General features: G+C 55.2%; 5 protein-coding genes and 1 long non-coding RNA gene across 16 annotated transcripts; 2 read left to right on the forward strand and 4 right to left on the reverse strand.

Moving 5' to 3' along the window:
- Positions 1-10,201: 10,201 nt before the first annotated feature.
- PAK6 (p21 (RAC1) activated kinase 6) lies at positions 10,202-44,339 on the forward strand. 6 transcript variants are annotated; one of them, XM_058293912.2, is made up of 10 exons: positions 10,202-10,296; positions 12,205-12,287; positions 32,576-32,784; positions 34,193-34,864; positions 39,399-39,896; positions 40,021-40,154; positions 40,451-40,577; positions 40,670-40,795; positions 41,243-41,377; positions 42,756-44,339. In XM_058293912.2, the coding sequence occupies exons 3-10, from the start codon at positions 32,581-32,583 to the stop codon at positions 42,921-42,923; spliced, it is 2,064 nt and encodes a 687-aa protein (XP_058149895.1). In that variant the 5' UTR covers positions 10,202-10,296; positions 12,205-12,287; positions 32,576-32,580; the 3' UTR covers positions 42,924-44,339. The 6 variants fall into 6 exon arrangements, with proteins under 6 accessions (XP_058149895.1, XP_071070206.1, XP_071070205.1 ...); XM_071214105.1 differs by lacking the exon at positions 10,202-10,296 and adding an exon at positions 10,594-10,681; XM_071214104.1 differs by lacking the exon at positions 10,202-10,296 and adding an exon at positions 10,736-11,321.
- LOC131277978 (uncharacterized) lies at positions 25,142-32,165 on the reverse strand. The gene is made up of 3 exons (XR_009185068.2): positions 31,509-32,165; positions 30,025-30,174; positions 25,142-25,644 (listed from the first exon to the last, which is right to left on the reverse strand). It is a non-coding gene; the product is annotated as an uncharacterized lncRNA (long non-coding RNA).
- Positions 44,340-45,224: 885 nt separating the features above from the next.
- Positions 45,225-50,159, reverse strand: ANKRD63 (ankyrin repeat domain 63). The gene has a single exon (XM_004481380.4). The coding sequence runs from the start codon at positions 49,458-49,460 to the stop codon at positions 48,306-48,308; it is 1,155 nt and encodes a 384-aa protein (XP_004481437.2). The 5' UTR covers positions 49,461-50,159; the 3' UTR covers positions 45,225-48,305.
- Positions 50,160-54,595: 4,436 nt separating this feature from the next.
- On the reverse strand, positions 54,596-77,639 carry PLCB2 (phospholipase C beta 2). Of its 2 annotated transcripts, none has more exons than XM_058293913.2 (32): positions 77,268-77,639; positions 74,207-74,284; positions 73,488-73,556; positions 72,725-72,865; positions 72,531-72,610; positions 72,398-72,451; positions 72,214-72,289; positions 65,452-65,552; positions 65,123-65,289; positions 64,887-65,033; positions 64,559-64,716; positions 64,232-64,314; positions 63,882-63,966; positions 63,198-63,360; positions 63,025-63,122; positions 62,803-62,899; positions 61,770-61,854; positions 61,509-61,633; positions 60,865-61,019; positions 60,168-60,332; positions 59,560-59,659; positions 58,970-59,074; positions 58,748-58,842; positions 58,535-58,610; positions 58,304-58,345; positions 57,954-58,173; positions 57,711-57,876; positions 57,417-57,493; positions 57,232-57,327; positions 56,693-56,750; positions 56,004-56,090; positions 54,596-55,699 (listed from the first exon to the last, which is right to left on the reverse strand). In XM_058293913.2, exons 1-32 carry the CDS (start codon positions 77,349-77,351, stop codon positions 55,529-55,531), a joined length of 3,504 nt encoding a protein of 1,167 aa, XP_058149896.1. In that variant the 5' UTR covers positions 77,352-77,639; the 3' UTR covers positions 54,596-55,528. The 2 variants fall into 2 exon arrangements, with proteins under 2 accessions (XP_058149896.1, XP_004481440.2); XM_004481383.5 differs by having other exon boundaries at positions 58,304-58,348.
- Positions 77,640-89,423: 11,784 nt separating this feature from the next.
- Positions 89,424-90,145, forward strand: INAFM2 (InaF motif containing 2). Its single transcript, XM_071214106.1, has one exon. The coding sequence runs from the start codon at positions 89,549-89,551 to the stop codon at positions 90,011-90,013; it is 465 nt and encodes a 154-aa protein (XP_071070207.1). The 5' UTR covers positions 89,424-89,548; the 3' UTR covers positions 90,014-90,145.
- A 6,739-nt stretch (positions 90,146-96,884) lies between these two features.
- On the reverse strand, positions 96,885-106,008 carry CCDC9B (coiled-coil domain containing 9B). 5 transcript variants are annotated; one of them, XR_009185070.2, is made up of 12 exons: positions 105,701-106,008; positions 104,801-104,914; positions 104,403-104,510; positions 103,659-103,811; positions 103,443-103,565; positions 102,582-102,781; positions 102,233-102,291; positions 101,588-101,641; positions 101,390-101,489; positions 100,776-100,818; positions 97,974-100,695; positions 96,885-97,663 (listed from the first exon to the last, which is right to left on the reverse strand). XR_009185070.2 is itself a non-coding variant. In XM_023585446.3 (11 exons), exons 1-11 carry the CDS (start codon positions 105,710-105,712, stop codon positions 100,156-100,158), a joined length of 1,506 nt encoding a protein of 501 aa, XP_023441214.2. In that variant the 5' UTR covers positions 105,713-106,008; the 3' UTR covers positions 96,885-100,155. The 5 variants fall into 5 exon arrangements, 2 of the variants coding, with proteins under 2 accessions (XP_023441214.2, XP_058149899.1); XR_011648409.1 differs by having other exon boundaries at positions 103,659-103,922; positions 105,701-105,828; XR_011648408.1 differs by having other exon boundaries at positions 96,885-100,695; positions 101,588-102,126.
- Positions 106,009-119,713: the final 13,705 nt, after the last annotated feature.

Consider the following 119,713-nt stretch of genomic DNA (forward strand, 5'->3'; position numbering starts at 1 on the left):
AAGACAAGGATGCCCACTGTCACCATTTTTATTCAATATTGTACTAGCTAGGACAATTAGACAAGAAAAAAAAATTAAAGGCATCGAAATAGGAAAAGAGGAAGTAAAACTCTATTTGTGGATGACATGATCCTGCATTTAGAAAATTCTGAAGGATCCACAACAAAGTTACTTGAGCTAATAAATGAGTTCAGCAAAGTGCCAGGATACAAGATCAACATGCAAAAATCAGTAATGTTTTTGTACACTAGTACTGAACAATCTGAGTTGGAAATCGGGGAAAATTCCATTTACAATAGCAATAAAAAGACTCAAATACCTAGGAATTAATTTAACCAAGAAGTACAGGACCTATGTGCAGAAAACTACAAAACAATGCTGAAAGAAATCAATGAAGACCTAAACAAATGGAAAAACATCCTGTGTTCATGGATTGGAAGACTAAATATCCACACTGGTTTATAGATTGAATGCAATACCGAATTCCAACAACCTACTTTACAGAAATAGAAAAGGCAATTACCAAATTCATTTGGAAGGGAAAGTGTACCCAAATAGCCAAAAGCATTCTTAAAAAAAAGAGTGACATGAGAGGAATTTCACTGCCTGACCTTGAAACATATTACAAAGCTATAGTGGTCAAAACAGCATGCTACTGGCATAAAGATAGACACATCGATCAGTGGAATAGAATTGAGAATCCAGAAATAAACCCTCATCTATATGGTCAACTGGTTTTTGACAAACTTGCCAAGTCCATGTTAATGGAACAAAACAGTCTCTTCAGCAAATGGCGCTGGGAGAACTGAATTTCTATAGCCAAAAGAATGAAAGAGGACCCCTATCTCACTCCCTATACAAGAATCAACTCAAAATGGATCAAAGACCTAAATATAAAAACCAGGACCATAAAACTACTAGAAGAAAATGTAGGGAAATATCTTCAAGACTTTGTAGTAGGTGGTGGTTTCTTGGACCTTAAACTCAAAGCATGTGCAACAAAAGAAAAAATAGATAAACAGGACCAGCTCAAAATTAAACACTTTTGCACCTCCCAGGACTTTGTCTAAAGGGTGAAAAGGCATCTGACTCAGTGGGAGAAAATATTTGGAAATCACACGTCTGATAAGGGTTTAATATCCAGGATATATAAATAGATGTTACAATGGCAATAAAAAGACAAATGACCCAATTAAAAAAATGGGTGAAGGACTTGAATAGACATTTCTCCAAAGAAGAAATGCACATGGCAAAAAAAAAGAAAACATGAAAAAATGCCAACATCACTAATGATTAGGGAAATGCAAATCAAAGCTACAATAAGATATCATTTCACACCTATCAGAATATTAAAAGAGAGATCTACAAATGTTGGAGAGGATGTGGAGAGATAGGAACACTTATTCACTGTTGGTGGGAATGCAGAATGGTTCGGCTACTGTGGAGGACTTTGGCAGTTCCTAAAGAAATTGAATACAGACTTGCCACATGACCTTGCAATATCACTACAGGACATATCCAGAAAAACAGAGCAATGACACGAATAGATATCTGCTTACCTATGTTCGTAATGACATTACTGATGATAGACATAAAGATGGAAACAACCCAGGTGTCCATCAACTGATGAATGGATAAACTGTGGCATAGTCACACGATGGAATATTATGCAGCTATAAGAAAAAATCAAGTCGTACAGCATATGACAATATGGATGAACCTGTGGAGCAAAGTAAGCCTGACACAAAAGGGCAAATACTGTATAATTGTGTTACTATAACCAAATATATTGTGTAACACATTGTATGATTAAAAAACAAGTTATATGTATCCAGTACATTTAACTGAGAAATGTATATTTCTATTCAACTGTATTTTCTTTTTATTTTGTAACTATTGTTTATATTTTTAATTATTAAATGTACTAAAGTTTTTAAAAAAAGAAAAGTTATGGGGTGAGGGTTGGAGAAGGATTTGTGGGGAGTCAAAATAGCACTGTGGGCTCTCAAGTCAGATTGTCTGGGTTCAAACACCTTCCCTGCCACTTAGTGGCCTGGGAAAATCAGTGTCTTGCTAGGCCTTAGTTTCCTCCTCTCTGAAAGGGGTAATAATAGTTCCCCCCTAGATGTAAGTTTCAAGAGGACTTACATGAAGGGCTTGTCTTATTCTCTGAGTTATCCTCGGTCTAGTACAGTAGCATACCTAGTAAGTACTAGAAAATATATATGTTGGATGTATTTATTAATTTGATTGTTGTGGGGAATAAATGAATTAATGCCTGGCAAGTGCTTAGCACAGTACATAGCCTACAGTATGTGCTCAAAAAGAAAAAGAAAAAAAAACTTTTAGCCACAGTAATTGTGCAGACATTGGGGACTTTCAAATGAATCTCTTTGTTGCCTTTGAGTCCCTGTGTGTCAGATTTCTCAGTAGCCCTTGCTCATGACAGAAGCTGCGATGTGTCAGGGAGGCTCTGCTCTTGGTGGACTGGGGCTGGTGCAAGAAAGGCCCGTCATATCCTCCGCTGACGAAAGGACGCACTGGAGATTCTGACTGGTTTCTGAGCAGGCCCTCATATTGCCCTGTAACTCCACAGAATCAAATCCAGAAGCCTCCCCTTGACCAGCCTAACTCACTTCTGAGGCTGCGTGGCCAGAGCCTAGAGGGGACACCATTTCACTCTAATTTTAAAAGCCTTTTCATTTTTACCCTGTCCCTGGTGATGTGCCAGCCAGTTACCACTAGACCCTCCTTGTCCCTGCTCTTCCGGGGATGCGCCAATTCCTCCCACAGAGGCTGCTGCGGGAGAGGTTCATAGATAGGAAATGCCTCTACCGGGCCTGCTGCCAGCCACTGAACTTCTGGGGATTGAGAGCTGGCTCCTCCTGAGAACTAATGGCCCCGATCCTTGCCGCTCCGCAGAGATGAAACCTCCAGCCAAAGAGGCAGGCACAGCCCTTCAGCAGCACTCGCAGCCCCCTGTCAGAGCAGGCCGGGGCCAGGCCTGACCGAGCGGCTCCACGCAGCCCTCAGCCCTCTGTGCAGTGTCACCAGAAACAGTCAAGCCAAAGCTCCCCATGAGTTCTGGCTTCAACCACGGGGCATCACAGTGAAAGCTAGGGCTTTGGAGTGAAATCCTGCTTTGCTGCTTTCCGGCTGATTGGGGGCAAGCTTTTAAAACACTTTCAGCCTCAGATTCCTCTTCTCTCCAAACTGGCATAATATGAAAACTACTTTCACAATTCTACACACCTTCCTAGAAAGTCCTGGAAAAAGAAAGGTATTTCTTCTTTCCTTGAGAAATCCCATTTCTCCTGAGGAAAAAGACCTCTGGAGGTCACCAGCAGAGCTGCTTGTGAGGGTCTCTCCCGGTTCTGATGACATTCTGGCAGTGCACCCCTCCCTTATCCCCCCACAGCACTGTGACTTGGGATTGGGCAGGAAGGGAAGACCACAGCTTCTGCCCTCTCAGACCTTCTCGCTCTTCTCCAGACCTGCCCCTGTTACCCTCTCTTCTTGCCTCCCCCTGTGGCCTCAGGAAAGGGGGAAGCTAAGCTAGCGTCTCAGGGAATGGGCTCAGACCACACTGCGACCCCCTCCCCTCCTGGCCCCTTTCCCTGCCCCTCAGGATCCAGGCAGTTTCTGCAGCCCAGGCTGGAGACTGAAGGGCCTCCCTGCCCTTCTTTGTTTTTAGACAGAGGGCCAGCATTGGGCCTGCCGAGCAAGGCCAGAGGGCCAGGGACCAGGCGGCAAAGCTGTCGGTCAACTGCAGTAGTAACACCTCCTGGGATTTCCACAATGTGGCTTTTGTTGAGGAAGAAGAGTTCTTGGCCAAAGTCCCTAATATGCGGTGTGATAGGCACTCCCGCTCCTCGGGAGCATGGGGGAGAGAAGGCCACTGGTCCTGCTTTCAGCCCCCTGCCACCTAACCTCTTCACGCCGTGCCCAGCCACCAAGGCATCTCCTCACCTTGCCTCCCCACCCCGCCCACGGGGAAGAAGGAGCAGAGCTGGGGCAGGGGGCACAGCTGGGACCTGGAGCGGTGGCCCCGAAGGCTCCTCCCCATGGAGGACCCCCAGGACTTGACCTGGCCATCTTCCTCTTTGCTCCGAACCTGGGAGGCTGGTGGGTGCCCTGGAGGTGTCCTGCCACCCCACCATGCAGGAAGCCTCAGGGCTCAGGGGCACCTCCGACGGCGTGCCAGCTCCCGAGTGCGGGACTCGTGAATCCAAGGCCTTCCTTTCTGGGTCCTGCCCTGGCTTGTGATGTAGGTGGAGGTAGACAGAACCTGTTCCGCCCTTACCAGCCCAGCAGTGAGAGGTGCTGGCGAGTGTAGGCGGGTAGAGGCAGGCCCTGCGCAGCCGTCAGACAGGCCTGCATAAAGCACCCTCTGTTTACGCAGGGCAAGGGGGTGGGGAGCGTGGGGAAGAATGTGAGGACCTAGAGAAAGCTGACAGCAACAGGGAATATTCACCAAACACGAAACCTAGGCTTTGTTTCTGAAAATTTTTATTCTTTGAAAACACTGGATAATCATCACTTTATGCATATTTTAGGACTTCATTGTTAGGTGGCCTTTTCAAACATCCCCAAAAGATTTTTTACAACTATGCAATGGTAACACATTAATGTAACCAATTGTTCCAGCTAAACCCAACTCACCAAAATTGGGCAGATGAAGAGACGTAAAAAACAGGGTGGGGGGAAGCGGACTTGGCCCAGTGGTTAGGGCGTCCGTCTGCCACATGGGAGGTCCGTGGTTCAAACCCCGGGCCTCCTTGACCAGCGTGGAGCTGGCCTATGCGCAGTGCTGATGCGTGCAGGAAGTGCCGTGCCATGCAGGGGTGTCCCCCGCATGGGGAAGCCCCACGTGCAGGGAGTGCACCCCATAAGGAGAGCTGCCCAGCGCTAAAGAAAGTGCAGCCTGCCCAGGAATGGCGCCACCCACACAGAGAGCTGACACAACAAGATGATGCAACAAAAAGAAACACAGATTCCTGTGCCGCTGACAACAACAGAAGCGGACAAAGAAGATGCAGCAAATAGACACAGAGAGCAGACACGGAGAAATAAATAAATAAAATAAATCTTTAAAAAAAACAAAACAAAACAGGGTGGGTTGTGAATGTAGCTCAGTGGTTGAGTGCCTAATTCCCACCAATGAGGTCTCAGGAATCAATCCTAGTACTTCCTAAAAAAAACAGAATAGAATTAGAATTAGAATTAGAATTAGAATAGAATAGAATAGAATAGAATAGACTAGAATAGAATAGAATAGACTAGAATAGAATAGAATAGAATAGAACAGAACAGAACAGAACATAGGGGCCTTGGTTTAGCTGCAGCTCCCTGGGAGCCAATATTCACACGCAGAACCAGCACAACAATAGCACAGCCGCTGGCACATCACACTCAGAGAAGAACACTGGTCTGTGAGAAAGAAAAGCTGAGTTCCAGTCCCGACTCTGCCTCTAATTTCCTCTGCAGCTTTGCTGAATCAATCTCTGGGGCTGCAGTTATCTCATCCGAGAAGGCGGGGTGGGCTGATGATTGTAGAACCCCTGTCAGCTCTGTGATTCACTGTATGCTAAGGGTGGGTAAGGCACAGAGCCTCTTCAGATGTTCTTTCATGCATTCAACAAACTTAGCAGAGCCAAGCACCGAGCTGGGTTTCCTGCCCTGGAGAGCTTGTGGCCTCCTGGGGTTGGCAGGAGGCGACTCCCACGGGGATCAAGGAGGGCAGAGGGCACCCCATCAGCCCTGGAGCACAGACAGCTGCAGCCAAACCTTCACTGGGTTTCTTCCCACGGCCAGCAGCTCCCCTCTTTCTCCAACCAGTGAAAGAAATTCATCTAAGCTTGCAGATATCTGATCAAATCAAAAAGTCATGCAACATGATAGAGTAGAGGAACTGGTCTCAGTTTGCACAGGCCATCAGTGTTCAGATGTCCACAAAGAGAATTATAATAAATGAATCAGCAATTGCTAATGATCACACTCAAGGATGAAAATGATTAGAAAAAAGTGACATAGGAAGCAGATGAGGCTCAACTGATAGAGCGTCCACCTACCATATGGGAGGTCCAGGGTTCGAACCCAGGACCTCCTTGACCCATGTGGAGCTGGCCCACATGCAGTGCTGCCACACACAAGGAGTGCCATGCCATGCAGGGATGTCCACCACGTAGGGGAGCCCCACGTGCAAGGAGCACACCCCACGCGAGAAAAGTGCAGCCTGCCCAGGGGTGGCGCTGCACACATGGAGAGCTGACGCAGCAAGATGACACAACAAAAAGAGACACAGATTCCTGGTGCCACCAAGAATGCAAGTGGATGGGAAATGGACTTTGGCCCAGTGGTTAGGGCGTCCGTCTACCATATGGGAGGTCTGCGGTTCAAACCCCGGGCCTCCTTGACCCGTGTGGAGCTGGCCACGCGCGGTGCTGATGCGCGCAGGGAGTGCCTTGCCACGCAAGGGTGTCCCCCGCGTGGGGGAGCCCCATGCGCAAGGAGTGCGCCCGTGAGGAGAGCCGCCCACCGTGAAGGGAGGGGGCAGCCTGCCCAGGAATGGCGCTGCCCACACTTCCCGTGCCGCTGACGACAACAGAAGTGGACAAAGAAACAAGACGCAGCAAATGGACACCAAGAACAGACAACCAGGGGAGGGGGGGAAATTAAATAAATAAATAAATCTTTAAAAAAAAAAAAAAAGAATGCAAGTGGACACAGAAGAACACACAGTGAATGGACACAGAGAGCAGACAACTGGGGGAGGGAGGGGAGGGAGGGAGGGGAGGGAGGGAGAAATAAATAAAATAAATCTTTAAAAAAAAAGAAAAGAAAAAAGTGACAAAGACACCGTGGTGAACATTGACTGGATTTTGGCCTGCAGCATTCATTCCCCTTTCCTTTAGTAGCAGCACCCTTATTTTCTTTCCCATATCATGTGTGTTACGGGAACCACTGGCCCCAGGATACCCTCCCTTCCGCCAAAGCAGGAGGTAGCAGGCACATGACCTGAGCCAGTCACTCCAACTCTCCCTCTGGTCTTTGACTCATGTGCAGAGACCCACAGATGGTGAGTGGTGGGAGCCCCTTCGGTCTGGGAATCTGGGGAGTCCTGATGCACAGAGACCCCAGGTCTCTCCTGGCCTCTGTCCTGATCACGATTCTCCAGGCTGCTCACCAGTTCTGGGAGTTACCAGACGGCCATCAGTAAATTCCTTGCCTCCTCAAGATAGAACCAGGGTGGGATCCCGTGGCTGGGAGGTACAAGATCTGACTGACACAAAGACTGGCCTGCAAAGGGGAGGTGGGTTTGTTTTGTTCCCGGTTCCTCTCATGAAATGACTATCAGCTAGATACTGTAGCAGAAATCTGGAAGCCATATACTTTTTCTTGATTTATTACATTATTGATGGTTTCTTCTAGAATTTCTGCCTGCTTCTCAGAAACCAGCAAAAAACTAGAAACATCTCAGTTCTTAAAGAGAGCAATTGTAACTACTGTATGTGGCAGATTGAAATTATTTTATGAACCCCAAATAGAGAAAGATTATGTTTATGAACGAATCCATTCCTGCGGGTGTGAGACCCTTTCAACCGGACTACATCAGTGAGGCATGACTCAGGTTGAGTCCCTACCCGCTTGCTGGGTCTGATATAAACCCAGAGACACAGAGAGACAGAAAGACATAGGAAAAGGAAGCTGCCATTTTTGACCCTGCCATGTAAAGGGGACTAGAAGATAGCTTAAGCATGAATCCCCCAAGAGGCTGGGCTCTCGGAGCAACTCAAAAGGAGAGAAGCCCCCGGAGAGGCTCAAAGAGCCGAAGCCCAAGGAGAGACGAGCCTATGCCGATAGCTGCAGCTAAACTCAGGCAGAATGTGGAGCAGCCAAGACTGAGCGAAGAGACCAGAAAAGAGACCAGCCCTACGCCTGGTTGCCCACGGCTGAGCTCAAATCTTGGCAGAGATTAGAGGCCATCCTGCTTCAAGAAGTGGCAGCTGACAATGGTGCACAAGCACCTCTTATGGTGCTTTGATTTGGCATTTTCACAGCCTTGGAACTGTAAGCTTTTACCCCAAAAAAATCCCCTTCATAAAAGCCAACCCATTTCTGGTACTTTTCATTGGCAGTCCTTTGACAAACTAAACTAAAACATTACTTGAATAAGTTATTGTTACAAAATTAATTAAGCTCTGTCTACTGCCTTAGCTCCTTCACATCTTCATGACAATGCCCACCACCACTCCACTCTCCAGGGGCAATCACTAGTAACAGTTTGGTGGTAAACACAGAGATATAGAAATACCTTTTCTTTTGTAACAAATATGGCATTATGCCATGCCCATTGTCCAGGAGCTCACTCTTTTTCCTCAACTGTCACAGTCATCCGTCCACATGCATATAACAGATGGACCAGCCTCACTCTTTTTAAGGCTGCAGAATGTTCCATTGCATGGTTGTACTATGATGTATTAATCAGCCCCCTACTGATGGACATTTTGGTGACTTTCAATTTTTGCGTTATGAAGAATGCTGCAATGAATGTTCACATACAAAGCTGTTTGAGCCCATGTGCAATTATTTCTTAGGATGGATTCCTAGAGGTTGGTTTGCATGATGAAATGTATGAACATTTAAACATTTTGATCAAGACCTTGAAATTGGCCTCCAAGCACATAGTACCAATTCACTCTCCCACCTGCCATTGTTTTCTCTCCTCATGTAAAGGGAAGCGGTTATATCCTTGTTATTTTAATTTGCATTTCCTAGATCCGTAGTGAGATTGAGCAGACATGGATTATTTAGAACTATGTTTACTCACAAAATTGTGTTAAGAAACAAAAAGAGAATACCAAGTTCATTTCCAAAAGGAACTAATAACCTAGTTAAGGGGGCAATAGTTCCTGTTGGCCACTAATTCAAATTGTTGTTCGTAATGCCATGTGCAGCTCAATAAAAATATCTGTGTGTGCAGCCTGAGACCCTTGCCCAGGACGTGATTGGGTTTATGGTTTTGGAAGGTTAAACTGACAGTGGCTGGTGGGTGGATAAAGATGAGCAACAAACAATGCAGTCATGAAAGCTGAGAAGAAGGGAGATGTGTTGGACTCTCTGGATGCCGAGTCCCCTATGCCACAAGCTTTTGTTCTTTAGCTCATTTAATTCCCACAATCCTGTGAGGCAGGCAAAAACATCCCCATTTTATGGATGAGGAAATCGAGGTTCAGCTGATTAAGTGACATGCCAGAGGTCACAACAGCTGGGCTGTGAACTCAGGACTCTGAGAACGCAGAGCCTGGGCTTTTAACCCTGATGCCACATGACTTCACTGTGGGAAAAAATCTAAGGAAGAACTTTCAAAAATAATACAGCGAGTCTAGTGCCACCTTGGATGCGAGAGGCTGGCAGGTGGGAAGAGTTTAGGGGAATGCCTTAGTTTGCCAGCCTATTATGCCAAATATACATGACAGATTGGCTTAAAGAGTGGGAATTTACTGGCTCCCAGTTTTGGAGGTTAGAAGTCCAAAATCCAAACATCAGCAGTGTTCTGGTGATGGCACTCTTCCATCGCGCGGTAGCTCTTTCTCTCTAGCATCTCCTACTCCTTACTAACTGCATCTGAATCTCCTCTCTTTATAACACCTCCAGTCATGTGGATTAAAGTCCATCCTATTTCAATTTGGCCTCATCTGAAAAGAATCTTTGAAGGTCCTATTCACAAGTGAGTCCACATTTTAACTAATAATCTTCAAAGGTCCTATTCACAAATGGAATCACACCCACAGGAATGTGGGTTAAGGCTTGGCCATGTCTGCTGTGAGGTACATGATTCAGTCCTCAACAGTGAGCTGCCCCCTGCAGCGGGCAGCGGGAGTGGGAGCTGGCCAGCCAGAGGGGCCACCTGCATGTGCGTTCTGTGGCGCCTCCACAACCTTGGGCTTTGGGACAAGCATTTGCCAGGTCGATTGTCAAAGCCATGGAGAGGACAGTGTTTCAGCAAGAGTGACGGGGGAGTGTGGAGAGAGGCCAGCAGGGACCGAGACTGGGGCTTGGCTGCTGCACAGTTGGATGGATGCAGGGAGGAGAAAGGGAGCCAGCGAAGGGGCTGGGCGCGGCCCTGTGGAAACACGGGCTCCAGCTGCAGGGCTCAGGGAGCTTCGCCTAGGAGTTCCAGTCACTTACCTGCAGATGCCCCTGTGTTTGACCAGGGGCTGGCTTCTGGTGCTGGCACCTGCCCCGCCCAGCACTCCCTGTGGGCGTTCTCTCTCTGCCCCTCAGCAAAACCAGGTGAGACCCCAAAAGGGGAGGGCTGAGGCCAGGGCCCCGGCCGAGTCCAAACCTGGCACCTCCAAGGGCGTAGGTGGTGGGTGGGTGGGACCCTCTGGCTTCTGGGGGAAAGGGTGGGGCCGGGTGGGGGGGGACTTAGACCGAGTCGGGCAGGCAGTCCTTCCTTTCTCTCCCCCTCCGTAAAGGAAGGCAGAGAAAAACGTGTTTTTATAAATAGCTCCAGCCCCAGCTGATTTGTAAATTCAGTGGGTTTTTTATGTCAATGACATCACCCTCCTCCCCATGGCAACTCGCGACGATATAGCAATTGCCAAGCAACGTTGGAGCAGCCCAGCACCCCAAACGAGCAGGTCGCTGCCCAAGGATTCAATTGAGAAATCAGAAAGTGAGCGGGCGCGCGCGGCGGCGGAGGGGCGGGAGGGGAGCCGAGCGGCGGGCGGCGCGCCAGGCCGCCGGGCTGAGCTGTCCCCGCGGCCGCTGCCCCTTCCAGCGCGCCGGCCGCGGCGGGGAGGGCCCCGCGCGCCCTGCCTCACGTGCCGGGAGCTGGGAGAAGCCGCCCAGGTGACTAAGCCGCCCCCCGGCACTGAGTCACCCGCTCGTCCAGAGGTTGTCTTCCTTCGCGTTGGCATCTGATTATTTTGGGATCTGGGAACTTGGAGCTGTCTCTGAGTCCCGCCCCTTCCAGCTCGCCCTGCCCCCACCCCCACCTTGGGCTCCGAGGAAGATGGGACTTGCCGCGAGTCTCCTGTCACCCCCTTGGGATATGGAAGTCGCTGCCGGGGCCAGCGGTGCCTCGGGAAAGGGGCCGGCTGGTGGAGTGCAATAGCAGATATGGTGGCTCAGGCTGCCGGCGTGTCCTCTGGAGGTGTCGGCAGAGAAGGGGCGTCTTGTCCAGGCGCCCGGAGTCCTCCTGGGCTGGCTTTGAACTCACTGCCCACAGGGATGATTCTGTCGAGGAGTGGCCTCTAGGCTCAGAGGGGCATTTGGAGAGAGAGAGGCCAGGTCAGCCTAGGCTGGCTGGGCAGGTAGGTGTCCCTGCGCTGGGTGTGAGCGTGAGCGTGTGTGAGTGTGTGTGCATGTGCGGGGGGGAGCGCACGCGGAAGTGTGTGTGTCGGTGCGTGGATGTGGATGGGAGAGTATGCGGGCGGGAGTGTGTGTAAGTGTGTGTGGCCCCTGCTGAGGTCAGCAGTGGGTGCGGTGAAGAGCTGGGGATGGGGGATTTGGCAGCCGCTCAGCCTGAGAGATCTGGGCCAGCCCAGGCCCTGAGGCGGGTGCTGGGGGCAGAGGACGCCAGCCCGTGGGCCTGAGCAGGGTGGGGAGCTCAGGGTGGGCCCCGGCCCACTCTGGGTCCCCAGGACACAGACACAGCAAGATGCCAAGGGAGAGGGGGAGTGGTCCAGAGGGCCTGGCGAGGCATGGGGGCGGCGGGCCAGCTTGCCAGGGGAGCACGCATCGGCTGCCCCTCTTCCTGACAGCCCTGGGCCCTAAGGACACAGCTTCCCACCCGGGAATCCTGTCGCTCTCCCATGCAGTGTCAGCAGCCAGCTGGGTCCTCGGCGGAGCTCACGGGGGCACACGCAGGGAGAAGGGTACTGGTCAGAGCACAGCCCCCTCCCGCTCCGTGCCCAGCCAGGGGCCGCTGCCCGGCCTGGTGCTCAGGCCGGACCCTCGGGCCTCTGGCCCCACAGGGCCTGCCCCAGAGTGTGTCAGGCTGTGCGGCGTGGGCCCCCTGCCTCCCCCACACAGCTGGCAGCCTCACGGGCACACCGGTGAGTAAGCCGCGGAGGGAGGCAGGCTCTGTGCTCACACAGGAGGAAGACACCAACCAGGAGCCTTCTGGAGAAGTGACTGGTAGAGAAGAGCACTGAGGTTTCCTCTTTCTTCTTTTTTTTTCTTTTTTGCCTGAAGGGAGTGCCGCTTCCTGGGCTCGAGACAAGCATCAACCTGCAGTGGGAGAGTGCGAGACCCAGCTGCCCAGAAGGAGGGCTGAGGTAAGGTCCCTGCTGCCCCCGCTGCGGGCTCCAGCTTCCGGGGCTGGGGCTGGCAGAGCCCAGACGTGGAGGCCGTCCCTACCTGGGCACAGGACAGGCCCCCTTGACATCCCCGTGGGTCTTTGCTGTGGATTTCTGGGCTAAGGAGCCCGGCGCCCCGCCCAACCTGCCACTCCCTTTCCAGATCAAGTTTGAAATAGCCCAGACAGACCTGGCCTCTGCTCCCTGGCAGACGTGCTTGTTTCTGCGGTTCCTGGGTTTACCTGCCCCTTCTGCTGGACCCGACCAGTGCCACCAGGACGCCCCTGCAGGAGCCCCCTCTGACCTCCATTGCCTCTGGGACACTCCCTCATGAATCCATCTCACAAATATTTCTGGAGCATCCACTCTGTTCCAGGCTCCAAGTCACGCCCTGGCACTGAGCTTGACCTGGTGCAGATTCTAACTCTGACACAGCATCAGGCCGGCTTCACGGGGCTGCCTGGCCAAGCCCATTCCACCTCCCGAGCTGTGGGCTCCCCACCTCTGCTGCAGGGCTAATGGCCCTGGCCTGCCCCAGGGACCTCAGGCCCCAGGAGCTCGGGTTCAGAAAGCGTTGGGCCTCATGGACAGGCAAGGCTGATGCCATGGCTCTTGTTGGTTCTCTCGCTGGCAAGGTCAGAGGTGCCTGCACTTCTGCTTGGGGGTCCTTCCCTAAGCTGGTTCTGGGGAGAGCTGGGCTCTAGGAGTAGAGGATGAGCTCTGGGCTGTGTGGCCCCGAGGCCTGCGGGGCCCCGGCCTCAGCAGAAGCTCGTCTACATGGGAATGAGGCCTTCGGGCCAAGAAAGGAGTCCCCTTCTCAGGGAAGCTTCCCTGGCAGTGGTCCTGCTGCCAGGCCGGGAAGTGGCAAGCCTGGTTCCCTCGTGACAAGGTGCTTACTTAGGACAGGCCTGGCCCCAGGAGCAGCCCTTCTGGAAGCACGTGATTCGGGTCACAAGCTCCTTTCCCCTGAGAGGAGCAGTGAGGAGGGAGTGCGGGGACTGCGGGGACCTGCCACTCCCCCAAGGACAGACTGATCCTTTGTCAGCCTTCCGGGGCAGGCCGGGCGCAGGGGAAGGAGCAGGCAGGCCCAGGGTCTCCAGGCCCAAGGCAGAGTCCACACCGTGCCCAACTTCCAAGAATGACAAGGAATACCCCCTGGCCTGGAGGAGCACGTGGGACCAGAGTCCCAGGAACTCATAGCATCTCCCACTCAAGTTAATTCCCGCCCTTGGCTCCAGGGTGAAGAAAATGACCCGCTGTGGGGGCACTTCCTGCTTCCTCTGAAAAGGTGACTCCACGCCTGGGCGTCCTCCAGGCATGCAGGGCTGAGCAGTGGCTGCTATCCAGCTGAGACCGAGTGGCAGAGGCCACCGAGCACCAGCAAACAGCAGCGTGGCAGCTGGCTGGGACAGGAGGGAGCGGAGGGAGAAGGCTCACCAGCCCGGCTCGGCAGGGTGAGGACCAGGCCAGGGCCTGGAGGTGGGAGGAGAAAAGGCTACCTGGTATTTTTAAAGGGCTCAGGGAGCTCAGAGAGGGCTCTGGACTACTGGCTTTCTGATACATACCTAGGCCCCTCTGTGAGGGGGCAAGGCCAGACAGGGAAGAGCTGAGACTCTGAAAGGCTGCACTCCTTCCCCAGAGGGCCCCAGGACACCCCCAGCGCACTCTGACCTGGGGCCAGAAGTAGAGAGCCAGTCCTGCAGGATGCTCCTGAGTGGAAAGGCCCAGGACTCAGGAGCAGCTCCCGGTAGGACAGAGGCTAGCCGCCCTCCCTCCTAAGTAGGCATCGCGCAGCCTGCCTTGCTGGGGACCTCGAGGAAAGAGCTCATTTCTGCGAGCCAGGCTTGGTGGAAGGAAGTGATTAGCTGGTCTTCTCCAACAGTTTGGAACAGAGTGGGGAAAATGGAAGCTTCTGGGCAGAAAGAGCCCTCAGCTTCCCGAAGCCAAGGCTGGCCCTTGAGTGGGCAATCTGACTGGTCTTGGGAAGCTACCCGCTTGCTGTGGAGACACCCTCTACCCCCATCAGAGCTCAGCCCCAGGGCTCACTGTGGGCTGAGGGGAGAAGTGTGAGGTGTGAGATAAAGGCAATCTTGTCTTTTCCTGGCAAGATGTGGGATCCAGGCAGCCTTGGAGATAGCAGTTGGCAGCTTGTGCTGGCTCACTCTTGTAGGCAAGGGACATGGACTGCCAGCCTAGTAAGGTCAAAGCACTGGTGCGGTGGGGACAGGGGGCGGGGGAACTGCTGATAAATAAAGAGGACACAGCCCCTGCCCTTGGGGAGTTACAACCCTTAAACAGGGAAATGGAAAGGAGAGCTGAGTTTGTGAGGCCAACCCAGCCAGAAGCCAGCTGAGCTGCAGAGCCATGGTCGGCAGGTGGGTGGCTTCATCCTTTTGACCACTCTGCAGTCCAGACTCGTGCCTAAAGACCACTCCTGGGAGGTGTTCTTCATGTGGAATTTTATAAAGATGTACAAGAAAAATTAAGAATGAAAAACAAAAACAGCTGACATCTTCTGATATGACGGAAGACAAGGACACAGGAAGATATGTAAGTGCAAGAGGCAGGGTGGTGGCGAGATCAATAGTGTGGAGTCAGCAGGGCTGAGTGATCTTGGATAAATTATTTCATCTATCTAGGTCTCAATCTCCAGTCCAATGGAGATAATTATAGTCCCTACTTAGTAAGGTCATTGGTAGGATTAAATTAGACAATATTTGGACACTCTTAGCAGGATGGCTGGCATACAAGTGCTCAGTAAAAGATAACTGCTAACTGCCACCACTGTGATGATTATTAGTGTTAGGAGAACAAAGCACTATAAGGGAGAGATCATACCTGTGGCTTAGGGGCATCAGAAAAGACTTCATGGAGGAGGTGGCTTTGGAAGAACCCTCCCCTGAAGAGAAGCTAAAGCTCTTTGGCTGCTGATAGATCCACGCTTAATAAAGCCGGGAAGGAATACAAACCCAGATCCACTTTTTCCCAAATAACAAATTGTTTGTTTGCTGAGGTTCTCTAAGGAATTACTTGGGCTCATTAAGAGTTTCCTTTCTTAGAGTTTGAGGTCTTGAGGACCTCACATGGTGATGGAAGAAGCCAGGATCTGGCCCCACTCGTCTTTGGGCTTGTGGTCTTGTCATCCTTGCAGAATTGGGTACTAATGAGGACCCAATCTAAAACACAAACTTGGAGATGCTGCATATAGAGGGCCCAGGCTGGAGATCCCAGCAGGGTCCTTGACCACTCTTGACCACTCTGACAAGTGACTTGGAAATGTCCAGACACCATAAGGCTCCATCTCGGGAACTTTTTGCTTTTCCTACCTAAAAGGTATCTGTTCTATGGAAGGCAATCCCAGGTCCTGTTCTTGCCAGAACATGATGGGCTTTCACCTGCTGGGGACTCAGCAGGTAAAAAATGAATTCCCTCAAAACGAGATGAGCAGCCACCTCAGCCCTGGCAAATGGACTCCCCCAACCCTAGTGGGGCAGCGTCTTCCATAAAACCTAATTGTGACACACCAGGTGGGTGTAGAGACCCAGTGAATTACAGATGGACAACGATGACCTTTTCTGTACACCTGTGGGTTCTCTGGGTAACCCTTCCTCCCAGAGAGCTGTCTCAGTCAGCAAATCTCAGCATCTGTCTGCCCAGGTGACAATCTGCTGTGCTCTGGTTTGCATTTGGGCCCCCTGGGCCTCAAACTAAGAGGCCGAAGCAGGACTGTGTTCTTCTTACAGGCCCAGGCTGCCGGACCTGGGTGCTGCCCAGCTGGTCCTCTGGGTGCTTAGAGAAGCAGGTGCAGACAGCTGCCAGCTGGCAGGTTCTGGCCTCTGCCCCCAGTGCAGCAAGGACTGGCCTACACACCCCAGGGCAAATAGCAACCAACCAGCCACCTCGCTCAAGGCCTCCTGCTGCCTGCCCGGTGACCCGGGCCTCTGAAGGCTGCAGCAGCAGCGGCAGCAGGGCTAGAACTAGGAGGACGGCTTTCCGGCCTGGAGCACCTCATGCCTCCATTTTCTTTTTTTCAGCTTCAAATGAGATTCCACGTGGAATTGTGCAAGAGGGCATATAGGGTGGAGGGAGCCAGTTATGCTTCAGCCTCCCTGCATGTCCAGAGCCCAGTCCCAGGGTGGGGGAGGGGGGAGGAGCTCAGACAAGAAGTGGGCTGCCCGGGAAGGGAGCTGCCCACCCCGAGTGCTGTCGCACATCGAACCAAAGGGAGTCCTCAGAATGTTCAGTCTAACTTTGCCCGTCCCACCTGGGGCCATTCCAGGGACCAAGGCACCCTCTGAGGAGGAGATCCAGCTAATATGCCAATAGATTGACTCAAGTTCTACTGGTCCCAGGGAGCATTTTCTATTTTAACCATGAGGCTGTGAATGTCTTAAGCCCAAGAGTAACAGTAACAGTGAGAGTATCTGGGAACAAGAGAGGCTTGACCTCAGGTGGTCTTTTCTCTGGGATATACTTTTGGCCCCAGGCAGGACTCTAAATGTCTAGGGACAACCATCAGAGGACAGATCCCAGAAGCAGGAGGCCTGTCACTTTGCCACCAGGTCTGAGCTGGACAAGAAGACTTTTATATTCCATTATAGTGAGTCTTGCTGGAAGATGATGGGTCTGGGCTCCAGAAAGGTGGAGAAAGGCGGAGGTGCCAGACCCTGGCGAGGGATGGAGCCAGGCCCCAGGGGCTAGAGTGCCAGGCCCAGAGTGAGCAAGGGTGAAGGGCTCCGGGAGGAGACGACGGGCCCTGGCGGGGGACCAGGACGGACCTGTCCAGGGCAGCCCATCGTCCCTCAGGGGCAGGGCTCACCAGGACCCTGCGTGGCAGCATTCACATGACTGTCCCACAGGCTGGCCACCCCTGGGGCAATCCAAGGGACTCTGTCAGGTCGGGGCCAGAGACCGGGGGCAGGAAGGACCCTGAAGGGATGGAAGTATGCACTAAGCAAAGCAAGTGGCAGTTAGGCAGGTCGTGCCTTCTAACCTTGACCCAGGGCCACTGGTCAGTGCTCCCAGGAGGCCACCTGGCCTGGAGTCCGTGAATTTCGTTCATTAAAGGTAATATTTCCTGCCCAGAGGGTTGTGGATGGGGCATGGGCGGTCAACCTAAAACGCTTCCTCAGACTCTCCTTCCCTGAGGCTCCAGCCTAGTCCTCGCCTGGTGAGGCACAGGGCTTCCCCTCCCCCATGCCTCCTTGTCCTTCCTGAAAGTCAGGCCCCGGGTCCAGAGCACCCGTGCGGGCCACAGCCCCAGCTCGCCCTAAGGCCTTGGGTGGGAGCTAAAGGCGTGGAAGAGAGAGGAAAGGACAACGAAGCGCTTGCGTTCAAGGAGGCTTCCAGCTGTTCTGCCAGAGAGCTAAACTGCCAGCGAAAGACATTTGGATGGAACTTTGGAGACCATTATGTGCAGGCGGAGGCTGCAAAGCAGTCATATCTAAAAGATATTAAACGGATTCATCATGTCTCTAAAATGAGTGTCCTTAGTGCAGAGGTGGCTTTTTCTGTTCCTGGACCTTCCCAGAGCAGCTCAGCTCATGCTCCCCCATACCTGGGAAGGGGGTCTCAGCCTGCCCTGCTGCCCATGAGGTGGATGGATAGTGGTCCCTGCCTCTGAGCAGCTCGTCCCAGGTCACCAGGGCCCTCTGGCACTGTCAGGCAGGCTTAGCCCTCAGTGTGGTCTTTATTTGGGGAGGACAGTCCTATGTATTCCCAGTGGCACAGGAAGCCTAGTACAATGCAGAGCTAGAGAATACGCAGGCAAAGAGAGGCTTAAAGTTTCTGGGTGTGGTGCTTTCGTTCTGCAGAGGCCCAGGCTGGCAGCCGGGCTCAGGGACCTTTCCTAAACTCCTAATCAGGCCCCCGACGGTACTGCCTCCTAGGGCTGAGGTTCTCTCTCCAGGATCTGGAATAGACAGGCCTGTTGGGTTGACTTACCAATTTGTAGCTTTATCTGCTGAAAGAATCTGAGAATCTGAGTTGGCACAAAGAGGCAAATTACCTCCCTCCACGAACTATTCCCAGGGACTTGACCCCACACGAGCCAGCTCATATAAGGCAGTTGTCAGGACCAGGGACCCCTGGTTAGAAGAGGCTTTGGGTCAGATACACTGGGCTTCAAATTCTGTCTCCACCACTGAGACCCTCATCTACTTCCTTTACCTCTCTGAGCCTCAGTTTCCTCATCTGTAAAATGAGAATAAGGTACCTGGGTGGTAGTGAAAACGAGTGAGATAATATGCCTAAATAAATAGCTTAGCATTTGGCCTGGCCCTGAGGAAGGATTCGGTAACTGCCATTGTGATTACAACTGTTACTTGAGGAGGGCAGTCATCCAGAGAAAGGAGCCCTGGAAGCAGCCAGTGAGCTTGTCGCCAGGCATCCTCAAGCCCCGGAAGCTTTTCCAGTCACGCAGCACCAAGGTGCAGAGGACAGGATAACCGTTTGTGCTTTGATGGTATCTTTCCTCTGTGGCCCTTGCCCAGGCTATTGGCGCTCAGATGTCACAACAGGCCCCAGCAGCCACAGGCAGGGAGATAACCGGGAAGTGCCCAGCCCAGCGGGCCACCCACCAGCCCTCCCAGACCACACGGCCCGCACCGGCCTGTGTCCCGGAGCTGGCAGGGCTCCCAGAGCCATTTCCCGCGATGAGGTGTCTGTTCTCGGTGGCCCTGTCCAGAGCTCCTGCCCAATTTGTCCAACTATAGAAGGGCAGTGCCTGGACAACCCCCTCAGGCAGGAGGCCTGTGCCAGCGCCTCTTCCAAAGAGGGTGTGCCTGGTGCCCCTCCCTGTGCTCAGCAAGGCATCCTGGGAATAGGCTGGCGGGAGGCACAAGGACCCTGGAGCAGACGCTCTTCCCAGGCTGCTCCTGCTACCGCAGGCACGAGGCCCAGCTCAGAGGCAGATAGCGGAGGGGAGAGGCACACACAGGAATTCACCACTCAGGACCCAGCCCTGCTCCCCGCGCGTCCCAGCTACCCCCATGTGCAGAGGGTCGTCCAACCTGGGGCAGCTGAACCACGCGTAGATACGACTGGAACTGCAGAAACGGGTTGTCGTGGGCCGGAGAGGTCCCTCAGCGTAGCCTTGTCTGTGGTGTGGGAATCTTTTCTCTGGCATGCCTAAGCGATAGTTATCTGACTTCTGGAATATCTCCAGGGATGGGAGATTCATTACTTTCTTGGTCAGGCTTGTTTGGGAGCCTCTGCCTCGCTCAGCGTCCCAAACCCTATTGCAGATCCTAAAGTGGGGAGGAACCCAGGGTTGGGTCAACTTAGTCCCTACAGGGTGGGGAGGGGTCTTGGTCAGTAGCATTTCTGGGATACTCAAACCAAGACTCAAACCAAATTAAATACCAGTTCATTTCTGATAATAGTCTAATATGCACACTTTATTATAGTTCAACAGTTCAAAAGTACTGCTTGGAGCTGTGCTTTTGATATATAAGGCATTTTATTAAAAGAAAATAATTCACATGTGCATTTGTGAATCAGTAAAATATAATTCAGGTGCTGATCTTGTTTCAGGGAAGTAATGCATTTCACTCTAGCTTCGATTCATGGTTCATTTCATCTGCTCAGCAATCACCCCCACCCTCACCCCCACCCGCACAGCCCGCTTCCTGGAGGCAGCCTTTCAGCCAGTGCACCCCAGGCCCTGGGTAAGCAGCCTGTGGGGAAAGCCGTACTTGCGTCACCCCTGCTGAGCACGATCCTCCTGTCCAAGGCTCAGCAGTCAGCTTCCTGGGGAACCACAGTACAGGAGGGGTTGGCTGAGAGGTTGAGACCTACAGTGTCGTCTGGTCTGAAGAAAGAGAAAGAATCAGCTCAGGGAGACAGAGGAAGAGGGAGAGAGAAAGGGTAAGGAGAGGGGGCACATACACGCATTGTGTGTGTGTGGAGGAAGGTGGCCAGAGCGCCTGTCCTTAGCTGCCCCAGCCTAACACTACCCCTCAGGGCACACGGGACCAGCATCTCCATCTGGCCATGCCCCTCCCTCCAGGGGGACTGAGGGCATCGGGTCGTCGTACAGCCAGACAGGGCACAGGCCTGCTGGGGCAGGTGACTTCCCAGTGGCTGCCAGACCTCTGTTTGGTTGGAGCCTTAGAATAAACTGCACAGCAATTGAGCCCATAATGCAAAATGATTTGTCCATAAAGAACACTGATATGTCTAGAGAATCAGTGAACAAGCATGCTGTGTGACAATGCTATCCAACAATAAACTGGAACTTTATTTTGCTAATAAAAACAAAAAAAGCCATGTGGCAATAGTGCCCTACCATTAATAATTGAAGTCTGAGGTGCCCAGCCATGATCGAAATCCCTGTCCTGCCCTTGGCCCCTGCTCTATGACACTGGCAGACACCCAGCCACAGCAGGCTGGCAGCCATTTGGGGCCCAAGTCAAGGACAGCTGGGGTCTTCTCACTTCCTTGTTTGAGGAAAAGACAGACAGATGGCACCTGCCACTTCAACCCTCCCCCCATACACATGGAAACCCAGCCTCTAAGCCAAGGGAGCAGGGCAGAGGCAGCTAGGCATGAGCCACTCTGCGTGGCCATCCTCATCAGGCCAGTGCATGACCAGGGAGCACCGGAAGTTGCCAGCTCTGGAAGGAACAAAGGAACCCCAGGCCCTCGGCTCTGGAACAGGGCCCTATCCTCTGACCGGGGGTGCAGGGCTCCTAGAAGCTTTCTTTTCCCAGAGCCCCCTACCCTGGAATCCTGAGACCAGACAGCTCTAGACAGCAAGTTCTAGGAGGGGAATTAGAGTCCCTTTGAACCCCACTTTCCTGCCTGCACAAGAAAGGGGGTGCCCCAGGACATTTTGTGGCCTTGTCCAAATTGGACTGACAGGCTAAAGTGACAGATTTTAGGCCTCCAGCTGGGGCTGGTGGGTGGGCACAGCACCTCTCAGATCCCAGGGAAGCCGCCCGGCCGCGGCGGAAGCGTGCCGCGATGTAAATTAGGAAGTTAATGACACCCTGACCCAGCGCTCAGCCCTTAATCCAAGTCTTGCCAGCGTCTTGGCGGAAGGGCACTGGGGCCGCAGGGAAGTCGCAGCCGGCCGAGCCGGGTCAAGGCCACAAGGCGAAGGGCCGGCCCGAAGGGATGGAGGGAAAGGGTTGAAGTGGGGTCACATGGAGGGCTGGAAAGAGGAGGCGCCCCTCGAGTAGAGAGGCCCCTGGCCGCCGCCCCTGCGCCCCTCGGCCACTTCTTCCCGGGTACTTGGCTCAGTCCTCCCCCAGGCCACACCCTGAAATCAAACCCGCGGCCAGGTGAGGCCGGCGCTGCGCAAACGTGTCGGCGCGGCCTCTCGTCGCCGGCCCGCGCCCAGCCCCTCCCGTGGAGGGCGGGCCCAGCTCCCGGGCCTATCCCACCTCTCCAGGGCTTCCCGCTCGGCAGGTGGGTGCCTAGCGCGCCCCCGGCGGCCCCGGGCGGCCCGGAACTTTCTCTGAGTTTTCCTTCCCCGAAGTTCGCGGCTGGACGGCGCGCGGTGCGCCCGGGGAGCTGCCCTGGGCGGAGGGGCCTTGAGCGCCGGCACGGAGAGCTCGGCGCCCCTGGGTGCATGACTTCCCCCCACATGGGTGTCTGGAGCCCCCGTCCCCGCCACCTGGGGCTGCATCGGCTTCGGGCTACCGTCCTGTGGGGGTGCACGTGGCGCGGGAGGTGGGGGCGACTCGTCCCTGAGAGGGCGCAGCTCCCGGGGCTGCGAGGAGGGACCCCACGGCCGCGCAGGCTGGGAGCGCGGCAGGGAGAGGCGCGGCCCCGGAAGCGGTGCTGCGCCCCCAGTCGCCTCCCCTTCCACCTGAGATCGGCCGCTGGGTCGCGAGCCGGCGTGGGGCAGTTCCCAGTGCCCTGGCCTCTGGCCAGTCGCAAGGTCTGCGGAAACGCTACATTCGTCCCATCGTATTTCTGATCTGATTCAGCCCAGGCCTGCGGAGAACTGGCCCAGAAAGGTCCTTGGGTCTTCCGTCCCCTGGGTGCCTGAGAGCGCTGCCCACTGAAGAGTGAGGAGAGGCGAGGAAGGCGCCCACAGGCGGTGAGTGACTGGATCTCTGGCCCCGGAAGGGTGTCGGGAGCCTTTTTAAGACCTCTGGAGGGACAGGCTGGGAGGGGGAGCAGGCAGGCAGGTGGCCCTCCAGAGCTGGCTTGGTCCTGGTACCCACAGGCAGCGTCCGTGGTCCCTGTACTCCAGGTGCGGGGTGAGTGCTCAGGGCTTCGGCTGCCCTGCCCTGCCCACTGCCTGGCCTCTGTTTATTGTCAAGTCTGATGCCTGTCTGGGGTTAGGCCGTGTCACCGAGGCCAGCGTGCGTTGAATCCATGCTTGGGAAACAGGCTCCTGGAACAGGAAGGGCTGTGAGGCAGGCCTGGTGTCTGCGCCAAGCAGGGCAGGAGGAGGCAGCAGGTCCTCGGGGAGCTACCTGCAGAGGTGCCTGCTCAGCCCATCCCAGCCTGCCAGCTGGTTCCCCAGACCTCCAGACCTGCTGGAATCGCTGCAGCCCCTCCCACACCCAGTGAGCGGCGTGGGATCTGGGATGTCAATGCTGCTAGGGATACCAAGGACTGGCCAGGAAGAGTCCCAGGGTGGAGATAGGCTGTGTTTTCTCTCTCTTGCCCCATTCTGGTGTGTGTGTGTTTAGCCTCCTGTGGCTTGTTTTTCGAGGTGGGGGCTCAGGTCTATGTCTGTGCGAATTTCGTGGCTGCTGCAGCATACATTACAATGCTGTGGGTTCTCCTCAGGCCATGTTTAGGGCAGTGGCTGAGAACACAGCATTTGGAACCAGAAAGAGTTGGGTTTGAATCCTGACATTGCCTTTGACTCCTTAGGCAAGTTACTTCTCTCCAAGCCTTTAAATGTCCATCCATAAAAGGAGGATGATGATACCTTCTTCATAGAATAGTTGTAAGGAGTCACTGTAATAATAAATTATTACAACCTCATTGGTGGGGCACCAGCTTCCAATTGTTATTATTAGAAAAGGTTTGGCTACACTGAGCCCTCCTTTCCTGGAGAACTTTGAGAATGCGCAGGCTGTTGGCAGGAGATGGTTGCCGGTGTTAGAGCAGAGCATTGGGAAGACAGTAAAGGCAGAGGGAAGGTCATGGGAGATCCTGACTCAAGGTCTCTGGGTCTCGTGGAAGCCAGGAAGGGGCTCTTTCCAGAAGAGGATCCAGCCTTGGTGGCACGTGAGCAGCACCTTCTGTATATGCCACAGGTGCCCACCTGGGTACACCGTTAGTACAGGTGCTGCCTGGGGCATGGGGAGCCTTTGGCTTGAGGCTTCCGGTCCTATCTCTGCTCTAAGGAGCTGTGTGATTTGGGGCAAGCCGTTTGACATCTCTGGACCCTGGGCCTGGTGGATGAGCACACAGGGCTTGGAGTTGGAGAGATCTGGGTTTGAATCCCAGCCTCACAGATAATTCCTTTTTCATTTGCTCATCCGTAAAGTGGAGCACCTAATATCTACCTCGTGGAGTTGTTGTGATCATTGAGTGAGCTAATAAAAAGCACCTCGCTCAGTATCTGGCACAGGGTGGGTACTTGACCTGTGTATACTCCCTTCCTCTTCTCCTTCCTGCCGTCTTGAAAATGGGCACAGTCAAGCAGGTTCAGCCCGACTCACAGGGGTGTTATGAGCATAACGTGTGGAGGTGAACAAACAGTAATTGAAAAGGTGAGGGCTGTGAAAACATGAGGCAATCCTGTGAGGAGGGGACTCTGACGGTCCTTCTGGCTCGGCACTGAGGACTCTGGGGGACTCGGGCCTCTGGCCGGTGAGACAGGTTGCTGGCGGGCAGCCCTCCTGGGAGGGTCACCCATCAGACTCTTCCCTCAGAGCTAACCCCATGCCCAGGAAAGCCCAGGGCCGTGGACCACTGCCGAAGCACAGTGGCCAGAGGTCAGAGGGCCGGTCTGGCTCAGGTCTGGAGCCCCGAGGGCTGGACTGCCACACTGCGGTGCGTGCTGGGGCCTGGCAGAGAGGTGGCCTGAGTCAATATTGACCTTCCCCTGCTGGTCAGCCTGGCTCTTCTGCCTCTCATTCAGCTAGAGTGTTGACACAAGTGATTGAACAAGCATTATTATTGTCTTCTTTTCAACAGCAGCCGCATCAGCTCTCCCCTGGGGATCCACTGGGAGCTGTAGCATGGGACCGGCCACACGGGCGGGGAGCCCAGGCCTTTGGCTTGTTCTGCGCTTGCTGCCCTCCACTCTGGCGAGCCTGGCAGCTCTCTTGGCCCCTCCAGCGGGCCAGCAGAACCTCCGGGAAACTGCTCAGCCTCCTGGGGACTCTCAGCTCATTGGCCCTGGGCAGACCTTCCGAAGCCTGCAGGCAGTGGGGGTGAGGGCCACGCCTAGGGGTATGACCCACCCACCCTGCAGGTGACAACTGCTGAGAAAAGCAGATGGCATTCTCACCAGGCCCCTCCCCCCGGCGGCTGGGTACCACCTCCTGTCCTGTGACGCAGGGCAGATGCAGGCCCGGGTCCCTGGCGGAGGCGAGGGGAGGCAGCCTTCAGCGCCGCACAGGGAACTTTCTAACCGTGAGCAGGGGGAGGACAGAGGAGCAGAGGCAGAGCCTGGGAATGGGGAGAAGCACCTGAACGCATCCAAGCAGAGCGTGGACAGGCCCCTTTGGGTACAGCACAGGAGCACTGAAGTGAAGGCCGCGGGGGCGTTAGACCACAGCTGAGCCTCCCGCCGGCCTCACGGTCTCCTCTGGCTGTGGGGTAGAGCGACATCTATTTTGAAAAAGGCCAAGTAGACTGTACAAGAGCGAGGATTTCACCATGGTCCCCAGAGCCCAAGGTAGAGGAGGCACACAAATATCATTTTGAATAAATGAATGCATAATGTAATTTTAGATCTAACCAAATTCCAGAAAGTAAAATTTTAGGAAAGTCTTCTCGGCTCCCATGGAAGGCTGCTTCCGTTCATGGTCATTCTCAGCCAGGCGGCCAGGTAAGGGTTATCCCTCTGTGGCGTGTGGGATGATGGTCTCCCCAAAGCGGTTGTAGAGAGGTCCCCGCTCCGCTCCGGCCGGCAGGGCAGATGGCCCGTCGTCCGAAGGCCCCTCTGTGAGTGGATGGTGGCTGGAGCGGGCGTGCTTCCCCAGACTCTTAGAACTCGGCCTGGTGAATCTAGAGGGGTCCTTCCCCAAAAGTGTCTTGGAGGGGCCCTGAGAATGACACGGGATGGCATGGTGGTGGCTGCCGGCAGAGGCGGGTGTTCACGTCGTGGTCTGGGGCAGTCAGACTTGGGTCCGCCACTTCTTTGCTGCTCAACTTGGGTGAATCTCATCATCTCCCTGAACATCAGTTTCCTCCTCTGTATAACGCAGACAGTCATAATTCTACATCATGGGCTTGAGATGAGGATTGAATGAGACCCTGTGTGTAAAATGCTCAACCCAGAGCCTGTGTGTCAGCGAAGCACTCCCTGAGTGAGGATTATTAAAAATACCCAAAATTGGTCCTCAAGCTAGAACAACTGCTGCCTTGTTCCCCCCCCCCCAACCCCCCATCCCCCTCCGATGTCACCGATGGAAATATGGAGACTAGGCCAAGGTCACAAACCACATGGAGCGGGCACTCAGCGGGCAGCCCTGGATGTGGCTCTGATAAGCAAGGGGAGCCTCCCTCTTTTGCTCCCTCCCGCACTGGCTCACCGGGGAGTCCAGCTGGAGGTACCCAGGGCTCTGGGGAACAGGAGCTGACCTGGAGCAGCTGCCTGCTCTCTTCCCCCAGGGCCAGCAATAGAGGGGAATCTGCACCATTTACCGCTCGGGGCCTCGTTCCTAGCAGCTTAACAGCATCCCAGAACTTAGGCAATCAAGCAAATCTGCCCCCTTCCGAGTAGCTACAAACAACTTTTGGCTCTTTCTGGAAACCACCTTCCCAGACTACAGTGTTTTCTGGTGAACCCCTTCAGTGAGCTAAATGTCCTTTCCTTGAAAGAGATTCAATTTGTCGAAATAGCCCAAACTCCCTCAGAGCCAGTTCTGGAGGGTAAGGTGGGGCGACCACCACAGATACTGCCCCTAGGGGAAGAGCAGGGGGTGAGGTTTAGGAGACAGTTGCTGTTGACACAGGACAGGCCCCAAAGGTGATTCTCAAAGAGGAATTTTGGAAATATCAGAGCATGTTTGGAACAAGGAGGTGACACTCTGGAGGGGACTGCCTGAAATGGCAGCACTTCCTTTGACTGCCTAAGTGCTGGGCTGAGCTCTAAAGGCAGGCTTGTGTAATACCGGCCCTGCCTTGGGCTGCAGGCCCTTATCAGGGTGGGCGGGGTGGGCCGGGTGGGCTTGGCCTCCCAGGCCCCAAAAGGTGAATATCTCTCCCCAGAGGAGGAGCAGGTGGGGAGAGTGCCCCTCCCACCACTACAGCTGCTTTGCCATCTGGTGGGGACCCTGGGCCAGTCAAACCACAATGCCTTGCTACAGGGATCCTGTCTGACTATTCTAGGACCAACACCCTTGTCACTGGGGAAAAGTAGCATCAGCCAAAAACAAACAAACAAAATCCCTGCCCCCACTCGTCTAGCCAAGGCCTGCGGGTCGCCTGGTTCTAGCTGAGACCCTGCAGAGGGGCCCTGGACCCTTCCCATGCTGCAGGAAACGCACTCCTGCTGTTTCTGCAGCTTTTCACGGTGCCAGTCCCTGGCCCCCAAGCCCCCAGGATGGCCGCTTGGAAACCTTTCACCTACTCCGTCTGTTTCCAAACCAGGGAAGGGTCGGCCTGCGAGTCAGGACTGAATCCCAGAGCGGCTCCGGGAAGAACCTAGAAGCCTCGGTGAGGGAACTGCCCCTGCCTGGCCCCCGCCTCCAGGCACGCCCATCCCCCAGGAGTCCATCAGCCCCCTGCTGTTCCTTGGACCTCCAGGGAAGGAGTTAACAGCTGCCTACCTCCTCTAGAGCCGGCAGAGTCCTTGCGGCCAGGGCTCCGGAATCAGATCTGGGCTCAAACCCCAATGCAGCCATTTCCTCGTTCTGTAACCTTGCCAAGTTATTTAATCTCTCTGACTCCTATCTGGCTTTGTGAATAATAATAACAACTCCTATTTCCCAGGGTTATTTTTCGTGAGTAAGGGCCTAGCACATAGCAGGTGCTCAAAAGAGTTCCTTCCCTTTCTTTTACCCGGTCCCCTGCTCCTCCAGCACCACAGTGCCACCCTTCAGTGACCCAGGCCTGTGGCTTCCTCTACTTTCCTACCAGCTCCGCCCTCGGGTTTACTGGGTGTGGCCACATTTCCTCTAGAAAGCTTCTGCCAGGAGCTGCCAGCCCCCATCTGGCAGGATCTGGCAAGAGGAAGCAGCCACAGCGGGAGCTGAGCAGGGGGAGCTTCCTTCTCAAACCACGCTGGGCTGGGCTTTTCCCCCGGCACTGGGCGCCCTCAGGTCCCAGTCCTGGGTGGGCCGGTGGCTAGAAGGTCATGCCCACAGACGTTCGGAAGAGGCCAATTCAAAGCAGTGCTCAACCACAGCTGTTCCTCCCAGCCTGAGAAGGAATCCTCAGCGTGGCCCCCCCTGGTGTCCCTGTGTCCAGGCGAGGTGTCAGGTGCAGAGGCTCGGGCAGCCAGAGGCCACCCTCTGCCCCAGCTGGTGCCCCACCTCCGGCTCTACCTCAGGGTCATAGGCCCACGTCATTTCTTCCAGGCTAGGTGGAAGGAAAGGCAAAGACTGGCTCTCTGAAGGAAAATAACCCTATCCCTCCTCAGGGGTGTCTTCTTTGAAGATGAAGCGAGCATGGATGCAGAAAGACGGAGACAGTAGTGATGGCAGCTTGCAAGGCAGACACGGCCTGGTTTGATTGAACTGGCTTGTGGCTGACCTGCAAACGGCCTCGCCTTGGCCCTGAATCCTTGGCCTTGGGTCAGAGGTGGGCAGCTGGGGTGGAAAATTGAGACCTAGGACTGGCATGTTGAGAGCCCCTGTCTGAGCAGGTGGGTGAGCTCCAAGGACATGAGCCCCCCTGCTGGAGGGATGAAGGAGATATTTGCATCTCAGGGGTTTCACATCCAGCGACTAGGGTAATGCTGGACATTTGAGTGTGTGGGCATCTCTTAGAAGCTCAGTTTTCACAAAAAATTTTTTCTTAAAAAAATTTTTTTTTTTTTTTAGGAAAGTAGTTTAAGGCTTTAAGGAAATTTTAGAAGAGTAGAAAGATGGGGAAGGGGGAAACCAACTGTAGCCCCACCCGTCAAACACACCACAATGAATGTTTTGCTGTGTATGTGTTAGTTATAGTCATACTCCACTTGAAAACTAGTGTAAATGAAATCTTTAAAAATAATACCCTACTCTTAACCTATACCATCAAGAATTCCTTGGACAAAGGAAACTTGGTAAAGATGAATTTGGCTCTGTGACCTAGGAGTACAGACATGTTTTGGCCCCAGAAGGTCATGGTTGGGGAAAACCAACCAAACTATTACCCACACCTTGGGTCACCAAGTGGTCACTCAGGACCAGACTACAACACCCCAGCCCACCTCTGCCACCCCAGCACTCCCACCTGAAGCTTATCATTTTACCTTTCACATTTAGGTCTATGATCTATCTCAAATTAAGTTTTGGGTATGGTACGAATTAGAGGCCAGGATTCATTTTTTTCTCATAGGGATATCTAATTGCTTTAGTGACATTTCTCAAAAAGATTTATGCCCCATCACATTGCAGTGTCATCTTTGTCATAAATCAGTGGGGCTATTTCTGGACTCTCTCCTTTGTCCCATTGGTCTATTCATCAATCCTTCTACCAATAATTATTGTAGCTTTATAATAAATCTTGATTCTAATGATGTAATCCTCCAACTTAGTTCTTCAAGATTGTCTTGGCTATTCCTGTTTCTTATATTTCCCTGTTCATTTTAGAATTGGCTTGCCAATTTCTACAAGAATAAATGTACTGGGATTTTTATTAAGACTGAAATACAGCTCTAGGTTAATTTGGGAATAATTGACATCATTACAATATCAAGCCTTACATCCATGAATATTCATGAATGTCTTTAATAATGTTTTGTACTTTTCAGTGTAGGGGACTTGCACATCATTCCTTAGATTTATTCCTAGATATTTGCTATTTCTAATGTTTTCATAAATGGTGTCTTTAAATTTTTTTCACTTTCTATATCCTTTGGTGGTATGTAGAAATACAGTTGTCATATATATATATAACCTTGTATCAGGGACCTTCTAAATTCATTTCTTAATCCTGATAGTTTGCATGTAGATTCTTCTGAATTTTCTCCATGCACAATCATGTTGTCCCAGGCAGTCCTGACCCCACCACATTTCAGATGAGTGCTAGCAGCCTCCCTTTAGGCCAACTCCCTATGACATAAGTGACAGGCTCTGATTTCTAAATCTCTACTCCCTCCACCTGGAAGCCTGAACTTGTCCATTGCATCTGCTCTCCTACCCTCATCACCATAGCCCCCTACCCTAGGACGCTGGGCTGTGCTTCCCCTCAGGTGTTTCCTGCTGCCTCTGGGAAGAACTTGTTCAGAAATTGCTGGTGGAGTGGACTCAGGAGGAAGATCCCACATCATTTAGACCATTCGCTCAAGAGGCTGTCCTGCACCTTCCTGCAGCAGATGCTGGGACTGGGTTGAGGGCGAGGGGTAAGGTGTAGGGGTGGGAGTGGAACAGGAGTTGGGAAGAGGGCTGTTCTGGGGAAGAAAGTATTCTCCAGTCTTCCTCACCTCTAGAGTAAGTCCCTTCTCCTCCGGAAGAATTCACAGAGCTGGGGAGGAGGCTGAAACCGTCAGCCAAACGAATCCAGGGATTGAGGGTCTGTCCAGGAGGCAGGGAAGACCTGCGTGGCTTCTTGGAGAAACTGAAGGAAGACTCTTCTGTAGCAAAAGGAAAGGGCCAAGTGGGAGGAGATCAGATTTTAGCAAACCGCAAGGAGCTTACGTAAGGGAAGCATAGCGAGGGCCCCAGATCCCAAACCCTGAAATTGGCCTGACCCCTCAACAGTACAAATCTGAGGAGCGGGGTTCAGCGTCCTCCAAGGCATGTGCCTGCCTTGGGCCCCAGCGTCTACAGAGTCCGGCCCTCAGAGACGGGGAGCCAAAGAGAGGTGAGACAGCGAGAGAAACAGCCACCGTTTACTGGGAAATTGCAACCTAATGCCCCCTAAGCCCTGTGAGATATCTTTTATGAACCTCATTTTATGGATGAAAGAACACTGAGGTTCAAAGCGTTTAAGGAACTTGCTCAGAGTCTCCCCGCGGAGCGACGGACCAGCAACTCCAGTGGGTGTATTTCATTCCCAGGTCCTTGGTCCCCAGGGGCCCTGTGTGTGTGGCTTGGCCCTCAGGGAGGGTTTAGTTGACCCAGGAACCTCAAGGTCCTGAGAAGGGGCCGACATTCCAGCAAGTATGAAACAGCTTCAGGATGGTTGGCACAGGATGAACACTCGTGGCTTCTTGGAGAAGCGGTGGCTTTCGGGGGCTGCTTCCTTTCTCATGGGGACCAGCTGCCTCCAGATCGCCGAGCTACTGCAGAACCGGGCGAGCAAGGAACCAAGGAGAGGGCCACCGCCCTGTGCTCCAGATGTGTGGAGAGCGTCCCTGGATGTTCATTTGTTTCTTAAAACCTGGTAGTGACCTTTCCAAGTGACATAAGGACCCGCTGAACTGTTCTGAGCCCCTTCAGGTGCAGAGGCATCCAGGTGGGCACCTGACCTCCAAAGACTTGTGGTCCCAGGCCCAGGCCCCCGAGGCTAAGCTAGGGCAGCCCTTTGGGAGTCGTCATAGCTCCCGGGTTTCCAGTTTCCTGCTCTCAAACCTAGTGGCGTTAACCTTTGCACACCCATGTCACTCCTCACCGCTGGTGGAGCTCAGTGGTAAAGACCGCAGGCCGCGGGCAACCCCACAATTGGCAGGACAAGGGATGGAGGCAGGTCTGCAATGCTGCTTTGTACAATCAGAATCCTGAAAGCTGAGAAAAAGGGACCCCCTCTCCTCTCTGCCCTGCCCCACCCCAATCCCTTTGTCTCAGGACCTTTCTGAAGTGAAGCGAGGACAGAGCACCCAGTGACCCTGAGACCCTTTGGGGGTTCCCTGGTCTTAAGAGAAACAGCCCCCCGAGTGGACAACATGTCTCACGTGGGCTGGTTGACTTCTTTTTTTTAGAATTTATTTATTTTTATTTATCCCCTCTTCCCTGATGGTCCACTCACCTGTCTGTTCATTGTTGTCTTGCCTTCTCCAGGAGGCACTGGGAACTGAACCCAGGACCTCCCACATGGGAGGCGAGTGCCCAACAGCCCGAGCCACATCCGCTTCCCATGGGCTGCGGCATCTGCTGGCTTGTGGCATCTGCTTGTTTAGGCATCTGCTTGTTGCATCGGGTGCAGTCTCTAGCTTATTGCAGCAGGTACAGTGTCTGCTCGTGTTCTCTCAGAGGTACCGGAACCCGAACCTGGGATCTCTCATGTGGTAGGCGGGCACCCAACTGAGCCACATCCATTTCCCTGTTGGCTTTTTATTAATGTTGTGTATCACATTAACAGCTTTTCTATTGTTGAACCTTCCCAGGACAAACTCAAGTTGATTGTGATTTATAAAACAAACAAAAACTTTAATATACTTTTGGATTCGATTTGCTAGTTTCATTTAGGATTTTCACATTTATGCTCATTATGTTCAAATTTTTGTTTTCTGTGCTGTTCTTATCTGGTTTAAGAATCAAGGTCATAATAGCTTCATGAAATGAGTTTGCTAGCTTTCCTCCTTGGCTCCCGCATTTTTAAATTCTTCAACAGTGAAATGCTGTTTGTAATGGGCTTTGGATTTTATAAAAACACACCCACCCCCAGAGTCTTCCTCCTCGGCAGGGGACTTGGCGCAGACAAGGAGACAGACACCTCTTTTCCTTGTTTATAGTCTGCGTTGGCTTATTTATGGTGCTTTTGTTGTTTCTGGGGCCGCTGTGCTGAGAGCCAGCCATTTCCCTGAGGAAGTTGTAGCCGTGGGCATGGAGCTGCCGTGCACCACTGTCTGTAGGGGAGGGGAGAAGAGCGAGGGTGAGCAGCCTGCTGGCGATAGGGAGGGGCGGCCTGGAGACTGAGGGTCAGAGAGGCCCCTGGGCAAGAGGGGCCAGGGCAACGGCACAGGGGAGCTGTGTTGTGCGGAGAGCAGGGCAGGAGCCCCAACCCGGTGGCCCTGGCACCCTCTGTGGCCGTTCCTGTCCTGGTCCCATCTGTGTGGACCCCCGCCTAACCTCGACTCAACCCTCCCCATGCAGACATCATGTTCCGTAAGAAAAAGAAGAAACGCCCTGAGATCTCAGCCCCGCAGAACTTCCAGCACCGCGTCCACACCTCCTTTGACCCCAAAGAAGGCAAGTTCGTGGGCCTCCCCCCACAGTGGCAGAACATCCTGGACACGCTGCGGCGCCCCAAGCCCGTGGTGGACCCTTCGCGCATCACGCGGGTGCAGCTCCAGCCCATGAAGGTAAAGCAGGGGGCGGGGACTGGGCGGGGGGCGTGGGGAGGGTGTGAGTTCAGCCTCTCCCACTCCTCAGAAAACTTCCTGGTGAAATCACGAAACCCCCGAGGAACCCCTCGTCAGCTCTCCATTAGCAGGCTCGTGGGGGTGTCAGCCTCTGCGGGGTTGTTAAGGTGGCCAGACTTAGCCAAGAACAACACAGGACGTCGGTTACATGTGCATCTCAGATGACAGCCAAGGCTCTTTCAGTTTGAGTATGTCCCATACAATTCTGGGAACATACTTGTACTAAAAAAGTAGTCGTCGTTTATCTGAAATGCACATGTAATTGGGTGTTCTGTATTTAACCCGACAATCCTATCAGTGGGCCGAAAGTAAAGCTGATTTCCCCTCTGATCACAGAGGTTCAAAGCAGGTGGCATCAGTGGTGCCAAGGCCTGCAGAGGAGCCTGGGGTCCCGGGGGGGGGGGGGGGGCTGGGGGCTTCCCAGACCAGGGGAATTTAGCTGTGTGTGTCTAGAAGGGCCCATCCAGGAGCCCAGGGAGGGGCTGGTGTCAGGAGCCCGGTCTGGATATAGAGGCCACGAAGCCAAGCGTGTGTGGAGGAGGGTCCTGGGCAGGCCCTGCCTCCTTAGAGAGCTCAGGACGTAACTCAGGAGGCCGCCAGGTCGAGCTGGTCCAGCCCGGGGCCCACCCCCACCCCAGTGCTCCCCAAGCTCGGCCAACCACCCCACTTGGCAGGCTGGCTTGTGGCGCTGCAGTTACTACCCTGTCTGCTCCTCTGGCCTCCGAAAAAAGAAAATGGGCCTTACGTTCCTCCCCTCCCCCCAGTTGTCTGCTCACTCTGTCCATTCACTGTGTGTTCTGTGTCTGCTTGTAGTCTTGTCAGCGGCACCCAGAATCTGTGTCTTGTTTTGTTGCGTCATCTTGCTGTGTCAGCTCTCCATGTGTGCGGCACCATTCCTGGACAGGCTGTGCTTTTTTCATGCTGGGCGGCTCTCCTTATGGGGTGCACTCCTTGTGTGTGGGGCTCCCCTACGCAGGGGACAGCCCTGCGTGGCACAGCACTCCTTGCGTGCATCAGGACTGCGCATGGGCCAGCACCACACGGGTCAAGGAGGTCCGGAGTTTGAACCTTGGACCTCCCACGTGGTAGGCGGATGCTCTATCCATTAAGCCAAATCTGCTTCCCTACATTCACTCTTGGATCCCTGCACCAAGACTCCATGGTGGGCCCGGGTAAGTGGCTGAGAATGAACGAAGGGACGGAGGGCACTGCAAGGGAGTTCCGTGGAGGCTGGGTGGCGTCCTCCCAAAGGCCCCGTTGCCCAGGGTCCTTCGGAGCCCCAGTGTCCAGGCCGCCCCTCCCAGCTGTGAGCAGGCCGCTCACCCTCGCCCTTCTCTCCTCCCTACAGACAGTGGTGCGGGGCAGCTCCGTGCCCACGGACGGCTACATCTCGGGGCTGCTCAACGACATCCAGAAGCTGTCGGTCATCAGCTCTAACACCCTGCGCGGCCGCAGCCCCACCAGCCGACGGCGGGCGCAGTCCCTGGGGCTGCTGGGGGATGAGCACTGGGAGGCCGACCCGGACATGTACCTGCAGAGCCCCCAGTCTGAGCGCACGGACCCCCACGGCCTCTACCTCAGCTGCAACGGGGGCACCCCAGCAGGCCACCGGCAGGTGCCGTGGCCCGAGCCGCAGAGCCCACGGGTCCTGCCCAACGGCCTGGCCGCTAAGGCACAGTCCCTGGGCCCCGCCGAGTTCCAGGGTGCCACGCAGCGCTGCCTGCAGCTGGGTGCCTGCCTGCAGAGCTCTCCACCGGGTGCCTCGTCCCCCGTGGCCACCGGCCGACGTGGGGCCAAGGCCGTGAGGCAGGGCTCTGAGGAGACCCGGCCGCAGTCCTGCCTGGTGGGCTCGGCCATGGGCCGGCCAGGCGGGGAGGGCAGCCCCAGCCCCAAGACCCAGGAGAGCAGCCTGAAGCGCAGGCTGTTCCGAAGCATGTTCCTGTCCACTCCCGCCACGGCCACAGCCACGGCCACGGCTCCTCCGAGCAGCAGCAAGCCCGGCCCTCCGCCGCAGAGCAAGGTAGGGCAGGCACCGGGCCGTCCTCCGTCACTGTCAGGAGCGAGGGGAGCGGGCCTGGCAGCGCGTCCACAGGGGCATGGGTGTTGGGGACCCAGGCTCTGCCTCCCACTGCCAGCAGGTTGGGGAGAGCCTGTGGGGCCAGATGATCAAGAAACTGAGCCCGCCGCCTCCACGGGCCTAGCACGTGTGAGTCAGAGGGGGCCAGGAAGCCGTCTTCCGGGGGACCCTCGCAGGCTTGGCGTGTGCCGGCTGACATGCCCGCCCGCCGCGGTGTCCCGGGTGACCACAGTGCTGCGGACGCCCCCGCGAGGGGGCCCATCCACCAGCCCAGGGAGGCCGGCTCCCTGGCCCCAGGGCCCAGCCCCCGCAGGCCCCGGCAGAAAGAGGTCCCTGCGACACCCTCTGCTCGGAACCCCTTCCCGGCTCCACCCCCCGCCTGCCACCGCGTTCTCCCCAGACCTGTGAGAGGCTTCCTTAGACTCGGCCTGCGAGGGCATCACACATTTTCACCTTCACCCTCTCTTCTCGTGAGGAATTTTTCCTTCCTTCCTTTCCCTTCGCTTCCCCTTTTTTATAGTTGTTTTGCTCAACCTTTCTTTAATGACTTATTCTTGAGTGTGTGTGCCTTGTGAGAAGCTAGAGGACTGGATTTGCCAGGGTCCCAGCGCAGCAGGAGAGCCGGCTTTTGGCACACATGACAGCCTCGCAAATGCATATTTTCCTTGTAAAAAAAAAAAGGAAACAGGGAATAGAGCCCAAATGGGGCATTTCTGCCCCTTAGCAGGCAGACTGAGAACGTCCTTGATGCCTCTCATGCCCCGCGACATCCTGTCCCCGTGACAGCAGCAGCCTTTCTTCCCACCGGGCAGATGAAAAGACTGACTCAGAGAGGGTGAGCTGGCTCCCAGGTATGGTGAGTCAGCCAGGAAGGAGAGAGGCGCCCGCTCACCCGGCCCTCCGGGCTCGCTCTTCTGGCTCACCCAGGTTTTATGGCTGTGCAGCCAATTGTTCTCTAGCTCCTTCTTGAGGGACAGGCAGGAACGAGCTTAGGCTACCATATGCGGGTTTTAAGTCAGACCTAAGAAACAGCTGCACGGTGGCAGCGCTCATCGAGGCTGCCGTCCCCTGCAAGGCGTGAAGAACGAGCCTGGGGCCTCCCCCGTGGGCGATGGCAGGAGCGTGGCCCTGCCGAAGGAGGCATGGGGGTGACGGGACCTCCCCAGGTCATGCCAGCTCGAGCCTTCAGGCGCTGGGCTGCCACCCACCGAGGCCCCGGCCACACGCACCCTAGCTGGCTCCAAGCCCCCACAGGGACGGAGGACAGTGGGCTGGGACCTCCTGTGGGGTGGGCAATGGGAGTGAGAGGTGGGACGGGCTTGGTGTCAGTGCAGAGAACGTGGGGGTCTGTGAGCTGAGGGGTCTCTGGAGGGCTATGCCTCTGGGGAGATGTTTCCCAGAAAACGCAGGTGGGAGGCAGACAGTGCCCCCGGCTAGGGAGGGGAGAACTGGACGTGGATCCCTCTCTGGCCTCGCGGAGTCCTGCCAGTGGGCTCCGAGGATTTGGAGAAAGGGTGTCAACACTAGGCTGGGTGCTGACATGCTGCTTTCTGGGCCCCGACCCGCACCCCAATCAGGGAGCAGGCTCATCCCCCAGCCTCTGCCTGCCTGTCCGTCCTTCCACAGTCTACCAGGTACCTGCCATGGCTGCTGGCATGTCCCCCGGGTGTGTCTTATGCTCAGAGACTACGGTTCCGAATGCAGGGGGGCGGTTTCCTTCTCGGTGCCTGGCGCCTGCCTTCCTAAATAAATCCTCTCAAGCCAGGCTCCCTAAAAGAAAGGCTGAGGCCCCTGAGTGCTCCAGCAGGCTTCTCAGTGCTGTTGCCTGTGGGGCCGGATAACTCTTGTTGCGAGGGTTCTCCTGTGCATCGTAGGATGTTTAGGAACAGCCCTGGCCTCTAAACACCAGGCGCCAATAGCACCCCCAGTTGTGACTACCAAAAATGTCTCCCCAGGCATTGCCAAATGTTCCTTGGGGAGAAAATTACTCCTGGTTGAGAACCGCTGCTTTAGGCAGATCCCAGCGCAGTCGGGGATTATCAGGCTTCCTTCCCCAAACGCGCCCCTCCACCCGAGACCCTTGGGCTAGCCAGCAGCCCCCCTGCGCCTCGACACATCCCAGAGGGGTCAGCCCTGGCCCTCACAGCAACTCCCATAGCCGCAGCCAGCGCCCCGGCACCGGGAGGTCCGGGCCCCAGTGGCTGAGGTAGGCCAAGCAGAGCCGCAGCAGGGTCTGTGGCTTGAGCTTCTCCTGAATTCAGCCCCCAGGCGGCATGGCCAGCAGTCACTTGCTTTGGTTAAAGAGCAAAAGATGCCCCAGGATGAGGGTCAGGGCGACTGGAGAGGTAAGACGGTTTATTAGGAGCTTGGGGGATTTAGAGGTGGTTCCACTTGGAGTGAGAAGGGCCGAGTCGGAAGACCACAGCAATCAGCTTACCTTGGTTAAGCACCTTGGCATGGACTCTGTTATTGCCAAGGACACGGGACACCCCTGAGACCACAACCCAGGGGCAGGGGCAGGCTGACCAGGACTGAAATCTGGCTCTGCCCTTTTTGACTCAGTGCCTGGGGAATTACTGCACCTCTCTGAGCCTATTTCCTCATCTACATATAGGGATAATAATTGCACACCTCCCATAGGGTTGGTGTGAGAATTAAATAAGATCATGCATTTAAAGCCCTCACCAAAGTAGTAAACCCTCAATAAAGGGCAAGCTCTAAAAATTCTATTTCATGGCCCCAGCCTGCCGCTGGAGAACCCCGCCCTGTCCCCGTGGAAAATGGGGCATCAGTGTAGCCCCACACCTGACTCCTCTAGTGGCTTCCTTCACCGAAAAGCCATCGCAGCCACACAAGTAGTTCCACAATTAATTCAGAGCCCGTAACAATTAATTAACTCCATTTTTGCATCCCCCTTTCCCTTTCTTAGAGTGGTTTAAAGAGTTCCATGTGGTTCTTTCTTGCAAGGCCATCCTAGGAGTACTTGGGGCCAGACCCTGCTGGGGTGAGGATGGAACCAGCCCTCCACCCCTGCGCCCCAGGCCATGCTGGTGTTGAGGCTCAGAGAGGGCGACTCACCTAAGGTTCATCACAGGTCAGAGCAGAAGCAGGACTGGAACCCAGGTCCTGACTCACTGCACAGAGAAGGAAAAGATGAGGGTCTGGTGCTGGGCAAAGATGCAAGAGAATCTCTTGACTGTCCACGTACGCCCAGTGGGGAAGGATTACGGTGGAAGCAGTCCCGGAGGCTCTCCCAGCTCCTTCCCTGCAAAGGCGAATCCTGCGCCAGCACAGCCCGCCCGTGGCGTGGACAGGGCATCTCCACAGCTTGGCCCCAGGCAAGGCCAGGGACTGGGGTACGGGTGGGCGCCTGGAAGCCTGCTGGGGAGAGTGTTGAACGGCTGAACCTGCAGGCCCCGAGGCCCCACCCCGGGCCCCTGAGCAAACAGCCCAGCGCGGGCTGACTGCCCGAGACTTCCTGCACGGCGGTCCAGCTCGGGGCATCGGGCCCAGCTCCGCTGGACATCGAGACCACTGCTGATGGGAGGGGTTCTGGAGAAGTCCTGAGAAGGCCTCTCCTTCCACCACCCCTAAGTCCTGCCCTTGCAGTGTCCCTGTGAGGTACCCGCTCAAAAAAGACATCATCCCTGGGAGGGGTCATGCTGTGCATCAGCAACCCCTTTGGAAGAACCAAAGATGGGCCCCTTTCCTGCCAGGGGCAGCAGGAGGGCTTGGGAGGCTCCCAGCGCTGGGCCTCAGCAGGGCTCACCGGGGGCCGGGGCTCTCATGTGCCACCACACCCCCCCGCCCAGCCCTTGGCCCAGGATTTGGTTTGGCTGGGTCTACCCTCCTGACTCCAGGTCTCTGGGTTACCAGACCCTCAGCCCACGGGCGACCCCTGCAAACTCCCGGATGGGAATGTGGCTCTCTGGTGTTCTGTTGGGGGCCTAACCTCATAGTGCAGACTTGCAGCGCCGGCTCCCTGCTGCCGGGCAAGCAGCGCTCTCAGACCCCAGCTGGCCCGGCGCCCCCCTGCCATCCCTCCTGCCCGGGGCCCCTTCCATAGGGGCGAGCCCCCCGAGGTAGAGCTTCTCTGACCCAGATTCCATGCACAGCCCCACAGCTCAGAGGGAGGACTCCCTGTCACGGTGGCCTCCCTGGGGTCTGGCTGCCAATTACCAAGGAAGAAGTGCCCGGTGTGAGGCCACCCCAGGGGCTCAGCTTCCTTCATCTTCCTGGGCGCAGCAGGGTGGATGCGAAGAGCTGTTGTTCGGCTTGCTCGCCCTGGAGCACCAGGGGCCGGTTTCCATGCAGGACTATGGTGTGCCTTCAGCTCTCTGAAGATCTTTGCTCACAGCATCTCCCTAATTTGGTCTGACACCCTGCCAGACCCTGGCAGTGTCCAGAGGTCTCCCCGGGGCAGGTGGTTCCAAACGCTTCCACAGACAAACCCCTTCCCGTTTCTTTCTCCCTGCAGCTCAGTTCCTCTTTCTGGCCACCACAGAAAGACTCCCCCCACCGCCTGGTGGCCAAGGCCCAGTCCTTGCCCGCAGACCAGTCCACGGGGAACTTCAGCCCTCTGGCCACCGTGGATACCAGCAGCCCCCAGAAGTCCCTCCGCACGACCCCGGCCGCGGGCCCGCCTCCGGGCCGGCCTTCCCCGGCAGGCTCCCCCCGCACCCGGCATGCCCAGATAAGCACCAGCAACCTGTACCTGCCCCAGGACCCTGCAGCAGCCAAGGGCACCCTGGCTGGCGAGGACACAGGCATCGTGACCCACGAGCAGTTCAAGGCGGCGCTCAGGATGGTGGTGGACCAGGGTGACCCCCGGCTGCTGCTGGACAGCTACGTGAAGATCGGCGAGGGCTCCACGGGCATCGTCTGCCTGGCCCGGGAGAAGCACTCGGGCCGCCAGGTGGCCGTCAAGATGATGGACCTCAGGAAGCAGCAGCGCCGGGAGCTGCTCTTCAACGAGGTGGGGGGGGGTGTTCGAGACGGGTGGCGGGCACGGAACCAGGTTCGCCCCCTGGGAGCGGGGCGGGGGGTGGCCAGGCCCCTCGGGCACGGCCATACCCAGGCACCCCGCCTGCTCCTTGCAGGTGGTGATCATGCGGGACTACCAGCACCTCAACGTGGTGGAGATGTACAAGAGCTACCTGGTGGGCGAGGAGTTGTGGGTGCTGATGGAGTTCCTGCAGGGCGGGGCCCTCACGGACATCGTCTCCCAAGTCAGGTGGGCAGCTGGGAGGCTGGGCCCCCGGTCCCGGCTGTTCCCACCCCGCCATGGCCCTGGCAGGGGTCTCAAGCAGCCTCTGGCCTAAAAGACGTGGGGAGCCAGTCAGATCGTCCTGAGCCCCGCCCCCTCACTTGGGGTGAGATCTCCGAGAGTCGGGGAGAGGGCTGTGGCCTCACTGGGCTGCTGAGCACGTTGCCCAGGGACTGCGAGGCCAGTACCAGGGACCCCTGCTGGGCCCGGCCCAGCAGACGCTAACATTGTCTTCCGCCCATGGCCCTGCCTTCTTCCTCCAGGCTGAACGAGGAGCAGATTGCCACTGTATGCGAGGCCGTGCTGCAGGCCCTGGCTTACCTGCATGCCCAGGGTGTCATCCACCGGGACATCAAGAGTGACTCCATCCTGCTGACCCTCGACGGCAGGGTAAACCCCTCCCCAGCCCTATGCCCCCCACTTCCCTCCTCCCAGTATCGCCGCTCCTCCTGATCCAGCTTTCATCTCTCTGCTCCCTCCAGGTGAAGCTCTCCGACTTCGGATTCTGTGCTCAGATCAGCAAAGACGTCCCAAAAAGGAAGTCCTTGGTGGGAACCCCCTACTGGATGGCTCCTGAAGTCATCTCCAGGGCTCTGTATGCAACTGAGGTACCCCCCACCCCCCAGGCCTCCCCAGAGGCCTAGGAATACATGGCTCTTCCACTGTGGCGCCCTCCAGAGCACCCCGCCCAAAACAGCCCTGGCTCTCAGCTCCCCACTTGGTCAATACCCTATCCCACTGCCCCCTGCCCCCTCTTGGATGGCGCTGCTGTCATCTGTGATTTTGCTGCCAGGGGTAGGTCCTGAAAGTGCTTCCCCCAGCTCAAGGATGGAGCGGGGGACATGTCGCCAGGCTTCTGCCTTTTTCAGAATGGCTGATAACCTCGTACTCACGGTAATTGGTCACTCATGCAGGGAGTAACTGGCCGCAGGACAGGTGGCCAGAGGAGAAAGGAGATGGAAACACCAAGGAGAGCTGGTCGCTGCTCCCTCCAGCGCCCTACTACCAAGTGGCCACACTCCAGCCAGCAGGGTCAGGGACGTTCTCCTTCGCAGGTGGATATCTGGTCTCTGGGCATCATGGTGATTGAGATGGTGGATGGGGAGCCGCCCTACTTCAGCGACTCCCCAGTGCAAGCCATGAAGAGGCTCCGGGACAGCCCCCCACCCAAGCTGAAAAACTCTCACAAGGTCAGTCGGTGCACAGGGTGTGATTTCCAGAGCCCATGCTCCCCGAGGCTCCCAGGCCTCAGCCTCTCCCTTCCACAGAGCAGGGGGAGTGGAGCTCCCAGAAAATGCTCCTCTTTCTCCACTCAAAACCTGTCCCTGATTGTGGAGTCACATCTACTGCACACATGCCCACGTTCACTCCAGTAAGTGCCCCACCTGCAGCTGCACAGCAGTCACTCCTCAGCAAGCAACTGAGGAGCCTCAGACCCAGAAGGGGGCCCTGAGATACCATGAGGAGGGAAAACAAGGATGCCAGGGACCCCTGATGGCCTGCGGGAATCCAAAGGCACCTAATTGAACACAAACCACTCCACCCCATTTGCCAGGTGATCCATATCGTCATTGCAAATCCAGTTTGTCCCTCCATCATTGCACATCCTGACCACATCCAAGCCAGTTTCCCCAGTGATTTCTGCCTAATCTACCCGGAACCCGCAGGCCTTTCCTGTGGACCGTGGGGACCCCCTGCTGGTAGCCAGGTCAACACTGGGTGGGTGGGTAGGTGGGGCTGCAAAGTGGCACTGCCATCTGGTGGCCAGAGTGAGAAATGTTCTAGGGGTTGGGTCCTAGTCCCTAAATGTATTGCAAAAAACAGTTCCGTGGTCCAAACACAGGGAATCAGGTTCTGAGAAGGAAGCTTCCAGGCCCTTGGAGCCCACAAGATTAACAGATAGGGGAAATTTCCAATTGGTTAATTCCCCAGAGGCTGAAGCCTTCCGTGAGAACCCAAGGCTCAGCGTTATCCCAAGATATTGGCTCCAAAGGAACTAGATAAACCTTGCAAGTAACAAAATCTTTCAAGTCCCACCTTGTTCTTTTCTATTTTTCAAAGCACATCCTCATCTCTGACCTCTTCTTTCATCTTCCCTAAAGCCCTGTGTAGCAGGCAGGGCAAGCACACTTTATCATGAGCCCATTTTGCAGTTGAGAAAATTGAAACCTAGAGAAAATTGCCACTTGCCCAAGATCAGAGATGGACCCAGGACTGAATCACCTGATGACAATTCCATGCTTCTTCCACCGGGCTGCAGAGCCGGAATGCTCAGTCTTGAGAAGCAGGGATGGGTTGTGCCTGAGATCCGGAGCCCAGGTGCCCCAGAGCTTCAGGCATCTTAATTCCATTGCTCGCCAGCTCCCCCTAGAGGCAGGCCAGACACCTTTCCTGGACTGATGCTGCCCTGCCTTCCTTACCTGTTAATACAAAAAGCACGGAGCCTGGGAGGATCCAGGAAATAAGAAAACAGAGAGCTAAAGACTTTGGAACAATGCCGCGACCAAGGAGACAGGTCACGAAAGTGACTGCCGGCGGTGACTTCCCCTCGCTGCCCTGTCTCCACAGGTCTCCCCAGTGCTGCGAGACTTCCTGGAGCGGATGCTGGTGCGGGACCCCCAGGAGAGAGCCACAGCCCAGGAGCTCCTGGACCACCCCTTCCTGCTACAGACGGGGCTGCCCGAGTGCCTGGTGCCCCTGATCCAGCTCTACCACAAGCAGACCTCCACCTGCTGAGCCCTCCGCAGGCAGGGGACAGGGGGCAGGCAGCCAGCCCGCCGGCAGGGCCCGCCTGCCTCGTTCTCTCAGTATTCTCTCCAAAGATTGAATGTGAAGCCCACCCCACCCTCCTGCCACTCAGCCCACTGGGCCAGGCCGGACCTGTCCCCTCGGCCTCTCTACTTCCCAAGAGAGGCCCCAGTTGCCTTTGGGATGATGGAGACCCCTCCCGCAGGATGACCCCTTGTTATTTGCACAGGGATATTTCTAAGAAATGCGCAGACCAGCATTTTCGACCACTGAGGCCAAGCAGCAGAAGGGGCTGCTGTCTTTTTTAAAGATAGTGTACAGTAGCATCCCAGGCCACCCGAGCAGGCCAACTGCCTAGCTTTACACAGATACTTGCTGTTTCCAGCTCCAGTGCCAAACCTTGGGGTCTCTTGAGAGGGACACAGGGAAGGTTTTTAATCACCCGCATCCCTCTCCCTCCCTTGTGTCTGACTTCTTGAAGGCAGTCCTCCCTGAACTCCTTTCCCAGCCCGCTGCACTGACACACGCCCTCCTCTCGCAGCCTGCCCAGGATGGTGAACGGCCTGCTCCCAGCCATGGGAGGGGGGTGCATTTTCTGGATGAGAGAAAGAAGGGGGTTGGTGGAAGAGGTGGTCTCATTTTACAAGGTGGTGCAAACACGGTTGTGTGTGTGTGTGTGTGTGTGTAAGGGGAGGAAGTCACTGCATCAGGCTGGGTCCCTTCAGGCCACCCACAGCCAGCTTCAGCAAGGCCACCCCATCTTCCCTCCAGCTAAGTTCTGCTCTGAAGGGACCTGCTTTCTTGGCCTGGCTTCTCTCCTCTTCAGTCCCATGTTTCTCCCTGACCAGTGAGGCGGTCTCTTTTGAGCCTAGCACATCCTGGGGGCTCAGGAAGGGCGTCCAGCATCATTTCTGAGTTTCTTCTGTACCCTGGAGTCGGAGAGGCAGAGACAGGCATGGTAAGCAAACGGCAACTTTGTTTAACCTGTGGACTTCATCTCAGTGACACACCGGTCAGGGATGCAGTCCTCTCCAGAATCCTCATCTGGGCGAGATGAACCAGCTTGTGGGGTTCCATCATGTCAAGAGCATGGGTACCCTGCTTGTGCAAGCTCTTTACCCTTAGCTGCCTCCTTAGACACCTGCCCCTCATCCTCCTTCCCTCCTCATTCAGAGCTGCTGTGAGACAGGGAATTCCAGGGAAGAACTTCAGGAGTCTGGACCCTATCTAGACAATATTTTTAGATTCCTCTGCTCCCTAGTGGCCTGCTTTGGGGCAAAAAAATAATAATAATTGCAAGGACTTTTTTAAAGGTCAGAGTTTTAAACAAACATATCTTCCCTAGAAACTTTTGTGAATTGTTTGCACTTGTGCCTGTTTTAAATTAAACTGGGTGTTCAAAAACCTGTGGGCTTCCTGTTGTCTCTGAGTGAAAACAGGCTGCCTTGGAGCTGGGTGCCCTGTAGTGGGGGTGTGGTGTGGCCCTTCCCCATGTGAGCACCCCAAGGGCCACCGTGGGCTGCAGGAAACCCAAGTCCCGTGCAGGGGTGTGGGCCTGAAATGAGGGCAGAGGAGGGAAACAGGAAGTGAAAGGCCCTTGGGACTGAAGAGATGAGAACTAAACAGGGCTGCTTCCCAGGGGGAGACGCGTCTGGCCAGGAAAGCCTCGGACCTGTGCTGTGCTAGCCAGGGGCATCACAGGGGCTAATGACCACTTTCAGCAGCAGCTTCTCCCTCCCCCGGTTTCCTTCTCACTTCCTGGAAAGTCAGAGGCTGCTCTGCTCAATCTGTCCGGAGGAAGTGGCCTGCAATTGCTTCCAATGAGAAAAGTCTCTGTTTCGGTTCTCAGAACTGAAGATAACAGTGTGGAATTATGAAAGAGCAGGGCAGTGGCTGGAAATCAAAAACCCTCAGTTCTAGTCCTGGGGGTAGTAGGAGGTCAGTAAAAATATCAACTTCAAGTTCTGACATTGAGTCTGTGACTTCCTTCCCTGAGATCTCATCCTAGCCCCCACCCCAGCGTCCACTGAACCATCTCAGCCAGGAGCAAGGAGCCCTACAGACCTTCTGCTCACCACAGCATTTGCACAGAGACAACTCCCCTGGTCCTACAACCCCAGCCACACTGGCACAGTGGGAAGCAGCACCTGTGACTTAACCTCAGGAAAACAGCAGGATGGGCAGGGGTGGAGCTAACCTAAGGCAGAAACCAAGGCAGCCTCCATCTCTCCAAAGGTAGCCAAGAGTCAGAAGTGGTTGCTAAGGCAAAGAGAGGCCAGGTCTCTCAACTGAGTAATACTGGATTTATTAACTATTCTTTTGAGTCACTAATAGTCCTTCCACCAAACAGTGTCATTCCAAAAAGGTGTGCATACGTCACTGAGTGCTGCAAGCAGGCCAACTGTGAGCTTGATCTCAGAATACCCAGCTCTGGTCGCCTGTGACTCTTCACAAGGACGAAAGCAAGAAGAGTTGGAAAAGCAAAATGTTTAGAAAAGTCTCTTCTAAAGTGGAGAGAGGAAGAAAGGAACCCAGTCTGGATGCCCTCCAGCTGACAAAGAGAGGAAGTTCAGGAGAGCAAAACAGGGTAGAATTTATAAGTTGTCCCTAGTAAGAAATCTAGAACAGCAAGTCAGTCAAGCACACAATTCAGTTCAGACAGGAAAGAGCTGCTGTGGTTTTTTAGAAGCATTACTCTGAACCACCGAGCCCTTGGCAACTCCACTAAGCCCTCGTGATTGTTTACCCAATAAAGGAGGGCCAAGGTGACATTTGACCAGAAAGCCACATGTCTGCCACACTGGAAAGAGGATGGCACCCACCACACAATATGCAACCCAGACCTCATGACGTTTCTTAGGAAGCCAAAATACTTATATTCGTACACAATTTAAAACTCCATGAAAATTAAACACAGTTGAAAAGGGAAAAAGCGAGCAAGCAAGGATCAGGAAAAGGCAGTTTGCACTTGGGGTATCCATTATCCCCCCACGCCCACCCCAAACCCTCTCCCTCCGGCTCTGCAGGGCTTCCCTGTTGTTCAGCCAATCGCACATCCAGACATTGACAGAGGGACGGAAGAGAGGCAGATGTTTTGGGAGAAGGGGATGGGAAAAGGATGAAACACCTCAGAAACGAAAGCAAATATCATCAGACGAAAACAGTGCATAATCAGCAAGTCCCAAGGTTCAGAAATCCTAAAGGAGGGCTTGGCAGCTCCAGTTTTCCGGAAGCAGGCAGGGGCTCTCTGAACTCGGAAGATCTTGGGATCCTTAGCGACGGATCTGGCTCCTGCTACTCCGAATGCGAGATTTTTGTTAACTGTTTCTCACTTCACTGCTGTTAAATGAATTCAAGTATCCGGATTTAATATTCCACAAAAGGAAGAGGGTAAATACACAGGGAGGGAGAAGTACACAGCGGCGATCCCAAACGCCGAACCAGGACGCCGAGGGGAAGCACAGCGCTGCCACCAGGGGGCACCAGAGATCACGTGCAGCGCGCGGGCCGCGCGGCCGGCCGCCCTCGGGGGTGTGACGCCTGCCCCCGGCCGCTCCCGCCCTCCACCCTCCACGCTCAGGCCGGGTTTCTCAGCAAGGGTCATTATCGCTCTGAGCAATTTCCTCGGAGTTACTATTGAGAATGCTTGTTTTTCCAAAACGAACAGATCGCCGTCTGGCAAAGACCCCACCGCAAGCAGGTACGGGGCAGGCAGCACGCTCAACTTCCGGGGTTCCCAAAAGGAGGCCCCGCCCTCGTTGCCCCCCAGCGGGCCGAGCGCGCAGACGCGTGGGCCAGCGCCTCGGGAGCGCCCAGCGCGCGTTAGCCGCCGATCCCCGCACAGCCTGCCTTGATAGGCAGGCACGCAGTGAGGGCGGGCGGGGCGCGGCGGGGGGGGCCGAGGCCCAGGAAGGGCCCTCGCCGCTTCTCCGCGGTTGCCTCTGACTCACTCATCGCCCCGTAATGGAGCTGGGCCGGGCCGGCGACCCACGCGGTGGGGCCGAGGCAGGCGTCCTGGTCTCGACCTCAAGCAGCCGTCATCCGCCCAGCCCTCGATGAGCGGCCCAGCGAGAAGCGGAAGCCCCTTGACAGGCCCCTTGCAGCTCCCGCCGGAGTTCGATGTTATTTAAACCCCGACCTGCGGCTCGTGTGGGCTCCCGACTCCCGCGCGCCGCGCTTTAACGCGGCAAACATTTCAGTCAATTATCCCCCTCGCCGAGCTTCTATTTAAAGAGACATTGTCAGGTTCTTAAGCCTCGGATCAGACCCGCTGCTTTCTGCTTTATATACAAAGGCTCAAAACACGAGTTCTTTGAGGATTGGAAGAAAGACAATTAAGCAAAGCCTTCGCAACTGTTCCACCCTGCGGGAGCACCCACGTGCAGAGCCCGGGCGCTGGGAGGCGATGGGGGCGGGCGAAGTGCTAAGTCCTTTCCGTCTGAGAGTGAGCGGAAATAAGGCCAGGCCACGGGCAGATTGAGCCTGTGGCTGGTGAGGCCTTGAGGTACTGAACCTCAAAGATGCAACTTCAGTCCAGCCTAGCTGAGGCGCGGGGTGGCTCAGAAGCCGGGAAATCAGCTAGGAATAGGACAGCGCCCCGGGGATGACCCGCAGCTCTTGGCCCCACAGAGTCAAAGAAGAAGTTGAATCCTGGGTCTGCCCGCGGCAGAGGCAGGCAGAATTGCAATCACCCAGAAGCTGTCTCAAGGGACAACTGGCGTTCAACCCCAGGGGCTCTCACCCATCCCCAAATCTGCTTTCATTGTCTTCAGGCAGAGGAGTTTCTCCCTCAGAAAAACTTAAGCCCCCGGTTCCTTCCTAATCAGCCTTCCTGTCCAGAAAGTCTCGGGGGCTCCTCTCGGTGCCCCTCTTCACCACTTCAGGGGAAGGGAGGTTTCGTTTGTGGCATTATTGCCAGCACATCACTAGACAGAGATGGGGAGGCCCGCGTTTGTTTCACAAGACTAACTCTTCTGCCTGCCGGCCAGGGTGTCTGGGGAACCCAGCATGGAGAAGGGGACCCGGCAGGAACCCAGGCGGGCCCAGGGTGGCCCATCTTCCTGGCTGGAAGACTCTAGCTTATGGAACCTGCCTTCTATCCCTTGCCTTCCAGGGAGGAGAAAGGCAGGTCGTAGGGAAGGGAATTGACGGACGCAGGAACACCAGCCAGCACAAAAAGAACCAAGTTAGGGGTCACTCTCAGATAGGGCTGATGGCGGAGTTCCTTTGGCAATGGGGGCAAGTTCTGGAATCCCACCAGGGAGCTGCCGGGAAGTGGGGGACCTGGAAGAAAGGGAGAAATCCCAGGGGAGCGGAGATGGAGAGGTGGGAGAGGGAAGAGCAGGGCTCAAGACTCGGCTTCGGCGCGGTTTACCGCTGAGCGTGCAGCACCACAGCCTCCGTGAGAGGCAAAGCGTTGGCCTCTGACTCGGAACCGCTCTCGGGCCCTGGCGCCTCCCCCACCAGGCTGGGGATGTCTGGGGCTGTGGAGCGTCGGCGCAAACCCAGGCGGCCAGAGCCGGGCCCGCCTTCTGGGTGGGGGCTAAGGCCGATGGGGGCTTGTACTAAGGTCGGGGGCGCTCCTTCCAGCACCTCTTGCGAGCGCCATCGCCCGGTCCCCGAAGACTGAGGAGAGTGTGGTAGGGCCATGAGGGCCCCAGCTCGCAAGCGGGCCGCCTCCTCCTCGGTCACGGCACCGAGGGCCAGACTCATGCTCCGGCCCAGCTCGGGCCGATCGCTGCCCTGCGCCCGGTGCCGACCGGAGCCCTTGCCCCCCGAGCCTGCCTCGCCGCTGTGGCCGCCGTGGCCGCCGTGGCCGCCGTGGCCACCATGGCCTCCCGCCGCTCGCGCAAAGCGGGCCAGGAGAGGCCGCGGTAGGCGGCGGGGGCTGGGTCGTCGGCGCTCGGGGCTGGGCGCGGGGGCCGGGCGGCCTGGAGGGCTGTCGGAGCTGGAGCCCCGGGCCGCGGCGGCCGCGGCGGCGGCGGCGGCTCGGCCCCAGGGCCCAGTGAGGGCCTGCACGCAGGTCCCATGGCCACGGGCGGCGGCGAGCTGAAGCGCCGTGAGGCCCGCACGGTTGGTACGGTCCAGTCGCAGGCCAAGGCGGCGAAAAGAGCGCACCAGAAACTCGAGCACCGCCCCGTGGCCGCACGCCGCCGCCCACATCACCGGGCTGTTACCCGCCGAGTCGGCCGCCTCGGGGTCGCCGCTGAACTGCACCAGCAGCTGCACGGCGTCCAGGTGGCCGCGCTCGCACGCCAAGCTGAGTGCCGTGCGGCCGCGCTCGTCCCGCAGGTTCACGGCCGCACCCTGCTCGAGCAGCAGCCGCACGAAGCGCGCGCGCAGCGCGGGGTCCGGCAGCCCCACGGCCACCATGAGCGGCGTGCGGCCCTGCTCCGCGCGGCAGTCGATGATGCTGCGGTCCAGCGCGTCCAGCACAAAGCGGGCCAAATGCACTTTGCCCGCCTGCATGGCCTCCAGGAAGGTGCGCGTGCCCGCTCGGGGGCAGAGATCCTTGGGCTTGAGCATGGCCCTTGCAGCGACCTGGCGGCCCGACAGCTCCGCACGGGGGCGCCCCTGTTCCCGCGCCCGGCGGGGCTCCGGCCCCCGCCTGCGCTCTTGTACTGCTCCTTCTCCGCGTGGGCGGCGGCAGCCGAGGGTCCTGGGGTCCTTCGAGGGTCGTCCCCACGGCTTCGGCGGCCCCGCCGCTCCTGGCCGCGCGCCTGGCGTCTCGCCGCTCCTTCCCTGGGCTTCCCGCCTGGAGGTGTTGGCTGCTTGCTACTCGGCGCTCCGCCTGGCCGGCCACGAGACCACGGGAGCCGAAGCTCCGTCCCCCTACTGAGTCTCCCGCTGCTTTCCCCGTGTCCGGCGTCCCGCAGTCCCTCGTGGTCTGGAGCCGCGCCTCTCACCCGCACCCGGGGCAGCCCCCGCTCCCCTGCTGAGACGGTGGCGCCCGCCAAACGCGCGTGCCTCCAGCCCTGGCGGGGTGCGCCGCTCCCCAAGCTGCTGGCGCCGCTCCTCCGCCTCCTCCCCTCTCGCGGGGGCCGGGCCACGCCGGGGCGCTTGCTCCTCACTTGGGGGGCTCAGTGGCGCCGGAGCTGCCGCCTGCCTGGAGACCTGGCTTTATAGCCTCGGGGGTCTCCATGGCAATAAGTAGTGGAAGCGGGCAAAGCCGTCAGGGCAGAGGTGGGCCAGGGGCGGGAGACAGTCCCTGACCCCCACCCCTCCATGGGCCACCCAGTCGAGGAGCGGCTCCTCCTCCGCGCTCCCCTGGGGCTGCGGCGGCGGTTGCGGGGCGGAGGCGGGGGCTGCTCACTGGGGGCCACATGCACCCCACAGGGCCAATCCCAAAGTCGCAGTCTTCTCCCCGCCCTCCGCCCCCAACCGAGTCGGTGCCCTCGGCTCCTTAGAAACTGGCGGGACCACGGCCCGTCGGAGAAGACGGGCTGTTCCCATCGGTCCAGGGTGGGAGGAAACGAGACCCCATGAGAGACCATGCGCGAGCTGAGGGTGGCCGCGAAGGCGGACAAGGGGACATGATGGGGGGGGGCATGATCTGCGCGCGGGGGGTGGGACGTTCAGTCTGTCTGGGAACTGCCACTCGAAGTGCAGCGAATCACGCACTCACACACAATTGTTCCTCCCGCACACGCTCACTCCGAGAGGGTGTAGGGGGAGGGTATGCTCAGACGTCTCCAAAACTGGCAACAAGCCCCCTACGCCCGCTCCGGCGGCTGCCGAGCTGGAGGAGCCGCGCATTAGGACCAGGGAGTGAGGCGGAGCGTTAGCAACTCCCGGGAGCCGCCTTTCCGTTACTCCAGTACCTGCTGCCATCCTGGAAAAAACAAGGGACACACGCAACCCACCCCACCCCCCGCCCCGTCTCTCTTTTGAACACAAAACCGCTTCCGGGCAGCCGGGCTCTGACCCTGCCCAATAGCTGACTCCTATTGGGGCGGGGGGCGGGGGGGAGCGGACGACCACATGCCCCTCTGGTGCCAGCTCTGTGATGGGAGTGGAGAGGCACGGAGGGGCATGTGCGAGTCTGGGTTAAGGGAGTCAGGGCTCCTGAGGCGGGAAGGGGAGGGGGGGTTGGGATGTGCAAATAGGGGAGAGTTGGAATGGGTAGTCATACAGTAAGAAGTGAACCAGGCAGCAACTTCCAGAGTTTACTGAGACTTTCCATGAGCCAGGCATTGGACTTTGCTGGGGGTAATACAGAGGCAGAAGCTGGGTTCTGGACTGAAAGAGACCTACCTTCTCAAGCAGGAAGAATAGCTCAGGACATAAAAAGCAGAGGGCTCAATCCATCTTCTAAATAACTAAAGCAAGACAGTCCTTGGAAGAAAACATGGAGTTGCAGGGGCCGGGAGGGGGCAACTCTGGAATCTTAGGAGGACAGGACTTCTGAGTTGGTCCTTCCAGGATGTGCAGGGGGTACATGGCCCTGCACCCTGAGCAGGATCTGGCTACTAAGAAATATGGGAATATTCCAGGCAGGGGGTGTGGAAGCAGGAAAAACAGGGACCCTTTAGGGCTGCTTTCCAGGGTCCCCTCCTATCAAGGGAGAAATGCGGGTGTCCTGGCCTGGGCAAAGTGGTGATAAGATGAGAGAAGGAAAGGATTTGCTTCTGGGTAGAAAATAGTGGACTTAGGTTTGGCGAGTGGCCAAGTCCTACAGCCTGTGCCTCTCACCTCTCTCCGGCTCCCAGGCTCCAGGGATCCCCACCTGGGATCAGAACCCAGGCCATGGAGCAGGGGCTCCCACGCCCCTTCTGTCATGTGGGGAGCGTGTGATGTACAACTGCACACACCTGAAGCCCCTTTCATTCTTTTTTGCATTTTTTTACGCCCTTAGTCAGGGCTCTGCCAATTTTATCTCATGGTGTCATAGAAAGGGCATATTTGACGTCAGAGTTAAGTCTCCACTTGAAGGCATTTACTAGCAGTATGACCCCAGGCCCATATATCTCATCTGTAACATGAAGCTGATAATACTCTCCCTGCCTGCTTCATGCAGGATCCAGCAGGAGAGTGTCAGGAAAAGAGCTGCCCTTACTCAGAGTGCAGCCCTCAAAGCCCAGTGCCACCCTCAGACCTGAGGAGAGTGCCGCTTGGAGACTCTTTCAGGGCCCCTATGACAGCTAAGCCTGACGGGACCAGAGAGGCCTGCCACTCCCCTTCTGTCCATCACCATCCCCAGCTGCGGGATCCCCCCTGGGCCATGGTAGCCCAGGAGTGGGGACAGACTCTCCAGTGACCGACCTTCTGCCCTCAGAAAGGAAACAGGAATGTTCTCCTTCTTTACTTAGATAGCAGAGGAAAGGCTTTTCTTCCCTGGCTGACTCAATTTCTCTTTTCTGCAGCTTCCTTCTTTCTCGGCTTTCAGAGCCTGATATACCAGGCTGCGCCCCTCCCCTTTCTCTTCCCAGGTAGAAAAGCAGCAGTTGAACATGGACTGGGCACCTCCTTGGTCCTGAAGAGTCAGGCCCCCTCATCCCTGAGCCTTCCCAAGGTAATTCAGCTTTCTTTCTGTCCCTGTACCCTGTGGTGGGTAGAGACAGGCTGGAGCTGAGGTGGTCCCCTCTAGGGCCTCACCCCAGCCTGGCAGAGAATGCCATGCTGGGTGCCCTTTGGAAGGAGCTCTTATTCCATTTGCCCCAGTTGGCATCCCCAACTCGGCCAGGTCTGTGACAGGATGGGGTGGAGGCGTGGTACCATGTCTCAGGCCCTGGAGCCTTTGCTCTGACTTCCCCGTGGGCTCAGTATGTTCTGAACAGAAAAGAAATAGCAAAGCTGAAAAAAAGCTGAGACTTTGCTGCAGAGCACAGAGGCACCAACAGCCGGAATTAGAAGCTGTCGCTTAGGGAGCTGAAGGCTGACAGGCGCCGGAGCTGAGGCAGGCAGGGGGCAGGCAGGCGCTTGGCGCTCCCCCGCCCCTCCCACCTGCTGAGCCTCTCCCCCTTCAGGCCCTAGGTTGGCACAAGGGCTCCTTCCCAGAGCCACCTCTGGTCTGCAGTCTGTCACCGTCTGTCTGTCTTCCCCTGCCTACCCCCACCCCCTTCTTCCCTCCTCAAGTGTCACCAGCCCCCTCACCCTGTCACGTTGCACCAGCGCGGCAGAGTTGGGCCTGGTAGCACGTGGCTGGGAGATCCAGGGAGCGTCTGGGGGGTGGGGTGGGAGGTGAGTCAGCAGGGGACTATAGCATCTGAGTCAGCAATGGGACCGGGAAGGAAGTAGGGACCCTTCTCTTTGTGCGAAAGGTGGAACCGAGGCATGGTGAGTGGAAAGGGAACCTTGCCCAGCCCCAGAGAGACACAGCAGGAATGGAGCCCCAGTGCCCTTCACCTGCCCCAGTGCCCCCGGGATGGCACCAACCCTTCCTCTGCACATCCCCTGCAGCCAGAGATGAATTCACCTCCAGAGCCCAGGCTGGCGCTATGGCATTTGCCCAGGGAGCACCTTGTCTCTCTTCAGAGGACAGAAAGAGGGGAGGTGGGGAGGTGGGTCTGGCCTCATGGGAAGTTCCCCGTCTCTGTGCAAAGGCCTCTCCAAGAGGCAGCATGGCATACCCTTCCCCACTGCTGGGCTGCTCAGCCCCAGAGACAGGTACAGAGAGACTCCGCCCCGGCCCTGCAAGGGGCGAAGGCAAGGCAGCCTCTCTTGCCCCTGAGCAGTCAGTGGCAAAGGCCAGGGGCTGCTCAGAGAGCTCCTTTAGGCTCTTCTCTGGCTTATGCCCACGCGCCTGGGTCAAGCACCTCTAGGCCGAGATCCTCATCCCTGCAGGGTTCTACCCAGAGGGTGCGGGAAAAGAGAAAGGTGGGGCGGCTGAGTGCCCGGCTGCTGGAGGACCACAGACTGGCACTGGCCTTGGGGGCATGAGTGCCCCACCTCCAGCTGTATCCACTGGGCACACGGGGGGAGATGGGAGCAGGCTGACCAAAGTCAGGCCTTACTCCTATGGATGAGCAGCCCCCTGCCCCCCGCACCTGAGCACAGGTAAAATCCCAGAAGTCAGGCCACCAGAGGGGTGAGGGTGGGGCTCCTGTTTATTTTCCGAAGCCACAGGTGCTCACAGCTAATGGCATCTGCTCTAACTCTCTGATAAGAAAACAACTGCTTCCCAGAATCAGCCTCCACCCTAGCTCTCCCAAGCCTATGCCTGTCCCCATTTGGGATTTGGCACCTTACTCACTGGCGCAGTTAATGGCTGCCCACAGGCCCCTGTACAGCAAGTTTTGGGGCCAGCCATCGCTGCTGCAGGGCTCTGAAAATCTGGCCCCTGGCCTGACCACTCTAAGGCTTCCTAAAGGGGCCCAGACGGCCTGACGTTCCGGGGCTCCCTAAGGGGGTGGGAACTCTTTTGCACTAGGCTCTTCTGCCCCAGCCCCAAGGATGGAGACAAGGAAGGGTCACATCTGGGTGGGGGATGGAGGTGACCTCTCTTTCCAGTGACGGTGGCATCCGGGCCGACAGAAGGGGAAGTGAGTCTGCTTCAAGTCCAGAGGCGGGGCCATTCCACTGGACTGGAAGGGACCTAGCCCAGGTTCAGCTCCCAAGTGTTTTGTCTGTGTTTTTTCCCAGCCTCCTTCATCTTGGGGGCACTCCACTCCCCTGCCCCCCGTTTCCTAACTGTAGAACAGAGGCCAGGCATAAGCAGAAACTGTTGAGACAAAGTTCTTTAGGAGGAATAGGAAAGAGAACAATAAATAAACCTTGCGTATTCAGAAGAAAAGAGGCTGCTGACCTTGTCAGGCAGCCTGAATGGGGGGGACATGCTAAGAAGTGCCCCCCAGGCTAGAAGAAGGGGTGATCCAGGCTCAGGGCAGGGCTGAGCCTGAGAGGCCGTTGCACGCTCATCACCACCAGCCCCAGCCCCACGTGTCTCAGTGGCCTGAGGGCCAGACAGCTGAGGCAGCTTTTCCATGTCAGCCTGCAATCCCCCATGGGCGGGAGGCCAGGGAAGGGACCTCGGCCTGGGAGCCTGGGAGCCTGGGAGCCTGGGAGCTGCCAGCTCAGGGAGCTCGGAGGTAGTGCCAGGCCCTGCCACGGGGCGCTGACAAGGCCAACTCAGGGCAAGCCTGTGATGGGGCCTAGGAGCTTGGACGAGCCACTGCCAGTGCAGCAAGAGGGTTGGAAGTTTGGTCCTGCTTGAACCACAGGTGGTAAGGTGGAGTGCTAGAGGGTGCTAAGAGGCCAGGTCCAAGCCTCCTGGTGAGGAAACCGAGGCCAGAGAAGGGCACCACTGATTGCACCACCAGGGAAGGCAGAATGGGGCCAGGACTCCATTTCCTGCCTCCCAGTCCGTGTTCTTTTGCCCTCAACAAATATGTGACCCATTCAGAGATGGGGAAGAAGGGTAGGGAGCAGAAAGTCCATTTGGGGAGGACCTCCAGGCCCCAGATGGGACCCGGTCCTAATGGTACCTGGTTCCCCCTTTTTCTAGCATGACCAGTGAGGAGGGGGCTCTAGTGTCCAAGAGAGCCCCATTTTCCTGCAGCCTCAGAGTGCTGGGGGCCTTTCCCGTTGGAGCTTTGGAGCCATGTCCCAGAGAAGAATCTGAAAGTCTTGCTGAAGGTCCGAGTGGGACGGTGACATCAGAGATGGCTCTCCTGGGCATCCACAGCTGCTATGGGCGGGTCCTCCTCGGATCTTTCCTCTGCCTCGGAGGGGAAGCATGCCCTGAGGCAGGCCCTCACCGACTCCTTCACCTCGGCCTCCAGGCCCTTCATCCTGTCCTCGTAGGCTGCCAGTGCCTCCTGCCGGAACTGTAGGGACAGCAGGGACCACCATCAGACTCAGGAGGGGCCAGCTGTCCACTCTTCCTCCCCGCAAGACGCCCAGTCGCTTTCAAGCTCCCAAGAGACTGGGGTGAGGGACAGCAAGCCTGCAGGGACCCTCTCAGGAGAGGGGCTGCTGACAAGGTGCAGCGATGTGCAGAGCTGCCTCATCTGGAAGGGGCCTGGGCCCTGTGGCAGCCAGAGCCTGTGTGTCACCCATGATGGAGGGGGGTCCCCGACCTCTTACTGGCAGCTCCCTGAAGCCAGGCCGCCTCTCCTGGGGGCCTGTTACCTGCTTTTCCAACTCCCGGATCTGTTCCAGGCAGGCTGCCTGCTTCTCCTCCAGTTTTTCCTGGTGCCTTTCCAGGGTCTCAGTCATCTAGGTGGGGGGTGACAAGCAGAGAATCAGGACCACACAGACAGACAGATCTGGGCTGGCATCTAGCTGCAATCCCAGCTAGCCAGCTGTAAGACCTTGGACAAATTCCGTAACCTCGTTGAACAGTTTTGTGTTTTATTTCATCTGTAAAATGAGGAAACGAATACCTGTCTCACCGGATCATGAAGGATTAAGTGAAATGATACATAAAAATCACCTGGCACCAAGTCAGGATTCAGCAGATGAGAGCTTATTATTGTTAAAAAATTCCCAGGGGGAGCTTTCGGTCCAGGCTTTACCCCTTTTCTGACTCTGGGCGCCTCAGAAAGTCCTTCCTCACTCTTCACCCACCCACCCCAATCCTGCCCTAGCCAGCTAGCCCATAGCGTTTCCATCCACACATCTGCCACCCCAACCTCAACACACAGGCCAGAACCCCGCAGTGCCTCCTCCAGTCCCTGGCTGCACGGGCAACTCTGCACAGTGCATCTCCTCCTGAGGGTGAAGTAAGGGCCTAGGGCCACCCCTTCCCACCTGTGGGGGGAGGAGGGGGGAGAGAGAGAGAAACATGCATGTGGGAAGAACACACCGCCCTTACACACCTGCTTGATGACCTGCACCACTTCCTGGATGTGGGAGCTGTTAATCTCCCTCTTCAACCTGTTGGGGGTAATCAGAGCTTCAGAAAGGACAGGAGGGAGCTGGGTGAAACTGAGCCACCTAAGATTGTAGGCACAACAGGAAACCTATCATAGAGGTGGGAACTAGCCAGAGGGGTAAGCGTGGGGGCCCAAGGAGAATGTGGGGTCCACTGGAAGCTGTGGGGGCTCTTCCTCACTTAAAACACTGTCCCTTAAGGTTTCACCAGCCCCAAGCTTCCCCTCCCTCTTGGCATGCTTGATTTTCCCTCAAATACCCTTCTCTGCTCAAATAGTGTTGGTAGCTGGGTTCTGCCTAAAGAGGAAATTATCCCACCAGAGATGGCAGAGGCAGGGTCAGCCTGTGAGAGCCAGTAAAGAGATACACGTCTGCCTGGGGACAGAGTCAGGATCCTCTCGTAGGGTGGCGCCTTCCCACGTGGAGCGGGCTCTGCTCAGCACTGGCCTGGTGTTTGAGTCCTGGCCTCCCCTCCAGGGCTCACCTCTCCTGGGCCATCTTGTCTGCAGTGATCTTGATCATGGCCTGGATCCGCTCCAGCCTCTTGGCCTCCAGCTTTTTCTTCATCTCTTTGGTGTCACTGCGGAGACAGCCATCAGGGAGATGTTTTTGGGAGCCTGAGCCCTTGCTGGGAAGTGAAAGTCAGGGGTGGAAGGGCAGTAGTCCTACTTCTCCGAGGTCTCCTTGAGGGCCTTCATCTCTGCCGCCTGTTTCTCTCTGGCCAGCTCCATCATCTTGGCGATTTGCTGAGCCGGGAGGGAGGCGGGGCTTAGCGAGAAGCCCTTGTTGAGCGGAAGCTTTGGGCTTGGTGCAGCTCCAATGCCCGCCCCCATCCTCCTTGGGCCCCCACGCTTACCCCACGGGCTGGTTCCCACCCCTGGAATGGATACCCCACTTGGGTTGGGTTGTCTTCAAGGAGCCGGGGTGCGGGAGGGGCTATTGGCTCAGGGTCCCGCGGGGCACCTCAGCCACGTGCTGCTCCTTGCGCTTCAGGATGCACTCATACTGCTCCTCGCCCTGCTGCAGCAGCTCCAGCTCCAGCTTCTCCTTCAGCTCTCGCACACGCGCGTCCGCTCCCTCGGGGCCCTCGCCCGAGGCAGCCCCGAAGGGCTCCTCGCAGGGCAGCGTTCTGCGGAGGACAGACCATGAGCCTTTGGCCTCCGGTGCCCGCATGGCAGAGGGCAAGGTGCCCGCCGCGGCCTTCACCTCTTCTTGCGGGAACCCCTGCCGGGACCGAGCTTGCGGCCCCCGCTGGCGCCCGCGGGCGGCCGGAGCTCCGCCAGCTGCGCCGCGCCCCGCTGCAGCAGCTCCTCCCAGCGCCGCGCGGCGCGCCGCTCCAGCTCCCGCAGCTCCTTCTCCTGCCGCCGCTGCAGCTTCACCGCGCCCTTCAGCTCCCGCAGCTCCTCCAGGCTGGCGGTCCTCGGCTCTGCGGAGGCCGGGGTGAGGAGCGCCGCCGTCCAGGCCGCCCAGTCCCAGGCCTCGTGCGCCTCAACCCCAGGACCCACAGACCCTCCCCAGACTCATGCCCAAGGTCACCGGGGCCCAGCAGGCCTTACCCGCGGCTTCTTTCGTGGCCTCCTCCCTGGCCCTGGTCCCCGCTGCTGCAAGAGCCACAGGAGGGGGCTGACAAGTGCCTGGGGACCCCCTTGGCTCAGCTTGGCTCCTTCCCGCCTCAGATGAAAGTCTTTTTTTTTTTTAAGAGCCGCCGCCAGGTGGGGATGTGCCAATGGGTGCAGCCAGAGAGGTGGAGGCCCTTTGCAGTGGGTGGGAGGGCCCCGAGTGCCTACCTGCCGACCCGTTGCTGGTTAGGGACGATGCCCCAATGACCTGGCCCGCAGCAGGGTTCCGGGGTGGGAAGGGCTTCTGTACAGGGAGAGTGGGGTTAGGAAGGTGGCTTTCATGGCCATGCCCTCTGTCCCTCTTCCTGAGACTCTGCCCCCTCCCTCTCCTCCCACATAACGAAGTTGGTGAGCCCCTGGCAGCGTGCAGGCGACACAGACCTCAGGCAGACCTCCTGTGGCCTCCTTGAGCTTCACAGACTTCTTATCGTGGGCGCTGAAGAACTTGATGGGGTTGGCAAGGGCCACAGTGAGGTCTGGGTGCATAGGGGTATCAGGGGCTTGATATAGAGATGCCTCTCCCTGCCCTCACCCCCCCACTCTGGAGGCTGGGGGTGGTCAGAGGAGCCAGCTTGGGGCCCCAGCACACGGGGGGCTTCCTACCTGCCCAGGTGTCAGGTACATAGTCCTTCATCTCCAGGAAGACAAAGAGTGCAGGCATGGTGAGGGGCATGTTGCTCTCGCTGTGCAGGCACAGGTGGTGGTACCCTGGCAGGCGTGATGGGGTCAGGGGATGAGCCCGGGCCGCTTCCCACAGCCCGGGACTCAAGACTTCTGGCTTTAGAGTCAGAGAGGCCAGAGTCTGAGTCCGGTTATGCATCTCCCTGGCTGTGTGACCTTGGGCAGGTTACTTTAGGTCTCTGAGATGTTTCCTCGTTTGTGAAATGGGTCCAACAGTGGCGACCTCATGTGGTTATTGCGAAGATGAAGTGAGAACGTATTGTAAACTCTTGGGATGCCCAATAAATGTCAGCTTCTTGGGACACTGCCCCAGCAGTTCCAGAAAATTAGACATTCCTGTTAGGTGGGTCTCCTGGAGACCTACTGCTCCTGCCCCATCCCTGGAAGCTGAGAGGGCTAGGCAAGGCCTCAGGGCCGTCTCTCTGAAGCCATCCCACCCCCTGGACAGCCTCCCAATGCTCGTCTTCATCTCAGACCCCATGGGAACAGCAAGGCAAGACCCCTCTCCTTACCAGAGTTCAGGGCGTTTATAGGGATGATGCGGTGTCCGAGAAACTTGTTGCCTTCCTCCATCACAGCCACCCTGAGGGAAGCCAGCTCTGGCATCATGATCTGGGGAGAGTGCAAGATGGGACAGGCTGGGGAGGAGAGAGGGAGCCAAGCTGCCCCCCGCCCCAGCTCCAGACATCTCAGGGTCAGTGTGGGAACTTGGGAGGTGTGGCCAGGTTTGGTGAGCAGAGACCGAGGGCACCCTCCAGGCCATGCACATAGACAACCCCCCAACTCACGCCGTGGCTGTTCTCACGCAGGGGGAAGGGCTGGACATGGGGGCTCTGGGTGCCAACAGCCCTGGGCAGCTTTGCCAACAGTGTCCAGCGGGGGCAATGGTGCCATGGGACGCTGCACCCCAGAAGTTCACATTGCTGCCTCGAATTGCATGTGAGTGCGTGCTCACTCAAAATCCTGCCCACCAAGTAAACCTGGCATTTGAACTCTTGGAACTGAGGAGGGCACAGGGTGAGGAGTGGAAGGGGAGAAGTTTCGAGAACTCTTTTCTTTTCTCTGAGTAGAAGCCAAAACCTAGGGGCAACCCAGCACCTGCCCTGCCCTAGCACCCCACCTTCTCAAAGACAAAGGGCTCCTCCTTCCAGACAGGATTGATGGAGTTAGTACTGGGTGACAGCTTGGTGCGATAGCGCCTCTTGGGATCCCCAGGAAGACCAAAAAGCTCCACTTCCACATAGGTGCGCACACTGCGTTCCGACAGGAACTGCCCAGAGATCACCTGGTGAAGGGCGGGGCTGCAGCATCAGTGCCCTGACCTGGCCTCTTCCCTAAGCTCCCAGGGCCTCTGGCTCCCTGTGGCTGAAGCCGCCACCCCTGGTACCATGAGCAGCCACAGTGAGCTCTGGCCCCCAGGAGAAGCTGTGTGGCTCAGGGGTTAGAGATCAGCATGGGCATCCAGGGTGCTTCCCGCTTTCAGGGAAGAGCTGCGGGCCAATGTGCTTCCTTCCACAGGCAAGGGCCTTCCCCCCGGGGCCTGGGGCTCCTGCTATCCTCGGCCCACTCTGCCCACTCTTCCTCCCGTCCCCCATCCCAGCCTCAGCCCTTCCCCTTGGTTTCCATGGGGACCAAGAGGCAGCCTCCAGTACTGAGGAGGAGGCAGTTTCCAAGGCAACTTGCTCCTGTGCGAAAGTGGCTGGAGCTGAAGTTTTCAGGAAATCAGGGGAGGGGGTTGGGAGTGGAGGAGTGGGTGCCTGCCTCCTTCTCATCGAGACCCCGGCCCTCCCGGCCGCTTGTCCATCTCAGGGCCTTGCCGTAATGGAAAGGGTGGTGGCTACCACCACGTCGATGCGGTCCACCGAGAAGGGGTTGAACTGCTTGTCCGGCCGGCGCATGAACTCGTGCTTGAGGAGGTAGCCACTCTGCCCGTTGAACTCGAAGAGCGCCATGTTCTGCTGCATGGGCAGGTCTGGGGACAAGGGCACTGGGTGAGGAAGGCCCCGCCCAGCCTGCTCGCAGTCTCCTTCCCACACTCCCCAGTCTTTCCTGTCTTAGAATGGGGAGGATGGGTAGGCCGTAAGGCTGAGGGCTTCTCACATCCCAGCCTGGTTCCTTAGGGGGTCTCCTCTCTCAGGAAGAGGCCACCGCCCAGAGTCAGCCGGGACAGAGCCGTGACCTGGCTGCAGGCCCACCGGGGGGGGCTGAGGCAGGTGCCGCAGGTGTTCCCACAGCCACATGCAGCTGCGGCCAGAACCCACACCGGCACCGTGGCACCCTCCCGGCCATACTCACCTGTGCGACCCGCCAGGCCTGGGCGAATGCACGTAGACCCCCGACCCCTCACACTCACAAACAGCAGGACCCCCCAGTCTATTTTAAAGACCCCCCTACCCCAGAGATGTGATGAAGGTGGGAGGAGGGCAAGGGACAGTTCTTCGGGCCCTGGGAGTGCCCTCACCCATGGTCTGGAAGTTGAGGGCCACCATCTGGCAACCTGCGTTCCAGAACATCTGGGGCAAGTAGTTGGAGGAGTCCATGCGGGTGCCCTTGGGGTAGATGCGGCTCATCTGGCGCTTGTTGTAGCTGCCTGGGTATAGGAGCCCGGCCCGGGCCGAGGGCGCCTGCACCTGGGAGACCCGGCAGCCCCCCCCCCCCCGGGGGCCCTGTCCCCACCTGCAGCCCCCACCAGGGTCCCCAGCTGGTGAGGCCTCAAGGATACTCCACAAACTGCACAGAGGCTTTGGAGAGCAGGTCGTAAGCCTTGAGCTCAGTGAAAGAGGAGATGACATAACTGCGGTTCTTCTCTGGAGAGGGGAGGAAAGAAGTGCGTTTCACATCGGGCGGTCCCCTCCCTCGGCCCTGCCCTCCCCGTTGGGGCAGCTCTCTCCAGCGTGGGGAGGCCTGCGACCCAGCGTTTCCACTGAGGACCGGGGCTCTGGGCCAGTCCCTGGGCAGATGTGCTGAGCCGTGCAGGTGGCAGGGCTGCTCCTCAGCTATGGATCCACACAGGACTGGGGCATGTGCCCTGGTCCTAGAGGATGAGGGGTGCATGCCACAGGTGGGCACAGAGGGTGTGGAGAGCCTGCTGAGGATGAGCCCAAGGGCCAGGTACACACTGTGACCTGTGCAGGGAGTGAAGCTGTGGCTGAGCACCTGGGCCAAGAGGTGGGGCACAGGCTGCAGGTGAAGGGAAAAGAGGGCTCGGTGTCATAGCCACAGGTCCAATTGTGCAGAAGCGGGTACAGGAAGAGGCGTTCACGGTGGGGACGTGCACGTATATCCAGAGCAGATCCCGGTAAAGAGCACAGGTGTGCACAAGAGGTACAAGGGCAGATGTGCACCCCACCCAGGAAGCCTCCTTCCTGGAGCCAGGGATTCTGGCCTTGGGCTGAGCTGGTGACTCGGTCCCAGAGCCTCAGAGCTGCAGGAAGCTGCAGGAGCCCCAGGCCCGCCCTGCTGAGATGGCCTGTCATAAGCAGCCTGCCTGTCGCTGACACACTCCAGAGCAGGCTGCTTAGCCAAGTTCCTCAGTACAGGGCTGGGAAACTGGGAGCCACAGGCACTTAAGCAAGCCCTTTGCCTGACTCCGCTGGGTATTTATAGACGGGGCCCCGAGTCCAAGGAAAGCGGAGGGCCCCCTCCTTGCCTCGCCACCCATCAAGCTGCTCCTGTTGTCAGGACACGCTTCTTGAGAGCCTTCCCCTGAATCTAGCCTACTCTCCACCCCACCACCCCACCACGTGCTAACTTACGGGCAGAGAACTCAAAGGAAATGAACTTGGTGGGCTGGATATAATTGACCAGGCTGGACATCTCTTCATAAGCTGTCACCTCCAAGCCAGCTGTGCCCTGGGGAGGAGAGAGTTGGGGAGGACGGTGCAGAGTTCAGGAGCCTGGCCCCAGGCCCCCACACCCCTCCCCGGGAGGCTCTAACGTGGAGGACGGCAGAAGGACCTAGAACAATCCACCCGCACCTCATCCGACTGCATCTTCTTGATTCCTTCTTCATCCAGGCTCCCCGATTCCTCCTCCTCCTCTTCCTCCAGCTCTGCCCCTTCCTCGCCAGTCCACACTGCCACACACAGCGCTGTCAGCGCAAGCCCGGCCCCTCCCCTCTCCCAGACCCCCCACTCTCGGGCTGGCTCACCTGTGTCCTCCTCCACAGGGGCACTGGGTGGGCCGTTGCCCTCAGTGTCCCCACCAGGCTCCTTGCTGGGGGCTGCTGGGCCAGAAAACTGGTTCTTCTTGTTCTTGATGAGGATCTTGCCCCGAAGGTCCTCGGGACTGGGCAGGGGGCTGCCTGGCTTCAGCTGGACGGGGAGGGAGAGGGTCAGCAGCATCCCCTCACCTTCAGGGTGGAGACTAAACTCCTTACTAACAAGCTGTGCTTGAGCTGCCCCTGGCCTGCTTCTCTAGCCTCTTCTCTCACCACTCTCCACTCCTAAGTCAAAGCCCACCTTATCCCATTTCCTCCCTAGATACTCTTGCCCCCAATCTACCTAGGTAAATCCACTCTATTCCTCAGGTGTCAGCTTAGACATCACTTCCTCCAGGAAGCCTTCCCTGGTCCCCCAAGACCAGCTTAGGACTCCCCACATACCCACCTAGCAAACACTGGGGTTATAATGGCCTGGTTACTTGTCCGCCTTCCCACTAGAGGGTCTGCAGCCTGGGGCCGGGGTGTGTCCTGGCCACTAACATACCCCAGAGCCCAGCACAGTGCCTAACATGTTTCCTCCCAAAGAACCTCATGCCTCCCTAACCTGGTCCTCACTGCCCTGGGCTCCCAGCCCCCAGGCTCAGATGCCCCAGGCAAAGCCCCCTCACTCACGGGGAACTTCTCCAGGGGCTCCGTGAGCAGCATGTCCCCGAACATGGCCCGGCAGTACTCAGCCATCTTGGCCTGCTGGCGGGGCCTGCAGGGAGCAGAAGGGGGCGTGGGCTCAGCAGCCCAGGCCCCACCTCGTATCCGTCTTCTGTGCACCTAATAACCCAGATCAGAGGCTCCAGAGGTCAGGGAGGTGGGGTCACAGGCAGGAGAACCTGGGGTCCCAGGGAGATTGTGTCGAGACCTGGGCGAGTGCTGGGTGGATGGCCAGAGGCTGGGGTCAGCCGAGGGGAGGGCAGGTGCAGGCAGCAGGCTGGGGACAGGGCAGAGGCCAAAGGGGCCCGGATACGCACGAGTCCACATGGTTTTCAAATGACAGGATGACAGGATAAGGGGAGGTCTTAAAGGCACTTTCTGCAATGGCTTCGATTGCTTCCTGGGGGAGAAGGGATTCCGCGGAGAGAGGTCAGCACTTCAGGCTCCCTCCGCCGACGCCTCACGCCCCAGCGTCAGTGCACACACAGAACCCACTGCCCCTGTCGGCCCCGTCCCCACTGGTTGCCCTCTAGTCCCAGCACTGGAAGGCCTGGGGCCCTCCAGCCATTGCTCCCCTCCAGCCTCACCACCGCCTCCCACCGCCAAGCTTCTGGCCCGGGGCACGTCCACCGGACTGCCCACACCTTGAAGAAGATGTCCGTGGTCATGGTGAAGCCGTGGGTGATGATGGGCTCCTCGTCGGGGGGCTTCCCCTTCCAGCAGTCCAGCTCCACGCAGCGGCAGCCCGACAGCAGCACCTGGCGGTACATCTCAGCCGAGGAAAGGCCTGAGAACTGGCCGGCTGGGCCACAGGACAGAGGCGCAGGGCTTCACTTAAGGGCAGCCGGCCCTCCCCGTCCCCCCTCCCAGCACAGTCTGTCCTGGCGCACAGCCGGCGGCAGGGGGAGGTCTCCAGGAACAGGAGCAGCCGCCGTAAAAGGGGAGGGCAGCGGCGAGGCCGCCAGGGCCCACCTGTCAGGTAGGTGTTGTGCGACGAGTTGATGAAGTAATGATTGAGAGGCTGTGTCATGTCTTGGTGGAGCAGCAGCTTGTCTTGGACCAGAACACTGTTCTCTGGCCCACAGAGAAACCAGACCATGCCCTCAGGTGACAGCTGGCCTGGGGACAGGGGGTGGCTGTCAGGGCTGCAGCCCAGCTGGCAGAGCACGACAGGACAGAGGGAGGTGAGGGGCTCCCCCAGGCCTCACCCCTCTGCACGTTGATGCCACTGGGCTCGTACTTGTCGATGAGGCCCTGCACTTGGTCGGGCCGTGCTGGTGGGAACAGTAGGGAGTTAAGTCGTGGGTCCCGCTGTTTCTGGTTAATGAATTTGGTCAGGTGCTCCTTGGTCATGTAGGGTTTGGCCTTGGCATGGCTGCAGGCCAGAGAGAGGAGAACAGGTCCTCATCGCCCAGGCCTGGGTGCTCAGGCAACGCCCCTTCTCCAGTGAAACCTCCTGAGTCCCAGCATGACTGTGGAGGAGGGGATTGCTAGCCACCACCCCTTCCCCAGGCCCAACCCAGCCCAAGAAGCTCACTAGGAAGTAAAGATCTCATCTATTTCTGGCCGAGGACACAGGCTCATCAGGAAACTCTTGTAGACAGATTCTGGGAAGTCCTCAGGGTTGATGGCATCGTTCTGGGGGATAGAGAGTCACCTTACCACCCTGTCCCCATCTCATCAGAGTGAAAAACCACAAGTCAGTCCCAGCCCTGGGCAAGGGGATCTCAAGGCAGATAGAGGCACCCTGAGCATGTCTTTTTCAAGGCTATAGTTGCTGAGTGGGGAGGACACTTAGTTGGTTTGCTCCAGTCCTGAATTTGGACACTGGCTAGTCCCTTGGCTGAGGGGTAGGATTGGAACCAAGAGTGACTCAAACAAGGAGGAAAAGAGGTCAGAAATTAGTGGTGCTGCTTGCCATAGCAGTAGGCTTTTTTAAAATTTTATTTAAGTGGAGGACAAATTTTCAAAAAGAAGCCATTTAAATATAAATATACATGCATCTAACAACAAAACCTCAAAATGCATGAAGCAAAAAGTGATAGGAGAAATAATCAATTTGCAAAACACTATTTTCATGGGAAGCGGTTGTGGCTCAATGACAGAGCATCCACCTACCATACAGGAGGTCCAGGGTTTGGTACAGGGCCTCCTGACCCATGTGGTGAGCTGGCCCATGCACAGTGCTGCCGCGCACAAGGAGTGCCATAGCGCACGGGGGTGTCCCTCGCATAGGGGAGCCCCACGCGCAAGGAGTGCACACTGCAAGGAGAGCTACCCCGCATGAAAAAAGCACAGCCTGCCCAGGAGTGGCGCTGCACACACAGATGCAGCAAGATGCCGCAACAAAAAAAGTGACAGTTTCCCGGTGCCGCATGAGAAGAATGCAAGCGGACACAGAAGAACACACAGCAAATGGACACAGAGAGCAGACAAAAAGGAAAAGGGGAGAGAAATAAATAAAATAAATCTTAAAAAAAAAACAAAACCCTTTTTTCAATAATGGAGAGAACAATTCAGCAGACAGTCAACAAGGAGAATGAAAACTTGAACAACTTCATAAACCAACTAGACCTAACAGACATACAAACACTCCACCCACAGGAAGTGGATGGGGCTCAAATAATGGAGCTCCCGCCTACCACATGTGTGGTCCTGGGTTCAGTTTCTGATGCTCTTAAAGAAGACGAGCAGGGAAGCAGATGTGGCTCAAACAAATGGGCTCCTGTCTACCATACAGGAGGTCCAGGGTTTGATACCCAGGGCCTCCTGGTGAAGGTAAGCTGGTCCATGTGGCGAGCTGGCCCACACGGAGTACTGCCCCATGCAGGAGTACTGGCCCACACAGAGAGGTGACACAGCAAGATGATACAACAAAAAGAGACACAGAAGAGAGACAATAAGAGATGCAGCAGAACAGGGAGCTGAGGTGGCCAAGAGAATGATCACCTCTCTCCCACTCTGGAAGGTCCCAGGATCGGTTCCCGGAGCCACTTAATGAGAATACAAGCAGACACAAAAGAACACACAGCAAATAGGACACAGAGAGCAGACAATGGAAGGAGGGTGGAGAAATAAATAAATAAATAAATCTTTTAAAAAAAGCACTTAGTACAATGCTTGCCCTATAATAAAAAAAAAAAAAAAAGACGACGACGAGCACACAATGAACAGACACAGCAAGTGCAAACAACAGGGGGTGGGACTAAATAAATAAATAAAACAAATCTTTAAAAAATAAAAAATGAAACACTCCACCCAACAACAGCAAAATACACATTCTTCTCAAGTGCACATGGAACATTCTCCAGGATAGACTATATGTTAGGCCACAAAACAAGCCTCAATAAATTTAAAAGAATTGAAATCACACAGAATGCAGCTAAAGCAGTACTTAGAGGGAAATTTGTAGAAGTATATATGTTTATATTTTAAAAAGAAGAAAAATTTCAAATCAATAATCTAAACTTGCACCTTAGGAAACTAGAAAAAGAGAAGCAAACTAAGCCCAAAGCAAGCAGAAAGAAGAGAACAATAAAATTAGAGCAGAGATAAATGAAATCGAGACTAAAAAAGCAATAGAAAAAAATCAACAAAACAAAATGTTAGTTCTTTCAAATGATAGATAAAATCGACAAGCTTTTAGCTAAACTGACCAAGAAAAAAAGAAAAAAGTCTTAAATTAATAAAATCAGGAATGGAAGTGAGGACATTACTACTAGCCTTACAGAAATAAAAAGGATTGTAAGGGGATACTATGAACAATCATATGCCAACAAATTAGATAACCAAATTCTGAGAAAGACATAAGCTACCGAAGTTAACTAAAAAAAGGAAAAAAAAATCTGAATAGACCTATATCAAGAGACTGAATTAGTAATCAAAAGAATTTCCCACAAATAAAAGTCCAGGCACAGATGTCTTCACTTCAATTCTAGCAAAACTTTATAGAATTAACAGCAATCCTTCACAAACCTTTCCGAAAAAAAAGAGGTAACACTTCCCAACTCATTCTGTCAATATTAACCTGATAAGAAAACCATACAACAACATCATAAAAGAAAAGAAAAAAAAACTACTGATGAATATCCCTTATGAGCATAAACATCAAATTTTGAATGAATTCTGTTGTCTAGCAAAAATATCTAAAAAGGTTTATATACAAGGACCAAGTAAGATGTAGTCCAGGAATTGAATGTTGGTTCCACTTTAAAAATATGAATCAATATAATAAACATATTAATAGAAAACAAAACTACATAATCATCTCAACAGACAGAAAAGGAATTTGAAAAAATCCTAAACCCTTAACAAACTAGAAATAGAAGGAAACTTCCCCAACCTGATAAAGGGCATCTATGAAAAACCCACACTAACATCATACTTAATGGTGAAACACTGAATGCATTCCCCCTAAGATCAGGAACAAGATAAGAATGTCTGCTCTTGCCACTTCTATTCAACATTGTACTGGAGGCAGGGCAATTAGGCAAGAAAAAGAAATAAAAGGCAGCCATATCAAAAAAGGAAGAAATAAAACGATCTCTATTTACAGATGACATACCTTATATATAGAAAATCCTAAGGAATACATACACACACACTAACTATTAGAACTAATAAATGAGATCAGCGAGGTTGAAGGGTACAAGGACAATGTCCTAAAATTAATTGTATTTTTATATACTATCAACAACCAGAAAAGGAAAGTAAGAAAACAATTTCATTTACAATAACATCAAAAAGAATAAAATACTTAGGAATAAATTTAACAAAAAATATAAAATAAAATTTGTACACTGAAAACTACAAAACATGATTGAGAGAAACTAAAGAAGTCCTAAATAAATGGAATGATATCCCATGTTCATGGGTCAGAAGACTTAAATGTTAATATGGCATTACAGCCCAAACTTATCTATGAGTTCACCACAATACCTATCAAAATCCCAGTTCGTTTCTTTGCAGAAATTGACAAGCTTATCCTAAAATTCGTATGGAAGTGCAAAAGAATCAGAATAGTCAGAGCAATCTTGAAAAAGAATGAAATTGGAATATTCGCACCTCCCAATTTCAAAATTTACTACAAAGCTACAGTAATCAAGACAGTGTGGTGTTGGCATAAGGATCAACATATAGATCAATGGAATGGAATTGAAAGTCCAGAAATAAACCCTCATATTTATGGTTAATCGATTTTCAACAAGGGTGCCAAAGACCATTCTTTGTGTGGGAAAGAAGAGTCTTTTCACCAAATAATGCTAGGAAAACAGAATGTCTACATGCAAAAGAACAAACTGGACCCCTATCTCACATCATATGCAAAAAATAATTCAAAATGCATTAAAGTGGAGAGGATTTGGCTTAAGCAGTTGAGCACTGCTTCCCACATGGGGGGTCCTGGTTTCGCTTCCTGGTGCCTCCTAAGGAAAAAATAAAAACAAAACGAATAAAATAAACAAATAAACCGACTCAGGGAAGCTGATGTGGTTCAGTGGTTAAGTGTCAGCTTCCCACATATGAGGGTCCTGGGTTCAATCCCCGGTCCCCGGTACCTAAAAAAAAAAGCATTAAAGGCCTAAATATAAGAGCTAAAATCATTTAAAAAACAAAAAACAACCTCTTTTAGGAGTAAATCTTCATGACCTTGGATTAGGCAATGGTTTCTTATATATGACACCAAAAGCACAAGTGACAAAGGAAAAAATAGATAAATTGGACTTCATCCAAGTTAAAAACTTTTATGCATCAAAAGACACCATGGGGAAGCAGATTTGGCTTAACTGATAGAGTGTCTGCCTACCATATGGGGGGCCCAGGGCTCAAACCCAGGGCCTCCTGACCGTGTGGTGAGCTGGCGCATGAGCAGTGCTGATGCACACAAGGAGTGCCGTACCACACAGGGGTATCCCCCGCGTAGGGGAGCCCCACGCGCAAGGAGTGCGCCCCTACAAGGAGAGTCACCCTGCACGAAAAAAGCACAGCCTGCCCAGGAGCGGCACCGCACACAAGGAGAGCTGACGCAGCAAGATGACACAACAAAAAGAGATGCAGAATCCCGGTGCCTCTGGCAAGAATGCAAGTGGACACAGAAGAACACACAGTGAATGGACACAGAGAGCAGACAATGGGGCAGGGGGAGAGAAATAAATAAAAAATAAATCTTAAAAAACAAAAAAAGGAGAACCTCCACCAAAAGAAAAAAAAAGACACCATGAAGGGGGAGTAGACGTAGCTCAATGGTTGAACACCTGCTTCTCATGTACAAGGTCCTAGTTTCAATCCCTGGTACCGTCTTTAAAAAAAAAGAACACCAGGAAGGAAGTGAAAAGACTACCCATGAGATGGGATAAAATGTTTGCAAATCAGATATCTAAAGGGAGTTGTACCCAGAATATATCCAAAACACTTCCAACTCAACAATAAAAAACGAATTACCCAATTGGAAAAATAGGCAAAGGATTTGAATAGACATTTCTCCAAAGAAGATATACAAATGACCAATAAACACATGAAAAGATGGTCAACATCATTAGTCATTAGGGAAATGCAAATGAAAACCACAATGAGATACCACTTTGCACCCAGGAGGATGGCTAAAATAAAAAAAGACAGACAATAACAAGTGCTCGTAAGGTTGTGGAGGAATTAGAACCCTCATACATTGCTGATGGTATTGTAAAATGGTGCAGCTACATTGGAAGACAGTTTGGCAGTTCCTCAAAATGTTAAAGACAGCATTGCCAAATGACCCAACAATTCCATCCCTTGATACATACCAAGGAATATGAATATATATGTCCACACAAAAACTTGGGCATGAGTATTCATAGCAGGATTATTCAGAGAAGCCAAAAAGTGAAAACAGCCCAAATGTCCATCAACTGATGAACAGATTAACAAAATGTGATATATCCGTTGTATTATTTGTCAGTAAAAAGAATGAAGCACTGATACATGCTACCTCAGGGATGAACCTTGAAAACTTTGTGCTAAGTGAAGAAGCCAGATTCAGATTGCATGATCCTATTTACATGAAGTGTCCAGAAGAGGCAAATCCATAGGAACAGAAACAGAAAGTGGAGTAGGGGCACTTGGGGATTCTGTGCCTTAGCATTTTGTACCCCCCACTACCAAAAAAAAAATCATTAAATATCCTACAGGATCATGCTAGAAGGTCAGTGTCAGTCTTAGTTTGGAGCAGAAGGTATGTGTAGGAGAGCTTGACCCGGTCTCCTCAAACCCAAACCTGCTTTGGAGTTGCAGCTCCAATCAAAGATTGGCCAGTGGCCTCAACTGGGACAAGAAGAGAGCTGATAAACTAGGAGACCTTAGCCAAGGTCAGGAGGCAGGAGAGAAGGAAGGGGAATGTGGATTGCCGGCAGCAGGCAGTGCTGGCAGCAGGCAGTGCTGGCTGCAGGCACGCAAAGGGGCCCATGCCCCCCGCCACGCTTGGATCCCTTGCAGCTGACTCGGCTCCGAGTGGGCAGCAGCCTGAGAGCTGTGACTACAGGGAGTCTTCCTCTGGGATTTGTGTGGACAGGTGATCAGAGGGGGCTACCTTTTATTTGTTTACAACATTCCAAATTCTTACCAGGAAAAAATATTCCCTGGGGTGCAGGCTGTGCCCTACACAAGAGCACTGCCAAGGGAAAGGAGGGCCTGGGACTGCCTCCACTGGCCGGCCTGGAACTCTGGCTTAAGGCCACACCTGCCCAGGGGGCTCCTTATTTCTCATAGGCACTTCATGGGAAGACCCTGCATACAACTGTTGTTACTAAAAATTAATTACCTAATTAAAAAGAAAGGAAAACATGGTTTCCTGTGTTGAGCTGAATTCTGTAACTGGCTGCTTTCCCCCTTCGTTCCACTCGGCTCCCTTTCCGGCAACGTTTCAGATCCTGGCAGCCTGCCTCCTGACCCTGCAGAGCCTTTCCTTGCTCCTCCGGGCTCCAAGTCTGCATGCCTAGTCCACCTGCCCTGCACGCACTCCCCCGACACCCTGCCCTCCCATCACCCACACTGCCCGCAGCCGTGGGGGTGGGTGCAGACCAGCCTGCTCGGAACCGGAACCGGGCCTCTCATCTGCCTTGCCCTGGCTCCCCCTCCATGCCCAGTATCAGTCACCGCTGCTCCATCCAGGATTCATTGACTTACCGGGCTGTTGGCTGGAACTGTGATGTCATTTCCACCCTCCCACCTCCCCCCAACCCATTCCTGGCCAAGTTGCCCTCTGGTCAGAGCCAGCTCAGGTGGGAGTGAGAATGCCGGGCTGGACAGTGGGGAGGCCACCACTCACCTTGCCTTTGGGGAGGTGGCAGGCACTGAGGGCAGCTTCTACCCTCTTCCGGTCAGCAGGAAATAACTGGAAAAAACTGAAAGAGCAGAGAAAGGCACCAGGCAGAAAGGAAGGTCAGGCCTGGCGAAGGGAGCTCCTTTGGGGAGCCGGGTGGAAGTGTGGGGAGGGAGAAGGGGAGGCTTACTTTTTCACGGGAATCTTCCCCTCGGGGTTGAGCTGCATCTTGAGCTTCACCAGGCTGTGAGGCAGAAAGCAGTGGATCAGGGCCCTGGGGCTGGTAGCGCTGGGGCCTGCCAACTCTAAGGCCTGGCACTTACATCTTGTTCAGGAAGGTGCTGCGGGGAGCGTTGGTGGTCATGGGGTGCTTGGCCAGGGCCAGCACGTCCTCAGCCCAGACCTGCGGGACCCCAGAGCACAGCAGTTGGCCCCTTGACCCCAGAGGTGGCCCCACCCCACAGCACAGGCCGGTGTCCCCCGTGCGGAGCCCCAGGCCAGGTGCCCCCCAGCACACCTTGACCACGTCGTCCTTGTAGGAGACGAAGTTGTGGAAGGTCAGGTCCACCATGTCGGGGCCGGACACCACGGTGAGTGTCTTCAGCAGGAAGTTGTTGTCAGGAAAGTCCATGTTGAACACTTCCCGGAGCTTCTGACTCTGCAGCAAGTGGCCGGAACAGGTAGGCCTCCCTGCTCCCGCTTGGCTCCCCGGACCCTCCCGCTCATCCACCGTATCTACGTCCCACGGGGGCAGAGTCCCTTCCCCATGTTAGGACCCACAGGCCTCTGCCTCTTCTAATTCGCGAGTCCAGGGCTGGGGTGAGGAGGGAGAGGCCCACAGGAAGCGATGAACCAACGCCACTGGGCTTGGAAGTCCTGTGTGTTTTGTTTGCCAGCATTTGTTTGAAGATGGAATGGAGTCATGACTTCCAGACACAGGAAATCCTGCTCCCCACCAATTTCTTCCTCCAATTTTCCTACCAGTATCAGGCAAATATAGGCAAACCAGTTCAAGGGTGGGGAGGGTAGGCAGCTGCTCCCAGAGAAGCCGGGGCAGCCACTGGGCTGTCCTTCCAGACCCTCAACCTCCGCACTCACTGGGCCCTGGTTCACGCTCAGAGCCCAGGGAGGCCCAGGGGTGGTCGCCCCTTCCTCGGCTCAGGGCAGGGGTCCTTCCCCTGGCTCCAGAGAGCAGCCTTCCCACCCCTGCAGGGACTCCTGCTCTTGCCCTGAGGAGCTGGTGGCCACACCGAGCCTGGGCTTCAGCTGGGCCCACTTACCTTGGGTATCTTGGCAAACTTCCCAAAGCGGGTGTCCCGGATGCTGGTGATATCCAGAAACTCTGTCTCCTGAAGGGAGAGTATGGGGCCAAAAGGCCGGGTAAAGGAAGAAGACCAGGGAGGAGAGGACTCCCACAGCCCTTCCTATCTTGGCCAACGGCCTGCTCTGGATTTCAAGGCGGTCTGGGCTGCCCAGACCCCAACCCTTCCCATCTTGCTGCTCAGGTTCCCCTGACCCAGGGGGACCCTCCTCCCTTCCTCTCCGTTCTTTCCTTCACTGGCCGCTGGAGCTACTCTGGAGCTGTGGCCCAAAGTTTCTCCTCCACCACCCTGGTCTCCCCTTGGGGTCCCCCTGCCTTCCTCCTGTCCAGCTGCTGAGTCCTCTCTCTGAGCTCTCTGAGCCCTCAAGTTTATCTGCAACAACAAGCAGAGAATAGTCCTTCAGCAGCAGCTCTTTTCCTTTCTATCTCCAAGGGATGCTCAGGCTGGAGCAACTGGGCCCCGAGCAGCCATGGGTTGGAGGGACTGCATCCTCCTCCCAGGTATGGGGCCTGATGCAAGCCCACAGAAGAGGCCCTGGAGCCACCCTTCCAGGACATTCTGTACTCCCCACCTTCTACTCCTCCACCCCCACCTTGTACAGATGCTTCCTGGACATGATGGATAAGCAGGAATCATGCCCAGGGGCCCAGGGCCACGGTCGGTAGAGGCCGCCTCACCTTACTCTGATATGTCCAGTACAAGTAATAGCCCTTGTGATCCACACGGAGTATGACTGGGGAGGCGATGGCCGTTTCCTGCAGAAAGAAGGGGTCGATGCTCTGCTCCGAGACCTCAAGTCAAACTTCCCTGGCCCAGGCCAGTGGTTTCTGAGCTGGTCGCCCCCCTAGGAGGTGCCTCTCCCAGGATCCTGAGGGCATTTCTCTTTTCCTCCTGAGCTAAGGGCTGGGCATGAGCTTGGAAAGCCCTGAACCAGGAGTGGGGAGAGTAGAGGCTTGGAGATGGCAATTCTGGAAGAGAAGAGGTTTCTGCTCTAAACCCCAAATGGAGGTTCACCCTCTAGACCCCACATAGGGTCTTGGCTCCCATCTCAGCCTGTTTTCAAGGGCCTCAGGTCGGCCACAGGGTAGGAGGTCTCTCCCCAAGATCCCGCTGCTCCCGCCCAGGAGAACTCGACCCAGCGGGAGCCCTAGACACAAACTCCTGCGCCTGCACCCAAGGTCCTGCACGATCCAGCCGCCACCGCACTTCCTGAATGCCCCGCCCCGCCCTGCAGGAACTGCCCCCACCCTGACCATCCAGCCGCCCTCTGGGCTGTCCCCCGGACCCCAAGGGTGCTCCCATGCCAAGCCTCCGCTGCCCGGAGTCCCACTCAAGGGCCAGCCCACGTCTCACCGCTCCTGAAAGCCTTCCCTGAAATAGGCCGTAACAATCGGGGTGGGGGCCCCGGGGCCGAGAACTCCAGGAAACAGCTGTGCTGGACCACGAGCTTGGTGCTGCATGTTTGCCAAACGAATGAATGAGTGAGTGAGTGAACGAGCTCTCCTCCTAAATTCCGGCTCCACTCCCAGAGCACATATGCTGCTTTTATCTTAATGGTCTTTGTATGTACAGTAAAAGTGAAGTTTTCACCACGGCAACACGGCATAATAGTTGCTGCATACCAAACCAGATCACATGCAGAATTTACAAACACGGGTTCTCAGTCAGGTCAGGGGTGATCAGAGATTGGGGGAAAGAGAACACTTTATAAGGAGGCCAAATTTGGAGAAAGCTGTATCAGGAAGGTTGGGGGTAACTGACCCCTCCCCTCAAGCCTAGTGAGGGGGTTCCAGCTGGACTCAGAGAGCTTACGTGACCCTTGTGGTTGTGGGAGCCGACTCCTGCCTGGGTTACCAAGCGAGTGACGACGGTTTGGCTCTGTTGGTGACAGAGTCAGAAAGCTGCTGGTGTGTCCAAAGTGCCTGCACCCCTGAGTGTGTGTGGCAACAGATGCATGAGTATTCGCGGGGGACCAGAGTAAGCCCATGGGGAAGAGAGAGGGCTGGTGTGGGTTCCTGGAGGGGCAAAGGGCCCAGGAAGCTGAAGGAGGCCACTAGACTCCAAGGGGTGCCAGCATCAGGGACCACCTGAAGTAGAGATGTCAGGAGACCTCATGGAAGAGATTCCCAGCCCATTGGGCAGGATCTCCCAAGAATCCTTGAAAATGCCCCCCTCCTCACTGGAAAACAATGTGTTAACCTTCCACCAGCCTCAAAAATCATGAGCCACTTTATCATCTTATCTGTTCTAGTAAGAACTTCCCCACCTCCCTCCCTGGACCCCAGCCCTGGAGGCGCCCAGCCACGGGGCCCTGGAGAAGGAAGAGCAGGGGAGCACACGACAGGCCCTTTCTAGAAGGCCTGCAGCCTGCCCCAAACCATTTCTAGAGGGAGGAGGGCAGAAAATGTCATTCTAAATTAAAGATGGAGTTTCTGAACTAAGACTAAGTTTGGGGATGAAAAATGACCCTGGGACTGTCTATTACCCAAGATTGAACGGAACATCTTGCGGCTTGCTGAGTTTTCTCCCAGGGGCAGGAGGAAAGCTTCTCCCACCAAATACATTTCAGAGAGGCAATGGGGTTTGATTCCATCTTCTGCACTGTGCTTACTCAACCTGGCACCACGTGTCATCTGCTCAGTGGGTGAAGTTGGTCACGGAGCAGAGCTGTGTCTCACAGGGGCATGTCCCCAGTGACTAGGCTTGGGAGATGCCTACCCAGGTAAAGCAAGTTCCAGGGAATGTGCCCCTTGGAAGGGGCAGGGGTAGCCAGGTACTCAGGTGCTGGCCTGGGGAGAAGGCCACACAGCGTGTCCCCACACTGTCGACCCTCTGCCCAGTCAGGTTACACATTCTTCCCAGAGGAACTGAGAGAGGCCACTTCACTTTCATTCTGAGCCACTTCCCTCATTCCTCAGGCTCCTAAGACATGCCACCAGCATTGCCACGGCCACCCCACCTCAACCACACCACTTTTAAGGAAGCAGGAAGTGTCTCACCACACTCAGGGCAACCCTGCAGGGCCTGGAGCCCCAGCCTGGTTTCACTCATGGCCTGGGAGCCCCCTCACCCAAAAGAGGACAAGCAGCCCTGACCCTCTCCCTGGAGCCTTTGCATTATCTTCCCCCACAGCCTCCCTCCCGGTGCAGTGGGCGGCTGAGAGCAAGGCTGCACCCAGCAAGGCAAGCAGCACTCAGTCCAGTCCTCTCCAGGTCCCCGGGGCTAGAAGCACCTCTAATTCTCCCTCTCTTTTGTTGTTACTCCTGGAGCAACTCAGAGGAGAACAGGGCTTCCCCAGGTGAGGGCCAGGGCAAGGTGGGGAGGGGGGAAGCTTTCCAGTCTGGGCACCCCGCCAAGGCAAGAGTGGGGGTCTGCCCTGGGAGTGGGGGCCCAGCCCACCTCTGCTTCTGACCCTGCCTCAGCTCCGGGGCTTGCTTTCTTCCCACTAATGCCGAGACTAGGAGCCCCAAGCCCCGCTCTTCTTCGGGGCTTTGCGGAGGATAGACCCTGACCCAAAGAACCTACCCCCCTTCTGTCCCCCAGACCCAGAGCCACAGGTCCACGGTCCGGAGGCACACACCCAGGGCACACGCCCGCACCCCAGGTTTGTTTACCCTGTCACTGAGGCAGCGCCTGAACAACCCACAGAGGCACCCGGGTCCTGGCAGATATAAACCAGCCCACCCACCCTGACGAGCCCCCACTGCCGCCCGGCCCGGCCGCCCCGGCCCCACTCACGTCGTCCCATTTGATGAAGCGTTCCCCTTGGCTCAGATAGGCCTTCACCTCGGGGGGCAGCAGGACAGAGTTGAGCAGAGACATGGTGCCACACGTTCCCTCTTCGGGGAGGCTGGGCAGACCGGGGCAGGCAGGAGGAGGGGAGGAAGCAGGGCGGGCGGGAGGGGGAGCCCAGCCGGGCTCACATGGCACCCGCCTCGGACCCGTCAGGAAGTCTGGGTGCTCTTATAGCCCACGGGGAGGCAGCGGCTGGGTGCGGGGCTGAGGGCTGCAGCCAGAGGCCCATCTGCCTTGTAAATCAGCCTCTGCCCTCTGCCTGCCATGGGGGGCTGTGGTCCCTGCTCCTGCCCCGGCAGTGCCGGCACCCCTCCTGGAAGCCCCCGCCCTCACCCCTGCTCAGCACTTCCTGCTCAGGGCTTCCTTCTCTGCGCTCTTCAAAGCTGAGGGCGGATCATGCGGCCTGGTCGCCCTGGAACGGGGCCTCAGTCCCACCGGTAGCACCTGGTCGGGTGGTGTGCCACATGGAGGGGGAGCAACATGGGGACCAGCTGGGGACACGGTTGCCCAGGCCTGGCCTGGGGAGGGGGCGGGGGAAGGAGCACACCAGGGGAGGGGCCTCCAAAGTGTAAGGTCCAGAGCAGGAGAGCGGGGGTCTGTCCATGGGGGGCTGGGACCACCCGAGACGTGGGGACAGCGCTCAGCTGGGTTAAGTGTTTTGAATAAGCAAAGCTTGCTGGACACACAGCTCCTCTTTCTCAATCTTCCTCCGCATGAAAATGAGGTGCAAGTGAGGCAATCACCCCTCGCCCGTCACATGTGACTCCCTCCTCTCGGCCCTCTGGCCCCTCCAGTGACCAGCCACTGTTCCACAGCTCCACACACAGCGTTGCTGTGAGCAGCCCTTCCCCGCCGCCCTGAGCTCTCCTGGTGGGCTGCCTCCCTCTGCCCACCCTGGGGGCATGGGGTGAGGACACTCGGGGCAGGGCTGCTCCGGGGGGCCTCAGCGCTGGGCCCCTGCTCGGTGTGGCTGGCCCTAGCACCACCCCTGTTCCAGCTGAGCTCGGTCCGAGCCCAGCTCAGCCCCAGCCCACTTCCTCTTGCCTAACCTGCTCCTCTTATCTCCCTTCCTAGCCCAGCTGGGGAAATATGGAGTTGGACCCATGACTTCCTTCCCCTCTCAGGGCCAGGCTTTCTGCCGCAGGTCCCACCAGGGCTCTCTGCACAGCCCCACCAGCTGTGTGAGCATCATCCAGGCCCCGGAACTGCCTCTGCTGGTCAACCAGGGCCAGGGCAGGAGAATGGGGGGCAGATGGGAACATTATTCAGGGAGAATAGACTTGGTAAATGGTCTGGTAGAAGCTAGAGCTAAGGGAATTCCTAGCACAGACCTAATCCCCAGGAAAGTAATCTAAGACCAGAGGAGTGGAGCCTGGGGCAAGGCCTGAGCCCCTCGCCTCTCCCTGCTCCCCCCTCTCCAGTCTTGGGCCCCTCTGGGGGCCCCTCTGGTAGGCCCTGCAGTTCCCTTCCCTCCCTGGGATCGGCTTACCCCTCTCTCTGTTTGAATGGATTTTGCAAGGGAAATCCCTGTCCCTTTCCAAAGTCCCTGCACCTGTCACCTGCAGCCCGCCCCTGCCCCCTGCACCTTGCCTGTCCTGCTGTCATCAGCCCCTCCCTCCACTGGCCGCCTGGAAAGACAGGCCTCTTCTCAGCCCAGAGAGGGGAAGGGGCAAGCGCCTCTCCTCATTTCACGGGTCAGGGGTTCCACAGGGAAGGCAGGGAGGCCAGGATCTTAGACACTCGAGTCCTTTCAATCTCCCACTGTCCAGGAACGCTGAGGCTGGGAATCCCAGAGACCTGAGCCCCACCCATCGGTATCCAGCGACGCCAGAGCCCGAGCCAGTTCTTGAGGGCCCCACTAAGCTTCGATGGGGGGCCTGTATTCTGCCCACATCCTGCACAGCCAGCTCCAAGAATGCGGGAAATCTATGGAGAAGAACCGGGAAAACCTCCATTAAGAAGGGTATTTTTCACCCCTTTTAAAAATACATTTGAGGTTTTTTAGGAATGTGACACAGAAAAATAATATGTAAGCCATAGTAGAGTGGATATGGAGAAAATTACAGAGGTTAAAGGAATGCCCAGTTTGGGAAAGGAGGCTTTGGGGTGCGAGGCTGAGCTGGGCGGGTCTGCAGCTGCACTCCCGTGGTGGCGGTGGAAGGGTGAGGATGCCCCCTACTGGACGCAGTGGGGAGCGCATACCTCCTGGGGAAATGATGGGGCATCCAGGGAGAGGTTCTGAGACACTGCAAATGGGTCTATATCATTTCTGATCTGTGGAGATACGTACGCTGGAGAGGGAGATACGTACGCTGGAGAGTTTAGCATGTGTGGGTTTTGAGTCATAAGAAATTATATTCAAGCCAGTGCTGCCTCCCTGGATGCAGCTTGTGGTCTGGGATCCAGGAGGCAGTTCTCAAGGTTACTTGCTCGCTCGGTGGTTTTGTGTGGCGGCACTACGCTTTGGTTCCCCTACCCATGCGTCAGAGAAGTTAGTGGTGGAAGCTGGACTCAAATCATTGGGTGACATAGTTACCAGCCAAAGTGGTCAAGTTAGGTCAGCTTCTCACCTGATGCCAGTGCTTACCTGATGAAGCAGTGGGGTTCAAGGGCCTAGACGCCTGGGTTGTGTGCCTTGGGCAGATGGCTAGCTGACGTGCGGAATGAAGGTGGCTCAGTGGTTGCATCCTCTTGTCTTGTATTTACCAGTCTGGCACAGGAAGCCACACCCATTACTCTACACACCAGCCTCCTGCTAGCTGGTTTATCTTGCCGTATTTTACCTTTCTGTGCCTCAACTTCCTCACCTGATAAACGGGCATAATAACGCTTCACAGGGACGTTGTAAGGATTCAGTGGCATAGCGGATAATTCGAGTGCTTCATACAGTGCCTGCACATGAACTCAGTTTCCTTATCATAACTAGTGTTATTAGCAGAAACTGGCAGGGGAAATGCAATGTTGCTTATTACTTCCTCTCAGCACATATGCTGTTCTTTACATAAGTGTTTTCGCTAACATGCTCTTTGGATTTTCTTTCTGCAGCAGTTTGTGTGGTCCAGGGGCTGTGCCCACCTTCCCAGGGTGGCCTTGTTAGGAGTCCCTGGCTGTGCACTTGAGGCAGACTGTCCCCCAAGTGTTCTGAACTCATGAAGTCATGCGCACAGGAGCTCAAATCGTTGACCAGTGACAGCCTCCCACCGCCTTCATGCCACCTTTGTCCACCAGCTGAGGAGGCAAGTCTGAGAGGAAGGACCAGGAGCTGTCCAGCTGTCGCCTGTCTGTACAGTTGTGGCTCCAGATGCAGCTCTCCTCTGAACTGTGAGAGCCGCGTATAAGTGGAGGCAGGGACAAAGCTGGGTAGCAGGTGCTGAGGTTCTAATCCCTTGGGTAGGGGAGGAGAGGCAATCAGAGTTTCCCAGAGAAGCCCAGCAGGAAGATGTAGCTTATACTCCTATCCAAAGTCCTTTGAGAACTAGAAGTGGAAAAGAATCAGTGACGTGTATGTTTCCCTTTGAGAGCCATTTTGGATCAAACTCACCTAGAGATACAGCTGAAGGAGCACTGAACCCATCCCTCAAGAAATCCGGATTTTAATCCCAAACTGAGCAAGAGTTTGTTGTGTGATATTGGCAAATTACATCAGCTCTCTAAATTGTGAAGCTTTTGGTCACTTCTAGGATTCCTTCCAGCTCTATAAGTCTCTCTCTTTCCAATCAAAAAGTCTAACCTTGTCACCTGAAGCTACCACCTTTCCTCTGAAAGATGGAAAATCTAGAGATGACAGCTTAGATAGCAGGGAATGTTTGGCTCCTACCCCAGCAGGATGTTCTGGAACAGATTGCTCATCCTCTCTGCCTCTGTTTCTCCATCTTTGTAAAAGGGCAGTTTTCATCAATTAGATGGGCCCTTTCTCTGGTAGACATGGTGCATTGCTCCCAGGGAATGCCCTCAATATTGGCCAATTGCTTCTGTCTTTACCCCTGTCTCGGTCCACCTTTTTATCAGGACTTGAGCAAAGCCACAGAGGATAAGTCCCTCAATTCTGTGAACAGCAGGAAGTTGGGAGACAAACTATGGATCCAAAAACATCTTGACCCACTGGGGCAATGGCCTGTACCTCACAAGGTAAAATGAACACGGTTTAACTGGGAGATCTGGGCTTGGCTCCAAGGCACCGACTGTACAAAGGCAGAGTGGGGAAGTAACGGCTTAGCAGAAGCACACGAATAAAACTGTGGGGTTTTGCTGAGAGCCAGCTCCATATGAGTCAAATGACAAGGCTGGGGAGGAAAAAAAGCAGACAGGCTCTTATGTTGCCGAATTAGTGTCGAGCACAGAGCCCAGTAATTCTTTGTCTTGGTCTCACACCAGGATCACCTGGGAAGCTCCGGTAGCACTGCATATTCCTTGCTGCATCCAGACCCTCTAAATCAGCATATAGGATGGGTTGATGGAAAAGGAGGAAGGAAGGTGAGGAATTTCGATTTCTAAAGGCTTCACCCATGGTTCCACCGTGTATGTATAGCCAGGACCCTAGAACCAAGAAAGCCTCAATTCCATTCTCATTCTTGGTTTGTTAAGCTTGCTTTATCATGGAGAAACATGCCAGCTAGAGGACATCTGGTGGAGGGCAGCCAGGATACAGGACACACAATACACAGGGCCAACAGAGGGAAACTGTTTTAGTTTGCTAAAAGCTGCTGAAAGCAATATACCAGAAATGGGTTGGCTTTTACAATGGGGGCTATTAGCTTATAAGTTTACAGTTCTGAGGCTCAGAAAAATGTCCAAATCAAGGCATCAGGTGACTCTCTCTCCCTCAAGACTGGATGCCGGCAATCTTGGACTCCTTTGTCAAATGAGAAGGCACATGGCAGTGTCTTCCTTCTCCTCCAGGTCTCGTTGCTTTTAGCTTCCTGGTTTCTGTGGCTTCCTCTCTCAGCTTCAGTGGGTTTCTCTTTGCTCCTGTGGCTTCCTCTCTCAGCTTCTATGGGTTCCTCTCTGAGCTCCTGTGTATTTCTCTGTATTCATCCCATTTATTATATTAAGAACTCCAGTAAGAGAATATGCACGGTGGGTCATTACCCCACTGAGGTAATCTAAACAAAAGATCCCACCTACAACAGGTTTATACCCACAGGAGTGGATTAGCTCAAAGGACGTAATCTTTCCTGGGGCCTAAACAAGCCTCAAACCACCACAGAACCACAGAACCACAGCACCACAGCACAGAAGACACAGGTGGCGAGGGTGTCCACTTTCAGATTGAATAGACTTGTTCTCTGGGGTTCCAAAGGTTAGAATCCAGGGCCTATTTTGGGTTGGGTTCCTCAAGAAACATTCTGAGATAGATTTGCATGCAGGAAGTTTATTGGGGGATGCCCTCAGAAACAACCTTTAAGAGAGCGAAGGACCCAGAATTGAGTAAAGGAAAAAATTGATCAGTGATGCAGTCACAACAAAGGATTCCTCCACAGGGGACTCTGGGTTTGGCATGATCCAAGTTGGCCCCAACTGAGGCCAGAGGCTGGAATTTTGACACACACAGCCCCCTCCCTCTTGCCTGGGCAGACTACCCCAGGGGGAGGGTTCAAGAAGTCAGGCTGGGCAGCTCCTTCAGTGACTGAAAGAAATTGCAGGGAGAGGCTCAGCTGGGAGCCATCAGCAGCCAACACTCCTTGCAACTTGAGGGACAAGTGCCTTGCTCCCAAACACAACAGTCTACCCCTTGCACCGCTCAGATCTACTTGCTTCCTAGAGTAAGGTCACTCTGCCTGGGAAGAACTCTTCCAGTATTCTGGTAATCTTTTTCTCCAGGAAACTTACAAGAAGGAAAGTGGGATACTCTATATCTCCCACTGCTGCAGCTAATCTTGGTGTCTCGGGGTCTATTATCTAATCTGGATTCTCTTACCATCATCTTGCACTTCTGCTAGTCTAGATGGCTTACTCAGATCAACTTTTAGCAGGCCAGGCTGCTGAACTCGTTCATTTACTATAAAAATTGGGCAAGGGAAAACTGACTTTTCTCTTCTTCCTACTCTGATGAGACTTTCTCACACACCCCCACCTCATAACCCACCTTTTTTTCATTCATCAGTGAGGCTGAACAGCTAGAGTATTTCTGTTTAAACAAGACACGTTCGAGGTCACTGGAAAATAACCTGCACCCAAGGAGACTCTAGCCTTTCTCTTCCTCTTCTGCGCCCCACCTCTTGAAATTTTTTAATTGTGGTCCTTACTGCTGCCATAATCAGCATGACTACATAGAGTTCAATTAGATCATTTATATACCAAGAGTTATATTAAAGTAGAATGCACAAATGAACATGTCATAATTTTTGTTACAATAAATATAAAATTTACCAAAAAAAATTGGGCAAGGGAGTACCAAGAAATACCCCAGTGGATCACCTGAGTCCCAAACATGTTCTTTCCTGCCCCCATTGTGCAACAGCAGCCCTCTATCTTCCAAAGGATCATAGTCAACTACCCCACTAGGGGCAAGGTGTAGAAGCCTTTTCTTGCCTGCTGCTCTCTTGGTGCAAAGAGTCTGAAGGAGTGAAGAGAGCCATAACTTAAAGTTTAGTGGAATTCTTGTTCTGTCCCTGTGAAGTGTTTCCCTTTTATAAACCAGACCTTCTAAACCCAGAGAGCCTGAAATTACAGGGACAGGAAACACAAATTCTCCCAAAATGGCCACTGGGAGTGATGGTAAGTAGGACAGTCCTACTTCTAGCCCTTGGTTCCTAGAACTATGTATTTACCTGTTGGAGCAAAGAATCATTCTATGGTTATTGATTGGGGTAATACTTCATCCTGGAACATGGTGTCCCATTATCTCTAGAAGGGTGTTTCAGCTGCACCTTTGAAAGGCTGGTCTCTATTATCTATTATCTCTGTTCAGCTAGCAGCTTTGGGTAGGGAGGTATGGGATTGGACTATTGGATCCCATGACCACATGCCCACGCTTTTGCTGTAAAATGGAACTTTTGGTCTGATGCAATGCTACGTCAGTGAATCAAACACTCTTTAAGCCCTCAGAGAGTGGTGCTAGTTGAGGTCTTTGAGCAAGAAAGACACACCCTATCTAGAATACATGCCAGTTCAACTCATGATGAGTCTCTGCCCCTTCCAGAGTAGAACATGTCCAATGTCAACTTGTTACCAACTGCGTGGTCTTCTTGAAGGATGCTACCATATCAGGGACTCGGCATTGGTCTCTCTTGCTGGCAGGTTAGACATCTGATGGTGACAGCTGGATCAGCCTTGGTAAGTAGGAGCCCCTTGTTGAGCCACTCTGCCACAATACGGCATGTGTGCCTATGTGTAGCTTCCATCTGTGCCACTGTGGTCATTTAATTCATTTGCCTGTTCTGGCTACACTAGGTGGTTGATGACAGAGGCTGTCAGTCTATCTACTCTGTTGTTCAATGCCTCCTCTGTGGTGGATACGCTCTGGTTGCCATTAACATGTAATATGCAGATCTTTACATTTTGCCCACTCCCATAGATGCATTCACATACCTCTTTTCAAGACCTTCTTGTTCTCAATCCTTCAATATTTTTCTTTCTATGTCCTTAACCAATCAGCCAAGCCATTTGACACTGCCTATGAGCCTGTTTTTATTTTCACCTTGGACCACTCTACCCAGGAATCATTGTAGCAGTTTGATATTATTTATAAATTCCAAAAAAAGGATTATGTTTGTTAACTGGTCTGTTCCTCTGGGTGTGATCCCCTTTGATTACACTGGATTCAGCTGAGAGGTCTTTGATTAAATTATGTTAAGACTGGAGCTTCAATTTGACCAGTAGGGCGTGACTCTGGTTGAATCCCCTCTCCCTTGGTAGGCTGATATAAATGGACACAAGAAGACACACAGAAAGAAGACAAGGGAAGAGTGAGCGCTCCACAGACACAGAAGAGGAGAGAACTTGGTCATTTCAGCCCTGCCATGTGACAGAAAGGAGAAGGTTCAAACAGCTAAAGCCCCAGGAAGAGAGATGAGCCCTATGTCTGAGATTGGAAGAAGCTGGGCCTACAGAGCCTAAAAAAGAAGGAGAGACCTGGCAGAGATAGACTGCCATCTTGCATCAACACATAGCAACAGACTTTGGTAAGAAAGCAACCTTGAGTTGGACTCTTTAGGGCCTTCTAAGCTTTTACCCCAAATACATACCCTTTATAAAAGCCAATAGATTTCTGGTACTTTGCATCAGTACCCCTTTGGCTGACTAATACCGCTATGATGATAATTCAAGTCCCCAGGTCCCAATGTCAGTTAAGATCCTCCATCCAGCAGACCTTAAAATGTTTGGCTTTCTACTTTTCCCAGTGTTAAGTAAACCAAATAAAAGGCCATAGGCCCCTTTGGAGAGGAACCATTATTATATTGCCATAGTACTGAAGGATCCTTCCTTCTGGGGCCCTGACCTCTCCTTGAGTCAGTGGGTTCTGGATCTAAAAATTGACCTGGGTCTGGAAACTGGACAAGGTATTGTGATTTTTTACTGGAGCACCTGCCATCACCCTGGCCTACAGAGGACAGCCAAGGCTGAGCTGCTTGGTGTTGCTGATACCCCCTCACCAGGGAATACATTTTTGCTTTGACAATAAGAGTAACCTCTGGACCTTCCCACAAAACTTAAGTGGGTTTTCTGGCCCTACATAGAATACCCTATAGCATGCCCACTTTTCTGAGCTTTTTGATCCTTTCCTCCACCTTCTCCCACAGCACTTCTGATAGTTCTCCTGTCAGGATCCCTGTCTGAACTGGGACTCCTGTATCATGGGAGAGTTCTCCCATGTCCATAAACTCTCCTGTACTCGACTATGTTCACCTCCCTTGATCAAGCTGATATGTACTGAGGGCTCAGTCCGATATACTCTCTCACGGTTCCTGTAGTACATGTTGGTTCCTCTGGCGGCTCCTTCAGGGTATAACCCTCTTCCTTCCCCAGCAGGCCCAGTAGATCTCTGTCCAGGTTTCGTTGTAACTTGGCCTGATTTACTAGCCTGGTAGGCCAGGAAGGAGAGGCAGCTCCCTTTGGCACCTGAGAGCAAGTCCCAGGGACAGACTCAACTGTGCGCGCCATCAGCAGCCGACATTCCTGGCCGCTAGGGGAATCGTGCATGGTGCTGAGGGTGGTCTGGGTGTTTGACCCCAGCAGCCACCACAGAAGGGGAGTTCAGCTCCACCTAGAAGAACAGCAGGGATTAAGAACCTAGTGCCCTGGAGTCAGAAAGGCTCAGGTGTGAGTGCTCTCTATCTAGTTCTTGGGCAAGTTATTTAACCTTTCGGAGACAGTTTCCTCATATATAAAATGAAGGTAAATAGTAACGACATGATAGATTGTTGTGAGACTTAAATAAGACAGGGAACCTAAGTGCTTAGTACATTGGACTTGGCATATAATCAGGGCACGATTTTTGCTGCTCTTAGAACCGGTCAGAACTGGTCAAAGCCCAAAAAGGCTGCCTCAGGTAGCAGAAAAGAAGGTCCACCCTCATGGATGGTCTTTAGCTGATATTGGAGAGTGCTCTGCAGAGATGCTGTGGAGGGGACTCAAGGGTCCTTTGTGGTCAATTCCATCCCCAAACTGCCTTCATGCTCTGATTCCTGCCTGCCCTTCACTGGGGAGAGGCACTTAGAGAAGTATATTCAGTTTCAGGCCACTAGGGGGCCATTTAGTTGCCTGGAACAGGAGTACACTAATGGTTTCTTAATGGTTCAGGCACCAGGGAGAACAGACTCAATTATATCTGAAAGCATTTTGAGTTCCTGGGGTAAAAGACACTATGTAAATTCAGATAATAAATAGGCCTTATTGATGACAGGTTAAAGAATCTGACATTGCTTCATTTGAAGAAGAACAGGAAGAAAGGAATTGAATAAGGGCTTCAAGTATATTATATGTTAGTATAGAAAAAAGTGACGTTTTCCTATGCCAGTGGGAACCAAAGAAGACGAAAGAAGTCTAATTTGCAACAGAAGAAATATGGAATGCATTCAAGAAAGAGGACTGAAGGAGACTTTGGGTTAGTCTTACCTAGAATCTTTAAGAATAATTTTCCTTAATATGATTTTATGATCAATCCTGCCAGGAAGGCCAGAGAGTAGGGGAGGGGAAAGAACAAGAACTTTCAGAGACAGGTCAGGGATTTTAACTCAGACCCAAGGGGCCGCTGTGCTAGGTCAACTCTGGTCAACCTGGGAGCAGGGTAGGGAAGGAGTGGGTTGATTTTTCCCCATCAGCCCACAGAAGGCAATAAACACTCCAAGCTTCCAATGTCCTTGAAATTGCTCAGAAGGCAAAAGGCATCCAGTTAGCTGTTGCCGGTGACCTGCCAGGAGTGGGACTGAGGGCCTGGGTTTTAGGCCTGTGGTTCCAGCAGTCAGTCAGCACACTCAGTTGTGGCGGTCATTTGACCTGTGTCTCTGAGATGGCAGGGCACCTGAGGGAGGAAGGGGCTTCCTTGCACAGGGGAGGGAGAGGCGAGGGGTAATTTGTGTCTAGAAACCAGAGGTTCCTGTGAGGGAAAGGAGGATGTGGGAAGGTTAGCAAAGGTCCTGCCCCATAGGGTAAAAAGCCAAGGAGTTATTCTCACATGTGCAGGGGCAGGAGGGAGGGCTACCCATGGAACCCCTCATGCCCACAGCCGGCTCCCCACACCCATTCAGACACCTGGCCTGTCCACACACAGTTCCCCAACATAGGAGGAGGGCAGCAGAAATTCTGGACAGCCTTACAGAGAGGGAATGGGGAGGACAGAAGGAGGATGGAGGGGGATGGCACAGGGAACACCCCCCCCCCCCCCCGAGTCCACTGGCAGAGGGGTCCTTGGAACCGACCCAGGAGAACCCAATGACTGGGCACAAGACCCACTCACCGCCGGGCCCCCAGCCTGGAGCCGAGTGAGGATAGATCTCACTTGGGAAGGGTGGGCAGCAATTGTCCAGCCTCTGGGGCCGGGAGAGGATCAAAGACGGGCAACGCTGGGAGCCTCACTCCACCGGTTCAGTGCAGTCCCTTGGGTCCAAACAAGCCCAAACCTGTAAGTCAGAAGGCCCCCAAAATGGGACGTAGGACTGTCACAAACTTTGGGACCGAGGTGGGAGATGAGTCCGGAGAACTAGCTCTGACTGAGTCTTTGTCCCGGAGGCTCCGGGAAGCCTGGGCGCCGGACCCAGGGGCTCTAAAGGGACAGGGAGTAGGGAGGATCCCAGCAAAGCTGCGACGACCAGCCCGGATGGGGCGGGGGGAAGGCGTGCGACCCACCCTGTTTACAGTGCGAACTCCAGGCGCCTTCGCTGCCTACGTTGGACGTGGGCCAAACTGGCTAAGCGTGTAAGGGCCGGAGAGCCGCCTGGAGGGCACGTGGACCCGGACGGCAGCCCAGAGCACTGCCGTGGTATCAGCTCCACTCTGGGGGTAAACTGAGGTCCGGGAGCCGACGCCGTTGCTATTCCTCCTGTCACTACCACAGCAGTCAGCGCGGGGAAAGACTAAGAAAGGCTGTGCCAGAGTTGATGGCTCCGCGCTCCGCCCGCTCGTCCCCGCCCCAGTCCAGCTCCGCACTCCGCCCGCAGCACGCCGTTCCCCCTTTAAAGAAGCCCGGGGGGCTCCCGTGCTCCCGCTGCCAACCCCTGCAGGGTTGCGGAGGCATTGCCCCTTTAAGAACCAGCCTCCTTTAACTAACTCTCATCTAACGGGGCGTCCCGCCGGGGGCTGCCGGCGCCCAACAGCAATCCTCCTCCCAGCCCGGCACTTCCGGACCCCGGCATCGCCCTTTTAAGAGGCAGCCCCCAGCCGCGCTCTCCCCCGCCCCCCGTGGCCCGCGCGCGAGGCGGGGGAGCCGGGCCGGAGCGGAGCGCGCGCTGTCCGCGCGGCCACAGGAGACCGGGCGGCCGGCGGCCGGGCAGGCGGCGGCGGCGGCGGATGGGGACGCGGAGCCGGGCGGCTGTGGCTGTGGCGGCGGCGGGGAAGCAGCTGAAGGGGCGGCGGCGGCGGCGGCGCTGGCGGCGGTGACTGGCCCAGGCCCCGGCGGCGGCGGCGACGCGGTGGCGGGCTGCGGTCGGGCGGCGTGAGAAGCGGCGGCGGAGCGCGGAGCCGCCGGGGACCGAGGGCGCCGGGCCGCCCCTGCCCTGTCCTCGCAGGCCGCCAGGCCCCCTCCAGCCGGGGCCGTGGAGCACCGGGGCAAAGGCCGGGGCCCCCCCATGAAGGAGCGCGACGCGGCCCCGGCCGAGCGGGGCAAGCCGGCCACCTACACCGGGGACAAGAAGGCGAAGATGGCGGCCAAGACCAACAAGAAGTGGGTCCGGCTCGCCACCGTGTTCGCCTACGTGCTCTCGGTGTCCCTGGCCGCCATCGTGCTCGCCGTCTACTACAGCCTCATCTGGCAGCCTGTCGGCGCCGGGACTTCGGGGGGAGCCGCCGGTCCGCACCCCGGCGGCTCCAACGCCACCGGCCCGTCTGGGACTTCGGGGACGGCGGCGACGGGGCCCAACGCCACGGGGTCGTCCCGCCGCGAGGCGCCGCGCGTCGCACCCCCGCTGCAGGCGGCGCGACCCGCGCCTTCGGAGCCCCCTGCCGACAGCCCCCCGGCCGGGCCACTCGAGCGGCCGCGCGGGCCGGACCAGGACGAGGAGGAAGCGGCGGCGGCGGGGCCCGGGAGCCGCTGAACCCCCTCTTCTCTCCGCGCTGGGGGCGGCCAGGTGCCATCCTCCCCAGCCCCAGAGGCAGGACTTTTCCTCTGGACGGGCCGGGGACCCCGCGAGAGTGACCCCTGTTGGAGTGAACGCCCCCTCCACGACCGCCAGCTCGTCCGGGGGGCAGATCCCCCAGCCGAATCTTCAGTCAAGGGACAGCGGTTCGCCTCGGGTCTCCGGTTTGGTCTTCCCAGGACTGTGACGCGCCAGGGCCTGGAGCGATCAGGGGTGGGGGGAGGGGTGGGGAGATCCCAGCGCCGAACGCTTCTGCTTTGCTGCTCTTGTGTCGCTTACGTGCTGGGGTGACTCGGGCTTTCCCCCAAGACTCAGGGGAAGGAGGGAGCTGTAGGGGCTCTTTTTTCATAAGCTGAAGCTCTCGCAAGGAGGAGGGCACCAAAAGTAGTGGAGCTCAGGTATGTTAACCTATTGCAGTGGCCACAGATGCGTTTAATTTATAGATCGTGTATATAGGTGTTGACATATGCACTAGAAGCTATAATAATCTAGAACTATATGTATCTTCCCACACCCTGGGTAGCTACTGACTGATGGGGTCAAGTAAGGGATATTTGCTGGTCCCCAAAGTACAGCTAGCTAGAAAGGCCCAAACACGATTTTTTTCATCACCCACTTTTCTCCCTATTCCCCTCCTATATCAGAAAGATAAGTCTTTGCTCTTACACAAAACAGTGTAACCATTCTTAGACTTGTTGACATGACTGTGGAAAACCTTAGGAGAAGCAGAAGCAGTGGGGAAGGGGACTGATCTCCTCCTCTGCCCACCACAGTGTCCCTACTAAAGAGGCCTCCTCTTGCAGCCCTTAGTATCTGGATTTGGGCCAGGGAAGAAGGAAAGGAAAGAGCATTGTAGCTATGCTTCAACCCTTGGCCTTCCCTCAGAGTTCATTTTGGAAGAGCAAGCTTGTGTAAGTAGAGTGACTGGCAAGTGTTTTGTTTTATTTTATTTTTGCTGCTCCTTCCTCTCTTTCCTGAGCCTGTAAGGACAAAGTAGCCTTGCCATTGGGCTGAAATCAGTTGTGAGACCAGAGCTTTGATCACCATCCTCTGGTTTTGAGATGTAGCACAGAATCAGAAGGGCTAGAAGGTGGACTTCAAACTCAGGATTGTGCACATAGCTTTGATAGCCAGTTAGTAGACCAACCATGGAAAGGTTAAATTGGCTTGTCTTTACCTTTTCTGATAAGCCCTACTTATAGGCAGCCTATATATTTTTTTAAGGAGATAAGAAACAAAGGGAATGACATCTGTATAGCTCTGGGACAGCAAGAATTTTACTTCCTCAATTTGGATTCCATTTCCTTCTGCTATTTGCTTTTAGGCAATCAAGTGGGTAGTGACAACATAGTAAGCCCCTTAATGTTTCCTTTTGGGGAATGAGGTATTTTAAAAAGAAAAAGAACTTACCCACCTGAGTCCTAAAACAGTTTGCCTTTTCGGTTTTCTGGAGTTAGCTCTGATCCAAGTTTGCAAGACAGCAGCCTTGCTGTAAGCCATGTCCTGTAGTAGGTGAGATAATAGCGAATGGATTGTCCTAACCTTCAGGCAGGCTGGTAGCATCCCCAGGGTCTCTTGGCTAGAAGAGATTTCTTAGCACCTTACTGGGACTTTAGTCATTAGGAAGCCTATGGGGCCTTTTTAAAAAAAAATTTGGGGGGGGACGGGGGAAGAAACATAAAATGCCACCTTTATAACTTCAGTAATAACCTGTAATTTATATTTACTGTGTGAATTTTTAGTCCTATATTTTAATAATTTGTAAATTGATCTCATTTCAAGAATCCTTTGAACTTGCAGGAGAACATCTGGGAGTCCACTCCCCTGTCCCCATCCTGACCCCTACATCCTGGACTGTTTAAATCCACCTTGGGATGAATCAAAGAGTCTAGAGAAACCACTCGTAGGTCCAGCCGCTGGCCTCCTGAATCTCTAAAGCCTTTACTGGAATTGGGACTTTAACTCCAGCTCTGGCTGTGAAAATGACCAGAGACATTATTTATAATTCAGCCATTTAAGATATACCTGTACTTAAAAAGTCCTGTATATTTTTAAAAAGTTTTATTTTTCAGGTGAACAAAAATACATTCTAAGAACTCTGCCTAAGTCTATGTAAGTTGATTCTTTTTATTCTTTTTTTTTTTTTTTTAGGAGAAAATCAATGTGTTCTCAGGGCCTGCCTGATGATTTGACTGAACTGATTAGCAATGATGGCAGGAATCCTTCTTAGTCCAGAAGCAATCATGGGGTCTGAAGAAGAGTGGTATCTAGCTCAGCCGGCTTCTGCCAACCTTAAAAGGGTTGAAAAGAAGTTCTGCTTTACTGGCACTCTGAGCAGATGCTTAGCCGATGAAGCTAAGGGACCAGTAAGCATAAATATTAAGATTTATTGCAAACATTTAGCTGGCCGAGAGCTGAGGTAAGAATAAACTGTCACGTAGCATCACTGTTCTCACCTTTAAACTCTTGGCCTTTAGATAGCTCAAGAAGTGCTAACACTGACAGACAAACTTATATTATCTGCAGTGGTTTGGTCAGAGCTTTGCCTACAACAGAGGAGGTTAGAGAGCCAAGTAGCTGAAAGAAGGGATAGGTTGCTTCAAGGGTGAGGCTTTCTCTCCTAAAGGAAACATTAAAAGACATGTGGGTGAAAAAGCACAAATATAAAGTGTTAGTTATGCTGCAGAATACATGGTAAGCAATTGAGCTCAGCTCACTGTTAGACAATACTGCCCAGTACAAATCCGGAGTCAGAAGCCCGTGTTGGTGGGGCCCCCTGAGGCCTGCACTTCACCAGAGCTGTCGGAGGTTAGCTACTGTGCTTTTACATCACCTTGTAGTCTGCAGGGAAGCATGGAAAAAGTCCGCCCTTCTTTTATTTCCCTCCTCAGCCTACACAATGGCTTTCTGTGAGAAGGCTTGGTAAGGCAGAGCAGAAGGGGAGTAAAGAGTTTCCGAGGTCCTTTCAGTCAGCCCCTCCTTTCTGTAGATGGTGGCATGTGACTTCTGTAGCTGCACTCAGCTTCACACATTGGGCACATAAAGCAGCATGCACGGCAGGAACCTGCTGGCTGATAAGAAGGACACTGTTGGACCAGACCAGGACCCAGTGGGCTGGGGAGCAGTGGTTGGCATAGCATGTTTTCAGCAATTAGAAATTTTGCAAAATTGTCCATCAAGTGTTGAACCAGGAAGGGGAGGTCTGTGCCAAGGCAGGTTACTCTCCTTGAACTGCTTTGCCCCTGCACTTTACCAAGATCATTTCTAGGTGTTTGCTTACATTAGAAGTGACTATGCTTTTTTCCTCTGTCAGCCTGACTTTGAAGAAAAAGATAATCCTTTCTTTAGGGTGTGCTTTTGGAGTATGAGGGTTCAGGGAATTGCTCAGCCCTCGAATTGAGTTTGTTTAGGTGTCATTTCTTTCCGCCGTTGGTACTGAGGTGGAAAGAAGTGTTTCTCTGAAGTTTCAAGCATAAGAAATTTCTTCCTAACAGCACTAGATTTCTGCATGGACAGAGACCACAGCTTTGGAAGCTTTTCTTTCTACCTTGTTTTTCAGTTTTCACTGGGGAATTCTAAGATAGTATGTTTAGTTGAGTATTTATATCCTGTTTTGAAATGCTGACTGGAGAGCATCTACTTGTTTCTACATGTTTCTTCGAGGAGAACTGAAAGGTCAGGTCCCTAGCTTTAGGGCTACCACAGCTACTTAAAAGGGGTAATAATTGTCCTTCCTGTCCTCCCTGCAGAGTCTGGAGGTATTTCTGGAATTGCGATTCAAAAACAAAAGGGCGCTTCTTTTTTTGTCTCCCTCAATAGGAGAGCACCCACAATGGTTTTGCTTCCTTCGAGTGATGAGCATTAAGCCCATTGCCCTGCACATAGTCGTAGGTACTTGTTGGTTGATCATTTGGCAGACTATGTTGGATAGAGCTGGCCCTGGTATTATTGTGGTGTTCCAGTCGTGTTCCACCTCTGCACCCATATCCACAGCCCATAAACTGGTTCAAGGGGATGGGCTGCTAATGAGAACCCCTGCACTGACCTCTCGGCCCCAGTTTCTTTACTTCCAAGTGAGGGCCTTCCTATTCTTTTCAAGCGCCAGAATTCCACAGCTATATTCCATGTGGTACTTAATGGAGGCAAAGTATGATACTTGATCCATTTGTTGTCTCCTCTGTCCCAGCCCTACAGCCCCTTGTTGAGCTATAAAAATACCTGCTCTCTTGGCAGGTTTTTGTTGTTGTTCACATTTGTTTCACTTGCTGACGTAGCCTGTGGTTTTCTGCTGCCAATTGTGTTATGCTTTCAGTTTCCTCCAGTAGCTAATTTTTTTTAATACTTTTTTTTTTCACCATGTACCCAGACTCTCCCAGGCACTCCATTCTGAGTGCAGAAACAGCTGAGCCTCCCGTTGGTATCCATGCTTAGGGGCACTTCATCTGTAAGGAGCCCTCTGGCCAAGCAGTTTCCCAGAGCCTCATTCAATTCTAAAACATCTGTTAAGCTACTACTAAGGGAGCAGAAAATTACCACACAGTTCTTGCCCTCAAGGAATTTACAGCCATGCCAGACAGGAGTCTCCCTGTTGCTTCCCTATTTTCTTAACTTGAAGAATCAGTTTTTGCAATAGCTTATTAGTTAAATAGCAATACGATTTTAAATTTCTTTAGGCATAGTTTCCAGAAACCATTACCATTAAGTCGACAATTACTTAGTGACTACAGTGTGCCAAGAACTTCATATGTCAGCCTCAGTAATCTGTACTATGAAAATCATTTTTCTCTACTGTCTGCCTATAAACCAGTCTTTAAACCAGTAAGTTCTGCTGAGAACATCTCCTTTGTTTCATAGATGGTACTCTGAGGCTTTGTTCTGTGTGACATTACAAACCAGAACGTAAGGATGACATTGAAAGTCTCAAAACCAACTTGTCCAAAAAGAAATTTTGTTGATACTGAGGACTTTCAAATATACACCTCTCTGCTACCTCAGTGTTGAGAGACAGTAGTTGAGGTCCCTCTACTTGTGTCCTGGGAGCCACTTGCCCCCTTGTCTCCTTCTTGGTAGTCTGGTCAGTGTAACAGCAGCCAGTCTGAGCTGTAGGCAGTACAGAGTGCCAGGAAGCTCTGGGTAGGAGGCTGTGCATTCTTAGGAGAGAACCCTGAACTGGAAGGTAGGAAACCTGGCCCCTCAACAATGACGCTGGTTAAGGCCTATGACCTCTCCTTTTTCCTTACCAAATGGGAATTTATGAGTTCAAATGGAGATAATAGGTATGAAAAGGCTTTGAGATCTTGGGACTGAAATTATAGAGTATACACATGAGCTAATGAATTTTCAAAGGGACATCTCTCCCTTTGGGCAAAAATGATGCCTGGAAAGAAACATGAAGAGACTAGCGGTCAACATTACACCAGTGTCCAGACTAACAAATGAGAAATTCTGGGGGTGGGGCTCAGCATGCTGCTTCAGCCAGCCTCCAGGTGATTCTGGTCCACAGTAAAGTTTGAGAACCACTAGCCTGGACTTTCCCTCTGATTCCGTAACTTAGGGTATTTCTCTTTTGACAGATAGTTAGGGAGGTGACTTTCAACCCTTTGTCTTGGCTGAAGCAGGCTCCCTGGCTGGGGCTGGGGGGTAGGAAACACAGTGTTCCCAGAGTTTGCAAGAAAAGGGGAAAAGCCTACATTGTTACTTGATGGTTGCCTAAGAACTTGCCCTGGAAAGCTTTTTAAGGAAGAGGCTGGCCTGAAAGAGGCCCCCTTCTCCCTCCCCTGAAGGTACTGATGTGTTTGCCTCACCTCCTGCCCCGGCCGCTGCTTCTCCAGCCAGTCCTTATAAGGAGCAGTGGGTGCCACTTTTGCTCTTTCTGGTGCTGGGTCTGCGCTATTTCACTTTGCTGGGCATCAAGTGGATGCTTAATGAGGGGCTGTGACGTAAGGCCCAGCAGACTTGTTGAGAGAAAGCAGCTACAGTCCCTGCTTTATGCCTATGCTTTAAGGCTCCTCTCATTCCCTTTTCCAGCCTGAGTTCTCTGCTCAGTAAGGCTGTGGTCACCCTGTGTCAGGCCTTCCTCAGAAGCCCTCATAACCCTTGCTCAGAAAGAGGTACTGTGCCAACGTCTGTGGACACTGATAAGTGACTTGCTGAGAGGCAGAAGGGAAGTAGTGTTTTTAGTTTCTCCTATTCCCTTAACCTCCCTGGTTGAGTCCCAAAAGTAAGAAGATACAGCCTTATGGGGATCTTCGCCACTTCCTTTATTCTTTCGGGGGCTAGTGCTAGCTTTTCCTGTTAACTCCTATCTCAGCTGCCAGGGTTGGGACTAGAGTTGACTGGTGGCCAAACCTGCCAATCTTGTGTCTTCTTAGATAACTAGGACCTTTCCTTTGTATCTAGGGATCCCCAGTTACCTCTCCCTTGACCACAAGAAAATGCAGCCATGGAGGCATGGAGGAAACTCCACACAGGGGTTGGTTTTCTGGGGAAAATATTAAAGACCACACAATCACTAATGCTGTAAATAGATGAGAAGAAGAGCCACTCTGAATTGTGAGAACCAGTGTGTGAAGTTAAGGGGGAAATGTTTAGGACGTCCTTGTTGTGGGGCCAGTGTGTGGGGGCAAAGAACACTCACAGTACAAGCAGGGCCAACTCCTGAGGCTTTGAACTAGACTGGACCACCCAGGAGGATTAAAAGAAGCTCACTGTTCTGTAGGGGCTGCAGATAACTTTACAAACCATCTCTCCAAGTTTCCCTGAGAGTGTATTGACACCTGGTGAAAATGAGGCTAGAAGAGAAGATAAAGGATTTTAAAAAGCAGGCAGATCACACCAAATGAGATCTTTTATTCAACAAATATTTATGGAGCCTTTCATGTGCCAGGCTACTGTTATTAGAGTGCCTACTGTGTGCTGGGTATATTTTGCCTATCCTTATCTCTAATTTTCTCAACAACCCTTCAAGGTGGGTAGTATTAGTCCACTGTGTAGATAAAGAAACTGAGGCTTATAGAGGTTAAAATTGACCAAGATTACCCAGCTAGCACATGGTAGACCTGGGTTTCAGCTTCAGTCTGTCAGACTCCAGTACCTTTGCTTGTTTACTCCACAGTGCTGCCTGTCATCAAAAAACACTGCCCTTGAAATCTGGTCTATGGCATTTCCCTTTTGCCAAGGTGAGTTGGGCTGGGACACAGACCCCTTCTGCCTCTTCTGCCCTCCTCATTCTGGCACCTTAGATAAAGCTCTTTCTGCTGGATCCTCACTACACTTGTTTGCTCTTCTTTTTCCAGCTCTGCCCCTAGGTTTCTGATACCACCACTAAAGAAAAACTTCCCACTTTTTCCCAGACTTTAACAAGTAGTCTTTTCTGTTGGTTGGAGAGAAGAAGGGCATCTAAAAGAAAAATTCCCAGCCAGAACTTTAAAGAAAGGTGCCAGGAAGAGATACCACCAGCCTTTCATGACACCGAGGTTTGTGGGAGGTCATCTGACTTCATTTCCCTCTTGCTCATAGCTGGTTCTGTCATGGGGGCAGCGGGGCCAAGCTGGATGGACAGCTGGGGGTTGCTTTTGTGTCAGGATACTGAAGAAGAGCTCCCCTGTTCTGAGAAAAGCTCAGTGTTATTTGCCTCGCATTACAATCTTCCTCCAGTGAAGATGCCCTGTGTCCAGTCTCCATTCTGGCCATCCTGTAGGGACTCCCATGACTTCCTTTCTCCTAACATCCTTCCAGATGATTCCCTCCCCCTCTCCACCTTCCAGGAGAGAAGCCTGCTTCTCCATAGCCCATCTGTTAAGCTTTCCCTACTGCTTAGGTCCTGTTGTGAAGACTGAATCTGAGTGCTGCCCAATTTCTACATCCCCCATCCCATAGTCAAATGTGCCTTGACATAGACCTTTTCATGAAGGCACACCTCTCTACTTGGCAGCACTGGGAGCTTGGGAAGAGTATGTGACTCGTAGAATGCAAATTGTTGATCAAAATAGCTTTTGGAGATATTCACATTCAAGGACTCTGTATGAAATACTCTACCCCAGAACCATCCTTTGGGAGCCATAGATTCCAGGGTCTGTGCCACCCTCTAAAGCCATCTTCACGTGACTAGAAGGCAAGAGGAAAACTTGAGTTTAGAGTCTTCACCCCTGGCGAGTCATATCTCACAGGGGTCTTTTTTCTGTATGTGTAGGAACATCCCCAAGTCTTTCCAAAATTCCTGTTTGACCCCACACCAACCTCTCCCACTCCCTTTTATCCCATTCCTGACCCGCTTCCTCATTTTCCACTACAGGAAGTTGATACCATCCATTCACTGCCCTCTTCAGCATCTTGCCCAGGAGCCTTAGCATCCTACCCAGCTCTGCAGCCAGGAAGCCCTCCTCCCCCCTGGGCACCTTTCTCCCCACCCTCCACAGAGCCAGCAACAAACCCTTAGGATTTAGACTGTCCTTGTTCCCCAGCTCTCCATATATACTAGTCCACACCCTTACTACCCAAAAAGTATGGTCCAGGAACCAACAATGTAGCCATTACCTATTAGAAATGTGAGTTCTCTGGCCCACCCCAGACATACTGCTAGAATTTGCATTAGCCTGCACATTAAAGTATGAGAAGCACTGCTCTTAGCAGCCAAGAGCCAGTGAGCCCTCGGAGAGAGGACGTCTGGGCTGGGATCCTATGGTTTAGGCCTCACACTCAGAGGACAGGTGAGAAATCCTGGGGAAGATCTGGACATAGCATCGATCCCAAAGGGGACATGTGAGGCCCAGGAACCTCAGCAGAGAGAAGGGGAACAGAAGGGAGCACATGGTGAGATCCAAAGTTCTGAAAGCAAAGAGCACGTGAAACAAGAAAGAGAGGAGCACCTGCCTTTGCCAACCAGAGGTGGGATGGTTCCCTTTGGGGTCCTACCACCACCCTGCCCCAAACCCCTGCTGAGCACCTCCAGGCAACATGCCTGTTCAGCAACCACTGTTCAGCCCGGAACTGCCACATGACTAGGTTTCTTTCCTCCCTCTTGCTGGCAAAGTCCCCGTCGCCCACTGGCTGGATTACTCTTAGTGGGTGCTCAGGAAATGTTTGTTGAATAGAGAGGAAGCCACAGCTTGTGCGGAGTCTGGGTAATTCACCAGACGTGGGCCCCAGGGGAGGGGCAGGAATGGAGACTTAAGTAGGAAAGACAAGTCCCATTGTCGCACTTAGCTGAAGGCATTGCTTCTGTCTCCCTGAGTCCCTGTCTGATGCTTTGCATGGCATGGTTGGAGAGGTGGTAGGGGAAGAGGAAGAAGGAGTGGGCAGGAATGACCAGGGCCTTGCTTCCACTCAGGGGGCACTTGATGTCTGACCTGGAGGGGATTCCTGGCAGTGAGTTTTCCCATTCTACTGCGGTGAGCCGAGGCTGTCCCCCACCCCACCCCACCCCATTTCAGAGAGGAGTCCTTTCCAGAGACCCTCCCTTTGGCAGAGCAGACCTGACCTCTGCTTTTCCATTCCCAACCCTATCTCTACCAGCTGTTTGGCCTTCCTTTCTCTGGGCCTCAGCCTCCTCTTCAGTAAAGGAGGGAGGCTGACAGGTGGCTGCCAAGGTTACCCTGATTCTGCCATTCTAAGGCATCTGGGGCTGTGAGTCACTGGGCACAAGGCATGGGAAAGAGCCCAGGCCCCGGCTGCCATGCCAGCCACAGAGGCTGCCTGGACCAAGGAGCCCAAAGCTGGCAGCTGAGGGGGGAGCCCAGGTCCTGGGGGAGGACGGCAAGCCAGCCGCAACAGGTGCTCAGTGCTTCCAAGCCTTGCTCTCTTGCCATGGCGGGGAAGGCTTGTGGTCCAGGCAGCAGTCGGCCAGCCCAGGGCTCCCCAGCCTCAGCATGGGAATACACAAGGGGCTGGGCCTACTCGTAAAACATACATATGCATGGGGACACGTGCAGGGAAGGAGACAGCTCCTTGCCCTTGCAGCATCGCTTTGCCAGAGAGTTTGCCAAACTGCTCAGCCAGCCTGGCAGAAGCCACTGACTACCAGATGCTCATCACATAGAAGACTCTTGATTGAATTCCCTCCTCCTCTCCCCATCCTGGCTCCCCAGCTCCAGGAGCTTTACTCAGCATTTTCCTGCAGGGCCAGGACCCCCTGTCCTGCTCCTCATACCTCCTGTGCCTCTGGCCCTTTGGCCAGTTCCCCTGGGAGGCCTGCTTCTCGGTGCCAGGCCCTGCCGGGCCCCACGCTTGCCAAACCCATCTTCTCTGGGCTCTGAGGGCCTTCCTTCCCTCTGTGACTCAGAACCAGTCTGGGCTTCCAGCTCAGCCTGGTGGTCATTCGACCCCAGGGGCTGCTCTGAACCGTCCGGCCAGGTCACAGGGCTCTCCTGGGGCCCAGGCCTTGGACTGAGCACACACATACCCTCCCCGGGCCCAGGGCTGCTGGCCCCTCCTGGAGAGAGGTCAAGGGGAGCCAAGTCAGTCTTTTGTGGAGAGCCAGGAGCCAAACTGGCTGTGGAAGTTCCTGACTCCCCTTTTTGTCCCTCTGGGGATGCCAGGGCTGGGATAGCTGCCGGGGCACTCTCAAGCCTGCCCAGCTCTGTCCTGTTCGACTTCTGCACATGTTCCTCCTCGCTCGGAGTCTTTCTGGCATTTTGGCTTCCCTGAAACAAGAGATGGGTTCTGTTGGCTGGTGAACTCAAGGCTGATCCCAGCCTACCCCATCCTCTGCCCAAGTACCCACCTCTTGACTCTCCAGCTCCTCCTTGTCTTCCTTCATATCCCACCTGTAGAAATATAGCATGGGGCAGGCCCTCCTCCTAGCTCACCCCCCCCCCCCACACACACAACACCCGCTCTGTAGCCAGTGGCCCAGGTGAGAAGCTAATGCCCAAGGGTCTCATAGTGAAATCAGAGTCAGAAAGAGGCCCCAGGATGTTTTCCACCCAGCCCAACCTTGTTCCCCAAATCCGACCCTTTCCTCTGAACACAGACCATCCAGGTCCCATTCCAGGCCCCCAGCTGCTGTTTATGGCCAAGCCTGCAGCTCCCTGAGTTCTATGGGGACACCAGGCATGTCCCTGCCTGAGAAAGGCATGCCGGCTTCCCCAGGGGGAGGTGACTGCAGTAATTACTGCCAGCCTCCCCGGGCACCGGGCTCACTGCTGCTGCCTCCACCGAGGGCCCCTCACGGCATCTCATTAACCTGCCACCAGGCAGCAGGCAGCAGGGAGGTGGAAGTCCCGGGGGCTGAGCGGACACCTGGCCTGTGCCGGTCCCACCCTCCCAGGGCAGGAGAGAGCCAGGCAATCAGCAGCCCCAGGTGCCCCCCTTGATCCTGCTTCCGCCACCCGTTACCTGCGGGCCCTGCCGGTCAGTCTCTCCGTCCCCCGGGCTTTGCTGCCTGCGGCCGGTGCCTGCAAGAGTCTGCCAGATTGCCCACCCCGGGTGGTACCACCTGCAAGGGATGACCCATCAGGTCAAGAAGAGAGAGACGTAGCAGCCTGGCTCCTCCACCAGCTGACTGGAGCCAGCTTCTCCTCCACCCCAACTCACCTTTTCCATCAGAGGGCAGTGGTGGGGTCTGCAGCTTCCCATGGCTCCTGGGACCTTAGGGGGTAAAGGAAATGGGGTAGGGTGGATGCCAAAAGGTCCAAAGCAGAAACACCAGTTTCTCCAGGAGCAGGAAGCTGGTGGTCCTTCTCTTGGTCCATCTGTGGGTTTTCTGCCTCCCCAAAACAGCCCTGGCCTTGGGATCAAGAGAGCTGGGTCCTGTGCCTGCTTTGCCTCTCCCTGGCTCAGTGACTCAACAAGCAATCTCACCTCTCCAGGCCCAGCTTCCTCTTTCATAAAATAAGGGGGCCAGCATTTCACAGACAGCAATGGGGTGAGGGCAGGGGATCTAGCACTCCCACCCATGTGAGACCAACGCCCCCACAGCATGCCAGTGTTGGCTTCTGCATGAACTTCCTCCCGAGACCGTCCAGGGTTAGGACCCGACACAAGAACGGTGGGCTTGGAGGGTGGGAGGGGAGGCCGTGGTGCCCATCTTTGATAGTGAGGAAGAAAGATGTTCTTCAATATTCCTTCCAGCTCTGTAAATATGTAGGAAACCAACAGAGAAAAGAGAGGAAGAGGAGAGTGAGGGATTAAAAAAAAAAAAAACCAAGGGGGGAAGGAGATTGAAGGGTGTTGACTCACCCCTTCTGCTGCCCACCCGGGCCACACCCTCTTCCCTGGACTTGCTGGAGTCCTGTAACCTACGTAGGTACAGAGAGGGGGTCAGGCTGTTGGGTGGCAGGGTGCACAGAGGCTGCAGCAGGGCCTGTACCAACACCACCTCCTTCCACCCTAGCCCCAGAACTGAAAGCACCAGGGAGACAGGGGCCCAAGAGAGGTGGGGGACCCAGCACCCACACAAAGCCCTGAGCCCAAGGCCCAGCCACCCCATCCTGGGGAGGGCCACACCAGCCCTCCAAGCTCGGCCCTGGTTAGGTCCCCCCCATCTCCCCACATGTCGTCCCAGCAAGTGCCCAGCCGTGCCACCCACGTGGGCTTGGCCTTGTCCAGGTCCCACGGGCGGCGCCAGTCACCCCGTGCGTCTCTGTGCCGAGCGAGGCGGGCCAGGTCGATCTGCTCCCGCTCCTGTTTCCACTGGGCATAGTCCCAGCCCACGTCCAGGGGCCCCCGGACGGGCCGCCAGGGAGCTGTGCCTGGGATCAAGCCTGGACTCTGGCACTCCCGGCCGCCCTGTAAGGAGAAGTCACTCCGCAACAAGGGGTAGAAACAAAAAGAGCCCTGGGCTGGGAATGGAGATCCAGAGCTTCTCCCACCCCCTTTCCTTCTCAAGGCTTGACTCCTCCATCTAAGAATCAAGTCCACTCCATCTCTGAGGAGCTGTGTTTGCTGTGGGCATAATGGAAATCCACTCTTTGCTGTGTGTTTGGGGACAAGTTCCTTGACCTCTCTGTGCTTCATCTCCTCATCTGTAAGATGAGGATAATAATAGCATGATCCCAAAAAGTTGTTGTGAGGGGTGTATGGACAGGCCCAGGGCGGGAGGGGTACCCAGAGGCTGCGCGCAAGAGCAAGGGCTAGGAGCTGCTGCCACCTAGAGGTCACGGCTGGCACGTGGCCAGGGCGCCCATGCCCCTTGCCCGCTGTCCAGGCTAGGGGCGCTGTTTCAGATCCAGCTGGGCTAGGGCGCTGGATCACATCTCTCCTACCCTGCCTCCTACCGCTGTGTCTGTGAGGCCACCAGGGCAGGGACTGGCCAGGTCAGGGATGGAGGGGGGGAGTTCTTGGGGTGCTGCCGGAGCCAACAGATGGGAAGCACAGACGACTCAGCTTCTCTGCCTTCCCCAATTGGGGACCCCCACATCCATGTCCCCAACCCCTCCTGAAGAGGTACCTTCTGTGTAGAATCCGAGACGGTGGCCGGCGGGGGGCGGCTCTGGCCCCAGCCCCCTGCAGATGACCCATCTGCCCCCTGGTTCCTGGCTCTGGTGGGCTTTTCACTTACAGTCCGCTTGGCCTGGAGGAGATGAGAGACCAGCAGTGTCCCCAGAGCCAAGCAAGGGGGAGCGGCGCTGCCCGGTGCCTGCATGTCCCGCAGGGCCCTGCTCACCTCTGCTTTGTTTTCCATGGTCACGGCCAGCTCCACCCACTCCCCCGAGCAGAAGGCCGTGTGATCCTCCCCGTCCTCGTCCTCGAGCATCTCAGTGGCTGCGCCAGGTCCGGGGGTGCTCCTTGCCCACTGCCTGCTGACCACTCGCTTCTCCTGCGGAGTGAGGTGCCTGCACCCTCAGGCCACCTGGGCAGAGCTGGGCAGGAGCTGGGGGCTGGGTCCTCTGGGTGGTCCCCCAGGCCCAGGTTCCAGCCCTGGCCCTCCCTGGAATGCCCACAGAGAAGCTGACTCCCGCGGGCATTCGCATGCCAATGGCATTAGGTTATGCGGGGCCCAGGGCCACCCCACCCGAGGGCTCAGGATGCCAAAGTGGCCCGTCATCTCTGAGCTGGGAAATCCAGGGTGCTTGGACAATGGGGCTTTGTCGCTCAGACATTCATCCTCAGCTTCTCTGTCCCCCACGTCCCAGAGGGTTTTTCGGCCCTGAGGTCGGGGGTTTAGGAGCAGCCTGTGCTCTGGGACAGCGGCACAGGGCAGTGGGGCTAGAAAAGGGCAGAAGGAGGCTTCTATTTGGTGACCTCTCAGCTATGGCCTGGGACAGCCGTGGCCTGGGGCAGCAGTGGCCGATGGGTCAAGCCCAGAACCAGAGTTGGGCATAGAAGAGGAGCTGGGGCCGTCATCCCCTGGCACAGGCTGGGCCTCCACCTCCTTGCCACCCCAACCCTTCTCCCAGGTGAGGCTTACGCCAGGAACCTGGCTGATGGTGACCATGAGGCCGTCGGGTCGGAGGAGCGGCGACGGGGTCCCGGACGCGCTGCCCTGCTCTGCCTGCCGACAGTCCTCCTGGATCTCCTGCGGGGGGGCCTGGGGTCAGCACGAGTCACGGCCCCCCAGACACACAAAGACCCAGACGCCGACAGGCCTACGCGGAGTGACAGCCGCGGGACGCCAGGGGGCAGAGGCACTGCGCGGCTGAGTCCCCAGCTCCTGACCAGGCCCCTGAAGGGACCACGCCCACCCTACCTGGCCCCAGGCCCAGGACACATTCCTGAGCCTGATGCCGACACCGGGAGGGCAGGCCAGGCCAGTCTGTCCCCCGTCCCCTCCCCCTGCCGGCTGGGCCCATGTCGCAGCCCACTCACCTGGTACCTGCGGAGCAAGGCCTGGTTCTTCTTGCGCAGGGCAACTATCCTCCGGTCCAGCTCTGCGTCCTTCCCCTCCTGCCTGCTCACTGGGAGCTCAGCCCCCTGAGGACCCTGTGAGGGCGGGGGGACCAAGCTCCAGACTGCTGGGAGCACCCTTCGCCGGTTCCCCAACTTCCGCATTCGGCTCCCTACACCCAAGGAGCAGACCCCTGGCCTAGAGTGAGGGTCACCAGGGAGGGAAGAGGCTTCGCGGGGGACGGTACGTGGGAGGCCCTCAGCCCCCACCCCAGCCAGGCCTGCCTGCCCGTCTCGCTGCCTCGTTGGGACCCAGGCCGGCAGCTCCCAGCAGAGGGCTGCCCCTCCCCCGGCTCTCCAGGGAGCTTTGCTGCCGCGCAGGGCTGGAATGGGAGTTATAAATGGCTCTGGCAGCAGAACCTGCCGTGACTGGGAAGCTGCCAGGGGATCCGGGGAGGTCGAGGGGGCGCTGTCTGGCTCCCAGGCCCAGAACCACAGAAAGAAGAGAGGGCCCTGTTCCATCCGGGGCCCTCAGGCCCTGGATCCCACTCCCCAGGCCTGGAGGCAAGGGCTGCTCCCACAGGCCGGCCTCTCCAGGCGCGATCTGCTGGTAGTTGGGGCAGGAGACAGCCGGCTCGGCCAGGAGGCCCAGCAGGGCCACCCCGGGAACGCCGGGCCTCCGCAGCGAGATTCCGGGCGTCTTCCTGACTGGCCGAAGGGGCTCTGTGTGGCAGTGCCTCCGCCCAGCCCCTCACCCCCCCGAGGCGCAGCCCCCTTCCTCCCAGGCCCAGCTGTCCCCAGCTGCCTCGAGTGTGGCTACCTGATACCCCAGCCCTCTCCCAGCCCCAAGAAGCCCCCCACCAAAGGCAAGGTGCCACTCACAGCCGAGTGCATGGCAACAGCGGCCCCGAGAGAATTCCAGAGCAGCCCTGGGGGCTGAGAGGGAGGAAAGCCGGAGCTACCGGAGCCGGGCCTCTGCCGGCCTCTCTCTGCCGGCTTCACCGCTCAGCACACGAGATCATGTTGTGATTACAAAAGACTCCTCTGGGCTCCCAGCCAGGAACGCTGCGGCTGCCGCCTCCACCCATCGACTCTCAGAGGGCGACGACCGGGCCACCGGCAGCCAGCTGGCCCTGCCCAGCACCTCTCCCTGTCCTGTCCCAGCATCCCCAGGCGGACTGGCAGGGACCTATCCTTGGCAGATCGAGCCCACACAGGCGGCTGTGGCTGCCCCAGACCTTGCCTTGACCCAAGGTCCTGTGCCCCAAGAGGACCCCAACCCGGGCCAGCCTGCAGACAATATGGGCCGCCAGTGTAGATGCCGTCCCTCCTTCCCCAGTGTTCCCCCAGCCCAGATGTGCCTCCCCACTCCTGCTTGCTCTCCCCCTCAGCGTTGGTTGAATTTGAGAGGATCAAGAACCTCATCCCCTTGGGAAGCAGACTTGGCCCAGTGGTTAGGGCGTCCGTCTACCACATGGGAGGTCCGCTGTTCAAACCCCGGGCCTCCTTGACCCGTGTGGAGCTGGCCCATGCGCAGTGCTGATGCGCGCAAGGAGTGCCCTGCCACCAAGGGTGTGTCCCCCGAGTAGGGGAGCCCCATATGCAAGGAGTGCGCCCCGTAAGGAGAGCCACCCAGCGCAAAAGAAAGTGCAGCCTGCCCAGGAATGGCGCCGCACACATGGAGGGCTGACACAACAATATGATGCAACAAAAAGAAACACAGATTCCTGTGCCGCTGAAAACAACAGAAGCGGACAAAGAAGAACATGCAGCAAATAGACACAGAGAACAGACAACTTGGGGGGAGGGGAGAGAAATAAATAAATAAATACATCTTTGGGAAAAAAAAAAAAAAGAACCTCATCCCTACAGATCAGCAAAAAGAACCGCATACCTAAAATAACATTAGTCAGTCATCCATCTCGGGCAAACATTGTCCTCTCTATATTTTAAAATATAGCCACTCCTGGGAGGCTCACCATTTGGATTGGGGCCCCCTGGTATGGTGAGCCGGGCCTTCCTCCAGGGCCCTTGCCACCACTGCTCAGAGCTAACCGTCAGCCTTCCCCCTGGTCTCCCCAACTCCACGGCCTTCCTGGCCCTGCTCTCCAGGGCTGGCCCTTTCAGTTCTCGGGACGTGGCCCAGGTGCTGGGGTCCCTGCCCTCTCCCACGCAGCCCTCCTCAGGAAAGCCTCTGCCCTAATCTTCCCCATGCAGCTGAGACTGGTCTCCGTGCCCCAGGGGTGGGAGGGGGGGCAGCTAGCCTGCCAGTCCTGCCCTAGGGCCTCTGGAACTTGGAAGTGCTGGGAAGGGGGTGGTGTGTGTCTGCATTAGGAGCACCCGGGTCTTTTTCAGTAGTTACAGGGCCTGACAGCCAAGCTCTGAGGTGGCAGAAGCTCCTGCATTCCTCAAATCCTCATCGACCAGGCCTCAGTTTCCCCAGCCCCATGCTACCACGTGTCCCCTTCTGTCTCCAGGGCAGAAAGCCCAGCCGCCTTCTCTCTCCTCCCCAGGCCAGCCCAGGCAGCCGGAAGTCCAGCCTCTGCTCCCCTTGAACTGCCCCTTCCTGCCCACCGTGACCTGCCCATTTCCCGTCCCGGCCTTCACACGGCACCTCTGACCCCAAGCCCGATCTCTGTCGCCCCGGAGTTCCCATCCTGCTTAGAAATGCCACTGCTCCCCCCCTCTCTCTTCCTTTCCCGCCGGATGTTCCCACTGAGTCAGACCCGTCTGCTTTCCCAGTGTCGGTGACGCACCCAGGCTCCTCGCCCCGCGCCTCTCCCTCCCGCACATCCACACACACTCGCCCCCGTTCCCCCACCCTCTCATCCCGCGCCACACAGGCCGCCGGTTGCAGCCCAGCCTCGGGGGGCAGGGGCGGGCCCTGGGCAGGGGGGCAGCCACACTTCTCACCTTGCCTTCCCCACACGCTCTTGTTGGGGCTGGGAGGCCCACAGAACGCTGGCCTGGGAGGGGGGTGGCAGCTGAGACCGAGTGTTCCCACCCTCTTTGGAAGCCGGGTCCCCAGACCAGGTCTGAGGACGAAGGGCATAGATGGAGGAGGCTGCAGGGGTGAAGTCTGCCTTCCGCTAGACCCCGTTCCCAGCGGAGGGTGGGAGCAGGAGAGCAGCAGGGGGGACAGGCGGAGCAGCAGTCGCGGGTGACCCAGCTCTTCTGGAAGGTCCTGCAGAGACTCAGAACCTTCCAGACTCAGGACCTGACCTAGAGGCCAAGCTTTCTGGGCCCAGCAGGCTGGAGGCCCACATGCCCAGGACAAACCAGCAGTGAGGACAGGGGCCCGCGGGAGCCTTCCATGTGCCTCCTCGTGTTACTTACGCCACACTCGCGCCCTGAGCAGCCCCCCTGCGTTCTCCCACTTCCTCCTGAGTCTGCGGTTGGCCTGTCTGCTCCCACTTAGGACGGAGACTCCCTGACGGCAGGAATGGTGTGCCAAGTGCCTCTGGGTCCCCTCCCATGCTACAGACCCCCCATCAGCCTTACGGAGTGAACACGTGCGCGAATAGCCCACTTGCCCTGCGCACACCTGGGGGTATCCCATCCATAGGTTCTGGCTCCCTTTTCCACCCAGAATGCAAGCAGTCCTGAGGGAGACGGTGGGTGGGGAGGACCCTCAGAGCACCCTCCACTCTCCTGGGGAGAAGTCGGCCCTGAGGCGGCGGAGGCGGGGGCTGAGCTGGGTGGTGGTCCCGGGAGACCGCGGCTCTTATTCTTGCCGCCGCCAGGGGGCAGCCGAGTCACGGAAGCCCGGCCGCGGGGGGCGCCCCGGGGGCGCCGGGGGCGCCGCGTCTCCCTCTCTCCCCTAGTGCTCCTCGGGCCTTGTTCCCCTGCGGCCCCGAAACTCCCTCCCAACTCCCCCAGAAATAGAGAAACCACCCGGTAGTAGAAGTTTTATTTATTTTTTTGATGAAACTGCAACGCCGAGAGGCGGCGCCGACTTCCCAGGACTGCACGGCCTGTCTGCCGCCGCGGCTGGGGCCGGGCCGGGGTTCTCTTCCAACCTGCCCTTCCAACCCTGTTTCTGCTGATCTTTCTTTCCTTTCCCCCCTCTGCAGGGGTGGGCCAAATAGCTCAGCACATCCCCACCGCTGGGCGCCCGCAGCTGAGGTCAGCGGAGCGCACGCCGGAGCCCCTGAGGCGGAGCTGGCTGGAGTCCGGGCTTCTACTTGGGGAGAAAAGGGGAGCGAAGCCCGCAGGGGAGGCCTGCCAAGAGCACAGCCCTGGCAGAGAGCCACCCATGGGGGGCGGCGGGGGCCCGGAGGCCTAGACCTCATTCACTGTTTCCAGAACGGCTGCCCTGCTGGTGGATGAGCAATAAAATAGAAGCACTGTGGCCCTTGGCCTTCCCCCCACCTTGTCAGAAGAGGCGGCAGCATGGGATGGTGGGTTCTCTCACCGGCTGTGAGACTTTAGGTGAGGCCCTATCTCTCTGGTCCTCAGTAGTAAAATGAGGGTGTACCTAGGGAAGCAGACTTGGCCCAGTGGTTAGGGCGTCCGTCTACCACATGGGAGGTCCGCGGTTCAAACCCGGCGCCTCCTTGACCCGTGTGGAGCTGGCCCATGCGCAGCGCTGATGCAAGCAAGGAGTGCCCTGCCATGCAGGGGTGTCCCCCGCGTAGGGGAGCCCCACGCAGAAGGAGTGCACTCCATAAGGAGAGCCACCCAGTGTGAAAGAAAGTGCAGCCTGCCCAGGAATGGTGCTGCCCACACAACAAAAGAAACACAGATTCCCGGTACCTCTGATAAGGATAGAAGCAGTCACAGAAGAACACACAGTGAATGCACACGGAGAGCAAACAACTGGGGGGTGGGGGGAAAGGGGAGAGAAATAAATAAAAAATAAATCTTAAAGTTAATAAGGTTGTACCTACTTCACAGAGCCACGGGCAGGTGAAATGAAATATCACAGGCAACACCTCATACCTGGAACCATGTATGACCCCAAGTAAGGCTCAAAATAACTTTCTTCTTGCCTCGGCCATTTCTGGGATAAGCCATCGTCCAAGTGGGCCGATGCCACACCCACAGCATCTTTGTGGGCACTGGCGCCTGAACCCATTCAAGACCTGGGATGGCATGTGACCCGGAGGGGGTGGTCTTGAGGCACCCTCAGCACCCTCTGCATCCCCTGCAAGGCCAGGCTCCTGCACCAACCCCTCTGGGGAGTGTGTCCTTCCTCTTCCTTTCCCAGCCCTGGCCACGGTCTCTCCCCAGCTGGCACGGGTGCTTCTGGAAGCAGGCCATGTGTTTCTAGACCCCGCCAGGCCCTGCCCCAGGCTCGCACTCAGGAGCCCTCCTTCTTGGCTGGGGTAAGCCTCCGAGGCATCGGTGCCACTTGCCTGCTCTGAGTGGGCAGCTGAGTGTTGAGGGAGAGGGTGGGCAAGCCTCAGTTGCATGAAAGCCTGGCTGCTGGGCAGATGACCCTCAAAATGAGAAGGGACAGAGAAGGGGCAAGAAGTGGCTGCAAGCACAGTCTTCCTTTCCTACAAACCAGCCCCCCATCGCCACACCCATCTCAAGAAGCTGCTGTCCGGACTCCTACTGACTAGAGGTCTTTGTACAAGCCTCTCAAGCCAGGCCAGAGCTCTGGAGGCTCCCTACCAGGGAAGACCCCCAGATGCACGAGGTGGGACATGAGGGCCCAGCCCTGGGTGGGTGCCAGCTGCCAGGAACAAAGTCTGGGCCACACCCCTCCCGAGAACACCCATGCCAAAGCAGGGCGGGACCCGGGCCGCAGCCCTTTGAGGCACCAGGAGGTCAGGAAAGGCTGGTTTGGGAACCTGCTCTCTGGGCACACCCAAGGCTGGGGCATCACAGGCTGTCCAACTCCAGGTGCAGCTGTGGGAGGTGGACTCTGCTTGGAGCTGGGGTCTCCTTGGTCAAGGCTGTTTTCTCTATGGTGGGTACACAGGGGACTCACAATGTTTTCCCAGAAACCCTGCCTGCAACCCCCAGCCAGGAACTGCCCACACCTAGAAGCTGGGTGGCATCCATCAGGGCTTGCCCACAACGTCCCATCAGCAGGGCATCTACAGTGCGTTTCACCCGGCAGAGGCAGCAAGGAAACAAAGAGGGAAAGGCGCAGGCTCCATCTCAGAGGCGCTCGCCAATAGTTGGCAACATGAGCCCTAGGCCAGGGCCGCTGTGACTCAGGCCTGCTGAGGAGTTCTTCAGGGTATGAGCTTCAAGGGGATGTGCAAGCTTTGGGCAGGGGGCTAGTAGTGAGAAGGCATTCCCTCAGGAGTGCTGCCTGGGAAGAGGCAGCAAAGTGGCCGTGGCTTTTGGCAGCAAGAAAACCTTAGGTCGGGGAGGTAGAGACCACACTGGGGAAGTCACTGCAGAGCAGACGGAGGGTATGAACTTGATCTCGGAGTCCTGAGGAGCTGGCTGATGAGGCCACACAGTGGTTTAAAGCTGGTGCCAGGATGGATCCAACGCAGGGAGAGAGCATGCAGTTAGGAGGGGATGATGAGGTGCAAGAGAGAGGGGTCTGAGCCAGGCCGGGCGGAGGGGGATCAGGGGAAGAGTGACTGGGGAGTCTTGGGGGCTTTGGAGCCTCAACATGACTGCTTGGTTGGCGGGGGGAGCGGGGTGGCACAGTGGGTAGGGGACTCCTGATGTGGGGAGCAGAACTGCCTGCTGCGTGTCCCCAGGACCCGGCTTCCTCTGGACCAGAAGGAAGGGGTACCAACAGGGCAAGCAGAGAGGCTGGAAGGCTCACATGGGGCAAACGGGCTCCCCCAGCTGGAAGCTCTCCCCAGCGGCCCCTCATGTCGGTGAGGTGCGGGGAGGGCTCTGCTCTGGCAGAGCTTCGAAGGATGAGGGCAGGACAGAACCCCATGGAAGGCCGAAGAACGGGCGTGAGCTGGCCAGGCCCCCTGAGAAGAGGACTGGCCTTTGGGGTGGCCGTGGGTGGCACAACCGGGGAGCTTTCGCCAGGCCTAGGGGCTTCAAGGCAGGAGAGGGCAGCCAGGGCGTGAGAGAGTGCTGGAAGGCCCGGCCAGGGGTGCAGTGGCTGCCACGGGGGAGGAGGGAAGTAGGGAGACTAGGGCCCCAGTCTGCCTAGAATTGTTCCCACTTCAGGACTGCAAGTCCTGGGCCCAGAACACCCCTCAGTCCCAGGCAGAGCTGGACATTTGGTCACCCTCGGGCTAAGAGGGTGCTTCGGGGGGTGGAGACAGGCAGAGCCTGGAGGCTGAGGAGGAAACACCAACAAGGCTGCTGCGGCCGTGGGGGAGGTTCTCCAGGGCTGAACAAGGGGGGAGACCGCGAGGCTGGGAAAGCAAATAGGTCATCAATGTTTATCCTGATAACAATAATCACAGCTCCTTGCTCTTGCATCTGACACCTCCAGAGCCCCCTTGCACCTATGATGTCATCTGAGCTCTTTGAGCTTTGAAACCTGTGAATCAGCCTGGGCGGATGATATTAGCTTCTGCATGGAGAGCAGGTCAGGGACCTGCCTGGCAGTGTCCGTGGCGGGGCCGCCCTGAATAACTGAGGCCAGATTCTCTCCAGCCCACGCCCAGGGCAGGGACACCTTTGTCCCCATGCCATGAAGAATCTGCCCACCCACAGGATGTTAAGGTGCCTGGCTGTCCTGCCCCCTGTCCACCCCACAGGGGGCAGGGGCCCCTGGCTGGCTCGGCTGGTCAGGCACTGGTGCCTCCTCTCTCCCTCCTGCTGGTTGGACCCAGACCCCCTGCTCAGACCCTGGCCCCAGAGCTGCCGAGAACTGAGGTCCTGAACCTCGAGCCCTGAGCATGGAGCCGCCCACCCGACTCCTCAGCAGGGCAGCCCCACTTTCCTCCTTGGGGGTCTGGGAGGATGCGAGCCTCTCCTTTGGGCTCCCTGCCAAAGGCTTGGGACCAGGGCTGGGGAAGTTACGTTGCTGGGTTCCCTAAGGAGAAGAGGAGGATTCCTGGAAGAATTCCTGGGAGGCTGGTGAGGACAGGGCATGGTGGGCCGCAGGTGGACCATCAGGGGTGTAGGCTGGAGGGCCAGGGGCACTAGAGGCCCACCCTTGGAAAGCTCCCCGGAGCTCCAGCCTCCCCAGGCTCAGCCCACCCTCCAAGCCCTGGCTTCTGGCTCCCACCAGCCTGCAGTAGATGACTGCTGAATGGATTACTAGCTCCTGGGCTAGTAAGGAACAAAAGTCCTTTGCCCATAACATTACCAAAGCGGGCTGGAATTTGTCAAAAGAGCAATCCTAAAAGGAGGGATGATGTGACGTGGAGAAGGGGCCCAGGCTTTAGATTCAGACCATCCCTGCCTGGGACCTGCTGCACCCTGGTCGGGCAGCCTTGGACTAAGCTCTTAACTTCTCTCAATCACAGTTTTTTATCTACAAAAGGAGAAATGATAATAACACCTACCTCCAATAGCTGTCGAGCTGACAGATACTGTAAAAAGTACCTGGCATGCAGAAATACTCTGCTTTCTTGCCCACCATGGAAAAAGAGGAGAATCCTCTTTTACCTCCTTTTCATTTTTCAGATGTTTTTAGGATCTGATTGTTACTTTTGTTTTTACACCTCTAATTGAGATGAAATTGACATGCAGGGAAGTGGTTTGGCTCACCTGATAGAGTGTCTGCCTACCAAATGGAGTGTCCAGGGTTCAATACCCAGGGCCTCCTGACCCATGTGGTGACCTGGCCCACGCACAGTGCTGCCACACGCAAGGTATGCTGTGCCACGTAGGGGTGTCCCCTGCGTAGGGGTGCCCCACACGCAAGGAGTGAGCCCCACAAGGATAGCTGCCCCGCACAAAAAAAGTGCAGCCCACCCAGGAGTGGTGCCACACACAGAGCTGATGCAGCAAGATAACGCAACAAAAAAAGTGACACCGTTTCCCGGTGCCACATGACAAGAATGCAAGCGAACATAGAACACACAGTGAATGGACACAGAGAGCAGACAATGGGGGGGGGGGGGGGGGGGAAGGGGGAAAGGGAGAGAAATAAATAAAATCTTAAAAAAAATTGACATACAATAAACAGCACATATTTAAACATACAATATGATAAATTTTGGCATATGTATACTTCCAGGAAACCACTGCCACAATCAAGAGAATGACCATATCCATTATGTTCTTTTTTTTTTTTAAGATTTATTTTTTATTTCTCTTCCCTTCCCCCCCAACCCCCCGTTGTCTGCTCTCTGTGTCCATTTGCTGTGTGTTTTTCTTTGTCCACTTCTGTTGTTGTCAGCGGCACGGGAATCTGTGTTTCTTTTTGTTGTGTCATCTTGTTGTGTCAGCCCTCCGTGTGTGCGGCACCATTCCTGGGCAGGCTGCACTTTCTTTCACACTGGGCGGCTCACCTTACGGGTGCACTTCTTGTGCGTGGGGCTCCCCTACGCGGGGACACCCTTGCGTGGGAGGGCACTCCTTGCGTGCATCAGCACTGCGCATGGGCCAGCTCCACATGGGTCAAGGAGGCCCGGATTTGAACCGCGGACCTCCCATGTGGTAGACGGATGCCCTAACCACTGGGCCAAGTCCACTTCCCTCCATTATGGATGTGTTTACTTTCCTTGACTGCTCAAGCAAATACCATGTAATTGACTTAAACAGTGAGAATGTATTAGCTCACAGTTTTGGGGCTAAGAGAAAGTCCAAATTCAGGATTCATCAAGGGAAGGTTTCCTTCCCAAATACTGACATCCTGGGGCTGGCTGCTGGTGGTCCCTGATTCTGGCTCCTCTGCACATGACAAGGCACATGGCAGCCTCTCTTGGCCTCTCCGTTCTCTTCCAGGTTCCACTGAATTTCAGTTTCTTACTTCTATGGCTTTCTCTCTCTTCTGGGTTCTGTTTATAAAGGACTGCAGTAATAGGATTAAGACCCATCCTGATTGAGGCAGGCCTAACTGAAGTAGCCTCTTCAAAAAGTCCTACTTAAGGGAAACGGACTTGGCCCAGTGGTTAGGACATCCGTCTACCACATGGGAGGTCCGCGGTTCAAACCCCGGGCCTCCTTGACCCGTGTACAGCTGGCCCATGCGCAGTGCAGATGCGCGCAAGGAGTGCCCCCCCACACAGGGGTGTCCCCTCGTAGGGGAGCCCCAAGCGCAATGAGTGCACCCCGTAAGGAGAGCCGCCCAGCGTGAAAGAAAGTGCAGCCTGCCCAGGAATGGCACTGCCCACACTTCCCATGCCGCTGACGACAACAGAAGCGGACAAAGAAACAAGACGCAGCAAATAGACACAGAGAACAGACAACCGGGGGGAGGGTGGGGGGGGGGGGCGGAATAAATAAATAAATCTTTAAAAAAAAAAAAAAGTCCTACTTAAAATGGCTTCATACCCGCAGGAATGGGTGACACTTAAGAACATGTTCTTCTGGGGAACATCTCCAAACCACCACAGCCCTGGAAGTTTCCTTCTACCCCTTTCTAATCCCTCCTTCCACCCCTCCCCACCCTCAGTACCCCATCCCCAGGCAATCACTGATCTGCTTTCTAGCCCAATAGATTAGTTTGCACTTTTTAGAATTTTATAAAATTCTAGGGCTTTATAAACAGAATCATACAGTATATATTTCTTTTTTTTCAAAACAAGATTTATTTATTTATCCTCCCCCCCACACACCCCTTGTCTGCTCTCTGTGTCCATCCACTGTGCATTCTTCTGTGTCTGCTTGTCTTCTCTTTAGGTGGCACTAGGAACCGGTCCTGGGACCTTCTGGAGTGGGAGAGAAATGCTCAATCTCTTGTACCACCTCAGCTCCCTGATCTGGTGTGTCTCTTATTGTCTCTCCTCTGTGTCTCTTTTTGTTGTGTCATCTTGCTGTGCCAGCTCTCTGCTGGGGCCAGCTTGCCACATGGGCCACCTCCTCTTCACAGGAGGTCCCAGGAATCGAATCTAACCCTGAACTTCCCCTATGGTAGATGGAAGCCCAATCGCTTGAGCCATATCTACTTTCCTATGTATTCTTGTCTGACTTCTTTCACTCAGGATAATTATTCTGAGGTTCAGACATGTTGTAATGAGTACCAATAATTCATTCCTTTTTACTGCTGCATAGTATTCTATTGAACACATATACCACAATTTGTTTATCCATTTATCTATTGATTGACATTTGAAATGTTCCCAGCTTTTAGCTAATTCAAGTAAAGCTGCTATAAACATTCATGTATAAGTCTTTGTGAGGACCCAGGTTTTAATTTTTCTTGGGTGTATGCTGTTGTTATTTTTTAATAGACATTTATTTTTTAGAGCAGTTTTAGGCTCATAGAAAAGTTCCCCAGAAAGTAGAGTTCCCACATACCACGCCCACCCCCTTTACTCCTATTGTTAACATCTTGCATTAACACGGCACAACTGATTAACCAATATTGATGCATTATTATTAACTAAAGTTTGTGATTTACATTAGGGTTCATTCTGTTGTACAGTTCTATGCGTAATATCATGTATCCACCATTACAGTATCCTATGGAATAGTTTCACTGTCCTAAAATGCCCTGTGTGCCACTTATTCATCCCTCCCTCCTCCTAAATCCCTGGGAACCACTGATCTTTTTATTGGCTTTATAGTTTTGCCTTTTCCAGAATGTCATGTAGTTGGAATCATATAGCATGCGGCCTTTTAAGACTGGCTTCTTTCACTTGGCACTATTAAGATTTCTCCATGTCTTTTCCTGGTTTTGATAGCTCATTTGTTTTTATCAATGCATAATATTCCAGTGTACGGATGTTTATACATTCACCTTTAAAGACTTCTTGGGTGCTTCCAATTTGGGGCAATTATGAATAAAGCTGCTAGAGACCTTATGTGTTACCTTTATAAAATGAATTTAATATAATTCAAATGCAACTGGTTCATCCAGGCTCTTTACAGCAATCCTGGAAATGGTGGCTCTTGTTACCTTCTCTTGTTTTAGATCTCACATGGTTCTCGTTCTCCTTGACTGAAAAGGAAGCCTATTGGAGCCCCTCTGCGCAGACAAGGATGGGGAATCTTACATGGCCTCAGTTTTGCCACAGCATGGCGAGCCAAAGTGGGAGCAGCACGAGCTCAGGTGTGGGGAAGGGGGCCTGAGTGCATGGACCAGCAGCTGCTGCTGCCTCTTTCTTTTCCAGAAAAAAACGAATTTAATTTTTGCAGAGCGGGTATAGCTCTGTGGTTTAGCATCAGCTTCACATATAAGAAGAGGTCCTAGGTTCAAACCCCGGTACCTCCTAAAAGAAAAAAAAAATTTTTTTAAAAGATACTTTAGGGAAACGGACTTTGGCCCAGTGGTTAGGGCGTCCGTCTACCATATGGGAGGTCCGCGGTTCAAACCCCGGGCCTCCTTGACCCGTGTGGAGCTGGCCATGCGTAGTGCTGGTGCGTGCAAGGAGTGCCGTGCCACGCAAGGGTGTCCCCCGCGTGAGGGAGCCCCACGCACAAGGAGTGCGCCCGTGAGGAAAGCCGCCCAGCGTGAAAAGAAAGTGCAGCCTGCCCAGGAATGGCGCCGCCCACACTTCCCGTGCCGCTGACGACAACAGAAGCGGACAAAGAAACAAGACGCAGCAAATAGACACCAAGAACAGACAACCAGGGGAGGGGGGGGGGAATTAAATAAATAAATAAATAAATAAATCTTAAAAAAAAAAAGAAAAAGTAAGACTTTATTTAAAAAAATAAAAATAAAAAAATAAAGGTACTTTAAAAAGAGAAAGAGAGAATAAACACAAAAAATATAAACACAGAAATGAAGGCCAGTTATTATCCAACAAGATCAAAACTCCGAATCTTCATTCACTCACCAAGTATTTACTGGGCACCTCCTATGTGCCCGACACTGGACCAGTCCCTGGAAATGCAAAAGTGACTAAGGGCCACAGTTTTCCCTGCAGTGGAGGAGCAGACAGTGTAGTGAGAGCAAGAGGCATTAGAAGGAAGAACACAGGGAGACAGGAGAGGAAACAGGGCAAATGGCCTGGGTGGGGGGCATACCGGAAGCCAGCCTGCCGGAGCCCACAGAGCAAGGGGCCCGGCGCCCCCAGGGGGGTCACAGGGGCCATGCGGGGCCCGGCCCTGAGGGCTTGCAGAGGGCAGAGCAAGGCGGCAGCCCTGACTCCAAAACCCTAAGCCCCCTTCCTGCTCTCCTAGACCCCTTCCCTAAAGCTCCCTTTTCTGACTTGTGCAACTTCCACTCCCAGGCTAGCTCCCTGGGCTGGGGGAACAGGTTTGAGAACTCAGGCCTGGAGCTGAGCACCCAGGGTCCCCCCATCAGGGTCACTATTTCCTCCCCGACCTGTGGAAGGAGGCGATCATCCTATCTATCTTGCAGGAATCGGTGGGTTCGCTAATGTGGGCAGAGCCCTAATGGGTACCCCGGCTTTCGGGAGGAGCTCCGCAAGGGGTTAGGGGGCTCCTGGGCGCTGCCCTGTGTCTACGGCATCCCAATACCAGGCCAATCTGTTCCCCACTTCCCTCTCCTCCCACCCCATCCCCGCCCTGATCTTTGCCCAGCTAAGGATTAGCCCACCCCCGTGCACCTGCCCCATCTCGGCCCCTCCCTATGCTATACAAACACACCTAAGGACAGACAGAGCCCCAGCTTTCCTCCTGCCCCCTGTTCTGCAAGCTCAGGTGAGGGTCTGGCTCTGTATGGGCAGGGGGCAGGAGGTCTCTGTGAGAGGGTGTTTGTGTGTGTGGTTGTGCTTGCTCAGAGGGCCCTGTGTCCCTCTGCTTGTGTGTGTGCATATTTAATTGGACCTATGCCTTTGTGAGATGTCATGTGTCTGTGTGCATTGCTTTGTGTCTCTCAAGAGTGCAACGTGTATCTGGGTTGCTGGGTGTTGCGTGTGTGCCTGCCCCCCTGCCCTGCCCCCCGCCTGGGCTGGGCCCCTGTGCCTCTGCCCTCCATTTGAGTTATAATTGGATTTTTTCTTTTTTTTTTCCCTTTTAACAAATCAATTTTATTGATATATACTAATAAAGCATACAATTCATCCAAAGAGTAATGGGATTCACAGCCTCTGCCATGCCCAGGCAGAGGAGTTCAGTGGAGGGTTGACGGGATTGCACCAGGTCCCTTCCAGAGCAGCCACCTCCTGTCCCTCAAACACCTTGGTGGGCATGGGGGTAAAGCAGCTCTGGCTTCCAGGCCTGAGCCAGGAACCCCTCCCTGCCCAAAGCCTGTCACCTCTTTTCTCCTTTTTCCAACCCAGATCCTGTTCACTCTCCCAAGCCAGCCCCATGGGGCTCTTCCTGCCCCGGCCTCCCCACTCACTAGATGAAGGACGAGGGGCAGGAAGGACTGTGGGCACAAGTCAGGGGCTGACCTAACCGAGCACCTGTGGCACAAGTAGAAGGCCACGAAAAGGGGTGGCTCTGGGGGTGCTGTAGGGGGCGCGACCTACGAGAGGCTGGGCTTTTGCTTTAGGGCCTGTGTGTGTATGTGAACATTTGAGCTTGTGAGTTCAGCAAACATATGAGTTCCTGAGAGCCCTGTGGCCACATCCTATATTCTGACTTGGGGGTCAGAAAAAAAAAAAGAATGTACTGTGTTTGCACTGGGTCCATTTTAGGGGTTGCCCACTGTGACCTGAGCGCCAGTCCCAAGACAAGGCCAGCCTTGGCACCAGGGCACCTCAGCAGCTCCACCCAATGAGAGCACAGCATATAGACAAATGACAAATTGCCTCAGATCCCAAGTTTCCCACCCACTTGCAGTCCAGGCGGGAGGAGTCAGGAAGTGGCAGTGAGGACCCTGGAAGGCTTGTCACAAGGGCAGAGATCATAGGGCCTTCCGAGTCCCCAGAGGCCCCATCCACTGACCCACCCTGCCCTCCCTGCCCTGGGTACGCTGATCTCTCCATGCCTTCCTCTCCAACCCTATGCCAGGTGTTTACACAGGATCAAGAGTCTAGAGGG

Source organism: Dasypus novemcinctus, chromosome 3 (genome assembly GCF_030445035.2).
Source record: "Dasypus novemcinctus isolate mDasNov1 chromosome 3, mDasNov1.1.hap2, whole genome shotgun sequence".
NCBI classification, from domain to species: Eukaryota; Metazoa; Chordata; class Mammalia; order Cingulata; family Dasypodidae; genus Dasypus; species Dasypus novemcinctus.

What these genes read in the sequence shown, in the direction of transcription:
- PAK6 (XM_058293909.2), top strand. Translation starts at nt 32,306, where the DNA reads ATGGAGCTGCCGTGCACCACTGTCTGTAGGGGAGGGGAGAAGAGCGAG. An exon ending in GGGAGCTGCTCTTCAACGAG is followed by an intron (nt 39,897 to 40,020) that starts GTGGGGGGGGGT and finishes TGCTCCTTGCAG; the next exon opens with GTGGTGATCATGCGGGACTA. An exon ending in AGCTGAAAAACTCTCACAAG is followed by an intron (nt 41,378 to 42,755) that starts GTCAGTCGGTGC and finishes CTGTCTCCACAG; the next exon opens with GTCTCCCCAGTGCTGCGAGA.
- ANKRD63 (XM_004481380.4), bottom strand. Translation starts at nt 49,460, where the DNA reads ATGCTCAAGCCCAAGGATCTCTGCCCCCGAGCGGGCACGCGCACCTTC.
- PLCB2 (XM_004481383.5), bottom strand. Translation starts at nt 77,351, where the DNA reads ATGTCTCTGCTCAACTCTGTCCTGCTGCCCCCCGAGGTGAAGGCCTAT. An exon ending in ACAAGGACGACGTGGTCAAG is followed by an intron (nt 72,611 to 72,724) that starts GTGTGCTGGGGG and finishes GGGGTCCCGCAG; the next exon opens with GTCTGGGCTGAGGACGTGCT. An exon ending in CCACCACCCTTTCCATTACG is followed by an intron (nt 60,333 to 60,864) that starts GCAAGGCCCTGA and finishes GCCCTTCACCAG; the next exon opens with GTGATCTCTGGGCAGTTCCT.
- INAFM2 (XM_071214106.1), top strand. Translation starts at nt 89,549, where the DNA reads ATGAAGGAGCGCGACGCGGCCCCGGCCGAGCGGGGCAAGCCGGCCACC.
- CCDC9B (XM_023585446.3), bottom strand. An exon ending in CCTTGCTCCGCAGGTACCAG is followed by an intron (nt 104,511 to 104,800) that starts GTGAGTGGGCTG and finishes GCCCCCCCGCAG; the next exon opens with GAGATCCAGGAGGACTGTCG. An exon ending in CTGGACAAGGCCAAGCCCAC is followed by an intron (nt 102,292 to 102,581) that starts GTGGGTGGCACG and finishes GTACCTACGTAG; the next exon opens with GTTACAGGACTCCAGCAAGT.